The sequence below is a fragment of the Carcharhinus amblyrhynchos genome, unplaced genomic scaffold, assembly GCF_965287045.1.
Source record: "Carcharhinus amblyrhynchos unplaced genomic scaffold, sCarAmb.v2.hapA chromosome_331, whole genome shotgun sequence".
Classification (NCBI taxonomy): domain Eukaryota; kingdom Metazoa; phylum Chordata; class Chondrichthyes; order Carcharhiniformes; family Carcharhinidae; genus Carcharhinus; species Carcharhinus amblyrhynchos.
This window is the reverse complement of record NW_027650071.1, coordinates 11,738-154,565: the sequence shown is the minus strand read 5'-3', so window position 1 is coordinate 154,565 and position 142,828 is coordinate 11,738. Positions and strand designations below refer to the sequence as shown.

At 47.6% G+C, this 142,828-nt stretch overlaps 3 protein-coding genes and 1 non-coding gene across 9 annotated transcripts in view; all 4 read left to right on the top strand.

The window, feature by feature from the left end:
* The window catches only part of eml3 (EMAP like 3), a 51,142-nt gene extending 16,859 nt beyond the window's left edge, over positions 1 to 34,283 (top strand). For all 3 annotated transcript variants that reach the window (XM_080183556.1, XM_080183555.1, XM_080183557.1), the window contains 17 exons: positions 450 to 573; positions 1,152 to 1,301; positions 1,779 to 1,848; positions 2,904 to 3,014; positions 6,366 to 6,461; positions 9,206 to 9,340; positions 10,585 to 10,723; positions 11,525 to 11,676; positions 11,946 to 12,071; positions 12,666 to 12,797; positions 14,362 to 14,429; positions 14,770 to 14,858; positions 15,236 to 15,333; positions 15,797 to 15,884; positions 16,436 to 16,534; positions 18,377 to 18,507; positions 32,835 to 34,283. In XM_080183556.1, coding sequence (XP_080039682.1) covers positions 450 to 573; positions 1,152 to 1,301; positions 1,779 to 1,848; positions 2,904 to 3,014; positions 6,366 to 6,461; positions 9,206 to 9,340; positions 10,585 to 10,723; positions 11,525 to 11,676; positions 11,946 to 12,071; positions 12,666 to 12,797; positions 14,362 to 14,429; positions 14,770 to 14,858; positions 15,236 to 15,333; positions 15,797 to 15,884; positions 16,436 to 16,534; positions 18,377 to 18,507; positions 32,835 to 33,038 — 2,012 coding nt within the window. In that variant the 3' untranslated portion in view covers positions 33,039 to 34,283. The remainder of the gene's footprint in view (positions 1 to 449; positions 574 to 1,151; positions 1,302 to 1,778; positions 1,849 to 2,903; positions 3,015 to 6,365; positions 6,462 to 9,205; positions 9,341 to 10,584; positions 10,724 to 11,524; positions 11,677 to 11,945; positions 12,072 to 12,665; positions 12,798 to 14,361; positions 14,430 to 14,769; positions 14,859 to 15,235; positions 15,334 to 15,796; positions 15,885 to 16,435; positions 16,535 to 18,376; positions 18,508 to 32,834) is intronic.
* A 12,235-nt stretch (positions 34,284 to 46,518) lies between these two features.
* mta2 (metastasis associated 1 family, member 2) lies at positions 46,519 to 118,759 on the top strand. 4 transcript variants are annotated; one of them, XM_080183560.1, is made up of 19 exons: positions 46,520 to 46,679; positions 61,942 to 62,009; positions 69,020 to 69,116; positions 79,704 to 79,821; positions 83,395 to 83,458; positions 85,392 to 85,509; positions 85,800 to 85,902; positions 87,451 to 87,550; positions 88,460 to 88,648; positions 89,530 to 89,604; positions 90,241 to 90,299; positions 93,825 to 93,937; positions 95,161 to 95,288; positions 96,628 to 96,844; positions 99,278 to 99,376; positions 100,508 to 100,636; positions 103,248 to 103,279; positions 108,089 to 108,237; positions 117,728 to 118,759. In XM_080183560.1, exons 1-19 carry the CDS (start codon positions 46,652 to 46,654, stop codon positions 117,858 to 117,860), a joined length of 2,019 nt encoding a protein of 672 aa, XP_080039686.1. In that variant the 5' UTR covers positions 46,520 to 46,651; the 3' UTR covers positions 117,861 to 118,759. The 4 variants fall into 4 exon arrangements, with proteins under 4 accessions (XP_080039687.1, XP_080039686.1, XP_080039684.1 ...); XM_080183558.1 differs by having other exon boundaries at positions 46,523 to 46,679; positions 95,161 to 95,303; XM_080183559.1 differs by having other exon boundaries at positions 46,526 to 46,679; positions 69,023 to 69,116; positions 95,161 to 95,303.
* A 10,580-nt stretch (positions 118,760 to 129,339) lies between these two features.
* Positions 129,340 to 129,434, top strand: trnai-uau (transfer RNA isoleucine (anticodon UAU)). Its single transcript has 2 exons — positions 129,340 to 129,377; positions 129,399 to 129,434. It is a non-coding gene; the product is annotated as a tRNA-Ile (tRNA).
* Positions 129,435 to 134,383: 4,949 nt separating this feature from the next.
* Positions 134,384 to 140,827, top strand: LOC145339113 (uncharacterized). The gene is made up of 2 exons (XM_080183552.1): positions 134,384 to 134,419; positions 139,979 to 140,827. Exons 1-2 carry the CDS (start codon positions 134,384 to 134,386, stop codon positions 140,825 to 140,827), a joined length of 885 nt encoding a protein of 294 aa, XP_080039678.1.
* The last annotated feature ends 2,001 nt before the right edge of the window (positions 140,828 to 142,828 follow it).

Below are 142,828 nucleotides of genomic sequence, written 5' to 3'. Positions count from 1 at the left end.
GAGGGGCTGAAGGGCCTCTCTTATCCTCTCAACAGTGTGAATTGAAAATACATTAAAATAGGTCACGCTCGGGATGTGGTCATTGTTGACAACATGCTGGTATTGCTTAAGCCCCTTAGTGGCTTTAATACAACTGGGAAACCACTGCAAAGCAGGCGAGAATCACTGGGTGTTAGACTGGAGTCCGATATCAATACTGACAGGCTAAGGGCAGCAAGTTTCCTACCCTAAAGAGACACTATTGGGTTCGACACCAGCCTGGCTGCTCGATTGTCTGATCCTAGCTTGAACTGGATCCTCCGAGTGAGTGCCTGCTGTGGATTCTGTATGCAGGGCTGTGTGATAATGTAACCCCCACACTGTTTAACAGACAGCTGCTCAGAGACTCAGCTTCAGTCATTCCTGTGGTCTTGGTCCCTAACCTGAGCGCCTGTCCTTCGCTGTTGCAGAAGGGATATCAATAAAGATGTTCCTCCGAGGACGTCCAATCACCATGTATGTCCCATCTAAAATCCAGAATATCGATGACCTCAAGTGTGAGCTGCCAGCAGAGAAGCTGAAATTGGACTGGGTGTATCCTTTGATCTGCTAGAGAGTTACCTCTCCCTTTGATTGACACCAGGATATTACTTGGAATGGGGGGTATTAGCTATGAGGAGAGGTTGGAGAAACTTGGTTTATACTCACCGGAACAACGGAGGTTGATGGGGAGACCTGATAGAAGTCTACAAGATTATAAGAGGCATGGACAGAGTGGATAGCCAGAAACTTTTTTTCCAGGGTGGAAGAGTCATTTACTAGGGGGCACAGGTTTAAGTTGTGAAGGGCAAGGTTTAAAGGAGATGTGTGAGGCAAGTTCTTTTACACAGAGGATGGTGGTGTCCTGAACTCGCTGCCGGGGAGGTAGCGGAAGCGGATACGTTGGAGAATTCTAAGGGGCATCTGGACAAATACAGGAATGGGATGGGAATAGAGGGATATGGTTCCCGGAAGGGAAGGGGGTTTTAGTTCAGTCAAGTGGTATGCTCGGTGCAGGCTTGGAGAGCTGAAGGGCCTGTTCCTCTGCTGTAATTTTCTTTGTTCTTTGATAAGCTGTACAGGTGATAATTTATTTACAAGCTCCCCCCGTTCACTCCTTAATCCGAGTGTAGCTACGGTTACCGAGGCCGTGATTCCCGCTACAACCTGCACTTGCTATCCTCGGGTGAGATTGTGTATTTCATCGCCTGTGTTGTGGTTCTGTTCAACATCGAGGAACGAACACAGCGCCACTATCTTAAACACACTGACTGCGTACGCTGGTGAGAGAGGCTGGGGAGGAGTGGACTGGATAGGAGTTTAGTAGAGGGGTGAAGGTGGGCGTGAGGTCTGCACAGTGGGCTAGTGTCTGTCCAGGAGGATGGAGAATGACTGGGGGAAAGGTTGGGTAGGGCCCTGGGAGGAGCGGGGGGACAGGGGGGGTGATGTGATCCGGGAGGGGAGTGGAGGAGCAGGGGAGGGGAAGAAATGCTTGAGGACAAGGGGGAGGCTTGACATTCTGAGGGAGGGTATGGAGAAAAGAGTGAAAAGCTGTGAGGGTGATTGGTTTGGGAGGAGCAGCTCCAGTCCAGGGTCAGGGTGGCGTTGGTGGGGGTTTCAGGGGGAGGTTGTGGTCTGAAGGAAAGTTTGCAGGTCCAGAGGGTGTGAGACACAGGACAGAGTCTGGAGGGGCGATGTGTGGAATCTCAGCTGGTTCCTGTTCTGGGGTGTCCATGTTCACAGCTGTTGTTTTCCACTAGTTTGGCAGTTCACCCGGACAGAGTACGGATCGCATCAGGACAGACTTCTGGGGTCGACAAGGATGGCAAGGTATAGAGTCTCCCAGTACTCACTGAACCCTCTGGCACTCTCTGTTTAAAGTTCACTCAGTGGTGGGGGAGCAGCTATTCAATAATTCTGAGTAGGCAGAATGAGAGTTTTAAACCTTGATCATTATCCTCCCTGAACTGGAAATTACTGATGGGAACTTGAAGCTTCCCCTAGCTATGTGCTTGATTCAGAACAGCCTGAGGCTACCTATTGGACAACAATCCTGGTTAAAGCTGCCAGGAACCAGGATTCTATGATCCCAAGTTAGACGTAGTGATGTTGGAATGTTGGTGTGAGAGGAACATGAAGGGAGAGAGGGTGGGAGAGACAGAGGAAAAGGGAGGGCAGAGGTGAAAGAGAAGGGTGCAGGGAGGGCAAGAGTGAGAGAGAGGGGCTCAGGGAAGGCAGGAGTGAGGGAGGGAGGAGCACTGGGAGGGCAGGAAAGAGGGACAAAGAGGCACAAAGAGGGCAGGAGAGTGGGGCACAGGAGTGAGGGAGAAAGAGTGACACAGGGAGGGCAGGAGTCAGGAAGAGGGAGTGATGCAGGGAAGGCAGGAGTTAGGAAGAGGGAGGGGCACTGGGAGGGCAGGGAAGAGGGACAAAGGGGTGCATAGAGGGCGGGAAAGAGGGATAAAGGGGTACATAGAGGGCAGGAGAGTAGGGTGCAGGAGTGAGGGAGGAAGGGGCGCAGGGAGAGCAGGAGTGAGGGAGAGAGGGTGGGAGTGAGGGAGGGAGGAACGTAGTGAGGGAGAGACTCGGAGGGCATGAGTGAGGGAAGGAGTGGCGCAGGGAGGGTGGGAGAGAGGGGCGCGGGGAGGGCAATCCCTCATTTTTAAACAGTAACATCTAGCTGTAGATTCTTCCATGAGGAAATGCTTGGACATCTGGAGATGATGAATGTTGCGATAGAAGTGGAAGAATTTTCCTGCTCCTCCTCACCTTCCCTCCCTCTCTCTCCAGTTCTTCCCCTCTCCTCCATGTAGGGAGGGATGTGGGAGGAGGGGCAGGAGGAGTGGGGGACACTCTATCAGACACTATTGGAATTCTATTTGCAGGTTCTGTTGCCATGTGTCCATATCTGGGACTCGTCCACTTTACAGACCCTGCAGCATATCGGCACAGGCAGCTTCGAGCGAGGGATCGCTTTACTCGCTTTCTCCAAGGCAGTAAGTCACCAATTTCCTAGTTCTCCCCTCCTCACCATTCCCTTCCTACCCCTGCTCCTCCCCCCGGATTTCCATTGCTGCCCCAGCCACTGCCCTGGTTGCTACCCCAGCAATAGGCTAATTACAGGACTCCCAACCCTGTGCATCTATTGTCTGACATATGATCCCTTTAGAGATCAGGTGACTGGGGATATTATGTATTCTTCTTTAGGAAGGACAGACCAAAAGGAAAAGGCGGAGGAGTTGCCTTGCTGGTTAAAGATGAAATTAACATCATACTGAGGAAGGATATTCGTTCCAACAGTGTGGAATCTGTATGGATTGGCTTAGAAACACCAACAGGCAAAAGATATTAGTAGGGGTTGTATCCAGATCTCCAAGCTGCAGTGGTGATATTGGTAGTAATATTAAACAGGAAATTACAGATGCATTTGTAAAGGAACATCTGTAATTAAGGGTGATTTTAACCTGCACGTAGATTGGGCAAATCAAATTAGTCACAATACCGTACAGGAGGAATTTCTGGAGTATATATGGGATGGTTTTCTGGACCAATACATGGAGGAACCAACTAGAGAGCAGGCCATTGTATACTGGGTATTTTATATTTGGAAAGGAATATTTGGCAACCTTGTTGTGCAAGACCCCTTGGGGATGAATGATCATAACAAGGTAGAATTTTTTTATCAAGGTGGAGAGTGATGTGCTTGATTCTGAGATTAGGGTCTTAATCAAGGAAACTGTGGTGATATGAGGTGCGAGTTGGCTATGATGGATTGGGAAATGTTACTTAAAGGGATGACAAAGGATAGGCAATGGCAAACATTCGAGGAGCACATGGGAGAACTGCAGCAGTTGTTATTCCTGTCCGGTAAACGTAAAACTGGAAAGGTGGCCAAATCATGGCTTACAATGGAAATTAAAGATTGCATTAGATCCAAGGAAGTGGGTTACAAATTGGCCAAGAAAAATAACACAGCTGAGGATTGGGAGCAATTTGGAATTCAACAAAATAGGACCAAGGTACTGATTAAGAAGGGGAGAATAGAGTATGAGAGTAAGCTTGCGGAGAACATAAAAACTGGCTGTATAAGTTTCTGTTGATATGTGAGGAAACTAAGATTGGTGAAGACAAATGTAGGTCCCTTCCAGTCAGAAACAAGGGAATTTATAATGGGATCCAACTGAATACATACTTTGATTCTGTCTTCACAAAGGAGGACACAATATACTAGAAACATTGGGAATCACAGGTTTTAGTGTGAGGGAGGAACCAAAGAGGTCAGTATTAGTGGAGAAATGGTGTTAAAGAAACTGATGGGATTGAAGTTGGGTAAATCCCCAGGCCCTGATAGTCTACATCCCAGAGTACTTAAGGAAGTGGCTGTAGAAAAAGTGGATACATTAGCGGTCATCTTCCAGGATTCTGTAGACCCTAGAACAGTTCCTGCAAATTGGAGAGTAGCAAATGTCACTCCAATATTCAAAAAGAGAGGTAGAGAGAAAACAGGGAAATATAGACCAGTAAGCTTAGCATCACTTTTGGGGAAAATTCTCAAATCCATTATCAAAGATTTTATAGCAAAACACTTGAAAAACAGTGGCAGGACTGGACTGTGAGCATGGATTTATGAGAGGGAAATCATGCTTGACAAATCTACTGGAATTTTTTGAGGATGTAGCTAGTAAAGTTGACAAGGGGGACGGTGGGATTTCGTTGGACTCTCAGAAAGCTTTACACAAAGTCCCACGTAAGAGATTAGCGTGTAAAATTAAAACATATGGAGTAGTGTATTCAGATGGATGGAAAACTGGTTAGCAGACAGGAAACAAAGAGTAGGAATAATTTTTTTTACCAAATGGCAGGCATGGAGTTGTGGGGTACCGCAGGGATCAGTGCTGAAACCCCAATTATTCACTGTATCAATAATTTAAATAAGGGAACTAAATGAATTCTCTTCAAATTTGCAGATAACACAAAGTTGGGTGGGAGGATGAGCTGTGAGGAGGATGCAAAGATCATTCAGTATGATTTGGACAGGTTGAGTGTGTGGGCATCTGCACAGCAGATGCAGGACAATGTGGATAAATGTGAGGTTACCCACTTTGGTAGCAAAAAATGGAAAGGCAAATTATTTGAATGGCCAGAAATTAGGAGAGGAGAATGTGTAACGAGACCAGGGTACCCTCGTACATCAGTCACAAGGTAAGTATGCAGGTGCAGCAGGCAGTAAAAAAGGCAAATGATACGTTGGCCTTCATTGCAAGAGGTTTTGAGTACAGGAGTAGGGATGTCTTGATGCAATTGTACAGAGCCTTGATGAGCACATACCTGGAATATTGTGTCACCAAAAGAGAAAATGCTGGATAATCTTTGTCAAAGGGTTATCTGGACTCCTTACAGATGCTGCCAGACCTGTTGAGATTTTCCAGCATTTTCTCTTTTGGTTTCAGATCTCAGCATCCGCAGTGATTTGCTTTTATCCTGGAATATTGTGTGCAGTTTTGGTCTGTTTATCTGAGGAAGGATGCTCTTGTTCTGGAGGGAGCACAGAGAAGACTTAGCAGACTGAGTCCAGGGATGACGGGACTGACATAAGTGGAGAGATTGAGTTGCTTACAATTGGATTTGCTGAAGTTCAGGAGAATGAGGGGGGAAAATTTGTAGAAACTTATAAAATTCCAATAGGACAAAACAGGGTGGGTGCAGGAAGGATGTTTGTGATGTTGGGGGTGTCCACAGCCAGGAGTCACAATCTGAGGATACAGGGTAGATTGTTTAGGACAGAGGTGAAGAAAAATGTCTTCACCCAGACAGTGGTCAGCCTGTGGAATTTGATACCACTGAAAGCAGTTGAGACAAAACATTGTATGTTTTCAACAAGCAGTTAGATATTGCTCTTGAAACGAAGGGAATCAAAGGATATTGGGGGGGGGGGGTTGGCAAGATGGTATCAAGCTATTGAGTTGGATGATCAGCCATAATCATAATGAATAATGGAGCAGGCTCAAAGAGGCTGAATGGCCTCCTCCTGCTCCTAATTTCTATGTTTCTATTTGTGGGATATGGGCGTCCCTGCTAGGCCAGCATTCTTTGCCCATCCCTAATTGTTCTTGAGAAGGGACTGATATGGTGCCTTATATTCATCCATGTGAATTAGGGGCAGGAGTAGGCCATTTGGCCCCTTGGGTCTGCTCTCAATAATTCAATAAGATCATGGCTGATCTGCTTGTAATTCCAACTTCACATTCCTGCCTACTCCCTTGTTAATCAAGAATCTGTCAAACTGGACCTTAAAATTAGTCAAAGACTATGCTTCGGTGAGGTTCATTCCCTGTTTCACATTGCAGGACTCTGGAGCTTTTCTCTGTGTTGTTGACGATTCCAATGAGCACCTAATGACAGTCTGGGACTGTGCGAAGGGTACAAAGCAGGCAGGGATTAAGGTATGTACTTGAAGGTTTCCTGTTTTTGTGTAGTGACAGTGAGGTGTGGTGCACAGGATTAACAGGGAAATCCCCTGGGCCAGTTATTCCAGAGTGGACTAAAGGGGCTGGTGTATCTCTCACGCTAACCACATGTGGTTGGGGAGTAGGAGGAGCTGCATTCTCTGAAATGAACAGGGAGTGGGGCTTACTGAGTAATCAGCCAGAGTTTGCACACCCCACCCCAATGGAACCCTTGCGGAGCATGTGCAGCAGAAAGACTACGGACTGAGGTTGGCTTTGATGTCTCAGATGGTCACAGTGAAAAGTGCTCACTGGGGAATGGGTGGGAAGGACAGGGGAGTGGGTGAGGTGCAAGTTAAAAGCCTGCCTCTGACACTAACTTGATGTCAAAGTTAGTGGCTCCATCCAACAGCTTGCTCCCAGCACAGAGCAATGGGGAAGTTTTCTTTGGTGAGACTGCCCTGGCAAGGAGGAAATATTTCATAGATTTGGGGAGTTGAGGGGGCTGGGAGTTAGGTAATGTTTCTATTCAAGGTGCGAAGGAACTTGATATCCTGTGTGATGGGAGGAGGGACTATCTACACTTCAGGAAACTTTCCACACTGCCCACTACGTTACTCTGTGAACATTGATGTTGGTATGTACATTGGAGCTTCCATGCTGGTGGCTAGCATTGGGTAGTCACAGAGGTGGGTGGGCCATTAGTTTGGTTCAGGGCTCAGTGATTTCCTGGTCCGTATCATTGTTGCCCAACCCTCTTCCTTTTCACCCTCAGTAACTGGGGTGAGGGAGGTGTGTGCAGCAGCAAGTGTAGACAGAGTCAGTGGATTGAAGGCTGTTTGGTGTGATGGACTGGGCTTTGTTCATGAACATTTGGAGTATTCGTACTTGCATGCACATGCGAACTTGTACACCCAATATAAGGTAAGTGACTGGGGACATTTTGATTTGATTTATTATTGTCACATAATATTGGTATACGGTGAAAAGTATGGTTTCTTGTGCAATATACAGACAAAGCATACCATTCATAAAGAAGGAAAGGAGAGACTGCAGAATGTAATGTTACAGTCATAGCTAGGATGTAGAGAAAGATCAACTTAATGCAAGGTAGATCTATTCAAAAGTCTGATGGCAGCAGGGAAGAAACTGTTCTTGAGTCAGTTGGTACAGGGGTCCTTGATTATGCTGGCTGCTTTTCCGAGGCAGCGGGAAGTGTAGGCAGAGTCAATGGATGGGAGGCTAGTTTGTTTGATGGACTGGGCTTCATTCACGACCTTTTTTAGTTTTTTGCAGTCTTGGACAGAGCAGGAGCCATACCAAGCTGTGATCCATCCGGAAAGGATGCTTTCCGTGGTGCATCTGTAAAAATTGGTGAGAGTTGTAGCTGACATGCCAAATTTCCTTAGCCTCCTGAGAAAGTAGAGCATTGGTGGGGCTTTCTTAACTGTAGGTGATCTGGAATCTTGAAGCTCTCAACCATTTCCGCTTCAGCCCCATTGATATAGACAGGGGCATGTCCTCCGCTACGCTTCCTGAAATCAATGACAATCTCCTTCGTTTTGTTGACATTGAGGGAGAGATTATTGCTGCCGCACCAGTTCATCAGATTCTCTATCTCATTCCCGTACACTGTCTCATTGTTGTTTGAGTTCTGACCCACTACAGTAGTGTCATCAGCAAACTTGAAAATCATGTTGGAAGCGAATTTGGCCACACATTCATAGTGTATAAGGAGTATAGTAGGGGGCTGAGGACACAGCCTTGTGGGGCACCAGTGTTGAGGATGATCGTGGAGGAGGTGTTGTTGCCTATCCTTACTGATTGCAGTCTGTAGGTTAGGATCCAGTTGCAGAGGGAAGAGCAGAGCCCCAGGCCACGGAAATTGGGAATGAGTTTCGTGGGAATAATGATGTTGAAGGCTGAGCTGTAGTCAATAAATAGGAGTTTGACATAAGCCTTTGTTATCCAGGTGTTCCAGGGTTGCATGCAGGGCCAGGAAGATGGCATCTGCTGTGGACCTGTTGCAGTGGTAGGCAAACTGTAGTGGATCCAGGCAATCTGGGAGGCTAGAATTGATTTGTGCCATGACTAACAACAATAATAATAATGATTAGTCCAGTGCAATGCTGAGTTCCTTCTTTGCTGCCTCTGACACAAGGTGTGGATGGATGGTTCACACACTGTGTGTCCTGGCAGACACTCCAGATTTGACCCCTCAATCTGCACCATTCCTGGTTGCGTGGTGGATGGGGTGGGTAAGCAGATGGTGGGTTCCTGCTCCTTTCCCTGTACCCCCAGTGAGATCCACAGAGTCAATGGGTGAGAGATGCTGCCTCTCAGTCAAATTTATGAATGGGGGTTGGGGAGAAATTGTTAACGGTAACCAGAGGGCTGAAAAGAATTGGGGAAAGGACCAGAGGGGGAGATAAGGAGAATGAAACAATGAGATGCTGTGATCTGAAAGGGCAGTGAAAGCGGATTCAGTAGGAACTTTCAAAAGAAGGAATTGGAGAATGCTGAGGAGAAATTTGCAGGGCTATGGGGGAAGAGCTGGGGGAAGGGTGGGGTGTGCTAAGAGACTGGTTAGATAGATCTTTCAAAGAGCTGGCACAGACACAGTGGGCCAAATGGCCTCCTGAGCTTGGTGGATGGGAGAGGTAGTGCTTCTACAGTGAGCGTCACATTGTAATGATGTCCAGATGCTGATCACTATCCTCTCAATCTTCTCACTTCAACAGACCACCAATGAATCTGTGTTTGAGGTGGAGTTTCATCCGGCTGACAGCGCGAGTATTGTTACCTGCGGGAAATCGCATGTTTACTTCTGGACCTGGAATGGCTCTTCCCTGACCAAAAAGCAGGGCATTTTCGGGGTGAGCGTGGTAGATTGTACTCTACCCTACCTAACCGTTACTCCCTGTTAACTGTACTCTGTACCTAACCTTACTCCCTGTTAACTGTACTCTGTACCTGTTGCTCCCTGTTAACTATGTACATGTTTCTCCCTGTTAACTGTACACTGTGTACCTAACTGTTGCTCCCTGTTAACTGTACTCTGTACCTGTTGCTCCCTGTTAACTGTACACTGTACCTAACCGTTACTCCCTGTTAACTGTACTCTGTATCTAACTGTTACTCCCTGTTAACTGTACTCTGTACCTAACTGTTACTCCCTGTTAACTGTACTCTGTACCTGTTGCTCCCTGTTAACTGTACTCTGTATTTAACTGTTACACTGAATAATCGAGCACTGTGCTGGAATAACTGTTCACAGTACAGACTATGACTGAGTGCAGGTACTCTGGCTACAGTAGTACAGTTGAGTAAGGTGTGGAGCTTCAGGGTGGTATCTTGGGACACGGGGGGAGTGGGTAGGTAGGTGGCCTAATCTTATCAGTCGAGACTGAATCAGTGTATGGCTGTGATCATCTCCTTTTGTGTGTGGGACTCTTGTGGAATGGACCCCTTCCCACCGGCCTGCCTTGTATTTTGGGATGGGATAGTGGTAGGGGCCAGCTGAATTCCTCCCTGTGGGACGTTTCATCCTCATACCCCTTTGTTTATTGGGTGGCAGAGGACTACATGGTCCATGCTTAGTGCTGTGACCATGCTGGATGTCAGTCTGGGCTGTGACGTCCTCGTGCAGTTGAATAGCTCCTGTTGCCCGCAGGCTGTGGGACTCAGTTGTGAAAAATAGATAAGCTGGTGAGGCCACAGGGAATAGAGTGAAGAGAATCTGCTCTCTACAGCCAATGATGCCTTTTTTAAAGCTTATTTATTAGTGTCACAAATAGGCTTACATTAACACTGCAATGAAGTTACTGTGAGAATCCCCTAGCCACCCACACTCTGGCACCTGTAGGGTTACACTGAGGGAGAATTTAGCACCTAACCAGCACGTCTTTTGGACTGTGGGAGGAAACCGGAGCACCTGGAGGAAACCCACGCAGGCACGGGGAGAACGTGCAGATTCCACACAGACAGTGACCCAAGCTGGGAATCAAACCTTGGTCCTTGGCGCTGACAAGCAGCAGTGCTAACCGCTTTGCCACCATGCTGCCCGCGGTGACAGAAAATGGGAGATTACAGTTGAATTTCTTTCTCCTTCATCTTACAGAAATACAAAAAGCCCAAATTTATTCAGTGCTTTGTGTTCCTGAATAATGGTGATGTGCTGACCGGCGACTCGGAGGGGAATATCCTCCTGTGGGGTAAAGCAGCTGCAGACACTAAGACACTGGGGAAAGGTGCAAAAGGTATTTGGCCACAGGCTCCATTGTGCAGCTCTGTCCTTGTGTGTGAGTAACACAAACTACTTCTGCTTGAATGTTTAGAAACCAGTCTGGCAAATCTTTGCAAGTAGTGGCTTGAGTATGTATTTTACATATAGCAGCGTTTACAACAGACTTTAGATAATAGTTTGCTTACGTCTGTGAGTAGATGTTTTTCTCTCAGTGGGGAGTCAGGTGATGTGCTTAGAACATGAAAGCTTCAGTGTGAATTGGCTCAGTGAGTGGCTGGATATCTCTCTCTGTCCTTCTCACCAGAGTCAGAAGATTTTGGGTTCAAACTTCGCTCCAGAGATTTAATCATAAATCCAAGTTGACATTTGCAGAGTAGCGCTGAGGGAGCGCCGCCCTGTCAGAGGGGTCAGCGCTGAGGGAGCGCCGCCCTGTCGGAGGGGTCAGTGTTGAAGGGTGCTTTATTTCAGATGATTGATAAATCTGCGGCCTTGTGTACATCTATTCAGGAGGATTTAAACATTCTCTCAGCCGCCGTTGGAGTGCTAACATGGGGGAGTTCTCCCATGTCTGCTCCCTGAGCCAAAATCACTAAATAACCAGACTGATTGGCCATCATTACATTGCTATTTCTGGGAGGTTGCTGAACATATGGTGTCCACCCTGTTACCTACATTGCAGCAGTGATTACACCTCAAAAAGTACTTCATTGGCTGTCAGGTGCTTTGGGATGTCTAGAGAGGATGAAAGGTTAAATGTCAGTTGAGTGGCCCTGTCACAGGGACTTGTGTTGATTCTCCATGGTGCTGTTTCCAGAGACCTATCAAATCGTCAAGCAAACGAAGGCCCATGAAGGCAGCATCTTCACCCTGTGCATCATGAGAGATGGCACACTGCTCAGTGGAGGTGGAAAGGACCGAAAAATCATCCAGTGGAACACAAGTCTTACAACTGAACAGGAGACTGAGGTGAGAGACTTAAGCAGCATTAAACTATGACAGGAACAGAACGCCAGCAGCAAGGTAATTCTTGAAGGGGAAACGGTATTGAAGGTAAGGGCAGAGTGAAGAGAAAGGGTGAAGAAGTGAGTGAGGAAGGGAGGAGAATGGGTGACATCAGTGAATGTACTTCACAAGACCTTCATTGTGTCTTGGGATATCACACTGGGATATCACATTGGGATGTCCTGAGGTTGTGAAAGGTGCAATGGAAATGAGAATCCTTCCTTGTGTTACAGATCCCGGAACGATTTGGTGCAGTGCGTAGCATTGTGGAAGGACGGGCTGACGATCTCCTGATTGGAACCACGCGGAATGCCATCCTGAGGGGAAGCTTCACTGAACCCTTTATTCCCATTGTGCAGGTCAGTATTTAGCAGAGAAGCCCAGACTCTAGGAGTGTGAGGAGATGGTGCCATCGGGGTCGGGGAGGGAAGAGAGAGTGAAATCTGGAACTCTTCTGCTAAAAAGCTGTTGAAACTGGGAGTTAAATCGGAAATTTCCAAACTGAGGGTGGCACGATGGCACAGTGGCTAGCACTGCTACCTCACAGCACCAGGGACTCAGGTTCGATTCCCGGCTTGGGTCACTGTCTGGTTGGAGTTTGCACATTCTCCCAGTAACTGCGTAGGTTTCCTCTGGGTGCTCCAGTTTCCTCCCACAGTCTGAAAGACGTGCTGGTTAGGGTACATTGACCCAAACAGACACTGGAGTGTGGCAGCTGGTGGAATTTCACAGTAACTTCATTATTGTGTTAATATAAGCCTTACTTGTGACTAATAAACCTTACTTTTGAGAGTAGTAAGATTCTTGTTGAGTCTAATTATTAAAGGGCTATAGAAGAAAGACAGGTAAAGGGAGTTGAAATACTGAGCAGCCTTGAATTAATTGGATGGCCTCTGCTCTTGAGTGTTTACATGTATGTGTAACTCTGACCTATGATTTGTGTTCACTTTCAGGGTCACACAGATGAACTGTGGGGATTGGCCACACACCCATTCCGTGATCTCTTCCTGACATGTGCACATGACAAGCAGGTGTGTCTGTGGGATCAGGAGCAGCACACATTGGAGTGGAGCAAAACGTTGGAGGTGAGAGGAAAATGGTGCACTCACTCAGTCTGTCACCAACAGGGGCCACAAGGTGTGCCCAACATTTGCAGAGTCTGGATTTACAATGAGTGATCTGTCTTGCACACTGGAGAGTCCGAGGATGACCGCTGGCAACTGGCTGTGACTGTGCGCACCTGCTCTGCATGTCTGTGCATCTGTGTCATAGCTTCACCTGTCAACATTTCTTTTTGATAATCCAACCCTTATCTTCAATAGCTGAGATTATTTAAAATCTTCTCGATTACATGTGGCCCAGTTTTGATGAGACAGGTTTCTGTGTTTCAGCTGTATACGTTCCTCCACCCTTTTTGTCCTCTTTTTACCACATCCTCTGTGTCAGTAAATACTTGGAAACTGTCAAATTTTTATAACATCTTTCAGTTATGATCAAAAATTCCCAACATTAAATATATTTTTCTTCCGTATACAAGTTGCTGAGTATTTCAAAAATGTCCTGTTTTTATTCGATTCTTCCCCCTCTCAGACTCCTCTTGTGTTCTCTTTCCCCTTCTTTCCTTTCTCTGCTTGCACTCTCACATTCTTTACGTTCCTCTTGTCCTGTAACAGGAGCAGAAATCCTGACACAGTTTAAGAGATGCTGAGCCCATTTGGGCAGTAATAATGTTTTAATTTATTGCTCGTTCCTGCACTTCTGGCTCTGGAGCTGCTTTCCTTCTCCAGATTATATAAATGGCCTGACGGATTGCGTGGGATGGTGGTGTGGAAGAACTTGCCAAATCAGCTTGTAGCCAAGTTGCTTGTGGGTAATCACACAACAGAATGTGAGCTCCCTCTTCTGGCTGAAGCAAACAGCTTCCCTCCAGGCTGCTGTTAGGTCAAAATGACACAGCTACTTTCGTGATTTCATTTGTCTAGGGATGGGTGGTGTCTGCTTGTCGACCTCCTCTTTTTTTACTTTTGCTGTGGCTGTTGCACTCACTTCCAAGTCAGAGATTTGAGCACAAAAATCTATGGGGCAAGAGACAATCACTTGAGTATGCTCCACTATCCAGTGGGGTGGAGATGCTGATGTTGGATTGGGGTGGGCACAGTCAGAAGTCTCACAACACCAGGTTAAAGTCCAGCAGGTTTATTTGGAATCATGAGTTTTCACAGTGCTGCTCCTTCACTCACCTGATGCAGGAGCAGCACTCTGAAAGCTCATGACTCCAAATAAACCTGTTGGACTTTAGCTTGGTGTTATGAGATTTCTTACTGTGCCCACTATCCAGTGGGATTATCATGATTGATCTGTGATCTAACTCCTAAATCCAGACAGATAACCAGTGCTACCACTTCAGAGAGTACAGATTGGAGAGTGACATTCTTACAAAGCAGAGCAGAGAAGTTTTTCCCACTGTCCTGATAAATATTTATCCTTCAACCAACATCAGTAAATTAAAACAGATCTGGCTCATTGTCTTGCTGCTTGTGGGATTTTGCAGTGTGCATTTAGGCTGCTGCGTTTCCACGGAGGGTATTGGAAAATCCTGAGCTTCCAGCTGCCTGCTCTGTGTGTTTAATGGATCTGTTTGTTCTACAGGAGACTGGATTGTGCGCTGATTTTCACTGCAGTGGAGCAGTAGTGGCTGTCGGCCTCCAGACAGGCAGGTAACTCCCATATATAAACACCTGCTCAATTCCAAGCTGCATCTCTGCATTGTTCCTGTGCCAGCTGACACCTGAAGACCTTGCATCCGGAATAAGTTTACCTGGCGGCTCATTGCCCAAGGGCTGACTGCAACTGGGTAGCAGTGGCTTTCGGTGGGCCAGGATGAGTTACTCTCAGTGCGATTCTGTCTCCCTGTGGCCAAGCTTCAATGTTAGCTGCGGAGTTGGATCAATTATCCCAGTGGGATAAGACTGATTCTCATTTCACCTAAATAAGAAATTGTCACGCCTTCTCTATCTACTCCCTGCAGGTGATAGTTTATTTTATCTTTCTCTACAGGTGGATGGTGCTGGACTGTGAGACGAAGGACCTGGTTTCCAGTACTGTTGATGGCAATGAGCAGCTGTCAGTTGTGCGCTATTCCCCAGGTAATGGATTGCATCAATTGCTGCAGACTGAGTGACATTTCAGCCTGTCACAATGACCCCTGGGAGCTACTAACAGTCATGGTGGATTGGTTTGTAGTAACAGAGGACCTGCTGGCTTTAGATGTGCTGCCTGAGGGGAATGGAGAGAGTGGGAGGAGAAGAAGATTTAGCATGGTCCTTCAGGGTCATCCTCAGTTACTCATCCAAGCACCTAGCCTTCCCCTGTGAACTGCGAGCACCCTTTGTGTTTTGTGGAGGAAAGGATGAGGATTTGGGACCAAGCTTAAACAAGCCCACAAGCTGGGCACAAGGTTGAGGAGCAGGAACCTAGCTTCCACAGTTATTGCATGCATATTAATTGTTTTATATTCCATCAGATGGTAATTTCCTGGCAATAGGATCACATGACAACTACATTTACCTCTACACGGTCACTGAGAGCGGTCGCAAATATTGCCGGTTTGGCAAGTGCACGGTAAGATCTGTGGCAGCCAACGTTGTTTTATATTAAACTGAGATTTTCTGATGCTTCCTTCTTTTTGATTGTATTTTTAGCTCATGTTCTCCCTCTGCTTGGCCTGACACAGAGAGTGGATGCACTTGGATCTCCTGAGCCATTGCTAACGTCCTCATGCAGCTAGCCTAGGAACAGTGCTTCCCATTAATATATCCTCCTTTATCCTCCCCACTGTCAGTCATCTCTCTTTACCTCTGTTTGAAATGGGGTCTGAGTGAGACCTGTTTCTGTTGTCACTGGTTTTAAGGAGCATCATAAAGCAAGGGTTTTGCCATCCTGATGTGAACTAGCTCCTCTTATTGCATGGCTATAAAGTCTGCATCTAAGTGCTAGATGATAATGTATTGAAGGAATGTGCAATGGTTGCTGCTGTTTATGATAACTCGCCTCTAACCCATCCCTCCTTTGCATATTTATTCAGGGTCATTCCAGCTTCATCACCCATCTGGACTGGTCTCAAGACAGCCACTTCATCATGTCCAATTCTGGAGACTATGAGATCCTCTACTGTAAGTACAGAGCTTCCAGTACAATACAGCACTTGGAGAAATGTCATGTCGCCAAGGCCATGTTATAAAGGAGGTGGTTCTGCCTTGATAGTTCAGCGGGTAAATACACTGCACTGTATTAACTGCCCTAGTCCGAGACAACAACAGTAACATTGGGCTGAACCTCAGTGCCCCTACCTGGAGATTGGAGGGAGGTTGGTGAGAAATCCTGCTCCTTCTGGAAGAAGTATAGATTGGGATATAGTCAGTGCCCTTTCTACCACACACCTGAGATGTCAGTGTCATGAGAGTGGTGGAAATGCTTACTAGAAAAGAAAGAATCTCTTGTGGAGGGAGCTTGTAATTCAGCAAGTCAATAGGCTGTCTGTATGACAGATGTTGAAGATACCTTGACTAGTGTGCATTCTGCTGAGTTTGTAGATTGCGGTTGAAGCTGGATCTTCCGTTGTCCTCCATCTCTCTGATACCAGAGAATTCACACTCAGACCTGACTGCAGGAAAACGTTGTCTGCCACAAGCAGTAACTCCAAGTGATTTGTCCTGTTTTACAGGGGACATTGGGGGAGGATGTAAACTACTCAGGAATCGTTACGAGTGCAAGGACCTAGAGTGGTTTTCATATACCTGCGTCCTGGGATTCCATGTTTTCGGTAAGAATTGTGGCTGTAGGATTGCTGGAGGGGGAGTGGAGAAGAATTCCACGGTTATTGGGTTGGCAGACAGTGGTGGAGGGTGGGTGTTAGTAGGAAGAGATTAGGTTTTTTTGCTGCAGTAGGAATGTATCTCAGTGCTGGGTGAACCTAATGGAAATTTAACCAGCTCTGACTCCAAGACAGCACAGGCAAGGGGGATACTGAAAGCAGCCAGATATCTAGGTGGTGTCTGAAGCCGATGCTCTCCAATGAAAATGGTTTCAGAGTAGAGTGTGACAATCAGACGGAGATGCTATAGCCCCTTGTACTGCTGAATTTAACCTACCTTGGAGAAGGAGATTTACTAGGCAAACAAGGAATGAGGAATCTGGAAAGGGTAAGTAGTCGCTCAACACCAGGTTAAAGTCCAACAGGTTTACTTTCTTCTTCTTCAGGTAAGTATGGTGAGTGCCTCACCCGATGAAGCACAAGCTTTCGAGGCGCCGCTCCCTCATCAAGTGAGGCACTTACCTGACAAAGCAGCAGCACTCCAAAAGCTGGTGCTACCAAATAAACCTGTTGGACTTTAACCTGGTGTTGTGAGACTACTTAAATATAGGACTCTTAAATCGGCCTCGCAGTGTAGAGGATCAGAAGGACCTTGGGGTCCGAGTCCATAGGTCTCTTAAATCGGCCTTGCAGGTAGAGGATGTGGTTAAGAAGGCGTATGGTGTACTGGCCTTCGTCAATCAAGGGATTGAGTTTAGGAGTCAGGAGATAATGTTGCAGCTTTATAAGACCCTAGTCAGACCTCTCTTGGAATACTTGCTCAGTTCTGGTCACCTCATTACAGGAGGGATGTGGAAGCTATTGAAAGGGTGCAGAGGAGCAACCAGGATGTTGCCCGGATTGGGTGGCATGCCTTATGAGGATAGGTTGAGGGAGCTTGGTCTTTTCTCCTTAGAGAAACGAAGGATGAGAGGTGACCTGATAGAAGCGTATAAGATGCTGAGGGGTATAAATCGGGTGGATTCTCCAGAGGCTTTTTCCCAGGGCTGGAATGGTTGCTAGAGGACACAGGTTTAAGGTGCTGAAGAGTAGGTACAGAGGAGATATCAGGGGTAGGTGTTTCACTCAGAGGGTAGTGGGCTAGTGGAATCGACTGCCATCAGTGGTGGTGGAGGCAAATTCGATAGGGTCTTTTAAGAGACTTCTGGATGAGTACATGGGACTTAATAGACTTGAGGGTTATAGGTAAACCTAGTAGGTAGGAATATCATCGGCGCAACTTGTGGACCGAAGGGCCTATTTGTGCTGTAGTTTTTCTATGCTCTATGTTCTACTTACTGTGCCTTCCCCAGTCCAACACCTGCATCACCACATCACAAATCTGGAAGGAATAGAGAGTCCTCTTTAAAGCAGAGATCACTAAGGAGTGACCTTTAAATCATTAAATGTGGTGGGGAGAAAGAGTTTTCTGTTGGCAAAAGGTTGCTAACCTGCCCCTGAAGAGAATCAGGAAAGAACCAGAGGGGGAAATGAGGAGAATATTTTCTTGCGAGTTGTTGTGATCTGGCAGGTGTTGCCTGAAAGGGCAGTGGAAACAGATTCAATAGGAACTTTCAAAAGGGACAACTGTAGAAATACTGGAAAAGGAGAAATTTGTAGGGCTATGGGGGAAAGAGCAAGGGGTGAGGGGGTGCGGGAGAAGCGTAATATTCATGGAGATGGCACAGACACATGTTGAATAGTCTTCTGCTCTGTGTGACTAGCCCCAGCAGGCTTGGTCTATACTGTGAACATTTGAGTGGTTTGAATAACATGAGGAGACATTTCTTCTCACTTTGTGTCTTGTTACAGGAGTCTGGCCAGATGGTTCTGATGGGACAGATATCAATGCTCTGTGTCGCTCCCACAATGAGCGCATAGTGGCTGTAGCTGATGACTTCTGCAAGGTTCATCTCTTCCAGTACCTGTGTGCAAAACCCAAGGTCAGTTGTAGCTGTGGGTATTTGGGAGTGGAGCAGGAAGGTGTGCCTATGTGACTTGTAGGAACATGAAGCCAACCAGCCTGCTCTGTCATTTTATTATATCACAGTTGATTTGTAACTCGTCTTCACTTCATAATCCTACCTTGCCCAAAGTATATCTATCAATCTCCTGAGTCACAAATCAGATTGGTAAAGGAAGCCTGCATCATGGATTCTTTGGGACAGTTTCTTAGAGCATTCTAACACCAACCAGAGAGCAAACTATACTAGATTCGGTAATATGCAATGAGATAGCATTAATTAGTAACCTCGTGGTGAAGGTAGCAGTGATCACAGAAACATAGAAAGAAGCCTTCAAGCCAGCTCCGCCATTCACCATGATCACGGCTGATCTCCAACTCGACTGTTTTGCTCCCCCCCCCCCCACCAATGTATCCTTTGATCTGTTTCACCCTGAAAACATACAATGTTTTGGCCTCAACTGCTTTCTGTGATAGTGAATTCCATAGGCTTATCACTCTCTGGGTGAAGAAATTTCTCCTCATCTCAGTCTTAAAATGTTTACCCCTTATTCTTAGATTGTGAGCTCTGTCCTGGACTCCCTTACTATCAGGAACGTTCTTTCTGCATCTACCCTGTCTAGTCCTATTAGAATTTTATAGAATCCCCCCCATCGTTCTTCTGAACTCCAGTGAAGATAATCCTAATCAACTCAATTTCTCCTCGTATGTCAGTACTGCCATCCCAGGAATCACGTGGTAAACCATCGCTGTACTCCCACAATAGCAAGAACATCTTTCCTCAGATAAGGAGACCAAACCTGCATGCACTATTCCAGATATGGCCTTACCAAAGCCTGAATAATTGCAGCAAAACATCTGTGCTCCTGCACCTGAATCTTAGCGCAGTGAAACACAACTTACCATTTGCCTTCATTATTGCCTGCTGAACTTGCATGCTTACCTTCAATGACTGGTGTAAAAGGACACCCAGGTCTCGTTGCACATCCCCTTCTTTCACTTTATAGTCATTCAGATAATAATCTGCCTTCCTGTTTTTGCTACCAAAGGTGGTTAACCTCGCATTTATCCACATTATATTGCATAAGAACTAGGAGCAGGAGTAGGCCATCTGGCCTCTCGAGCCTGCACTGCCATCCAATAAGATCACAGATGATCTTTTTGTGGACTCAGCTACACTTATCCATTCAGTCACCATAACCCTTAATTCCTTTACTGTTCAATAATCTATCTACCCTTCCCTTAAAAACATTCAATGAGGTGGCCTCAACTGCTTCACTGGGCAGGGAATTCCACAGATTCACAACACTTTGTATAAAGAAGTTCCTCCTCAACTCAGTCCTAAATCTGCTCCCCCTTATTTTGACACCATGCTCCCTAATTATGGTTTCACGTGCCAGTGGAAACAACCTCCCTGCTTCTATCTTATTGATTCCCTTTGTAATCTTATATGTTTCTATAAGATCTCCCCTCATTCTTCTGAATTCCAATGAGTATAGCCCCAGTCTACTCAGTCTGTCCTCATAAGCCAATCCTCCCAACTCTGGAATCAACCTAGTGAATCTCCTCTGCACCACCTCCAGTGCCAGTATATCCTTTCTCAAGTAAGGAGACCAAAATTGTACACAGCACTCCAGGTGTGGCCTCACCTGCAACATAACCTCGCTGTTTTTAAACTCCATCCCTCTAGCAATGAAGGACAAAATTCCATTCGTCTTCTTAATTACCTGTTGCACCTGCAAACCAACTCCTTGAGATTCCTGCACAAGGACACCCAGGTCCCTCTGCACAGCAGCATGCAGCAATTTTTCACTATTTAAATAATAGCCCATTTTGCTGTTATTCTTACCAAAATGGATGACCTCCCATTTACCAACATTGTACTCCATCTGCCGGACCCTCACCCACTCACTTAAGACTATCGATATCGCTTTGCAGACTTTCAGCATCCTCTGCACACTTTGCTCTGCCACTCACCTTAGTGTCATCTGTGAATTTTGACACACTACATTTGGTCCTGAACTCCAAATCATCTATATAAATCATAAACAATTGCGGTCCCAACACTGATCCCTAAGGCACACCACTCGTCACTGATCGCCAACCAGAGAAACACCCATTTAGCCCCACACTTTGCTTTCTGTTAGTTAACCAATCTTCTACCCATGCTGATACATTACCTGTAACGCCGTGCATCTTTATCTTATGCAGCAGTCTTTTGTGCGGCACCTTGTCAAATGCCTTCTGGCAATCCAGATACACCATATCTACCACTCCCTGTTGTCCACCGTGCTCCAAGAATTCCAATAAACTAGTCAAACATGACCTGTCTTTCATGAACCCATGCTGTCCCAATGGGACAATTTCTATCCAGATAACTCACAATTTCATAGAATCTCTACAGTGCAGAAGGAAGCCATTTGACCCATTGAGTCTGCACTGACCACAATCCCACCTAGGCCCTATCCCTCATAACCCCTCACACTATGGGACAATTTAGCATGGCCAGTCAACCTAATCCACATACCTTCGGGCTGTGGGAAGAAATTGGAGCACCCAGAGGAAACCCAAGCAGACACAGGGAGAACATGCAAACTCCACACAGACAGTGACCCAAGTCACGAATCAAACCTGAGTCCCTGGCACTGTGAGGTAGCAGTGCCAATCACTGTGCTATCATGCTTGTATCCATCATCTTCCTTGATGATGGATTCAGAGGTTAAGTTAATTGGCTTATAGTCACCCACATTTTGTCTACCTCCTTTTTTAAATAGTGGCATCACATTTGCTGTTTTCCAATCTGAAGGAACCACGCCAGAGTCCAGCAAGTTTTAGTAAATTACCACTAGTGCATTTGCTATTTCTCCTACCATCTCTTTTAGTACCATTCCATCAGGGCCAAGAGACTTGTCTACCATTAGCCCCATTAACTTGTCTAACACTACCCTCTTTTATGATAGTTTTTAGGTCCTCACCTGCCATAGCCTTCCTGTCATCAATTTTTGGCATGTTATTTGCATCTTGCACTGCGAAGACCAATACAAAATACCTGTTCGATGCCTCGGCCATTTCCCATTATTAAATCCCTCTTCTCATCCTCTAAAGGACCAATGTTTACCTTAGCCACTCTTTTTTGTTTTATATATTTCTTGAAACTTTTACTACGTATTTTTATATTCTGCTACGCAGATGCCCACACACACAGCCTGTCTAAATCAAACTGCAACATCTCTGCATCCTCCTCACAGCTCACCCTCCCAACCAGCTTTGTGTCATCTGATTGAATTTTGCATTCAGTTTGAGAGAGTGTGAATCTAAGATTAATACTCGGAAAGGGCAGGTCATCTTATGAGGAATGGTTGGAGAGGTTAGGTTTGTATCCTCTGGAGTTTAGAAGAGTAAGAGGTGACTTGATCAAAGCCTTTAAGATCCTGAGGGGTACTGACAGGGTGGAAGGGGAACAGATGTTTCCTCTTGTCAGAGAATCTAGAACCATGGGTCACTGTTTAAAAATAAAGGGTCACTCAATTAGAGTAATGATGTCTTTCCTGTAGTGACCAGAGGTGTACACAAAACTCCAGCTGTAGTCTAACCAGTAACCTGCACTCAACCCTGGAACACCTAGATAACAAGGAATCCTATTTATTGACTACAGCTCAGCCTTCAACACAATTATTCCCATGAAACTCATCTCCAAACTCTGTGGCACCTCCATCTGTGACTGGATCCTGAACTTCCTAACTCACAGACCGCAATCAATAAGGATAGGCAACAACACCTCCTCCGTGATCATCCTCAACACCAGTGCCCTATAAGCTTGTGTTCTCAGTCCCCTACTATAATTCTTAGATATTTATGATTGTGTGGCCAAATTCCCCTCCAATTCGATTTTCAAGTTTGCTGATGTCACCACCGTAGTGGGTTGGATCTCAAACAATGATGAGACAGAGTACAGGAATGAGATAGAGAATCTGGTGAACTGGTGCGGAAACAATAATCTCTCCCTCAATGTCAACAAAATGAAGGAGATTGTCATCGACTCCAGGAAGCGTAAAGGAGAATATGCCCCTGTCTACATCAACGGGGAAAGGGTTGAGAGCTTCAAGTTTTTAGATGTCCAGATCACTAACAACTTGTTCTGGTCCCCCATGTCAACACTACAGTTAAGAAAGCCCACCAAACCTCTATTTTCTCAGAAGACTAAGGAAATTTGGCATGTCAGTTACGACTCTTACCAAGTTTTACAGATGCACCTTCGAAAGCATTCTTTCTGGTTATATCAGAGCTTGGTATGGTTCCTGCTCTGCCCAAGACTGCAAGGAACTACAAAAGAACAAAGAAAATTACAGTACAGGTACAGGCCCTTTGGCCCTCCAAGCCATGCTGCCCAACTGAACTAAAACCCCCTACCCTTCCAGGGATCATATCCCTCTATTCCCATCTTTTTCATGCATTTGTCCAGACACCTGTTAAAACTCACTATTGTATCTGCTTCCACTACCTTCCCCAGCAGCGAGTTCTAGGCAACCACCCACCACCCTCTGTGTAAAAGATTTGTCTTGTACATCTCCTTTAAACCTTGCCCCTCACACCTTAAACCTCTGCCCCCTAGTAATTGACTCTTCCACCCTGGGAAAAAGCTTCTGACTATCCACTCTGTCCATGCCTGTCATAATCTCGTAAACTTCTATCAGGTCTCCCCTCAACCTCTGTCGCTCTAGTGAGAACAAACCAAGTTTCTCCAACCTCCTCATAACTAATGTCCTCTGTACCAGGCAACATCCTGGTAAATCTTTTCTGTGCCCTCTCCAAAGCCTTCACATCCTATGATAGTGTGGCCAGAATTGAACACTATATTCCAAGTGCGCCTAACTAAGTTTCTAAAAAGCTGCAACGTGACTTGCCAATTTTTAAACTCAGTGCCCCGACTGACGAAGGCAAGCATGCCGTATGCCTTCTTGACTACCACCTCCACCTGTGTTGCTACTTTCAGTGACCTGTGTACCTGTACACCCAGATCCCTGTCTATCAATACTGTTAAGGATTCTGCCATTTACTGTACATTTCCTATCTTTATTAAATCCAAAATGCATTACCTCACATTTGTCTGGATTAAACTCCATCTGCCATCTCTGCCCAAGCCTCTAACCGATCTATATTCTGCTGTATCCTCTGATGGTCCTCATCGCTATCCGCAAATCCACCAACCTTTGTGTCATCCACAAACTTACTAATCATTTCTTCTGAATCATTTTTATGTGTGTATATGTGTGTGTGTGTGTATATATATATATATATATATATGTATATACATACATATAAGGTCCCAGTACTGATCCTTGAGGAATGCCACTTGTCACAGCCTTCCATTCAGAAACGCACCCAAAGGTCGTGAATGTAGCCCAATCCATCAAGCAGACCAGTCCCCCATCCATTGACTCTGTCTACACTTCCCGCTGCCTTGAGAAAAGCAGCCAGCATAATTAAGGACCCCATGCACCCCGGAATTTGTCTCTTCCACCTTCTTCCATCGGGAAAAAGATAAAAAAGTCTGAGGTCACATACCAATCAACTCAAGAACAGTTTCTTCCCTGCTGCAGTCGAACTTTTGAATGGATTTACCTTGCATTAAGTTGATCTTTCTCTATGCTCTAGCACTCTCATTCTGCACTCTCTTGTTTCCTTCTCTATGAACGGTATGCTTTGTCTTTGTATAGCATGCAAGAAACAATACTTTTCAATATATGTGACAATAATAGATCAAATCAGTATTTCGTACAGTTCCATCATTACATCACTGCCCAACATAGGAAAACATTCCATTTGCTTCCTTGACCTCCTTGTTCACCTGTCCTGCCAGGGATCTGTGGACATGCACTCCAAAGTCTCTCACTATCTCAACCGCTCTCAACATCTTCCCATTTACTGAGTATTCCCTACTTTGTTTGCGCTCCCAGATGCATTACCTCACACTTTTCCAGATCGAATTCTATTTGCCATTTCTCTATCCATCAACTAAACCATTGATTTCACTCTGATGTCGACAGTTTTCCTCTTCATTATCAACTACATGGTCATTTTTTTGTCATCTGCAAACTTCCCACATTTAAGCCTAAATCATTACTTTAAACACAGCTGAGGCTTGTCTACCAGAAACTGTTTCCAGTTGGCAGAATCATCCATTAACCAACAGCCTTTATTACCTGTTACAGAGCCAATTTTGGATCCAACCTGCCACCTTCACCTGCATCTCATGAGATCTCCCTTTTCTGACCAGTTTGCCTTTGGCTATATTGGTTTCAGGCATTTGACAAGGTCAATGTCCACTGTGCTGCCATCAATCCTCCTGCTTACTTCCTCAAAAAATTCCATTAAGTTAGTAAGACATGATCTTCCCTTTACAAGCCATGCTGACTATCCCTGATCTATCTGTGCCTTTCTAAGTGACAATTATCTCTCAGAATTGCTTCCAATAATTTGCCCACCACTGAAGTCAGACTGATTGACCTGTTCCTCACGCTCTTTTTAAATAACGGTACAATGTTCACACACCTCCAATTCTCTGGTATCTAATCTGCTAAAGGGACGATCCTTTAAACAGAGATGAGGACAATGTCTTCAGCCAGAGAGTGGGGAACTCTTTGCTGCAGGAGGCTGTGGAAACTGGCTCATTGAGTGTCTTTAAGACAGAGATAGTTAGGATCTTGATTAATAAGGGGATCAGAGGTTATGGGGATGAGAAAAATATCAGCCATGATTGAATGGCGAAGCAGACTCAAAGGGCCAAGTGGCCTAATTCTGTTCCTATATCTTATGGTATCTAGTGAGGATTGGAAAATGTTTCTCAGAGCATCTGCTATTACCTCCCTGGCTTGCTTTATTTAGCAGCCTGGAATACAATCCATCAGGCCCTGGTGATTTATCCATCCTCAGCGATGCTAGTCCCTCCGATACTTCATCTCTCCCTATGTTTATTGTATCTAATATTTCACAGTCTTGACCTTTAACGGGAATGTCTGAATTATCCCTCTCCTTAATGAATACAGAGACAAAGTACCCTGAGAACCCTGCCCACATCTTCTGAATCAACCCATAAGTTACCATATACATCTCTGATGGCTCTATCTTTTCTTCTCTTGCTGTTAACATATTGGTAAAACATTCTGAGATTTTTGATTTTTGGTATCCTATCTTTGTTTTCCTTTCTCCCATTTTTACTTCATCCCTGTACTTTCTGTAATCGTCTAAGTTTCTCCAGTCTTTTGGGACTGTCTCATAAGCTTTCTTTTTCTGCTTTATCTTTCCCTGTGTGCTTCTGGACACCCCTGGGGGCTCTGGATTTGACAGTACCACACTTTGTCCTTGTGAAGACATGTCTGCCTGTAGAATTCTGCCTTTGAATGCCTCCTGCTAATTTTGTTTTTCTTTCTAATTACTGTATGCAGTCCACTCTTGCCAGTTCATCTCTCAGCTTTGCAAAATTTGCCTTCTCTCAATTTATAACTTTTACTCCTGTTTTATCTTTGTCCTTTTCCATAATGATGCTAATTTTAACTGTTATGATCACTGTCTCCAAAACTGTCCCCCATTGCTGCTTCATCCACTTGCCCAGCTTTATTTTCTGAGACCAAATCTACAAAACCACCTATCTTGTTGGGCTTCTTACGGTTTGGCTAAAAGAAAGTTCTCTTGAACGCAGTTCAAGAATTTTGCACCCTCTGTGCCCTTCACACTGCTAGGATCCCAAATGATATGAGGGTAACTGAAGTCCGCAATGATAACTGTTCCATTATCTTTGCACTTTGAAATCTGTCTACATGCCTTCTAACTGCCTTCCGCTATTTGGGAATTTAAATACATTGCTAGCAATCTGAGCTGAAACTACATGCCTCCTTTTGATGCTTCATTCAGCATAAATCCCTCCTCGCAGCTGTAATTGATTCTTGAACTAATAATGCTACATCCCCACTATTTTTATCCCCTTTCCTATCCTACCTGAAAACTCTCCATCCAGAAGTGTTGAGCTGCCATTTTTGCTCCTTCTCAAGCATTATAGCAATGACATCATGCTGTCATGTCAATCTCTGTCCTTCCCTCACACCTTTATTTACTATGCTTGTTGTATTTACATATATATCTTTTAACACTGCCAATTCCTGTGCTGTACACATTTAAGATATGCTGTTCCCATCTTTCAGCATCACTCACTAATTCCCCTTCTCCTGTTCCCTGCTCTGAATTTTCCCTCCACTGATCTGGTTTATACTTCCCTACCGACAGCACTAACAAATCTCCCTGCGATGATATTTATTCCAATCCCACTCAGGTGTAGACCAGCCTGGCTTGTATAACTCACACCTTGTGTGGAATCGGTCACATTGCCTCAGAAATCTGATGTCTTCCCTTTCACACCAGCTTTCCAGCCATGTGTTAAATCATTTAGTTCACTTGAACGTGGGACTGGGAGTAATCCTGAGATTACTGCTTTAGAGATTCTGTTTTCAATCTGCCCTCTAGCTTCCTAAAGTCTGCTTTCAGACACTCTTTCCCTTTATTACCCAAGTCATTGTTACCACTGTGGATCACAACTCCTAGCTGATCATCCTCCCCCAGAAGAATGTCCTGCGGCCGTTCCTTGACCCTGACACCAGGGAAGCAACATACCATCCAGGAGCCACATCTACACAAACTGTCTGTTCCCTTAACTAACCAATCCCTTATCACAACTGCTCTTCTCTCTCCCATCCTGGCTCTGATTGTACTCCTTTGAAGAACCAACACTCTCACTGGTGATCAAAACAGAAAAGAAAATGGTGAGCAGGATCCCAGGGTGCAATGTCTGTCTAGTGTTCTTGGACTACCTGGTGGTCACCCATCCTTTTCGGCCCACAGGACCCATAAGTTGCGATGTTACCATCTCTCTGAACATACTATTCACGTAGCTCTCAGCGTCAAAGATGTGCCAAAAGTGATTCCAGCTGTTGCTTGAGCTGGCAACACAGAACACCATGAGCATGCATCATTTCCCATGTACCATAAGACATGCATTCCACATGACTGGGCTGTCCTGCCATGGCTTCAATTTGCTTCCCTTATGTTAACTTTATTTATTTTGGTTGGATCATGCTGAAAAATTTAAGAACCTGAGGAGAGTTGAAGGGTGGATGCTGAAAGGATGTCCCCCCTTCTGGAAAGGTCTAGAACTAGAGGATCTGTTTAAGGGTGAAGGCGACGGTGCAGAGGGACCTCGGGGTCCTTGTGCATGAGTCGCAAAAACCCAGCCTGCAGGTGCAGCAGGTGGTCAGGAAGGCGAATGGGATGCTGGCCTTCATAGCGAGGGGGATTGAATATAAAAGTAGGGAGGTCTTGCTGCAGCTGTATAGGGCATTGGTGAGGCCGCAGCTGGAGTACTGTGTGCAGTTTTGGGCGCCGCACCTGCGCAAGGATATTTTGGCCTTGGAGGGAGTGCAGAGGAGGTTTACTAGGCTGATACCGGAGTTGAGGGGGTTGAGCTATGAGGAGAGGCTGAATAAACTAGGCTTGTACTCGTTAGAGTTTAGAAGAATGAGGGGAGATCTCATTGAGACGTATAAGATGATGAATGGGATGGATAGGATAGAGGTGGAAAGACTCTTCCCGCTCAAAAAAGACAGTAGGACTAGGGGGCACAGCCTCAAGATAAAGGGGGAGCGGTTCAGAACGGAGTTGAGGAGGAACTTCTTCACTCAAAGGGTGGTGAATCTCTGGAATTCTCTGCCCGTTGAAGTGGTGGAGGCTGCCTCGCTAAATATTTTTAAGAAGCGGGTTGATGGGTTCTTGATAAGAGAGGGGATTAAGGGTTATGGGGAGAGGGCGGGAAAGTGGAACTGAGCCACGACAGATCAGCCACGACAGATCAGCCATGATCTTATTGAATGGCGGGGCAGGCTCGAAGGGCCAGATGGCCTACTCCTGCTCCTATTTCTTATGTTCTTATGTTCTTATGTCTCTTGTTTTAAGATGGAAATGATTTTTTTTGTCGGAGAGTTGTGAGTGTTTGGAACTCTCTTTCCCAAAGGGTCATTGAATATTTTTAAGGCAGGGATAGATATGCTTGAAAGGACAAGTGGTCTACTCCTGCTTCTAATTCATACAGATTCTTGAGTAACAAGGGAGTCAAAGGTTATTGGGATTGGTGGAATGTTAAGTTGAGGCTACAATCTGATCAGCCAAGATCTTATTGGGAGAGTGAGTAAGTTTAAGGAGGAGTGAGACAGATTTTTAATGGTAATGAGCTGAAAAGTTATGGGGGAAGGCAGGAAAATGGGAATGTGGAGCGTATCAGCCATTATTGAATGGCGGAGCAGACTCGGTGGGCTGAATGGCATAATTCTGTTCCCATATCTTATGAACTTACTTGATGCCGGAGCAAGTTCAAGAACCAAGACGAAGGAAAGACGGAGATTGAGGGGGGACATGATAGAGGTATATAAGATACTGAAGGGAATAGACAGAGTCAAAAGTGAGAGACTGCTCCCTAGATTGGTAACAAATACAAGAGGACATGATTTAAGGGTGAGGGGGGAGAGATATAATTTGGATATGAGAGGAAGGTTCTTTACGCAGAGAGTTGTGGGGGTATGGAACGCGCTACCGAGTAGGGTGGTGGAGGCGGGAACGTTGGACTCGTTTAAGGTTCAGTTAGATAGACACATGAGTGAAACGAGGATGGAGGGTTATAGTAGGGGAATTAAATAAGGGTTAGAACCTCGGGAGAGACCGGAAAGGCAGGCTTGTGATTAACGTTTTTGTCTTTTATTCTGCAGGTGGAGGTCCACCTCGTTGTCAAATGAGGGGCATGCACACGGTGGGTCGTGCGTGGGCTACTCTTGGAGGTTCCAGGAGTGGCCTAGTACTTCATGTCGGTGTGTGTGCTTGATCCTGGACCAGTAGAAGGGCGCCGCAACAGCTCGGTGACTAGCACTGCTAGCTGTGCAGATACATGGATTTGGACCTGTGTCTGTGGGAGTTTGTGCATTCTCCCTGCGGATGCGTGGGTTTCTTCCGGGCGCTCCGGTTTCCTCCCACACCCCAAAGATGTGCTCTTAGGCTGATTAGTTTTACCAAATTGACACTATTCTCCCCTGAATCTGGCTAAGTCAGGGGTTCTATTCGTAGAAACGCAGGGTAGAATAGGTGTAGGGTGATGCGGCGGCGCGGGCTTGTTGGGCCGAAGGGCCTGTTTCCCGTGCTGGGTTGTTCTTTGTTCTTTAACCAAATGGCCTACTGTTGCTCCTAATTTATGTGCCCTCTGAAACTTCCAAAGCCTTTTGGAAATGAGTGTTCAATGTGTTGGAGGCTTTTTCTGCAATGCTGTCTGTGATATTAATGAATGAGGAAAGGCTCCCATCTTAATGCTTTCAGAATGTCTCTCCCTTGCCAGTCATTGCAGGAGAAGAGGGGAGGCAGTGAACGGAAGAGTTTAATGAACTAAAGCGCAACACCACAAAGTTAGGATGCAACCTCAGGCTCTCTGGCCACATTGAACCCATCAAGCCCATTGCTGTGTGGAAAGGCCAGGAAAGGGATATGTTTGGATGACCACAGAAAATGTATTTCCTGTTTTGTATGGTGGAAAGGCTGTGAATAGAAACAGATTTTAATCTCTATGCTGTGAACATTCTTGCACTGTCATTCCATGTTTTAAATAAAAGCAGCTTTGTATTAGGAAAACAGCCCACTCCTCACCTCCCCCCCTCCACCGATTCAGAAGCACTGTCTTGTGTCAGTTCAATGGGCACTGTAAGTAGTCGCACAACACCAGGTTAAAGTCCAGCAGGTTTATTTGGTATCACGAGCTTTAATAAACCTGCTGGACTTTAACCTGGTGTTGTGAGATTACTTACTGTGTCTACCCCAGTCCAACACCGGCAACTCCACATCATCGTATGGGCAGATACAGTGGTTAGTACTATTGTGTAATGAACAGTAGGTTTGCTATTGGAAATGTGGGCAGTTGGTATAAGGTCAAGCTGGACAGTGACACCTTGCCTTGTGAGCAAGCTGACACTGAGGTTCATACATACCCAGTGGTTGCTGGATATTAAATGTGCCAGAGGGTGACCAGTTCCTTTGGAACTGTGACAAGGCCTGACAGGAGCCTTTGAGAAGCAGAATACAAAGCTTGCAGATGTAAAAACCATTTTTACTTCTCTGACTGAATGCATGATAATGATATCTGTGATGTTTAGGGAACAGTTTAACAGGATCATGGGCTATTTAAATGGGGATGCAGAGTAGAAAAGCCAGGCTAGACTTTTATAAATCACTGAGCTGCACTGGTGTCCAATTCTGGGCCTCTCATTTTAGTAAGGATGTCAAGACATTGGAGGATGTGAAGTCCATTTACTGGAATGGCCCCAGGGTAAGGGATTTGAGAGACTGAAGGAGCTGGGATTGTGATTTTAGTGAACATATTTCTCTTTTCACATTAAGTTGATTCGGTTTAATTATACCTGTGCCTGTGGGGAGTACGGCTGAGCTTCCTAACCCTGTTCCAAGCAGGCACTCAATGTTACTGCAGCCCTCTACCCTGTTTACTGAATATCTCACCTTAATGGACTGGGTTATCAGTGCTGCAATAACCCCATACTTTGGACATCACCATGTTATATTGTGATGGGAAGGTGGGGAGTAATATGTGACTCAACCACAAGTACTTGCATTTATATAGCACCAGTTAATGTAGAAAGATATCCCAAGGTGCTGCACGTTGATGTGATGATGAATCAAATGGGGACTGATCCAGAGGGTGACTCTGACATTACCATTAACCAGGGTCTCTACAGAGAGTTATCATTGGATTTATACAAGATATTGTCACACACCTATTAGTATTGTACACCCCCTACTTATGGTGTAAGTTCAAGGACTAGATATGTTGAAACATCTGGTTGATACTCAATTAAATTAAGTTGAGGAGCTGACTCAGTATGAAATGCTTATATCACTGGTGACTAGTGGGGTGCCCCAGGGGTCGGTGCTGGGGCCTCAGCTATTTACCATTTATATAGATGATCTGGAGGAGGGAACCGAGTGTAGGGTGTCGAAATTTGCTGATGACACCAAGATTGGGGGAAAGGCAAATTGTGCGGAGGGTGTGGAGAGTCTGCAGAAGGATCTAGATAGGCTGGGCGAATGGGCCAGGAAATGGCAAATGGAATTTAATGTTGGCAAGTGTGAGGTGGTCCACTTTGGTAGGAAGAATGGTAGGAAGGACTATTACTTGCGTGGCGAAAAACTGCAGCAGGCGACGGTGCAGAGGGACCTCGGGGTCCTTGTGCATGAGTCGCAAAAACCCAGCCTGCAGGTGCAGCAGGTGGTCAGGAAGGCGAATGGGATGCTGGCCTTCATAGCGAGGGGGATTGAATATAAAAGTAGGGAGGTCTTGCTGCAGCTGTATAGGGCATTGGTGAGGCCGCAGCTGGAGTACTGTGTGCAGTTTTGGGCGCCGCACCTGCGCAAGGATATTTTGGCCTTGGAGGGAGTGCAGAGGAGGTTTACTAGGCTGATACCGGAGTTGAGGGGGTTGAGCTATGAGGAGAGGCTGAATAAACTAGGCTTGTACTCGTTAGAGTTTAGAAGAATGAGGGGAGATCTCATTGAGGCGTATAAGATGATGAATGGGATGGATAGGATAGAGGTGGAAAGACTCTTCCCGCTCAAAAAAGACAGTAGGACTAGGGGGCACAGCCTCAAGATAGAGGGGGGGCGGTTCAGAACGGAGTTGAGGAGGAACTTCTTCACTCAAAGGGTGGTGAATCTCTGGAATTCTCTGCCCGTTGAAGTGGTGGAGGCTGCCTCGCTAAATATTTTTAAGAAGCGGGTTGATGGGTTTTTGATAAGAGAGGGGATTAAGGGTTATGGGGAGAGGGCGGGAAAGTGGAACTGAGCCACGACAGATCAGCCATGATCTTATTGAATGGCGGGGCAGGCTCGAAGGGCCAGATGGCCTACTCCTGCTCCTATTTCTTATGTTCTTATGTTCTTATATCACTAAATATACTCGCATACAACTAACTCCTGCAAGATTGTAAGTGTTGCCACTGTGACTATTACACTAACTTCAATAAGGCAGGATTAAAGCCCCAGTGTACTGTCTCTCCCAATCTCTGTCTAATTAATCTCTCCCTTCAACAATATCTAATTCTTGTTCATTGTAATCGTGAATGAGAATCGGTAGGTATCAGTTATGAACTTATAGCTCTTATCTGGAAAGTTCTCAAATATGTGCTGACTCTGACCCTTTTAATTCTGCTTTGCTTATAGGCTCCCAGCCATGTGTACAGCGGGCATGGCAGCCATGTGACAAATGTCCGTTTCTCACACAATGACTCTCACCTCATTTCAACCGGGGGCAAGGATACGACTGTGATGCAGTGGCGAGTGGTGAACAGCAATCTTGAACGCAGCACTTCCATCTCATCCGCCTCTGTGTCCTCGCTGGACCTCCCTTCAAACAGCAACGTTTGAGGGGTTTAATGGGCAGATTCTCTCCCTCTCTCTTTGTTGCCCCCACTCCTACCCTCTCTGAAAGTCAAAGGTGCTTGGGCTGAGAGATTCACTGGCTGTACAGAGATGAGGTGTTTCTTGAGGAGGACCATTCTGAGATTCTGTAAATACACTGCAGGTTTCTCAGCTTCTTTATATTTCCAACTTGCCTGATTCAGTGAAAGGAGTGGGGATAACCTTAATACTGGATTTAATTATAACTTTTCAAATTGACTTGCTTTGAATAGGAAAGGCAGGATTGTGAATGTTTGAATGTAGAATTGCCAGGCACGTGTATAAGGGACACCCCGTGGTGAAAGGGGAAACCTTGGATTTCTCCTTGGTGTAAATAGGAGATTTTAGTATGCAACAGTGCAATGTGAACAGGATTTGAATGGAGGTTTGGAACGAGTCAGTGGAATTATAGAGTGATAGGAAACAGGGTTTGAGTGTATGCAAGATGGGTCTGACACATAAAAAAATGCAATGGCACCTCTTTACACAGTTAGGGAGGCGATCCTGTGCGTTTGCATCTCTCATTGAAAAGAGCTAAGCAGCAGAGGGGGATGCTTAGATTGAAGTGTTGTAAGGATGGGCCATGAAGGTTCATTTCTCTCCCCGAGATGTTCAGTGTGGTTCCCACCTGGGCAAGGCTCAGCTGTCAGTTGCAGGGAGGAACTTTGGAATCATTGACCCTTATTTGTTAATTCAAACATAATGCGGGGGTGGGGGGGGGGAATAAACAATCTTTTGCAGATTTTGTCTTGTGTAGTAGTTTTCATTTTAAAATCTGTGAAGTGACTATGGGCAAGTGGATACGTTAGCAAGAAGTGTGCTGCTAGTCCTCTGCCACTCGACGGGTGCTACAGCTGGGGTGAGAACAGCCTGACCCCCTCTGACTCACTGACTTTGCCATGCAGGTCACTGGCAGCTCTATGGCAGTCAGGGTTTGAGAGGAGGACATTAATTCACATTCCAGCAGTCAATGCCACTGCAACTCTATCTGATAACTTTCTGGATTTCACTTTTGATAGCCTATGTCAGTCCTTTTAAAATGTGGTGTTCTTGGCAAGAAATAAACTTGATGGAAATTAAATAATTGGAGCCAAGTATTGTTGTAAGGACCAAAGCACCTTACTTCCAGGCTAGATGATTGTAAACAGTTCTGAACTGTATAGAAAATGTAATTTCTTTAAAATAAAGTCTGAATTTAAAATCTTGTTTAAACTTACCTGCACCAATGGATTGATTGATCATCTACTTTGTTATTCAGTTTGACTTATCCGTACCCAGGAAAAGGCCACTCAGCCCCTTGACTCTGTTCTGTTCTTTAATGAGTTTGTGGCTAATTTATTCCTTTACCTGTCCCATTTCCACCTCTTTTTGCCTTCAACTATCAATGCTTTTGACATTTAAGCTGGGATTCTCCCAAAGAAAATCTTAAGTACCCAACATGTGGAAAAAAGGGAGTATTTCCTGTCTGATTTTTGGGTGTACTTACCAGAGTGAATCTCCAACATTCTGCATCGCACAGAGTGCATCGGTGTGATTCACTGTGGTACGTAGGGAACAGAGGCCAGCAGCATAGCGCTAAGGGAGCCACTGCGCATGTGCCAATCTGTCTGTGCAAGATCAGCATATGCACAGTGCCCCCCCCCATTGCTGGATTCCCAATTGTTGGCCTGCCCCTCAATACACCTGATCAAGTTGTGCCAAAAGGCCTGTTTTCATGCTGTAAGCTTTTATGACTCTATGACCAGCCTTGCTGACCCCATCTCTCCACTCCCCATCCCCACTCCCATCTCGCCCCACACACACACACACACAAGCCTCCTAGACCTCTCCTTGCCAGTCCCTATATTGCTGCCAACCCCGATCATCCCCTCCCTCCCTCTCTTTCCCACAAATCCCACTCACAGAGTGGCAGCCAATTCCACGCCCCCCCCCCCCTCCCCCCCAACCTCCAAACAACCCCTGGCCCTGCTTCCTTGGCACTGCCTGATGGACAGTACCAGTTTGTCCCTTGCGCCGTATCAGGGTGTCAGGCTGACAATGCCCAAGGGGCACCTTCCCTTATCCCCATCCTCCCTGGGAGGCTTCAATGGCCTCTGTTCCGTCCAGTGGGGTCAGGACACCTGTACCCCGTTTGTGGGGAGTAGGCGTAAACACCACTGGAGGGAACCACTCCTATCAGGGAGATGCTGGCAGGCCTGGAGAATACTGCCTCGGGAACACTAATCATGATGAAATGCTCATTTCAATATGATAATCAGCTTTGTGCCGATTTCCAGCATGGAGCTGATTATGCTCAGTAAAAGCACCTGGAAGCCTTGGCCCTCCAGCGGGCTGGGAGAATCCTGGCCTTAATCTCAACCAACTTCCATCCCATCACAGATCTCTTCTGTTCTTCATTCCATCCCACCCTCTCTTAAGCCTCTGAACGTGCTTCAATCCTGTTACATCTCTAACTTTATTCCACTTCCAGTGAATGATCATTGATGTGAAACATGACCTCAAGTTTATTTATTAGTCACAACTGAGGCTTACATTAACACTGCAATGAAGTTACTGTGAAACTCACCTAGTCGCCCACACTCTGGCACCTGTTTGGGTCAATGCACCCTAACCGGCACATCTGAATTTCAGACCGTGGGAGGAAACCAGGGCACCGGGAGGAAACCAGGGCACCAGGAGGAAACTCACACAGACACGGTGGGGGGGAATGTGCAGACTCCACACAGATAGTGACCCAAGCCAGGAATTGAACCCGAGTCCCTGGTGGTGTGAGGCAGCAGTGCTAACCACTTGTCACCATTATTGTTCCCTCTCTACAGATGCTGCCATATTTGCTGAATGCTTCCAGCATTTTCTGTGTTTATTTCATATATTCAGCATCTGTAGTATTTTTGCTTTTGTACTTTAATTCCATCCCCCCTCCTTGGCTATGTAACCCTTGATCTCCTTACCCAACAGAAATCTATCAAAATATAAAAACAAAATTACTGCAGAATCTGGAGACAAACAGAAAATGCTGGAAAATCTCAGCTGGTCTGACAGCGTCTGTGGATAGGGGACTTTGCAAACAAATCTCAGCTGGTCTGACAGCGTCTGTGGATAGGGGACTTTGCAAACGTTTCAAGTCTGGATGACTCTTTGCCAGAGCTATCTGTCTCCGTTTTGATATGGAGATACTGGCATTGGACTGGGGTGGGCACAGTAAGAAGTCTCAGAACACGAGGTTAAAATCCAGCAGGTTTATTTGGTAGCACGAGCTTTTGGAGCGCTGCCCCTTCATCAGGTGAGTGTCTCCGCTTTGACATTTCCAATTGACCTCTTCAGCCTTGTGTGGGAGGCAGTTCCGATTTCCTCTCTCTCCCCCTCAACACCGCACCAGAATAATAGTTTCTTCCATTCACTCCATATACACTTCCCATTGCCTTGGCAAAGCAGCCAGCATAATTAAGGACCCCACGCACCCTGCACATTCTCTCTTCTACTACCTTCCTTCAGGATAAAGATCCAAAAGCCTGAGAACACGTACCAACCAACTCGAGAACAGCGTCTCTGCTGCTTTCAGACTTTTGAATGGACCTACCTCGTACTAAGTTGACCTTTGTCTACATCCTAGTTATGGCTGAAACACTACATTTTGCACTCTCTCCTCTGTGAATGGTATGCTTTGTATAGTGTGAAGGAAATAATACTTTTCACTGTAAATACATGTGGCAATAATCAAATCAAGTTTCTTTCAGTGCTGAAAAGTAATGTAACTGGTTGCTGATACTGAATTTCTCCGTCTCTCTGTCTACAGCTTTGTTTATTGGTCTGAAATGTACCAGAGCACATTAGGACGTTTAGACCACAATCTCGTCACATCCTGTTGCTCTGTGACCTCCACTGCCAGTTGTTCTCAGTAATTGAGTGGGATGTGGTTCAGTGGTATAACATGCTGTTGCCCACGCCTGATTTTTACAGAAGTTACATTTTACAGCACACACAAGCCATTCAGCTGATCCACTCCTGATTGAATCCCCTTTCCAGCACATCTACACATCAGAACAACTCAAAGAGTACGCAAGACTTCTCATCGTCTCTCTGTTCTTCATTTCAGACTTTCTCAGAATCCATGGAGTTTTCTGATAATCGATTTGAGCCTACCATCAAAAAGCACTAAACCAAAAAAGTAAATGTTTTCCCAGTAAAAAACGAGATGCACAATAGCAATTTGTACAGCAATATTTGTGTGTGCATGTATATCTACATACAGATGGTACAGTAACAAAGAAAATTACAACACAGGAGCAGGCCCTTCGAGCCTGCACTGACTGAACTAAAGCTCCCTATCCTGCCGGGGACCATATCCCTCTATTCCCATCCTATTCATGTATTTGTTCAGATGCCCCTTAAAAGTCACTACCATATCTGCTTCCACTACCTCCCCCGGCAATGAGTCCCAGGCACTCACTACTCTCTATGTAAAAAAAACTTGCCTCGTACATTTCCTTTAAACCTTGCCTGTTGCACCTTAAAACCTATGCCCCCTAGTAATTGACTCTTCCATCCTGGGAAAAAGCTTCTGACTAGCCACTCTGTCCATGTCCCTCATAATCTTGTAGACTTCCATCAGGTCACCATTCAACGTCTGTTGTTCCAGTGAGACAAAACAAGTTTCTCCAACCTTTCCTCATAGCCAATGCCCTCCATACCAGGCAACAACCTGGTAAATCTTTTCTGTACCCTTTCCAAAGCCTCCACATCCTTCCAGTAGTGTGGCAGCCAGAATTGAACACTATATTCCAAGTGTGGCCTTACCAAGGTTCTATAAAGCTGCAACATGACTTTCCAATTTTTAAACTCAATACCCTGGCCGATGAAGGCAAGCATGCCACAAGTTTTCTTGACTACCTTCTTCACCTACGTTGCCACTTTCAGTGACCTTTGTAACTGTACACCCAGATCCCTCTGCCTATCAATACTCTTAAGGATTCTTAAGTGTCTTAAGATACTATACATCTTACAGTATATAAGATATATATTTACTATCTGTATTAGACCTTCCAAAATGCATTACCTCATATTTGTCCAGGTTAATCTCCATCTGACATCTCTCGCCCAAGTCTCCAACTGATCTATATCCTTTGATGGTCTTCATCGCTATCCACAAATCCACCAACTTTTGTGTCGTTCTCAAACTTACTAATCAAACCAGTTATGTTTTCCTCCAAATCATTTATAGATGTTACAAACAGCAAAGGTCCCAGCACTGATCCCTGAGGAATGCCACTCATCACAGCCCTCCAATCAGAAATGCACCCTTCCACTGCTACCCTCTGTCTTCTATGACCAAGTCTGTTCTGTATTATCCTTGCCAGCTCACCTCTGATCCCAGATGACTTCACCTTCTACATCAGTCTGCCATGAGGGACCTTGTCAAAGGCCTCGCTGAAGTCCATGTAGACAACATTCACTACTATACCCTCATCAATCATCTTCATCTCTTCCTTGAAAAACTTGATCAAGTCATTGAGACATGACTTCCCCCTCACAAAAACCATGTTGCCTCTTGCTAACACGTCCACTTACTTCTAAGTGGGAGTAAATCCTGAATTGGAGAATCCTCTCCAATAATTTCCCTACCACTGACGTAAGGCTCATTGGCCTGTAATTACCTGGATTATCCTTGCTACCCTTCTTAAACAAAGAAACAACATTGGCTATTCTCCAATCCTTTGGGACCTCCCCTTTAACTCCAGGTTAAAGTCCAACAGGTTTATTTGGCAGCACAAGCTTTCAGAGCACTGCTCCTTCATCAGGTGAGTAAGGACTTGTGTTCACAAACAGGGCATACATAGACACAAACTCAATTTACAATATAATGGTTGGAATGCAAATCTTTACAAGTAGTCAAATCTTAAATGTACAAACAGTGTGAGTGGAGAGAGGGCCAAGCACAAGTTAAAGAGGTGTGTACTGTCTCCAGCCAGGACAGTTAGTCAGATTTTGCAAGTCCAAGCAAGTTGAGTGGGTTACAGATAATGTGACATGAACCCAAGATCCCAGTTGAGGCCATCCTCATGTGTATGGAACTTGCCTAGGGGAACATACCATTCAAAAGTATGTATTTGAATACTCACTACTATGATCTTTCCAGGGAGATTAGAGAATAGGCTATTCATGTCGCATCCTGAAAAAGACAGCAGTTTTAAAAAGCACCATTTGATCCAAAACCAGGTGGTCCCTGTATTCTGAGGGCTGTTTACTGATACTTTCATCGCTTTGCAACACACAACATTAAATTGACTTCTCAAATATAAAAATGTTGTGTTTAAAAAAATGCTCATTTCATAACTTTGGGAAAGTTTAATTTTGATTTATGGGTGGGGGCGGTGAGCGATGGAGTGAAACAATCTCTTGAGAATCCTGTCTACCGTGTTCATATCTGTTACGTAGACCATAACAGATAGGCAAAGGCAACTTTCCAATGAGTCATTTCAGGCTTGTCTGGGAAAGGGACAAAAGTCTTGCCACAAATGCTGATATGGGCATCTCATGAGTAGTTAATTGTGCTATTGGGCTAGTTTTATTAAAAGGTATTGAAATTCCATTTTAAATGCTCTGTTCCAGTTTTCTAAAGAGAAATGTGTTCTTTGTGTTTAGAATGAGGTAGTTTCCAATTGCTATCCAGTCTTTGCCCGCTTGTATCAGAAATCTTGTTCCTCAGCCCATCTCAGTGGAAGATATGCAGAACACAGAATCAGAATTTACAGGATGTTTCCTCCTTTCTTCAGCAGCTGATTCCTGGTGACACTACCCCTCTGGATTCGTGTCCAAGTGATCATCATTCCTGGAGTAGGTGATTTGCCCACAGAGGAACCTACAGCCAACCATGAGCGGACATTCTACATAGCTGCAATTCCAGGAGCAATCAATGGGTGGTGATGTAGGGCAGGAAGTCTGGCCACCTCTCATTGCCTCTGAGGTCAGACGCAGACCAGTCCAGATCAATTCTGGCTACCTTCCTGAACTAGCTTTGTCTAAAACCATTTTTGTATTTGGCATCAGATTTTTAAAATTATTAATGTATTTTTTATTTCCACCCTATTGATTGGTGGGAGGGGGAGTGTGTGGAGGTAAGTTGGGGGCAGGGGTGAATTACTAGAACAAAGAAAATTACAACACAGGAACAGCCCCTTTGGCCCTCCAAGCCTGCAGCAACCATGCTGCCCGACTTAACTAAAACCTTGTACCCTTCTGGGAACCATATCGCTCTATTCCCATCCCAGTCATGTACTTGTCCAGGCACCTCTTAAAAGTCACTACAGTATCTGCTTCCACTACGTCCCCCAGCAGTGAGTTCCAGGCACCCACTTCCCTCTGTGTAAAAATCTGCCTCGTATATCTCCTTTAAACCTTGTCCTTCACACCTTAAACCTATGCCCCCTAGTAATTGACTCTTCAGCCCTGGGAAAAAGCTTCTGACTATCCACTCTGTCCATGCCTCTCATAACCTTGTAGACTTCTATCAGGTCTCCCCTCAACCTTTGTCATTTCAGTGAGAACAAACCAAGTTTCTCCAATCTCTCCTCATAGCTAATGCCCTCCATACCAGGCAACAACCTGGTAAATCTTTGCTGGGCCCTCGCCAAAACCTCCACATTCTTCTGGTAGTATGGCGACCAGAATTGAACTCTATGTTCCAAGTGCGGCATAACTAAGGTTCTATAAAGCTGCAACATGATTTGCCAATTTTTAAACCCAGCTGATGAAGGCAAGCATGCCATATGCCTTCTTGACTACCTTCTCCAAATGCACTGCCACTTTCAGTGACCTGTGTACCTGTACACCCCAATCCTTTGCTATCAATACTCTTAAGGGTTCTGCCATTTTGTTTTCTTCTGGGAAAAGACCCTTTTCTCATCTCCATGACATTTTCTAAACTAGAACTTGGTCTAATCGACAGGTAAGAAACATTGTGTAAATGTGTGCATGACGTAATCACGGCACACACAAAACCATAGTTCCAGTGCAGAAAGAGGCCATTCAGCCCATCGTGTCTGCAGCAGCCGAGAGAGAAAATGAAAGCTAGTTGCTCATTTTAATCTAACTTTCCAGCATCTGCTGTGTAGCTTTGCAGGTTCAGATGCCTATCCAGTTACCTTTTTAACGGGTTGAGCGTTTCGGCCACAACCACCAACTTAGACAGTGAATTCCAGACAGCCAGCACCCTTTGGGTGAAAAGATCTTTCCTCATGTCCCCCCAATCCTTCTACCAATCACCTTAAATATATACCCACTGCTGATTGACCCCTCAGCCAAGGGGAAACTATACCTCCCTGTCTACCATGTCTAGCCCTGTCTCATAATTTTGTACACCAGAATCAGTCACTCCTTCATCAGCTCTGTTCCAAGTAAAACAACCCTAGCCTCTGCAATCTCTCTCACAGCTGTAATGTTAAGACCTGCACACTTGGCCTATTCCAAACTCAAGAACAGTGTCATGGGCGGTAAACACCACAACTCACAATACTTACTGAACTATCACTTTTGAAATCCATCGGCACAGTGGTTAGCACTGCTGCCTCACAGCACGAGGGTCCCGGATTCAATTCCCGGCTTGGGTCACTGTCTGCGTGGAGTCTGCACATTCTCCTCATGTCTGCGTGGGTTTCGTCCGTGTGCTCTGGTTTCCTCCTACAGTCTGAAAGACGAACAGGTTAGGTGGATTGGCTGTGCTAAATTCTCCTTCAGTGTACCCGAACAGGTGCTGGAGTATGGCGACAAGGGGAATTTTATTGCAGTGTTAATGTGAGCCTACCTTGTGACTAATAAATACACTTCAAACTTTAATAAAGATGTGTTTCCAAGGGAGCACTGTGCTGTTAGGGGGGTCAGTGCTGAGGGAGCGTCGCACTGTCAGCATGTCAGTGCTGAGGGAGCGCTGCACTGTTGGGAGGGGTCAGTGCTGAGGGAGTGCCACACTAGCGGAGGGTCAGTACTGATGGAGTGCAGCACTGGCAGAAGCTCAGTGCTGAGGGAGTGCCGCACTGGCAGAGGGTCAGTGCTGAGGGAGTGCCGCACTGGCAGGGGGTCAGTGCTGAGGGAGTGCCGCACTGGCAGAGGGTCGGTGCTGAGGGAGTGCTGCACCATGGGGGGGTCAGTACTGAGGGAGCACCACACAGTCAGAAGGTCAGTACTGAGGAAGTGCCGTACTGAGGGATAGTCAGTACTGAGGGAGTGCTGCACTGTCAGAGGGTTAGTACTGAGGCAGTGCAGCAGTCAGAGGATCAGTACTGAGGGAATGTTGCACTGTCAGATGGTCAGTACTGAGGGAGTGCCACACTGTCAGAGGGTCTGTACTGAAGGAGCGCCACACTGTCAGAGGGTCAATACTGATGGAGCACTGCGCTGTCAGAGGATCAGTACTGAGGGAGCGCCACATTATCAGAGGGTCAGTACTGAGGGAATGCCACACTGTTAGAGGGTCAGTGCTGAGGGAGTGCCACGCTGTCAAAGGATCAGTACAGAGGGAGTACTGCACTGTCAGACGGTCAGCACTAAGGGTGCACCTTACTGTCAGACGGTCAGTGTGAGGCAGCACCACACTGTCAGAGGATCAGTATTAAGGGAGCACCGCACTGTCAGAGAATCTGTACTAAGGGAGCACTCCACTGTCAGAGGGTCAGTGCTGAGGGAGTCCGCACAGTACTAAGGGAATGCCATACTGTCAGACAGTCAGTGCTGATGGAGTGCCAGTGTCAGAGGGTCTGTACTGAAGGAGCAGTGCACTGTCAGAGGGTCAGTACTATGGAGCGCCACACTGTCATAAGGTCAGTACTGACGGAGCACCACACTGAGGGTCAGTGTTGAGGGAGTGCCACACTGCCAGAGGATCAGTGCTGAAGAAGTGCCACACTGTCACAGGGTCAGTGCTGAGGGAGCGCCCCACACTGTAAGAGGGTCAGTGCTGAGGGTGTGCTGCCTGTCAGGGGGTCAGTGCTAAGGGAGTGCCGCACTGTCAGAGGGTCAGTACTGACGGAGTGGCGCACTGTGGGAGGGTCAGTATTGAGTGAGCACCGCACTGTCAGAGGGTCAATACTGAGGGAACACCACACTGTTAGAGGGTCAGGGCTGAGGGTGCACTGTACTGTCAGAGGGACAATACTGAGGGAGTGCCACACTGTTGAGGGTCAGTGCTGAGGGAGCGCCGCACTGTCAGAGGGTCAGTGCTGAGGGAGAGCCGCTTGTGTATATGGCGCAGTGTGTGTGTGTATATGGGGCACTCGGTGTATGTGTGTGTCTGTGTGGGGCAGTCAATGTGTATGTATGTGCGTGTATGGGGCAGTCAGATTGTGTGTGTGTGTGTATGAGGCAGTCAGTGTGTGTATACGTGAGCGTGTGGGTGTGTGTGTGTATATGGGGCTGTCAGTGTGTGTGTGTACATGGGGCTGTGTGTGTGTGCGTGCATGTATGGGGCAGTGTGTGTGTGTGAGTATGGGGCAGTCAGTGTGTGTGTTTGTGTGTTGTGAGTGTGTACGGGGAGGGTCAGGCTCTCCATTGCCGGGGTGACCCAGTAGGTAGGGGAAGGGTCAGGCTCTCCGTTGTCGGGGTGACCCGGGGCGGGGGGCATCAGGATCTCCATTGCCGGGGTGACCCAGGAGGGGAGTGGTCAGGCTCTCTGTTGCCAGGGTGACCCGGGGAGGGGAGGAGGCAAGCTTTCCGTTGCAAGGGTGACCCTGGGGTTAGGAGGGAGTTGTCAGGCTCTCCATTGCCAGGTGACCCTGGATAGGGGTGGGGTCAGGCTGTCCATTACCGGGGTGACCCTGAATGGGGGTTCAGGCTCTCCGTTGCTTGGGTGACCCTTGGGGGGAGGGGGGGTCAGGCTCTCTGTTGTCGGGGTGACCCGGGGAGGGGAGGAGGCAAGCTTTCCGTTGCAAGGGTGACCCTGGGGTTAGGAGGGAGTTGTCAGGCTCTCCATTGCCAGGTGACCCTGGATGGGGGTGGGGTCAGGCTGTCCATTACCGGGGTGACCCTGGATGGGGGGGGTCAGGCTCTCCATTGCCAGGGTGACCCTTGGGGGGGGGGGGGGGGGGGTCAGGCTCTCTGTTGTCGGGGTGACCCTTGGGGGGGGGGGTCAGGCTCTCTGTTGTCGGGGTGACCCTTGGGGGGGGGGGTCAGGCTCTCTGTTGTCGGGGTGACCCGGGAAGGGGGTCAGGCTCTCCGTTGCCAGGGTGACCGGGGTGGGGGGTCAGGCTCTCCAATGCCGGGGTGTCCCGGGGGGAGTGAGGTTCAGACTCTGTGGCCAGATGACCCTGGATGGGGGGGCGGGGTCAGGCTTTCCGTTGCCGGGGTGACCCGGGGGGGGGGCGCTCAGGATCTCTGTTGCCGGGGTGACCCGGGGGGGGGGTGGTCAGGATCTCTGTTGCCGGGGTGACCCGGGGGGTGCTCAGGATCTCTGTTGCCGGGGTGACCTGGGGGGGGGGGGGGGGGGTCAGGATCTCCGTTGCCGGGGTGACCCGGGACGGGAAGTGGGGGCAGGCTCTCGTTGCCGGGGTGACGGGTTTTTTTTAACCCTGGCGGTGCCGGACTCCCGGAACTGGCCCGGCGGCGGCTGACGTCACTGGGGGATCGCGCGAGGAAGAGGAAGGAGAGAAAGAGAGAAAAGAGAGAGAGAGAGAGAGAAGGGGAGAAGAGAGAGAGAGAGAGAGAGGGTAAAGAGAGAAAAGAGAGATAGAAACAGAAACAGGAGAGGGAGTGAGAGGGAAATAGACAGGAGAGAGAGAGAGAGGAGATAAAGAGAGACGGGGGGGTAGAGAGGGAGAGAAAGGACCCGGCGGGAGAGAGAGAGAGACACAGAGGGGGTGCGAGAGAGTGAGTGTGACAGGGCCCGGAGAGAGAGAGAGAGACCGCCCGTCCGGCCCCGACACTCCCGCTTCCGAGCCGGACACAGGAGTGGGGGGGTGGAATGGGGGTAAACTTCACCCCGGAGCGCTGCGCCTGAGACACCCCGGACACCCGGCGTGGGGGGGAGAGCAGGGACAGGACACCCGCGGGGAGCGGACACCCGGGGAGCGGAGACCCGGGAGCGGGGGAGGAGTGGAAGCCAGTGGCTACAGCCGGGCTGAGGGAGGGGAGGGGAAGTGAGGAAACCGGGCGCTCGCTCCGCTCCCGGGTCAGCGCTCCGATCCCGGCCGGCAAACGGCAGCCTGCCTCCCGGCGGGGGGGGGAGAAGATCAGCGGTATAGCTGCCCCAGCACTCATCCTCTCGTCCCTCGTTCACTCACTCCGTCACTCCCTCCCTCACTATCTCCTCACTCTCTCTCACCTCGCACTCACCTCGACAGGAGGAACGCGTGCGGAGCAGCCCCAGCACTACGGCCCGGCGGGGGGTGAACTCCCTCACACTCTCCCCTCACCCTCTCCCCTCACCCCTGCGCTGTCCCCTCACCCTCACACTGCACACCCCCCGCACCCCCGGGACTCTTAACGGCCTGCCTCGCGCTCCCGGCTTCCACTGGGACTAACCGCCGCCCCGCGCGCCGCCCGCTCCCGGGTCAACGTTCCATCGCCAACCGCCAGCCCGCGCTCGCGCTGCCGACCCCTCACCCACAGAGACAGACCCAGTGATCGAGAGCCCCCCCCCCCCCGCACCCTTACAGAGAGAGAGAGACCCCCCCCTGCACCCACAGAGACAGACCCAGTGACAGAGACCCCTCTGCACCCACAGAGACAGACCCAGTGACAGAGACCCCCCTGCACCCACAGAGACAGACCCAGTGACAGAGACCCCCCTGCACCCACAGAGACAGACCCAGTGACAGAGACCCCCCCTGCACCCACAGAGACAGACCCAGTGACAGAGACCCCCCCCTACACCCACAGAGACCCAGACACAGATCCAGAGAGAAACAACCCTGCACCCACAGAGAAAGATCCAGAGAGACAGAGCCAGTGACAGAGACCCCCCCCACACACCCAGAGAGACAGAGCCAGTGCCAGAGAACCCCCCCCATACCCAGAGAGAGAGAGAGACTCCCCCGCACCCAGAGACAGACCCAGTGACAGAGACATCCCTGCACCAGAGAGACAGACCCAGTGACAGAGACCCAGAGAGGGAGATACACCCCTGCACCTAGACAGTGACACAGTGAGACAGACCCCCCCCCGGCACCCCCACAGACCCAGTGAGAGAGATCCCCCTGCACCCACACAGAGATCCAGAGACAGACACCTGTGCACCCAGAGAGACCACCCCCTGCACCACACAGAGACCCAGACCCAGACACCTCTGCAGCCACCCAGAGAGAGAGAGTCAGAACCAGAGACAGAAAGACCCCTTGCACCCAGACAGAGAGAGGGACCCCCTACATCCCCATCTCTCCCCCATTGCATCCAGAGAGACCGACTCCCTCCCCCCCCAACCCAGGCGGAGAGACCCCCATTGCACCCGGCCTCCTGCTGCTGAGAGAGGGAAAGCTCCCCACCCCCTCTGTCTCTCTCTGTTACCCCTCCCCATCACTGCCTAAAGCCCCATCTTCAGGAGGTTAGCCGAGGGGAGGAAGAGCGGTGAGGGAGTGAGGTGTCGGAGGCGCAGGGAGATGGCAGCCAACATGTACAGAGTCGGAGGTGAGTGAGAACCCCATCTGGGGCATTAACTTTCTGTGTTTCTGTCTGTGTGGGTACTGAACCGGTGGTTGGTGGGGGGGAAATGAGGGGAAACAGGAAAGCACACCTCACAACACGAGGCAGAGTTGCAGGGGCAAGCGGAGGGAGGCAATGGACACCAATACGCAGGGGGTAAAGGAGCAACAGATGAATGGAAATTGGCAGCAAAAGATGGTGCCTGGAGGAAATTGGGGTTTGGGACAGGGATCAGGAAGAATTTGAGGTTCTGGGATGGGGGTCGGAAAGAAATTTTGGTCGGGGGTCAGGAGAAACTGGGGTCTGGGATCCTGAGAAGGGAGGGAAGAGAATTGGGGCCTGGGATCCTGAGAGGGGGCGGAGAGAATTGGGGCCTGGGATCCTGGGGGGGATGGGGTGGAGAGAATTGGGGCCTGGGATCCTGGGGGGGGGTGGGGGGGGGCAGGGTGGAGAGAATTGGGGTCTGGGATCCTGGGGGGAAGGTGGGGGTTTGGGGAGAATTGGGGTCTGGGATCCTGACCGGGGCGGGGGGGAGGGGAGAATTGGGGTCTGGGATTCTGAAGGGGGTGGGGGGGGGGGGGGGGCGAGGGGAGAATTGGGGTCTGGGATCTTGGGGGGGGGTGGGGGGGTGAGGGGAGAATTGGGGTCTGGGATCCTGAGGGGGGTGGGGGGGTGAGGGGAGAATTGGGGTCTGGGATCCTGAGGGGGGTGGGGGGGTGAGGGGAGAATTGGGGTCTGGGATCCTGAGGGGGGTTGGGGGGGGAGGGGAGAATTGGGGTCTGGGATCCTGAGGGGGCTTGGGGGGGGTGAGGGGAGAATTGGGGTCTGGGATCTTGGGGGGGGGGTGAGGGGAGAATTGGGGTCTGGGATCCTGAGGGGGGTTGGGGGGGGAGGGGAGAATTGGGGTCTGGGATCCTGAGGGGGGTTGGGGGGGAGGGGAGAATTGGGGTCTGGGATCCTGAGGGGGGTTGGGGGGGAGGGGAGAATTGGGGTCTGGGATTCTGAAGGGGGTGGGGGGGGGGGCGAGGGGAGAATTGGGGTCTGGGATCCTGAGGGGGGTTGGGGGGGGAGGGGAGAATTGGGGTCTGGGATCCTGAGGGGGCTTGGGGGGGGTGAGGGGAGAATTGGGGTCTGGGATCTTGGGGGGGGGTGAGGGGAGAATTGGGGTCTGGGATCCTGAGGGGGGTTGGGGGGGGAGGGGAGAATTGGGGTCTGGGATCCTGAGGGGGCTTGGGGGGGGTGAGGGGAGAATTGGGGTCTGGGATCCTGAGGGGGGTTGGGGGGGGGGAGGGGAGAATTGGGGTCTGGGATCCTGAGGGGGCTTGGGGGGGGAGGGGAGAATTGGGGTCTGGGATCCTGAGGGGGGTTGGGGGGGGGGAGGGGAGAATTGGGGTCTGGGATCCTGAGGGGGGTTGGGGGGGGGAGGGGAGAATTGGGGTCTGGGATCCTGAGGGGTGTTGGGGGGGGAGGGGAGAATTGGGGTCTGGGATCCTGAGGGGCGTTGGGGGGGGAGGGGAGAATTGGGGTCTGGGATCCTGAGGGGGGTTGGGGGGGAGGGGAGAATTGGGGTCTGGGATCCTGAGGGGGGTTGGGGGGAGGGGAGAATTGGGGTCTGGGATCCTGAGTGGGGGGAGGGGAGAATTGCGGTCTGGGATCCTGAGTGGGGGGGGGGGGTGGGTGGAGAATTGGGTTCTGGGATCCTGAGGTGGGGACGGGGGGGGAGATAATTGGGTTCTGGGATCCTGAGGTGGCGGGGGGGCGGGGGAGATAATTGGGGTCTGGGATCCTGGGAGGGCGTGGGGGGGAGAGAATTGGGGTCTGGGATCCTGGGGGGTACGGGGGAGAGAATTGGGGTCTGGGACCCTGGGGGGGGGGAATTGGGGTCGGGGTCAGGTGGGGGGGGGGGGGAATTGGGATTTGAGATCTGGGTAGGAATTGGACTTGAGTGCAGCCGAATCTAAGGAACGTCAAACATAATTCCAGGATGAGAGGCTGAAAGAGATGGAAAGATGTGAGTGTGAAGCTTTTACACCATGAAGGCAAGTGGAGCGGAGGAACTGCTAAGCGATTTAGTTAGGGATAAATGAGCCAGGATCGAAAAGGCAGCCACCCTGGGGGCGGGAGGGGGGAAATGTGTACAGTCAGGGCGAGGGGGTGGTGAGAGGAGGCAGAGAGGGAGGATGAGTTATTTGCCTTGCAGTACAGAGAGCAAGTTACACGTTCAAAAATCAGTGGATTAGCAAGGCAGAGCAGTTGAAATGTAGCAAGAGCTGGAAAGCTGTCAAGAATCAAGGGTAAAACCAGTGTCATTAGAACTCCCTGAACCCTGGGGAAAGGATCGCAAGAGTTTGTGTGTATGTGTGTGTGTTTGTGGAACATTACAGAGTGAAGTTGCATTTGAAAGAATCCTGTCACAGATCCTAGCCAATTATCATCGTAAACCACGATAAGGGTTCCCCTACATTCACACAGGCTGTGGCTGCTGTCTGGAAATGTTAATGGCCCTGATCTCTCTCAACCAACTTAAATCCAAACAAAATACAAACGACTATCTAGTGTAGAGAGCGAGAAGGTTTTGGGCAAAGCAGCTTTGGGGAATTAAAACACTCGCCTAGCGCAGGCAACTTGATGAGAAAGCTTGAGTGGGCTTCACAGCTGTGGGGGTATTTGCACTCTGCCTGAGTTCAGGTTATATAATCGGCAGCCTTCAGGCCTGATCTATAAGGCCTCTGACCCCACAAGAGAGAATCAGGAAATTGAGGGATTGCTGGCTTTTATCTGTGACGGGATTTCAGCAATGAGGCGTGAGTGAAGACTAAAACAGTCGGGTGTCCAAGCACTCTGCCATTCTTGGCCTGAATGGATAAAATGATGGACATGCTTAATGTGAGGACATTAAGAGAACTGGGCTCCCAGTCTGTTACTTCCTTTTCTAAATGCTGGATTAATGGAGTATTAGTAATCATGTTGTGAATCTCTCTCCTTTCCCCTCCACAAACCATTGTTCTGTGTCACTTTACGTCACTCATGCAGTAGTTGGGGAGAAACTCTTTTTCACATCTGGTTACATGTGATTCCCACGTACTGTCCTGGGAGTGAAAAAATTCAGGACCAATAAGATGAAAAGATAGGCTGGAAATCTCCATTATCCCATAACTCCACCCGCACTCCCCACCGCCACCGTTCCCTAAAACCCTCCCTGCTACAGGGAGTGAGCACCCATCTGGGAAGTCCACTGGATGATTCAGTAATATCTAGGAAGATGTTTGCTTTCTACCTAATACAATCCCAGACTAGAACAGATCCAACTCCATCCTGAAGACAGGGGCACATTTAAAATCAGTTTCTTTATTCAATTCTGGCGGTGTGGTGTGTGCCCCTTTGGCGTGGGCCTTGATGGCGGTGCAAGGCGCCCCTTTGGCATGGGCCCTGATGGCGGTGCTGGAATGAGAACCTTTTTCTATCAGTGGGTTTTGAGTCTTTGGCTGTCTCTTTCTCCAGGCAGTGAGGAGATGTATTATTGAATATTTTAAAAGCAGTACTCGATGGACTTTGCAGAGGCAGGGTAGAGTCATAGAAGTTTGCAGCATGGAAACAGACCCTTTGGCTCAACTTGTCCATACTGCTCCTTTATTTAACCCCTAAGCTAATCCCAATTGCCTGTATTTGGCCATATCCCTCTATACCCATTTTACCCCTGTAACTGTCATCATTCTTTTTAAAAGACAAAATTGTATCCGCCTCTAGTACTACCTCTGCAAGTTGTTCCAGAGACTAACCACCCTCTGTGTGGAAAAAATTGCCCCTCTGGACACTTTTGTATCTCTTCCCCTTTCACCTTAAACCTATGCCCTCTAGTTTTAGACTCCCCTATCTTTGGGAAAAGATATTGACTGTCTAGCTGATCTATATCCCTCATTATTTTATAGACCTTTATAAGATCACCCCTCAGCCCCTTAACACTCCAGCGAATGAAGTCCCAATCTATTCAGCCTCTCTTTATAAAACAAACCATCATAGTCATAGAGATTTCCAGCATGGAAACAGGCCCTTCGGCCCAACTTATCCATGCCGCCCTTTTTTTTTTAAATGCCTAAGCTAATCCCAATTGCCCGCATTTGACCTATACCCCTATATACCGATCGTACTATGTAACTATCCAAATGCTTTTTAAAAGATAAAATTGCACCCACGTCGTCTACTACCTCTGGCAGCTTGTTCCAGAACTCATCACCATCTATGTGAAAGAATTGCCCATTGGACACTTTTTTGTATCTCTCCCCTCTCACCACAAACTTATGCCCTCTAGTTTTAGACTTTCCCTGCCTTTGGGAAAAGATATTGACTATCTACCTTGTCTATGCTCATTATTTTGTAGACCTCTTAAGGTCACCCCTCAGCTTCCTACGCTCCAGAGAAAAATTTCCCAGTCTGTTTAGCCTCTCCTTATAACTTAATCCATCAAGTCCTGGTAAAATCCTAGTAAATCCTTTCTGCACTCTTTCTAGTTTAATAATATCCTTTCTATAATAGGGTGACCAGAATTGCACACAGTATTCCAAGTGTGGCCTTACCAATGTCTTGTACAACTTCAACAAGACGTCCCGACTCCTGTATTCAATATTCTGACCGATGAAACCAAGCATGCCAAATGTCGTCTTCACCACTCTGTCCACCTGTGACTCCACTTTTAAGGAATTATAAACATGTACCCTTAGATCTCTTTGTTTTATAAGTCTCCCCAATGCCCTACCATTAACTGAGTAAGTTCTGCCCTGATTTGATCTACCAAAATGCATCACCTCACATTTACCTAAACTAAACACCATCTGCCATTCATTGGCCCAATTGATCAAGATGCCATTACAATCCTGGACAACATTCTTCACTGTCCACTATACCACCAATCTTGGTGTCATCTGCAAACTTGCTAACCATGCCTATTAAATTCTCATCTAAACCATTAATGTAAATGACAAATAACATTGGACCCAACAATCCCTGAGGCACACTGCTGGTCATGGGCCTCCTGAAAAACAACCTTTTACAATCACCCTCTGACTTCTGTCATCAAGCCAGTTTTGTATCATTTAGCTACTTCACCCTGGATCCTGTGAGATGTAATCTTTTGCAACAACCTACCATGTGTTACCTTGTCAAACACCTTGCTAAAGTCCATTTGGACAACATCAACTGCACTGCCTTCATCTACCTTCTTGTTATCCCTTCAAAAATCAAATTTGTGAGACATGATTTTCCACTCTCAAAACCGTGCTGACTGTTCCTAATCGGTCCTTGCCTCTCTAAATGCCTGTAAATCCTGTCTCCCAAAATACCTTCTAACAACTTGCCCATTACAGATGAGGCTCACCGGCCTGTAGTTCCCAGGCTTTTCCCTGCAGCCCTTAAACAAAGGCACGACATTTGCCATCCTCCAATTTTCGGGCACCTCACCTGTGACTATCAATGATTCAAGTATCTCTGCTAGGGGACCCGCAATTTCCTCCCTAGCCTCCCACAATGTCCTGGGATACACTTCATTAGGTCCTGAGGATTTATCTACTTTGTGCTTTAAGACTTCTAGCACCTCCTTTCTGTAATATGTACATTCCTCAAGACATCACTGTTTATTTTCCCAAGTTCCCTAACGTCCATGCTTTCCTCAACAGTAAACACTGATAAGAAATATTCATTTAGGATCTCGCCCATCTCTTGTAGATACGCACATAGATGACTTTGTTGATCCTTAAGAGGTCCTACTCTCTTCCTTGTTACTCTTTTTGCTCTTTATGTATTTGTAGAATCTCTTTGGATTCTCCTTTGCCTTTTCTGCCAAAACAATCTCATGTCCCTTTTTGCCCTCCTGACTTCTCTCTCAACTCTATTCCTTCAACTCCTGTACTCTTGAAGGGATCCACTTGATCCCAGCTGCATATGCATGTCATGTGCCTCCTCCTTCTTGACCAGGACCTCAATATCACAAGTCATCCAGGGTTCCTGACTTCTGCCAGCCTTGCCCTTCACGCTAATGTGCTTGCCCTGAATCCTGGTAACACACTTTTGAAAGCATGCCACTTACCAGACATCCCTTTGCCTTCCCACAGACTCCCCCAATTAACTTTTGGAAATTCCTGCCTAATACCATCAAAATTGGCCTTGCCCCAATTTAGAATTTTAACTTTGGGCCAGATGTATCATTCTCCATAACTACCTTAAAACTAATAGAATTATGGTCACTGGTCCCAAAGTGATTCCGCACTAACACTTCTGTCACCTGCCCATCCTTATTTCCCAAGAGGAGGACAAGTTTTGCCCCCCTCTCTAGTCAGGCCATCCACATAGTGAATGAGAAATTCCCCCTGAATACACTCAACAGATTTATGTCTCTCTCCAAGCCCCTAATACTATGGCTGTCCCAGTCAATGTTGGGAAAGTTAAAATCCCCTACTATTACGACCCCATTTTTCTTGGAGCTATCCGTCATCTCCTTACATATTTGCTCCTCAATTTACCACCGACTATTTGGGGGGCCTATAGTACAACACTATCAAAGTGATTTTCCCCCTTCTTATTTATAGTTCTACCCGTATAGACTCAGTGGGTGAACCCTTGGATATATCCCCTCTCAGTACTGCCATGACGTTTTCCTTAATCAAAAGTGCAACTCCCCCTCCTCTCTTGCCTTCTGTTCTATCTTTCCTAAAGCAAAGATAGCTGGGAATGTGGAATTGAGGGTGCAGTCAAATCCACCATAATTTTATTGGAAGGGGGGAGCAGGGTCGAGGGGCAACATTTCGTACTGCTGCAGTTAATTTGGATGTTGGCACATACTGTTCATTGCATGGCACTGCTTCTGAGAGCTTCATTGGACTGGTAGTATTTACAGTGAGGGGGGGTGTCTCTGGGAGTGTTGGTATTTACAGTGAGGGAGGTTTCGGAGTGTTAATATTTACAGTGATGGAGTCTCTGGGAGTCTGTGTCGGAGAATCTCTGGGAATGTGTCTATATTTATCGGGGAATCTCTGGGAATGTATTTGCAGGGAGAAACCAGGAATTTTTATGTATTTATAGGAGGATCGATTGGAGAGTGTTGGTATTTTCTGGGGGTTCCCTGGGATTTTAGCAGTATGTGGCAATGGTTTATGTGACTTTTAACATACTGAATAATTAGCAACCACAGCTGTCCCTGTTGTTGGAATTCCAGGTAATCTTAGACAAGAGCTTTATTTCCCCCTCTTAATCCTATCTATCGTTTCCCAGCACGGCAACTGGCTTTCTTTTTTAAAAAAATCTTTTCCTCCAGATTGCTTCACGTCTTTCTGGAGATAGTTTTGTCAAATCTTTTCCGTTCTCAACAGGTGAATGTGGATCTGTGGCATCAGCAGCAGGAAGAGATTGGGTCAGGGTTAATGCATCTGTGACCCCCTCAGCTGGGGCAGCAGTGCGGCTTCTGTAACTGTTAGAGTTTCCCCCAACACCTCGAGAAATGCTCCAACTGAAGGGGCCCAAGCGGCTAACTGTGCCTATGCAGCTCTGTTAGTTCCAGTCACCCCATTCTTTCTCCATTGCTCTTTTTCAAGATGAGTAGTGATTCTGATAAGAGCAGATATTGAGAAATTATTCCTTCTGGTGAGGGCCCCTCAAATCAAATCTTGGCAAAAATGTAGATGGGTGAGATGAGAAATCTGATCAGAGTTATCCAAATTTGGAATGCTCTGTCTGAAAACTTTGTTAATCCCAATTCCAGCTACAACTGAAAAGGAAGTTGAACAACTTGCTGAGGGTGGAGAGCTTAGAGTTAGAAAGTGTGGGATATAGGCTAATCATGACTGCTCTTTCAAAGAACCAGCATAGTGGTCTGACTGGCCTATACTAAACTTTCTATAATTCTACCTTTATATCCAATTCCCTTTGAAAGTTCTATTGAATCTGCTTCCCTTTGAGGCAGCGCCTTCCAGATCACGACTCGCTGTGTACATATGTTAAAAAAAATTCTCCTCATCTCTCCTTCCGGTCCTTTTCCTGATTCTCTTCAATCTGTGTACCCCTCTGGTTACCCACCCTCCTAACACTGGAAACACTTTCTCATTCACTCTGTCCAAACCCTTTCTGATTCTGAATGCCTCGATTCAATCTTCCCCTTAACCTTCCCTGCTCTAAGGAGTACAATCCCAGCTTCTCCCAGTCCCTCCACATTAACTGAAGTCCCTCATCCCTGATCCCGTGCTTGTATATCTCCTTCCGCACCTTCTCCAAGGTCTTGGCATCCTTCCTAAAGTGTGGGGCCTGGAATTGGACTGGATATTCCAACTGGATTCTAACTAGTGTTGAGAAAGATTCGGGTCAAGGTCCGTTCCCAAGATGATTTGAACTGAAGAGTCAGTGTCAGGAATAGGGCAGGCTCTGACTGATAATACCCTGGGCGTTGACACTCTCAGGCACAACTACTGGAATGGTCACTCGGCCAAGAGTGGGTGTTGTCTATGGAGCCATGAGTCACTACCTATGGACGGAGAGGAAATACTTGTAGGGGCAAGAGGAGGGAATGCATGTATGACCTGCAGAAAATAGTGCGTGGGATATGGAAGCATTTCAGCTCCACTTGTTGCCCTGCCCCTATGAGGGCTGATGGTGAGGATGGTGTTGTGACAGAGCTGTTGTGGAGTGGGAAGGAGTGTGTTGGGGTTGGGGGGGTGGTGGCAGGAACAAGCGGTGCTGTGTTGGTTTCGTACTGCGACGTGGTGTAAATTGAAAGAGGGCTTCCTGTAATTGTGTATGAAATGGTTGCCTTGTTTGTTTTCTCATGCGGCACAGGCCCCCCTTTTTTCTATTTGAAGGGTTAATGGTATCCCAAGGCAAATGCGGGGTATGTGTGTGTTTTGTGCAATGGCACTGTGTCTGGGTGTAAACACCTGTTTCCCAAGTGGGGGAGTGTAAGATTGGGGGGGAGGGGGGGTGATAGTCCCTGCAGAACCATTCTTATTGAGCCCAGCCAGCTGTTGGCTTTCAATTCTGTTTCTAAAATAAAGAAGCACGTACACTTTGCTGCTTTCTGTACCTTCAGTTGTTGCTGTGCAGGCATCCGGTCAAGTAAAATTTTCTTAGTAATTTTTTTCTTCTGCTTCCTTCCTGTCCCTAATTTTTTTCACCTCTCCTGAAAAATGCTGTGTTATCTCTTTGGCACCCTGCCCTTTATTCAGTGAGTGTCAGCAGGCTAATCAACTGTTAAGGGCATCACAGCTGAGCCCAAGCTTGCATTTGCCCCCAAGTCCACTCACTGGCTGCTGAATAGTGTCCCCCCTCCTGCCCACTGCCCTCACAACCCATGTAATTTAGAACACAACCTAATTGCAGCACCCACAACTACCCCAACCGTGTGAGAGAGCTCCATGTAGAGCCAGTGGGTGAGCGTATTTTTAATGCCTCATTAGTTGTTACATGTATTTTTGTTAAGCTGTTTGCGTCTCTTTCCAAGCTCCTCCGTGCCAACCTTGGGTGACTTGCCAGATGTGAAGTGCACCTTGTCTGGCTCACCTCACATCAACAATTATATTTCTTTGTCAGTATCCAGTGACCAGGGTGTGAAAGTGAACAGCGTAGAGGAGCATAGTGTGAGATTCCATATCCCCCTTCATTCAGCGCATGCTTGTGAGTTTGTGGTCAGCTGTAGCTCAGTAAGTCTGTGATCTTGAATCAGAATTGTGGGATTTGAACTGTACAAACCAGGGAATAGTTTGGAGGGCCACTACTGAGAGAGTGCTGCAGCACTGGGACAGACCAAGGGAGCATTACATGTTGGAGGGTCAGGACCTAGAGTGCACCACCTTATCAGAGGATTAGTATTGATGGAGTGTCGGAGGGCCGCTCTGTCGGAGGGTCAGTGATGAGGGAGCGCTGCATTGTCAGAGGGATAATATTTTGGGGTGTGGTACCAAGCCAAGGCTTGGTTGACGTCAGTAGATTCCTGATCACTGTGCTCTCTTGCTATCTTGCCCAACATTCAGCCCCCTGGCAATGCCTCAAGGAAAAGAAACAAGCTTTGGTCACCTGCCCTAATGTTTCTTCCTTCGGTATGTCAGCCAGGTTGTGTGTGTAATTTACACTTGCGTGTTGAGACATGTGACTGTTAGAGGTGCTAAATAACATTGTTGTTAGACTGTGTGCTTCGCCTTTCCCATTTCGAGGTTGCTCCTGGATTTTAAGAGTGGATTCTCGAGTTTCTGACAGTGCTGGTCTGTAACTCTTCGTTGGGTCAGGGTGTGTAAGAGTGTTTCCCCAGTGACTCATCTTTCTAGCTTGTTTATCCTTCACATTCATTGCCCCTGGATAAATGCCTCAGTCTGCTTGATCCTGGTTTAGAGAAGAAACTCCCTGGTGGAGAATCTAGAGACTGGACACTCTCCCTGTGAACTGAGCAGGAGAGCAAAGCACTGTGGATACTGGCAATCTGAAATAAAACTCAGTGTAGAAACACCTTGTATCATAGAATCCCTGCAGTACAGAAGCAGACCATTTGGCCCATTGAGCCTGCACCAACAACAAATCCAGCCTATCACCGTAACCCCACAACCTAACCCGCGTATTTTTGAGTGAGAATTCTGCTGAGGTTTCTGAATCCCTGATTTCCCGTGCTGATAAAAGGTATATTCTCTGCTGGGTTACAGTTTTTGGAAATCCCTCCCTTACAGCTCATCGTGTCTGTGCCAGCTGTTTAAAAGATCAGTTTAATCAGAGGCACTACCCCTTCCCCACCCTGTTCTTTCCCCCATAGCCCTTCAAATGTTTTCTCCATGTATTCTCCAATTCCCCCTTTTAAAAGTTCCTATTGAATCTGCTTCCACTGTCAGGTCACAACAACTCACAAAAAACATTGTCCTCGTCTCCCTGGCAGGCCCTTTGATTTTTAATCTGTTTCCCTTGGAATACCCACCATCCTACCACTGTATGTCCTCTCATTTATCCTCATAATTTACAGCACCAATCGCTTCTCTACTTTTAAACCACTCCAGTTTCTCCTCATAACCCAGCCCTGGTATCACACTGCATTGCAACATTCATTCTTTCACATTTGTTTGAGCTGGTCTGCCATGGTGCTGTGGGAGGGAGTGATTACTTATCTGCTCTGTCACCTTTAAGTTTTAAAGTTTATTTATTAGTCACAAGTAGGCTTACATTAACACTGCAATGAAGTTGCTGTGAAATTCCCCTAGTCACTACACTCCGGCACCTGTTGGGGTCAATGCGCCCTAACCTGCACATCTTTCAGACTGTGGGAGGAAACCAGAGCACCTGGAGGGAACCCACGCAGACACTGTGAGACATCAATGCTAACCCACTTTGCCACCATGCCACCCCAGGTGCCTGGCACTGTGAAGCAGCAGTGCCAGTCACTGCCATCATGCTGCCCAGGTCCCTGGCAGTGAGGCAGTAGTGCTAACCAGAGTGCTGCCCCGAATCCCTGGCGCTGAGAGGCAGCAGTGCTAACCACTGTTCTGACCCAGTCCCTGGCACTGTGAGGCAGCAGTGCTAACCACTGTGTCACCATGCCACCCAGCTCAGATAACATGTGGAGAAAGTGGTCCAAATTATAGTTGGACATGCACGTTCTCCCTGTGACTGCGTGGGTTTCCTCTGGGCGCTCCGGTTTCCTCCCACACTCCAAAGATGTGCGGATTAAGTGGACCGACCATGCTAAATTGCCCCTTAATGGCAAGGGGCATTAGCAGGGTAAATATGAGGGGTTACAGGGTTAGGGCCTGGGTGCGATGTTGTCAGTGCAGTCTCCTGGGGCTGAATGGCCTCCTCCTCCTCCTGCACTGTAGGGATTCTATGATTACTCTAGGTTGACATCCACTTGGTTGATCCTCACACCCTATTAACATTCTTCCAGGGTCAGTAAAAACAGGAAATAACTGGGGGGGTTTTGCTCGTTTTGTATCTGTTTAAAGGATCATTCAGTTTTGATTTGATGTTTCATACAAGGTCGACTAATTAGATAGGCAGAGAGAGAGAAGAGCAGCAAGCAAGAGAGCTAGTAGTGAAGGATGGGTGAATGGAAAACATCTTTGGTGAGCAGATAGTGGTTCATGGTGCACAGTCAGGGCATCAAGGCCCCAAAGTCCTCTATACACTTCCGTTTCTTGCTGAACTGTGTAGACCCAGAGATAGCAACAAAATTTTTTCAGCCTCTCTAATCCAATTCAGGTGGGAGCTGTAAAATAAATGGCAGAACCATCAGGAGCATAGAGACACAAAGATCTGGGAGTACATGTCTACACATCCTTAAAAGTGGCAGCACAGGTGGAAAAGGTGATGAAGAAAGCATATGGCATGCCTGTCTTTATCGGTTGGGGCATTGAGTATAAAAGTTGACAAATTATGTTACAGTTGTATAAAACGTTGGTTAGGCCACACTTGGGATAGTGTGTCCAATTCTGGTCACCACACTCCCAGAAGAATGTGGAGGCTTTGGAGAGAGTGCAGAAAAGGTTTACCAGGATGTTGCCTGGTAGGGAGAGTATTAGTTATGAGGAGAGATTGAATAAACTGGGATTGTTCTATCTGGAAAGACAGAGGCTGAGGGGCGACTATAGAAGTTTATAAAATTATGAGAGGTATAGATAGGGTGAACAGTTGGAAGCTTTTCCCAGGGTGGAAATGACAATTACAAGGGGGCACAAGTTCAAGATAACGGGGGAAAGGTTCAGTGGAGATGTGCAGGGGAAGGTTTTCACACAGAGGGTGGTGGGAGCCTGGAATGCACTGCCAAGTGAGGTGGTTGAGGCAATTACGTTAGTCGCATTTAAGACTTGTCTTGATAGACATATGAACAGACAGGGAATAGAGGGATATAAGCAGTTGGCCTAGATAGGTAAACGTGATCGGCACAGGCTTGGAGGGCCAAAGGGCCTGTTCCTGGGCTGTACTGTTCTTTGTTCTTTGTAAACACTAAACCGGATCACCGGCGTGGATGGCAACAAATGGATCTTAAACTTTCAAAATATGGTCTGTGAGCCTCCATGTCGTGCGTTTAAGTTATCAAAAAGATTGATTGGTCTTGATGTCCAGCTTGCGTTCTGTAGTGTGTTTCTCTCCATCTGTCCTGACTCCATTTAAACAGTCACAATCTCTGGAACCATCATTCAGCTAACCCTTGCAGGATCATGCTCTGTCACTCTCGCTCATTCCCCCCGTCGCCACGCTGGAGATTAGTGCATAAAATTAAGACAGAAATCTCCAGTGTGTTACTAAGGGAGCAGATAGGGCTGCCCTGTTGGAAAGCCCACACTGAGGGAGTGCTGCGATGTTGGGAGAGTTAACACTGTAGCGCTGCAATATTGAGAAGGCTAGTGCAAAGGGACGCTGCAAAGAGAGAAGGATCGATACTGGAGGAATGCTACAAGAGGGTCAATAATTGGCAAGTGCTGTGCTGTTAGAAGGGTTCGCTGTCAGAGGGACATACATGGTGACACAGTTGGATCGGAGGGGCAAGTGTGGTGGGAGCACTGCATTGTCGGAGGTGCTGTCTTTCAGGATGAGATGTTAAACCAAGGCTCCATGTAACCTTTTGAGTGGGTTGGAAAAATCCCATGCCGACTATTGGGGGAAAAGCAGGAGGTAGTTTTCCCCAGTGTCGTGGGGCCAATATTTATCCATCAACTAACATCATTAAAGTGGAGGTGCTGGCATTGGACGGAGTGGCATGGTATGAAGTCTCACCACACCAGGTTAAAGACAAACAGGTTTATTTGGAATCACGAGCTTTTAGAGCACTGCTCCTTCATCAGGTCAGTGACTCACCTGATGCAGGAGCAGCACTCCGAAAGCTCGTGATTCCATATGAACCTGTTGGACTTTAACCTGGTGTTGTGAGACTTCTTACAACATCATTAAGAACAGATGATCTGGCTCACTATCACATTGCTGTGTGTGGGATCTTGTGTTCGAGCTGTTTTTCTCACGTTTCTAAAGTGGCTACACTTCCAAATTACCTCATTGCCTGTGAAGTTCTGTAGGATTGTTGCTTAAATTCTTCTTTCTGCCTCTGTAATGAGGTGTGATGTGTTTTATCTGCATTGAAATTACTGTGCATGATATAACCAGGTATAGGGTCTGTGTGAGGAGTGGTGTGGCAGCTCTATGGCCTGACCCCCTTGGTTTCAGTGAGTTGTTGCTGCAGTTTGGGTGCACTACTGTGCTTACTCATAACCTAAAACCTTTCACTCCTGCCAGAATAGCGCTCTGACTTAGTAAACGGGGGCAGGATGGGGTGTGTCCCTCTTGCTCAGTTGCTGAAAAATGACATACTGGCAATAGGCCTGGAAAGGGGAGGTCAGGGGCAAGGGGGATGGTGGAGTCCATGTTTCCTACTCCATTAGGAGGTGCTTTTTGTCTGTTCAGGGACCATTTTCCTCTCTGTTTTTCCCCCCCCCCCCCAACTCCTCCTCTTCTGCTTCTCTAAGGCACACAGAGCAGCAGCCTCATGGGCTGCGGGAGCACCATGGGCTGTCACTAAGTGTGCTGTTTCTGACGAGACAACTCAATGGTGAATTTATCCTGCAAATATGTTGACTGACTCAGCAGGTGGTACTCTCACCCCTGAGTCAGGGGTCACAAGTTTGAGCCCCACTCCAGAGCTTTGACTGAGGGAATGCTGCAGTGTCAGAGGTGTTGCCTTTCCAATCAAGCCCAGGCCCCATGTGCCCTCTTGGGTGGTTTTAAAAGATCCCAGAACAGCTGGGGAATTCTTTTCCTTATCCTGCCAATCTTTATCTCTCAATCGACTGGTAATTGGTAAAACTGGTTATCTGGTCTGTTCATGACCTCCTGATGTCCCAGGATGTTTTACAGTGGGATTTTTTTATGCCTGTCAGAGAGGATAGACAAGGGTCTTAGTTTAACAAGCCTCCGAAAGACAGAAAGCTGACTTGGCTCGATAAGTGAATGTTTTCTCTGGGCTATTAGTGAGCAGAGTAGGCAAGGAAAGTCATACATTTGATCTCTAATCTGAGGAGTGTTAACTGACCTTGGGTAGCTGTAAGTGACAGCCACTGGCAATGTACGGGTGGCTGCCTATACAACCTCAGCAAGGTGCCTCTCTGTGAGGAGAGGAGCAAATCCCTTTCTATTCTGTGTTGTTGGTGGAGTGAGATCACTGACCATTCTGTAAGCCGGCGAAGAGAGGGAAAATGGGTTCATGCCTTTATACTGTGTGCTTTCTAATCCTGAGCTTGTGTGTCTCTTCCAGATTATGTTTACTTTGAAAACTCCTCCAGCAATCCATACCTAATCCGAAGGATAGAGGAACTGAACAAGGTACAGGCTTGACATTCTTTGATATATACTGTGTGAACCCTGATAGAGATGTGTATCAGCACAGTAAGAAATGTTGACTTGTGGCTGTACGAGTGATGTATTTTTCCATCTTCTGCCTGCATTATTGCCCAGATCGCAAGGCTGACAGGCACCCTGTTCCCCAATGCCACCCTGAAACCACGTAGCCAATCCCTCAGCAGCCAATAGTGACTATGTATCCTTTGAGGAAGCGACATAACATCAAACACATCATGATTCCACCAAATGTTGAAATTTAGCCCCACCTGACACCCTCACACGCACGCACTCTCTCCAGCAAAGGCCACTAGATATCAGTCAGGATAAAGAATCTGTACTAGTTTTTCCCGTCTTCTACACCAAGATGAAAGAGAGAATTTCCATTTCTCCAGCTCAGAATGTCTCCAGGGCCTTAACAGCCATTGAAGTGGGGCTACAGTTGTGACAAAGGATGAAGTTTCTCAAATGCAAAGTCAAACCAAGGTCTCATCCGCCCTGAAGAGTAGAAGGGGGATAGGGACAGTTCTCCCCGACTTCCTGGGACCAATGTTTATCCCTCAACCAACATTATTTTAACACGTGATCTGGTTATGAGCACACTGCTGTTTGTAGGGGCTTGCTTTGCAATAAATAATTGGGTGTCTTGCCTCTGGCGACAGTGACTGCACTACATGAGTGCTTCAGTTAGTGTATTGTGGCTTAAGTACATTCAGGCCTTACTGGCATTAAATTTGTTTGTCTTCCAATTAAACTTTGTAAAGTGCCTAATGATCGCAAGCCCACTGTTATAGCATTGTGTTCTTACTGCATCCAGTGCTGTACCTCTGGCGTTCCCTCTCTGCGGATGTCTGTGTCCTTTTGCTCTCCCTTCCTCGATCTGCTTCTCTGTCTTTCTGTCTCTGTCTCTCTCCCTGCCATCTTCCTCCAATCTACAAATCATATAAAATAGAAACAGGAGTCATCACTCGAGTCTGCTCCACCAATTGATAAGATCACTGCTGATCTGTTTGTCTTTCAAGTGCTACATTGCAAACTATTCCCAATAAACTTTGATTTCCTTCCCTTACAAGAATCTATCTACCTCGCCTTAAAAATATTCAATGACCCTCTCCCCTCTCCCCTCTCCTCCACTGAGGCAGAGAGTTACAAAGTCACACAACCCTCAGTGAAAAAAAGTTATGATCGTCTCTATTCTAAAAGGGTGACACTGATTCTGGACTTGCTCACAAGAGGAAACATCCTTTCCACATCCACCTTCTCAAGATCATTCAGGGTCTTTTATACTTCAGTCAAGTCACATCTCACTCTTCTAAACTCCAGTGGAAACAAGCCCAGCCTGTCTCATAAGACAACGTGCTCGCTCATTCCAGGTATCAATCGAGTAAATCTCCTCTGAACTGCCTCCAATGCAGTTACATCCTTCCTTAAATAAGGAGACCAAATCTGCACGATTTGAGATGTGGCCTCACCAATGCCCTGTATAACTGAACCTAACACCCTTACTTTTATATTCAATTCCTCTCGTAATAAAGAATAGCATTCCATTAGCCACCTTAATTACTTCCTGTAATTGCGTCCTAACCCTTTTGTGACCCAAAACACCTAAATCTCTCTGTACCTCAGAACTCTGCAGTTATTCCCAGTTGAAGTAATATTCTGCATTTTTATTCTTCCTGCCAAAGTGATCATTTTTACATCTTCCCGTTATATGCCATCTGCCAGAATTTTTTCCCACTCACTCAAGTATCTATATCTGTCTGCAACTTCCTCTTGTGTCTTCATAACATGCCTATCTTTGTGTCATCTGCAAATTTAGCTACCATGTCTTTGCTCCCCTCATCTAAGTTATTGATATAAATTGAGGCCCTAGCAATGCCTCCTGCAGGAGTCCACTAGTCAGATCCTGCCAATCTAGCCATGCTGATGTGTTATCCACTACACCTTGAGTTTTTATTTTTGGCAATACCTTTGATGTGGCACCTTACTAAAAGATTTTGGAAATCAAGTACTACTGGTTCTCTTTTATCCACAGTGCATGTTCCTCCTTCAGCAAACTCCAATAAATTAATTTCCCTTTCGCAAAACCATGCTGACTCTTCCCAATTGCCTTGACTTTTTCTTAAGTGTCCAGCTATAACCTCTTTAATGATCGATTCTAACACCTTCCCTATGACAGACAACAAGCTAACTTTTTTATTCATTTGTGGGACATAGGCATCGCTGGCTGGCCAGCATTTATTGCCCATCACTAGTTGCCCTTGAGAAGGTGGTGTTGAGCTGCCTTCTTGAATCGCTGTAGTCCATGTGGTGTAGGTTGACCCACAATGCCATTACGGAGGGAATTCCAGGATAACTTGCCTATAGTTTCCTGTTTTTTGCCTCCCTCCCTTCTCGAACAGGAGGTTATATTTGCTAATTTTCAGTCTGATAAACCTTTCCAGAATCTATCAAATTTTGGGAACTTAACTCCAATGCATCTGCAGCTTATTAGCCACCTCTTTTAAGACCTATGATGAAGCCGATCAGGACACGGGAGTTGTCAGCCTACAGCTTCCATCAGTTTGCTCAGTGCAGCTTCCCTAATGATTGTAATTTCATCAAGTTCCCCTCTCCCATCTCTTGACTTATGGCTGCTACTGGAATATTTCTGGTTTCCTCCCTTCCTCTCTGCAGTAATTTCTTGGTCTGATAACTGCTGCTTTAAGGTCCGTTTGTAGGAGAGTGCCAAGTCAAACTGAAGGTTGAACCTGGGGACTCTGTAACGTTTCTCTTCAGTGCCTATCCAAGCTGGCCTATCGGGACACCGGAAACGAACCTTTAATGATGAGAAACGAGAGTGGAATAGGAAATTCTGAATTAGTTAGAGCTTGTGGTGTTCTTCGTGAAGCTGATTGTTGTTGGCCTCAGTGCCCCTGGGGTAGGAAAGGAGACCTTTACTAAACCGGGCAACGTCCATGAACCTGGCACAGATGAAGCCAAGATTGGTGATGTCTGGATGGTGAGGCGTGACCCATTTCAGCAAGATATCAGAGGGTGCCAATACCTTTGAGAGGTGAAAATTAGCAAACCCAATTAACCTCTCAGAGGTGGCACAGTGGTTAGCACTGCTGCCTCACAGCGCCAGGGATCCGGGTTCGATTCCCAGCTTGGGTCACTGTTTGTGTGGAGTCTGTGTGTTCTCCCCATGTCTGCATGGGTTTCCTCCGGGTGCTCCGGTTTCCTCCCATACTCTGAAAGACGTGCTGGTTAGGTGGATTGGCTATGCTAAATTTTCTCTTGGTGTAGCCAAACAGGCACTGTCATGTGGCAACTAGGGGATTCTCGCAGTATTAATGTAAACCTGCTTGTGACACTAATAAACTTTAAACTAGAGAACAATAGGATACAGGCTGAAGGTAAAAAAGAGCCTGTATTTAAATAGTGCTTTTCATGATTTTGTTATTCAATTGAGGGATGTGGGGTTGCTGTCCAGGCCAGCATTTATAGCCAGGCCCTAATTGCCCCTCGAGAAGGTGGTCTTGAACCCTGTAGTGTGGGTGCACCCACAGTGCTGTTAGGATGATGTCCTGACATCCCAAACCATTTCACAGCCAATGAATGACTTTCTGAAGTATAGTCACTTTTATAATGTAGGAACTATAGCAGACAATTTGTGCATCATCCACAAACTTTTTTTTAACTCACTCGTGGGACATGGGCATCACTGGCTGGGCCAGCATTTTTATTGCCCATTCCTAGTTACCCTTAATCAGAGGGCAATTGAGAATCAACCATATTTTTGTGGCTGTGGAGTCACATGGAGGCTAGACTGGGTAAGGATGGCAGATTTCCTTCCCTAAAGGACATTAGTGAACCAGATAGGTTTTTCTGACAACGGTTTCATGGTCATCAGTAGATTCTTAATTCCAGATTTTTTTACTGAATTCAAATTCCACCATCTGCCGTGGCAGGATTCGAACCCAGGACATTCACTGAGTTTCTGGACTAAGAGTCGAGGTGATAATACCACTCGGCCATCACCTCCCCAGGAGATAACAACTTGCTACACTGGTTTTTAGCGATACAAAGCAGAAAATACTGAAAAACTCAGATCTGGCAGTCTCTGTGGGGAGAGAGAAATAGAGTTAATCTCTCAAGCCCAATACAACTCTTTTTCAGAACTGATTTTCAGTGATGTTAGATAATGGATAAATATTAGTCCCAGGAAATTGGAGAGACTCCCTCTGTTCTACTTCCAGTAGCGGCCATGGAAAGTGGACAAGGATCTGGTCAAGTTGTGATGCTGCCCTTGATCCTGCAGCTTGTTGACTTGTCTAGGCTTGAGCAAGGTTTCCACACCAAAGGAATAATGTGTTAGTGTATCACAAGGGATTATATATTTTTTTAAAAATGTGCAAATACATATCCTGTACACCAAAGTGGTTTCTTCGCTTTTCACCTGGGGGAATCTTTGTATCCAAATGAATTGCAATCCAATTCTGTGCCAACTGTGTATGCTGGTGTCTATGCTAAAAGCAACTTCTTCCCACCCACTTCATCTCATCCTATTAGCATTTCCTGCTCCTCCTCCTTTCCTGCCTCTTGCTTCTCTTTATATGCAACAATACTATTCATCATTGTAGCAATTTCACATTCTCACCACTGTGTAAATTCCTTAATTTTTTTATTGGATTTATTAGTGACTATCTGTGTATTTATGTCTCTGAATTCTGGCCTCCCTGTGACATAAAACATCTTAATTACATCTCCCCTTATGAACCCCTTTTATAATTTTAAAGATTTCTTGGCTCATCCCTCAGCCTTCTCTTGTAGACAAAAGAGCTCCTGGCTGTTTGATCTTTCCTGATGGGTTACAGGGAAAAGGCAGGGGAGTGGCACTAAGTCATGGTGCTCGTTTGGAGAGCTGGTGCACACACGATCAGCCAAGTAGTCTCTTACTGCACTGTAACAACACTGTGATCATTTGAACTTTTCGGATCCAGCGTGTGCTTCATGGCTGAGATTTTTACCCATTGTCTCTAGCTCTCCACTTTGCTGCAACAGTCTCTCCAGTTACAGTCTCCCTGTTGCTATAATGCCAGCTGATAACATTCCCAAGTGACTAGCTGCCTGACTCTGTTATTCTTGCAATGGAGTAGGAGGAGGAGGAAGAATGTCGATTGGGAATTTATTACCTGAGGAGTTGCTTCATTCTTGTTCCGACAGTTCTGCGACGCTGTGCGTCATCAAACCATTTTTATTCTGAGTAAAAGAACCCGTACTTGAATGCAAACCTCAGAAGATTGTCATCTGTGACACTGAGGTGATGCTTTCCATTTTACCAACAAACCAGTTGTTGCCCTTTCTGGGTAAAGTTGGTCCATTGAGTCCTGAACTGGGAGTGAATCTGAGTGAGAGATGTTACCTGTTGGAGTTTTATAGCCAGCAAGGCTAGAACATTGCATCTCCACAGTTCTGGGCTCAACCTAACTTTCCCCAGGTGAAAGCTCAATCATTGACTTCCTGTAACAGTTCGTATTCCTTTCAACTTAACCACATGGCGTGATCCCAAGTACATCTGCTTTCTCCAACCCTCCCTCCCTGCTCATTCACTCCACCATTGGGAGCTGATCTAAGGGTGGCCCAATGATTAGCACTGCTGCCTCACAGCGCCAGGGAACTGGCTTTGATTCCTGGCTTGGATCACTGTCTGTGTGGAGACTGCATGTTCTCCCCATGTCTGTGTGGATTTCCTCAGGGTGCTCCGGTTTCCTCCCACACTCCAAAGAGGTGCTGGTTAAGTGGATTGGCCATGCTAAATTGCTCCTTCGTGTGTAGCTTAGGGTGATTAGTGGATAAATACATAGGGTTATGGGAATAGGGCTGGGTGGAATGCTCAGCTGGAGAGTCAGTGTAGACTCAATGGGCCAAATGGCCTGCGCTGTAGGGATTCTATGATCTTATCCTTTGCAATTTTTTTTTACAAAAATCGCTTAGCTTTCTAAACCTCCTGAATAGCTTTCAAAAAGCTCTGAAATCTTTGGTCTTCTGTTCTCTCCCCCAAAGTCACAGACCCTTTTGGCTATTGCTCACTACTGCCTCTCTTCCCCGTGAAGAGTTCTCGGGCTTGATGAACATGGTTGTTGGTCAGATATCCTTGGGCTAAAAGAAAGGTGAGCAAGAGGAGGGAAAAGCACCGTCCCACGACACCATTCAGTGTCCTCACCAAGTATATGTGACAGGGCACTGAGTAACAAGAAACTTGGGCTCAGTATAACGCTTGTAAAAAAAAAAATTATTCAGATGCAGAAGTAGTGACCTTAAAACATAAATTGGCACAGGACTATGTTATTTGGCCCTTCAAATCTGTCACTAAGATCGTGGCTGATCTGATTGCAACCTCAATTCCATGTTCCTTCCTGTACCCTGTGGAACCATAACCCAGGAAAACCAGTAGTGAAAGGATTGGTGTGCGGAATCCAGTTAACGCTGTGGCGCTCTTGAGTTCTACTTGTGGCAGAGTGGTCAATCAGTCTGTGGCCTGTGAAAGAAAGACCTGGACGTTTCTATAGTGCCTTTCTATGACGTCTCAGGACGTTCTAAAGCACTTTACGGTGAATTGAGCATTTTTGAAGTGTGGTCATTTGTAAGGTAGGCAAAGCATTCATCATTTTGCACACAGTAAGATCCCATAAACAGTTACGTGATGATGATCCAGATCATCTTGGTTAAGGGATAAATATTGGTCCCGTTCTGCCAGTAGTGGCCATGGGAACTTTTCATCTGCTTAAGAGGGCAGACGTGGCTCCTTCAGTGGTTCAGCACTCCCTCGTAGAACACTGGGAGTTTCCATCTGGATTATGTGTTCACGTCTCTGGGCTGGGATTTAAACATGTCCTTTTAACAAGGGTGCTACCCAGTGAACTGTGTTTATTGAGTGGACAAGTTCCGCACTGTAACTTTCCCAATACAGCCTCGTGCAGTGTGCAAACTGGATTTAATTTTGTGTTAAGCAGACCGGCAGCGGTAACGTAGAAGCCAAGGTTGTGTGTCTGTATCGGAGAAGAGATATTTCCAGCAACCTCAATGGACTCGCAGACAACCATGCGCGTGAGTATCTTGCAATTCATCTGGGATGTGTGTGGGGGGGCGAGAGCAAAATAATCCTGAAGAAAGGTCAAACATTATCTGAATGAGAGGTGAAATTGTTTTTTTTAAACAGAGCTACACCCAGCACCAGTGATACCTGACAATGTAATGTCCCAAAGTTAAGGCAGGCCCGTTAGACACGGCTATACTTAAAGCCAGGACAATTTCATGACTGACATTTGGCTCTGCCCTGCAATCTGTTGAGACAAGAAATGCACACGGCTAGTGTTTGTTTTGTGTAAACAGGAGTCTTGTTCCATTTGGAGTTCTGAGCCCCAACTTCAGAAAGAATACAATGGCCTTGGGAGGGGGAGCAGTGCAGATTTACTCAAGTGGAGGTATGAGCACAAGCTACAAAGACAAGGCTTGTGTTCCTTTGCTTGTCAAAGATTAAGAGGCAATTGAGGGGTTTAAAACAATTGAAGAATTTGACAGTTTACTTACTGGAGTTGAGTTGAAGCCAAAATAAGATCAGCCATGATCATATTAAATGGTGGAGCAGGTTTGAGGGGCTAAATTGCCTACTCCTGCTCCTTGCTCTTCTGGGGGAGGGAGTTTTGTGGTTGGGAGGGGGGTGGTCCAGAACAATGGAACATAGCTTTAAAAGGAGATCAGGGAGCATTTCTGCCACAAAGGGTAGCGGGCTCTACACCATATCTTATATCTTCTGTTCAGGTACACCTGTGTTCTTTAAAGATCGCACTATGTTAAATAAACAAAGTCAATAATAGCTCAACTGTAATTGGATCGGGAACTTTGCAAATTATGTTGAACTTTTGTGCATTTCTATCTGTAGGAAGTTGTAATGTCTGCATGGGCATTTTAAAAAATAATGAACTTTTACATAAACATGTATCTGTGAAATTATTTCTACTGCAGTGATGTTTACTAACAATATAAATGTGTAGCTGTGGAACTGTTTACAGTAGTGACAAAAATCACTCCATCCTGTATCCATTCAATTTTTACACTTCCACACAAATCTGGTGAAGATAATCTTGTGAAAGAAAAATTATTACCTCAGTGTTGCTCGGAAAAAAACTTCCATTCCATTGCCCAATTTTCTAGATTCTCACGCACTTCCTTAAGTAAAAGGAGACCTATCCCAGAAGAGTGATTAACGTTAGGATGGCAGTGTGAGTGAAATGCTGTCCATAGGTCAGTAGTTGCTGAAACATTCATGGAGTGTGGCTTTGTAGGGGGAAGAAACCTTGCAATCTTTGGCTTGTTTTAAAAGGCTTTCAATTCTGCTCTTAAAGGTGGATGGTCAAGAATTCTGGGGAGTTCCAGTGGATGATAGCAAGCTTAATGGTTAGACTGCGGGTTGCTGCATGTTATCTCAAAGCCCCGTCACTCCTCCCACTCTGTGTCGCATCTCCCTGTGCTTCATCTGCCCCTGTATTCCCTTATCTATCCTGCTTGTGTCAAACCTCCCCTTTAATGCATTAATATACTATGCATCAACTACGCCATGCAGCAGTGATTGCCATATTATTATCATAAGTGATGTTAGGCCAGCTTCCTATCAGTCAGTAACCCCTCTCCCTGACACCATGCATTACTGACTTTCACTGCTTCAGTTCCCTTACTGTCACTCAGTGCTGGGGAAGAGGGAATACTGAGTGACAGCGTTGGGGAGCTGGATTAACATCGGTAGAGATGCAATCAGTAACGCAAGCTGCTAGGGAGAGAAGGAATACTGAGTGACAGTGAACCAGATTAACATCAAAGAACAATACAGCACAGGAACAGGCCCTTTGGCCCTCCAAGCCTGCACCAATCATGTGTTCCTAACTAGACCATCCGTTTGTATCCCTCTATTCCCAGTCTGCTCATGTGGCTATCTAGATAAGTCTTAAATGATCCGAGCATGTATGCCTCGACTGCCTTGCTTGGTAGTACATTCCAGGGTCCCACCACCCTCTATGGAAAAAAATGTCCCCCGCATATCTGTCTTGAACCTTGCCTCCCCCACCCGCCCTGAACTTGTGACAACTTGTGTTTCTCATTTCTGTCCTGGGAAAAAACTTCCAACTGTTCACCCTATCTATGTCCTTCATAATTTTATAAACTTCTATTAGGTCACCCCTCGACCTCCATCTTTCCAGGGAAAGCAATCCTAGTTTACTCAATCTCACTCATAGCTAAGACCCTCCATACCGGGCAACATCCTGGTAAACCTTTTCTGCACTCTCTCCAAAGCCTCCACGTCCTTCTGATAGTGTGGCAACCAGAACTGAACAAAGTATTCCAAATGTGGCCTAGCCAACGTTCTGTATAACTGCAACATCATATGCCAACTTTTATACTCTATGCCCCAGCCAATAAAGGCAAGCATGCCATATGCTGCCTTCACCACCTTTTCCACCTGTGTTGCAATCTTTAAGGATCTGTGGACTTTCACACCTAGATCCCTCTGTGTCTCTATACTCCTGATGGTTCTGCCATTTATTGTATCACTCCCCCCTGCATTAGATCTACCGAAATACATCAGTTTGCATTTATCTGGATTAAATTCCATCTGCCATTTCTCCGCCCAATTTTCCAGCCTATCTATATCCTGCTGTATTCTCTGACAACGTTCATCATTATCCGCAACTCCAGCAATCTTTGTGTCATTCACAAACTAATCAGACCAGCTACATCATCTTCCAAATCATTTATATATATCACAAACAGCAGAGGTCCCACCTGCAGAACAACACTAGTCACAGACCTCCAATCACAAAAAGACCTCTCCACTGCTACCCTCTGTCTTCTATGGCAAAGCTAGTTCTGTACCCATCTAGCTAGTTCACCTTTCATCCTGTGAGATTTAACCTTTTGCACCAGCCTGCCATGAGACCTTATTGAATGCTTTACTAAAATCCATGTTGACAACATCCATGGCCCTTCCCTTGTCAATCATTTTTGTCACCTCCTCAAAAAACTCAACCAAATTTGTGAGGCATGACCTCCATGATCAGTAGAGATACAGTCAGTAACGCAGGATGCTGGGGGAGACGGGTTACTGAATGATGGTGTGAGGGAGCTGGATTAACATCAGTCAAGGTACAATCAGTAACGTGGTGCTGGGGGGCAGGGGTTACTGAGTGACAGTGTGAAGGAGCTAGATAACATCAATACAGATACAGTCAGTAATACAGGGTGCTGGGGAGAGGGGTTACTTGAGTGATGGCATGAGGGAGCTGGATTAACATCAGTAGAGATAGTCAGTCACACAGTGCTGGGGAAGAGGAGATGGAGGAGAGGGCTTACTGTGTTAGTGACTATATTACTGTTGGTTATGGAGACAAGCTCCCTGTATCGTCGGTGTTCTTAACCTGTGGTTCTACCATTCATCAAATACTAGCCACTTTGTTGGGGCTGGCATCTTGGTGGCAGAGCAGAGAGGAAGGGTTTCTAAACAAATTCTCCTCACTTCTCATCGAATTCTGAGGTTGGGGCTTTCTGTGTGAAGGAGAGAATCTTCCTGTTCCTAACTGAAGGGCTGGACCTGATGAGTTGCTGATCTCACTGGATCGCAATAGCCAGTTTTCTCAGGATGCAGTCGATTTCTCAAGGGTTGTCCATTGTTGTGAACAGGCTCTTGCAGCTATTAAAGCTGATCTGATGACAAGGTATGAAAATGAATTGTCTATGAGTGGTTAGTAAAGTCTCCTCTACATTTCCCTCATTCCTTTTCTTTCTTTCACAATCTCAAATCCCCATCTAATAGGCCACGTGCAGCCATGACTTTTAGGGACAATTCCTTCTCTAACTCTATCCAGCATGTACCATCCCGTTGTCTGCACCACCTGTGTGAAGGGTTAGCTATGATGGGGAGGGGGTTTTGTGCACTGCCCATGTGAAGGGATAGTTGTGATAGGGAGGGGTTTGTGCACTGCCCTTGTGAAGGGATTGCTGTGATGAGGAGGGGGGTTTGTCTACTGCCTGTGTGAAGGGATTGCTGTGATGGGGAGGGAGTTTGCTGACTTGCTGACACATTTGTCGTTGTGTCAGCAGTGAGAGAATGGATCTTTGAAATGATCAGATCAAGTGTTGATTAAACAGCAGGCCGAGAGTGGGCGGTGTAGTGGTTTCAGCCATGGCTCAGTGTGTAGCACTTTCCTCTGAGTCAGAAAGTTCTGGGTTCAAACTCCACCCAGCAGACTTCAACACCGAGTTCAGGCTGACACTATCAGTCAGCACGATAGGGACACTGAGCTGTTGGAGCTGCTGCCTTTCAGATGCATGTTAAACTGAAGCCCCATCTGCTCTCTTAGCTGCGTGTAAAAGATCCCATGGCAACTAAACTGATCATCATCGTGGTGCTGTTTGTGTGGAATCTTGCTGTGCGCAAATTCGACTGCTCCATATTCTGTAGTCCAACACTTTGAAAATAAATTGCTGTGTTGGGTGTTGAGTGTTTTGGGTGTCCCAGGTTTGCAAAAGGCGCTGCCTAAAGAGGAGTTAACTGTGGGGAGGGGACAGCGTGTCAGCACAAACACTGCCACGCATGCAGGTGGGGGAAAGAGTTCCCTGTGTAGTGTTAGCGGGATGTGAGGGGTGGTCGATTAGGAGCTGATCAAAGGCTGTCTGAGCCAAAAGGCGTAGCAGCTGTGAATGTGGCGAGTAGCTTACTTTTGGGAGGTGCAGGGGGGGTTGCTCGAAGAGCTGCATGGGGCGCATCGCCCAATCTCTGTGGAGAATTGGTTGCTGCCCCAGGCGGCGTGTTGGAATGTTTAATTGCAGGGGAGCCTGATATTAAAAGGCAGTCTGTTTTGTGGAGTCTCTCTCCGTGGCCTTCCACTCAATGCAGCTCTTTCTTGTGGTTTCTTTCTAGTCATTCCTGAGGGAAAAGCAAAAATACTGGATCCACCCTTTTGATGGCTGTGGAAGTGGGCAGGTGGCAGGCAGTCCAAACAATGTGCTTACAGTCTAGGCTGGCTCTTGTGGCAAACAGATGGCAAGGCAAGTCTCGGTTTGCCTCTGGAAGGTGTGAGGGGGATCCTCTGACAAGTCTGGTGGGTGAGGTTGACACCAGTGTAACGGCAGACACCCCCCCCCGCCCATTGTGCCCCACCCAAAGCACTAGGTAGCAATAAATCCGCTGGTATACTGCTTCTGGCAGCTCTGTCACGATGCTCTCTCCCACACCCAGCTTTCGTTAAGTGTAGGTATCAGGTGACAATGACTCTATACGTAGGCAGTCAGGCTCTCACATCAACCCTCAGTCTAGAGCCAGGTATACTTGTGAAGATCGGCTCACCTGGCCGAGGTGCATCCATGGGAAAGTGTTGCCATTGAAAGTAATATTTCCAGCTGAGATAAGAATTGGATAATTGGTTTTTGTGATATTGGTCAAGGGATAAATATCATCACCAGGATACAGGGAAGAACTCTGCTGTTCCTCAGAGCATCAGCCGAGTCTTCCCTCAGGTCCCCCTGCTATGTCAGTTGGGGCTTCGCAGCGCCAGGGACCCGGAAGGCACAATGGGGTAGCACTGCTGCCTCATGGCACCAGGACCCAAGGTGGCACATGGCACAGTGGTTGGCACCACTGCCTCACAGCACCAGGGACCTGGGTCTGATTCCTGGCTTTGGCCACTATCTGTGTGGAGTTTGCACGTTCTCCCTGTGTCTGCTTGGGTTTCCTCCCACAGTCCGAAAGACATGCTGGTTAGGTGCATTGGCCATGCTAAATTCTCCCCCGGCGTACCCGAACAGGCACCGGAGTGTGGTGACTAGTGGATTTTCACAGCAACTGCATTGCAGTGTTAATGTAAGCCTTACTTGTGACACTAAAAAGTAAACTTTTTTAAAAAGCGCAGCGTAAGGTACAAGCATCAATTAGACCTGCAGGATTGTGATGGATAGATCTTTGTTATGGCAGGGCTGCTACAGAATAAGAAACCAAGATGAGGCAAATGGAGTTGAAGTTAAGATCAGCCAACTAATTGAATGAGAGAGCAGGCTGAAAGGGCAGAGTGGCCTCCTTCTACTTCAGAGTTTGTCCACAGCCGCTCTGACTGAGATCAGTCCATGACCGATGGAATCCCTTTCTAATTTAGGGATTTTCCTTTGGCCACACAGCTATGTGGGAGCTGTACACCAACGCTGAAATGTTATCAGGTTTTTTTTTAAAACATATGTTTGTGTGTAGAGATGTGGACCCATTTGAGACAAAAACCCTGAATGCGAAGCTGGGCGTCTGTCTGAAACTTTGCAGAAAGCCTCAGCTTCTGCTGCGCTGGTGCTTTCTCTCAACTTTATAAAATTAAAATAAAACCCAGTGGATCAAAAAGTTAACACGCTGTCACAGACTTGTGTAGCAGTGCCATTTTTCATGTGTGCGTCTCGCAGTACAGGAAGCTGGAGGTTGTGATGTATGGGGCCTTGTGCTGGTCTGCAGAGAGCGTGCACAGTTTGTGTGTGGGCTGTCTGTGGCCTGAGGCCCAGACTGGGAATCGCAGTGTTTAGCACTAATCTCTGGCTTGTTAGGGGTTAATAGAATGAAGGACTTTTTTTATATATACGTGTATTTGTGGAGACAGAATGGGTGGGGTGAGGGCACAAATCATACAAGGGGTTTCAGGACCACATCAGCAGGGGCTGTTCCTGACTTTGTCTGCCCAATCTGTCAGCTACCGGAGTGTGAAGGGTTAAGGACACATTTGTTGAGAGGTTCCGCCCAGATTAAAACAGGGTTTCCTGATCAAGGTCAGCAGGGGCCTTTTGTTGCTCTGGTGTCCGGGTTTTTTTTATTCCCCTTATAAACGTGTCTGGCACGTTTTCACTAGTGAGCTTTCAGATGTAAGGGTGGGGAGCAAGCGTACATTAACCTTCGTGCATAAAATTTCAAACTCTGTCCCTTAAGCAGCAGCCAATTGCTGCTGATGATCAGATTTGATTGCTGACCCAGTTGATATCCCTCCCTCCCCCCCACCCTCCCTTTGCCAGGTGTACGGTTCGCTGCAGCACGGCATAAGTTGGCACATTGTGGGGGGCAGAGGGAGGGCTTTTGATACCAACCTCACCCAGATTGCACAACCTTTCCTCTGACTCTCCCTCCCCTTCAGGCTCTCAAAGGCAATCATTCCACCACTCACCCATGTGCTATTCTTCCTGCATTTAAAAATAAAATACCATTTTTAAAAAAGCTCGTTCACAGGATATAACATAACATAAGAACATGCTGGCAAGCTCCACATTTAGTCCCCGTCCCTAATTGCCCCTGAAGTTGATGGTTAGCTGCCGTTTTGCGGTCCTGTATGGTGAGCTACTGCTGAGTGTCTGGCCTGTAAAGAGGGCAGCTAAGATTCAGCCAGAGTGCTGTGGGTCTGGACTCTCACGTGGGGCTGAAGGACATGAGTGTACCAGATGTCAATCCAGTCGTTTTATCACCGCCATTACTGATGCTAGCTTTTAAATTCCAGATATATGTAATTAGCTGGAATTACATTCCCCGGCCGCCATGGTGGAATTTGGAGTCATGTCTGCACATTACTAGCACTGTTAACCTACCTGCACCATCAGTGCCTTCTGTTTTGTACCAGTTAGAAATTCCGTTTGGGAAGGGAGAAGAAATACCAGCCTGTCCTAGTGTAAGTAGGGTAGGTCTTGCTGCAGCTGTATAGGGCATTGGTGAGGCCGCAGCTGGAGTACTGTGTGCAGTTTTGGGCGCCGCACCTGCGCAAAGATATTTTGGCCTTGGAGGGAGTGCAGAGGAGGTTTACTAGGCTGATACCGGAGTTGAGGGGATTGAGCTATGAGGAGAGGCTGAATAAACTAGGCTTGTACTCGTTAGAGTTTAGAAGAATGAGGGGAGATCTCATTGAGACGTATAAGATGATGAATGGGATGGATAGGATAGAGGTGGAGAGACTCTTCCCGCTCAAAAAAGACAGTAGGACTAGGGGGCACAGCCTCAAGATAAAGAGGGGGCGGTTTAGAACGGAGTTGAGGAGGAACTTCTTCACTCAAAGGGTGGTGAATCTCTGGAATTCTCTGCCCGTTGAAGTGGTGGAGGCTGCCTCGCTAAATATTTTTAAGACGCAGGTTGATGGGTTTTTGATAAGAGAGGGGATTAAGGGTTATGGGGAGAGGGCGGGAAAGTGGAACTGAGCCACGACAGATCAGCCATGATCTTATTGAATGGCGGGGCAGGCTCGAAGGGCTAGATGGCCTACTCCTGCTCCTATTTCTTATGTTCTTAAGTAGTCACACAACACCAGGTTAAAGTCCAACAGGTTTATTTGCTAGTACAAGCTTTCAGAGCACTGCCCCTTCATCAGGCAGTGCAGGAGAGGGTGAAGGAGCAGTGCTGCAAAAGCTTGTGATTTCAAAGAAACCTGTTGGACTTTAACCTGGTGTTGTGAGACTACTTACTGTGCCTACCACAGTCCAACACTGGCAGGTCCTATTGTGAGCATTTGCAGCGCTATGTTGAGGGGGAACCCCACCTCCTGCCCACAGTTTGGGCAGTGGATCAGGGCTGTGTCAATGGGCTCTGTTTATACAGATTAAGTTTTTTTTTATTAGTGTCACATGTAGGCTTACATTAACACTGGAATTAAGTTACTGTGAAAACTCTTAAGTCGCCACACTGCGGTGCTTGTTCATGTTCACTGAGGGAGAATTTAGCACTGCCAGTGCACCCAACCAGCCCATCTTTCAGACTGTGGGAGGAAGCCCACTCATTCTATGATATTCTATGAAACCTGAGTACCCAGAGGAAACCCACAGAGACACGGGGAGAACATGCAAATTCCACACAAACAGTGACCCAAGCTGGGAATCAAACTTGGGCCCCTGGCGCTGTGAGGCAGCAGTGCTAACTGTGCCACTGTGTTCAGTCTCTGGAATGGGGTTTGAACCGACAACCTCTAACTCAGTGGAGAGAGACAAAGTCCTATCCATTAAGCCATGACACGCTCAAGCAGCAGCTGGGGAAGGAAATCTAAGTTTGTTTATTTATTTATTCGTCGCAAGTAAGGCTAACATTAACTCTGCAATGAAATTACTGTGAAAATCCCCGAGTTGCCACGTTTTGACACCTGTTTGGGTCAGAGTACCTAAGTGGCACGCCTTTCAGAATGCAGGAGGAAACCCACATAGACACGGGGAAAACATGCAGACTCCACACAGACAGTGATCCAAGCCGGGAATTGAACCCAGGTTTCTGGTGCTGTGAAGCAGCAGTGCTAACCACTGTGCCACCATGTCGCCCAAATCTGGGATCTTTCTGCTGGTGGACCTGTATCATGCCACACTAGTCTGTTCCACAATATCACTTAATCAGACAGTGTTGAGAACTTGTGTCCAAAGCTTTCTTAATCCTACATTTGTCATCTATCCACGTATTACACTCAAATTAAGATATTCCTGACAGTGTCCCATCTACTTCTGAGCGGAATTATGTTTTAAATTCAATCACTGTATCCAAAACGGCAGTGCTAACATGTTGATCTTGCAAGTGTAGATTCATGTATTCATGTTGGACATGCAGGTACTATATTCATGATAAATATATTCAGGACATGTGTATTTATATATATTCATGTTGAACCCGAAAACATAGATTCATGTATTTACAGACTGGAAAGGATGGCAAAATGCTTGTCAGGTGTTCTTAAAAGAATGGCATTAGAACGGAAAGTGTATAGATAGATAGATAGCTATCAGGTAAAACTGAACAAGCCGTAGCTCTATCCTATAGCAAAGAGCTAGCCTGATACAGAAATTTAAGGTAATAAGTAGTATTGATAGAGAAGGTATTTCCATTTGTGAGGGAGACCAAAATTAGGAGGCCTCGAAATAAGATCATAAAATCTCTACAGTGCAGAAGGACGCCATTCAGCCCACTGAGCCTGCACTGACAACAATTCCACCCAGGCCCCATGCCTGAAACCCCACATATTTACCCCGCTAATCCTTCTAACCTACGCATCCTAGGGCACTAAGGGACAATTTAGCATGGCCAACCAATCTAACCCACACATCTTCAGTTGGCCAGTAGAAGATAGTCAATAATAAACTCAAAGGAATTCAGGAGAAAATTTGTTACCCTGAAGAGTGGGGAAAATCTTGAACTCAGTCCCACAGGGAGAGGTTCAAAGTTTTAAAGTTGATTTATTAGTGTCATAAGTAGGCTTACCTTAACACTGCATTGAAGTTACTGTGAAAAGCCCTGAGTTGCCGCACTCCAGTGCCTGTTCGGATACATTGAGGGAGAATTTAGCATGGTCAAAGCACCTAACCAGCACTCACTATGGGAGGAAACCGGTGCACCTGGAAGAAACCCACACAGACACAGAGAGAACGTGCAGTCTCCACACAGACAGCGACTCAAGCCAGGAATCAAACCAGAGTTCCTGGTGCTCTGAGCTGAATGGTATTGATACATTTATGGGGAAAACTGGACAAACACATGAAGGAAGAAGAATAAAAGAAGATGTTCATAAGGGAGATGAAGAGGGGGTGGGAGAAAGTGCTTGTGGAGCAGAAACACTAGCACAAATGGCCTATGTCTGTGCTGTGTATGCCCTAATTCTTGTATCTTTTTAGGAGAGTTTGAAGAAGACTCAAAGCAGCCGGCTTTGGTGGATCAGGAACGGCACCAACTTAAACACAGAGAGCTGTTCCTGTCACGTCAGTTTGAGTCGTTGCCTGCCACACACATCAGGTAATTGAGGAGATGGCCGTCGATTGTACCAACCAGGATTGGGCCAAAGTCTCAATCTGTGGCTAATGACGAGTGCATTTTTGTAGCTTTCCTGGTCAGTTATTTGATTTGATTTATTGTCACATGTATTAGTGAAAAGTATTGTTTCTTACGCGCTACACAAAGCGTAAGGAAACGAGAGAGTGCAGAATGTAGTGTTACAGTCATAGCTAGGGTGGAGAGAAAGATCAACTTAATGCGAGGTAGGTCCATTCAAAAGTCTGATGGCAGCAGGGAAGAAGCTGTTTTTGAGGCAGTTGGTATGTGATTCAGACCTTTGTATCTTTTTCCCGACGGAAGAAGGTTGAAGAGAGAATGTCTGGGGTGCGTGGGGTCCTTAATTATGCTGGCGGCTTTGCTGAGTCAGTGGATGGGAGGTTGGTTTGCGTAATGGATTGGGCTACATTCACGACCTTTTGTAGTTCCTTGTGGCCTTGGGCAGAGCAGGAGCCATACCAAGCTGTGATACAACCAGAAAGAATGTTTTCTATGGTGCATCTGCAAAGGTTGATGAGAGTCGTAGCTGACGTGCCAAATTTCCTTAGTCTTCTAAGAAAGTAGAGGCATTGATGGGGCTTTCTTAACTATACTGTCGGCATCGAGTGACCAGGGCAGGTTATTGGTGATCTGGACACCTAAAAACTTGAAACTCTTTACTTTCTACTTTGTCCCCATTGATGTAGACAAGGGCATGTTCTCCTGAAGTCGTTTACAATCTCCTTCGTTTTGTTGACATTGAAGGAGAGATTATTGTTGTCGCACCAGTTCACCAGACCACCTGAAGCAGTTTATTTAACGTTAGTGCTTGAGAGTCATTTCACACATCCACAGTTTGAAACCATTTATTTGTGGCTATGATTACCACTCCATGAACATTTCCAGTCTGATTCGTAAAGAGCCAGAGCTTGCTGGAAGGAATGTCTCTTCCTTCTCAGTAGTCCAGGGTTCCTGTTCCCTATCACTATTCAATAACCCTTTTGGAGAGACCACAAGAAGGACAGACCAGAAATGAACCAATCTGGACACAACTGTGAGATACCCCAATAAAGACGCTTTCTACCTTACTCTGAACCGTATGTTCTCTGAAAACCTAGTCTAACGGAGTAAGTAATTCAGCTCTCAGGCAATGAAACTGCCCTAGCCCTGATTTATATTATGACAAGATCTCCACAACAGCCGGAATCAGGCCCAGTTCTAATCCACGAGTCATTGGGAGAGAAAAAAACCACCTTCTGAGATCTCACCTCGTTCTGCACTTGCATAATGTCCTCTCCAGCTATTCCATTTAAATAATTCTGTTGATATAAACACAATCTAAACTCTTAACTTTATAAATATTAATGATTATACTTTTACTTATATTTTTAGTTGTATAAATTGATCAAATCATGAGTTGAGACTTCTCTAAAGTTGTGTCTAAGTGTTTATAAATTGACAATGAATGTTGCACCTTTTCCAAAGTCCAGCTCTTGTACATGGATAAATGGTATTGTTTGTTAGAGTGGCTCTGTGAATACAAGTCAAGCATCGTTTATTTTAGCTTCATAGCATTTGTCTTAGACTTCAGAAAGTGAAACGCTTAAAAGTCGCTGATAATTTTCTTTCACTTTTGTACTTGTGGGGTATATATGGGCCATGTGCAGAACGCTATCGCTCATCAAACTTGGACAAATCCCTCAACACGTCTCAATCTCCCCACAGTAATTGAGCACCTTAATGTTATCTGCAAACATACAGGTAATTCCCCCCACCCCCAATGCCTGTACTTAAATCATGAACCAAATAGTAAATAGCAGGTCCTAAATGCAAACCTTGTGAGATATCATTTGTAATCCAGTCTCCAAGCAAATCCCCACTCCATCATCAACAACCAATTTCAGCCTGTGACCATTCAGCCAATCTCCATCTACCTCACAGGTTCACCTTGAATTTTGGGTTTTATCTTTTGTGAGTCCAGGTGGGCAATGTCTGATCACACTACTCTCTTCTACTGCTCCACTGGAGACATCTTCAAATCAGCCTAGTAAGATGTGACCTCTCTACCGGATGCTGTGTTGGGTGCGTCTTGTATGTTCTCCTGTATTTAAGTGGTTATATAGTGCAGCTTTAATCAGTCCCTCAAGCACCTTACTGTTAAGCTAATGGGCCTGTGCTTACCAGCCTCTCCCTGATCCCCCTTTTATTCTTTTTGAGCTATGTTAGCCTCCTCATACTCTATAGGAGAGGGCCCTGACTGTAGCGACTTATTAAAGAAATGAACAGGAGGTTTGAACATTACCTGCTGCTTCTCTGAGCTCCCTTGGACGGGTGTCATCTGAGCTAGCAGATTGATCTTATTTACAATTCCACACTCTTTCTAAAATGATATCCTCATCCATTTCAATGACACTTTTACTCTTAGCAGCATTGCTTAGTGTTGTCAGTCAAGTATCATCTTCAAGAATAAAGATTGAAACATGGAAAGATTTCCGGCACAGTGGTTAGCACTGCTGCCTCACGGCACCAAGGACCCGGGTTCGATTCCCATCTTGGGTGACTCTATGCAGAGTCTGTATGTTCTCCCCATGTCTGAATGGGTTTCCTCAGATGCTCCAGTTTCATCCCATATGCCAAAGATGTGTAGGTTAGATGGATTGGCCATGCTAAATTGCCCCTTAGTGCCCATAGTTGGGTGGATTGGCCATGGTAGATTTGCAGGGATAGGGCCTGAGTGGGCCGCTTTTTTGGAGAGTCGGCGCAGACTGGATTGGCCGAATTGCCTCCTTTTGCACTGAAGGGATCCTGTGGCATAGAAAGCAGGCATTTGGCCATTGTATCCCTGCTGGCTGAAATAGACCTAATGTGGAGATGCTGGGGTGGGCACAGTAAGAAGTCGCTCAACATCAGGTTAAAGTCCAACAGGTTTATTTGATAGCAAACGCCAAAAGGTTTGTGGCGTTTTGTAGCTTTTGAAAGCTAGTGGCGTTTGCTACCAAATAAACCTGTTGGACTTTAATCTGGTGTTGTGAGACTTCTTACTGAGATAGACCTATCCAACCTTATCCTGCTTTCCAGCTCTTCATCTGTAGGCTACGGGATCTCAGATGTATATTCAATTTATTTTTAAAACTTTGAAAGCTTCTATCCTTACCACCCTTTCAGGAGGGGTTTCCAGGTACCCAGAAATTCTGAGTGAAAGGATTAGCTCTCCTTAATCTTTCTACCAATTACTTTAAACCAATGTCCCTGGTTATTGACCTCTCTGCAAATGGCAGATGCAAATTATTCATTTAGTATTTCTGGTTTAGCCTGACAGTTCTCTTCTAATCTGTCCTTGCATACCTTTGAATGGATTAACACACTTTATTGAGATTTAAGACTCTGTTGGACTCGAGTGTGATGCCTAATGTGGTTAAATAACCTGCAATGCTGCCGAACAATGTCCAGGCTGATACATGGCAGTGGAATCAGCGAGAGGCAGCACACTCCAGAGAGGGGAGATTGGAGATTTTTGTTGCCAGGCATCTAATTGTGCCATTGTTGTTGTTGTTTCAGGGGGAAGTGCAATGTGGCGTTGCTGAATGAGACCGAGAAGCTTAGCGAGTATCTGGACAGAGAGGTGATTCTCCGCTTCTGGCACGCTCTCGGGGGCTTTAACAGTCATTCTCTGTTACAGACCTAAATAATTAGGGGCAGCACAGTGGTTAGCACTGCAGTCTCTCAGCATCAGGGACCCGGGTTTGATTTCCAGCTTGGGTCACTGTCTGTGCAGAGTTTCCATGTTTCCCTCATGTCTGCATGGGTTTCCTCCAGTTTCCTCCGATAGTCTGAAGGACATGCTAGTTTGGTGTGTTACCCATGCTAAATTCTCCCTCTGTATATCTGAACTGGTGCTCAAGTATTGTGACTTGTGAATTTTCACAGTAACTTCATTGCAGTGTTAATGTAAGCCCATTTGTGACTCTAATAAAGATAATCACTCAAGCACCCACCTCCTGCTGTCATTCCAAGATCTGTGTTTCCCTAAGTTAGGTCACCTGTAATCCCTCACTTCCTCCATTCCACCACGGGGAGCTCTGGCTTTAGCTGTCTGGATTCTGGATTCTCTGCCTCTCTTCGACCTTTAAAAGGCTGCTGCAAAGCTATCCACCTGACCAGGCTTTGGTAGCACGTCCTAATGTCTTAAGTGCCTCGATGTTGAATCTTTGTCATTTACAGCGTGAGATGTTTTCCTCTGTTAAAGTTGCTATACAAATGCAAGGTGATGTTGTAATTGGGTCTGATCTAATGCTGCACTCTCCCTTTTGACTGAGTAGTGTTGTGTAACACTCCTTTGCCTGTTGCCTAATGTAATTCTCCATCATCCTTCTCCAGGTCAGAGTGATCATTATTGCCACTGCATGCATCGGTATGAGGCTTGAAAGGAGCAGTTGCCATGCCATGTTTTATCGTGTCACTTTCTTTCATGACCTCTTAATTCATCACCTCAGGGCTTCACCTTCATATTAATCAACTCTTTAAAACCTCTCCATAGAAAAGTTAGAGCACAAAAGGAGGCCATGCAGCCCATCTTATTCCATGCCAGCCCGAGGACAGCCTTTCTAATCCCACCTTCCTGCACCTGGCCCGTAGCCATGTAGCTTACAGCACTTAAGGTGCAGATCCAGGCACTTTTTAAAAGAGGTTAGGGTCTCTTCCCCCACCACCTAACTCAGGCAGTGAATTTCAGAAACCCACCACCCTCTGTGTAAAAGAGTTCTTCCTCATGTCCCCTCTAGACTTACTGCCACCTATCCTGAATCTATGTCCCCCAGTTCTAGAATTCTCCACCAAGGGAAACAAGTTTATTCTGTCCACTCAACTCCTGCACCCCCCACCCCCATAACTTTCTGCACCTCAATTAAGTCACTCCTCAGCCTTCATTGTTACAAGGAAAATGACCCCAATCTCTCCCCTCATCTACACTTTTCAAGCCCCGGTAACATTCTTGTAAACCACCTCTGCACTCTCTCACCAGAGCAGTTACATCCTTCCTCTAATGTAGTGACCAGAACTGCAAACAATCCTCCAGTTGTGGCCTCACCACTGCTGGTGGGGATGGGAATGCCACTGATGACTGTTGGGAAGGGTAGGGGGAGAACCCTCGATACCTCTAAGTGGAGTGGTGTAAAGGGTTTACTGTTTGTTCTGATCAGGGCGCCCTTTAAAGATGGTGCCCAATCTCTGTGGAACCAGTCTTCTGGGTCTGTAACCCCCCACCCCGCCACAGTTACAGCGTACACCCCACTCACTTTTTAGTCTGAGAGGATCAAGATCTGAGAGAAAACTGGTCTCCACGTACGTCGCAAGTTTGTAATGTTTAGAATCTGTCAAGTTTCTTTGTACTGTTGTGTTGCTTTCACAGTTCAAGTGTAGTTCCAGATTGACACACGCCCACCAGTCGCACTTAATCACAGTGACATGACACGGCATTGTGTGCATGTGGATCTGCCATTCTGTGAGTGCCTTCTGAAGAGCTTGTTTAGCCATCAGTTCATTTTGTGCTTCTGTAGGACTGTTTCTACTACTCGCTGGTGTTCGACCCCTTACAAAAGACGCTGATTGCTGACCAGGGGGAGATTAGAGTTGGGCCTAAGTACCAGGCTGATATCCCGGATAAACTGGCGGAAGGTAACATTACAGCGGGTAGCATGTGGCTGTGCAGCTGTTCCCTTCTGCATTGACTTATTCACAAAAAAAATTGCCCTTTGCTTAATAGCCATTGTGTGGTGTTGGGTATTAGGATCAGTTTGGAGGGGGTGGGGGTTATGCATGCATGCATGTGTGTGAGTGGATGGGGTCTCTTCCTGGCCATGTATGTGAATAGGGTAGGGGTGGTGGGGCTGGGTACTAGAGGAAGAGAATATAAGGGTGGGGTCCTGTCAGAATCTGCCTCATTGTGTAATTCCTTGCTATTGCAGGTGAGTCAGATAACAGGAACCAGCTGAAAATGGAAACAAAGGTGTGGGACCCTGACAATCCGCTGACTGATCGGCAAATCGACCAGTTTCTCGTTGTTGCTCGGTAAGTCCTCAAATTCAAAGAGAGAATTTGCATTTATGCTGTGTCTTTCACCATGCTGAGTATCCAGAGTGCTTTATGGACGACAGTTTCCTGAGTATGGTGCAGGGAATGTCAACCTTGACTGTCTGCACCAATCTCTGGAGCTGGCAAGAAGCATTACCCACTGGGACACAGCTGCTAGACTTCCTGCCTAGAAGTCACATCTGAGACCTGGTGCCTCCATACCGAATTACATGTTGGCAAGGTGGTTAGCCTTGCTGCCTCACAATGCCAGGGACCTGAGTTCGATTCCTGGCTTGGGTCACTGTCTGTGTGGAGTCTGCACATTCTCCCCGTGTCTGTGTGGTTTCTTCCAGGTGCTCTGGTTTCCAAAGGCGTGCTGGTTAGGGTGCATTGGCCATGCTAAATTCTCCCTCAGTGTACCTGAATAGGTGCCAGAGTGTGGCAACTAGGAGTTTTTCACAGTAACTTCATTGCAGTGTTAATGTCAGCCTACTTGCGACGCTAATAAATAAACTTTAAAAACTTTAATCCAGTGAGGAGAGCATAATGAAGAAGGATAGGGAAATAATCAGCATTGCTCCTCTGGGCCACTTTGTTTCATACAGAGGAAGACAGGCTTGAGTTAGGAAAATACAGAAAATGCCGGAAAATGTCAGCAGATCTGACACATCTGTGGAGAGAGAATAGAGGCCATGTTTAGGCTGGAGTTATGTCCTGGAGCTCCCTTCCTAACAGCACCTTGAGTGTGCCTACACCACATGGACTGCAACTGTTCACCACCTTCTCCAGGGCAATTAGAGATGGGCTGGCCAAACCTGCATGGCCCATATCCCTTGAGCTAATTAAAAACCACCTTTCACCACCCGAGGACAACCCAAACCCCTTTATAGTCAAATTTGCAAAACCTTACAATGTAAAAGTATAGCAGCTGGTTTGTGCACAGCAAGATCCCACAAGCACCAGTATGATAATCAGACCCTCTGTGGAGGGATAAATATTCTCCCTAGGACTCTGAAGAGAGCTCCTCTTCAAGATAAAAGTGTTTAAATTTTTTTTGCAGTGTCTCCTGCCAACACAAGATGGCTTCTGATACCCATCCTCGTATGCACACTTGGCCACAAGGCGGCGGGGGGGGGGGGAGGTGCTAGTGAGAAGGGAGGCTTCCAACGCGCCTGGTGAAATAAGGGCCATCATTCCATTAGCCTTCCTGATTACCTGCTGTACCTGTGTGCCAACTTCCTGTGTTTCGTACACAAGTAACCCTGAGTCCCTTTGTGTTGCTATTCGCCCACAGCAAGAGTGACTCCCAGCTCACTGTATCAGGTATCCTAGGTTATCTAAAGAGGGGGAGACAGTTTTTAAACACTATTGGCTGTGGGGCAACATTAACCTGTTCCCCTGACTGCGAATGGTCCATAGTAATTCTCTTGCTGTGGACTGCTGGTTGTATTTGACCGGTTCCAACTATTTGACTAACTTTCCCTTTCTCTTTTTCTCTCTCTCTCTCTCTCTCTCTCTCTCTCTCTCTCTCTCTCTCTCTGACAGAGCGGTGGGAACCTTCGCCCGTGCTTTGGACTGCAGCAGCTCAATCAGGCAGCCGAGTTTACATATGAGTGCAGCTGCAGCATCCAGGGACATCACGCTGGTAATAACCTTGACGCGTCTGCAGGAATCTCAGGATAATGACTATCGGGATGCTTGATGTGCATTTTTTGGGATGGCCTTGGGCTGTCCAATTGTCCACCACCACCTGGCTGCTAAGTCCTGGGCTACCCAAGTTCTGTAAATGGCCAACACCAAATGTCCAGCAGGCTGGAGTCCAGGCACATGCAGTATTGCCAGTTACTCAATCCAGTAGCACCCTCCAGTGTATGATCAATTCAAGCCACAGTGCAGTAATTAAACAGCAGTGCCTTGTTCTCTCACTTGCTACAGTTCTTGGATCACGCTTTGTTCCTATAAGAATTTCACAATGAAGCAATCCAAAAACCGATGACCAGTAAACAGTAAGCATCTGGGCAGCACAGTAGTTAGCATTGCTAACAGCGCCTGGGTTCGACCCCTGGCTCAGGTCATTGTCTGTGTGGAGTCTGTATTCTCCATGAGTCTATGTGGGTTTCCTCCAGGTGCTGCGGTTTCCTCCCACACTCTGAAAGACATGCTGGTTAGGGTGGATTGGCCATGCTAAATTCTCCATCAATGTAATCAAACAGGTGCCAGAGTATGGGCGACTAGGGGAATTTCACAGTAACTTCATTGCGGTGTTAATGTAAGACTTGTTTGTGACTAATAAAAAAAACTTGATCTGCTTGTATTCGGAACCTGAGACCAGTGGTGGAATTTTCCCATCCTGCCTGCCATGGGAATGGTAGTGGGCAGGTGGGGGGACTGACCATGCAAAGGTCCGTTGACCCCAGGCAGCCTTGGGGCAAGCACAACTGGAAAGCCCTCAGTGTCCGATAGCACCTCGTTCAGTTTGATGGGAACGACCTGCTGTGGACTTGTGCGTGCCACTCCTCCACCGTGTGATGTTTTGACTCTGCTTGTATTTCAGTTCCACGCCATGGACACGCTACAGCGTAACTGTTACGACCTCGCCAAAGCCATGTCGACTCTGGTTCCACAGGGGGGGCCTGTCCTGTGTCGGGATGAGATGGAGGAGTGGTCATCGTCGGAAGCCATCCTTTTTGAAGAGGCACTAGAAAAATACGGCAAGGATTTCACAGACATCAGGCAGGACTTTGTGAGTGCCCTCTCCGACCTCGTGGGATTGTGTAGAGTGGGAATGGGGTTGGGGGGGGGAGGGTGGAAGCGGGGAGGTGGTGAACGCACATGGAAACATAGCAGCTGTGGAGCCAACACCTGGGAGGGAGGAAATTAAAAATCTAAAGAAAAAAATGCTGGAAAATCTCAGATGGCAGCATCTGTAAGGAGAGAAAAGAGCTGATGTTTTGTGTTCAGATGACCCTTTAGAGTGGGAATGGGGGGGAGATGCACGCAAACTCAGAATTGGAGTGGAGCAGAGATTTCAGGGTGTTGGGGAGGGTTGTAGACGGAGAGATTTGAGAGAGAGATGAGGGGTTTAAAATTGAGCAATGAGTGAACTAGACTAGGAGTTTGGGTGGTCTCAGGTTTGGGGAGGGTGGCAGGTGGGAAAACCTGGTTGAAGTAAAACTGACTGCTCCACACAGAGTAATTCAGCTGAATGTTGGGAATTCCTGTCTGATTAGCTGAGAAAGGGGGAAAGTCATCCACTTGTCATCCCTTCTCTCAGTGATAACATTGTTTGCTGCTATTTAGTCACTGCGTTTCAGACTAAGTGTATCTGAGATGTTCTGAGAGGTGAAGTAAGGGGCTGCTTGGCACCTCTTTCCCTCTCAAACGCCATCATGCTCGCTGCCTCCATGCTTGCTCGCTCTCTCGTTCTTTCTCTCCCTTGTCTCCACCCCCCCCCCCCCCCCACCCCCACCGGTCACTCGCGTTCTCCCCCCCCTCTTTCTTGCACTTGCGTTCTCCCTGTTCTCTCACATGTCCTATCTTGCTCTCGTACTCGCATTCATGCTCTCCTGACACGACTCCCAATCTTATTTTGTCTTGCTCTCATTGCCTGTCTCCTTGTTTCAGCTACCCTGGAAGTCACTGGCCAGTATAGTCCAGTTTTATTACATGTGGAAGACCACAGATCGATACATCCAGCAGGTGAGATGGAGTTTTCTATCCAGTAACAGTGTACTGCTAACATAGGCCCAGTGAATGGGTTACTACGCTTGCACTGAACGTAACAAACTGCTCTCGTCTGATTCTGCCTTCTATCGTTTAGAACGTAAAACAAGGAGCTGGTGGCTGCTCTGCAATTCAACAAGATCATCTTCTACCTCAGCACCAACTCCTCCCTATGAACTTTAATACCCTTACAACCCAAAGGTCTACTATCTTTTACCTTGAATATACTCAGCAACTGAGTAACTGCTGCTCTCTGGATTATAAAGTTCCCAAAGGTTCAAGCGTGTTTGAGGAAAGACATTTATTCTCATCTCAGCCCTGAATCATAGAATCCCTACAGTGCAGAAGGAGGCCATTCAGCCCATTGAATCTGCACTGACACTCTCACAGAGGCCGCCTATGCTGCCCTATCCCTGTAATCCTGCACATTTCACCATGGCCAGTCCACTCAACCCACACATTTTTGGACACTAAGGGGCAATTTAGCATGGCCAATCCACCTAATCGCCACATCTTTGGATTGTGGGAGGAAACTGGAGCACTCAGAGGAAACCCACACAGACACGGGGAGAACGTACAAACTCTCATTGACTTCCTTTCCTTTTGTTTCAGAAAAGGTTGAAAGTAGCTGAAGCTGACAGCAAGTTGAAGCAGGTCTACATTCCTACTTAGTAAGTGGCATTCTGCTGTCTTCATCTCTACACTGAGACTGTTTGAGCTGGCAATGAATTTAAATAAAGACCATCCCATAGCATCCTTTACAGTCTCTGGAGAAATTCTGAAGGAGGGTCACTGTTGTAACACAGGAACATTTATTAATGTCACAAGTAGGCTTACATTAACACTGCAATGGAGTTACTATTGTCTTTAAGACAGAGATAGGTTCTTGATTAATAAGGGGATCAGGGGTTATGGGGATGAAAGAAATATCAGCCATGATTGAATGGCAGAGCAGACTTGATGGGCTGAGTGGCCTAATTCTGCGCCTATGTCTTACGGTCTTAAAATCACACTCTGGCGCCTGTTCGGGTACACTGAGGGAAAATTTAGCACGGCCAATGCACCCAACCAGCGCACCTTTCGGACTGTGGGAGGAAACCTGCGCACCTGGAGAAAACAGACACGGGGAGAATGTGCAAATTCCACACACACAGTAACCTGAGCAGGGAATCGAACCCGAGTCCATGGCGCTGTGAGGCAGTAGTGTTAACCATTGTGCCATCCTCCAGGCTGTTTGTGCTCAGTAAGCTCCCACACCCTGCAGTGTGATCACAATCCAATCATCAGTCTTAATAACATTGACTGAGGGCTGAATGTTGTCTGTAGAGCAGTAGAGAGAACTCCATCCTACTTTTTTATTCCCAATATAGTGGTTGGTGCACTTTTTACACCAACTTGAGAGGACAGAGCAGGTCGTGATTTAACATCTGATGGGAGAGAAAACCCATCAGGCAGAGCGGCACTCCCTCAGCGTCGACCCGTCAGGCAGAGCGGCACTCCCTCGGCGTCGCCCCATCAGGCTGAGCAGCACTCCCTTGGTGTTGCCCCGTCAGGTAGAGCGGCACTTCCTTGTCTTCCAGCCCTGAGCGTGTTCTCATACCACTGTCCCACAGCTAATATATTAATAAAGTAGTCCAGGAACAGTTGGTGCTTTCAGGAAGAGAGAAAAGTATGGACTGCTGAGCAGGGATGTCCAGTTGTAAAAGTTCTGATCCAGTTGTTCTTGCATTGAAATGTGTGATTAGTGACTGTGATCTCAAATCATAATTGATACAAGCACAATGGGAGTGCATTGAACCATCCACGCAATGTCCATGTTCCTGTCGTCAGCCGGTGTTGTTTTCGCCGAGTTACTATTTGTCCTAACAATAGCCATTGTACAGCACAGCTTGGCTGGATTGGTCTGTACTGCTACTTGTGCTGTACATGGGCCTCCTCCTACCCCATGAGCATATTCTATTCCTTTCTCACTGACCGTGAGACCACCTCAGATAGAGAACGCACAACCTGGACATGTACTAACTGCTCCCTAACGAATGATTTGCACAGATGGACCTCAACATCTCGTCCTCCCACTGTAAAGGTTTGTCCAGCTAAATCACTACACATCTCTCTCCCCCTCTGCTCTGCCCCTTTCCATTTAGTACCTATTTGTGCATATCCTTATTCTTCCTCCCAAAATGTATCACCCCCGCTTATTCAGTGTTAAATTTGTCCAGCTATCTACTCATCACTGTCTGTCCTCTTAAACTCCTATTTATGTGCTATCTGCAGGTTTTACACGTCCCCATCCTTTGGAGCAGATGATTTCTATAACTATCAGGGACAGCAATGAGTCCCTCACTGTCTGTTTCTCCAATCTGGAAAACAACCATTCAGGCAGCTTGCTGTACTGGCTAGCCACCCTTTCTCCTTTCGTAAATTTCAACTTGGGATCCTAACTGGCACCCATTCATCTCATCACCCACCGTCCCCATGCTCCAAGTCACATCAGATTCAAATCCCTTCCTGTGTTTGTGCCCTCCATGGCCTCACTTTTCCTCATCTCTGTGACCTCCTGCTCTACAACTCTTGAGATCATAGAACCCCTACGGTGCAGAAGGAGGCCATTTGGCCCATCAAGTCTGCACCAACCATAGTCCCACCCAGGCCCTATCCCCCCAACCTACATATTTACCCCTCTAATCCTTCCGACCTACACATCCCAGGACTCTAAGGGGAAATTTAGCATGACCAATCAACCTAACCGACATATCTTTTGACTGTGGGAGGAAACCCACACAGACAGGGGGAGAATGTGCAGACTCCACACAGTGCCCCAAGCTGGGAATTGAAACCGGGTCCCTGGAGCTGTGAGGCAGCAGTGCCAACCATCGCTCCACCCTTCTCTCTGCTCTCTACATTCATCAACCTCTAGTCTCTCGCATGCCCCTGATTCCTATCATTGATCCACCATTGGCATCTGTGTCTTACGCTGCCAGGACCCTAAACTTTTCAGTCATCCCCAGAAACTTCTCCATATCCCTCTCCTCTGAGGCAGTCCTCATAATCTATCTCTTGACAAAACGTTTGGTTGCTTGTCCTGGTATCTTATGTGCTCTGTCTGATTTGATTTATTGTTGTATATATTGGGATACAGTGAAAAATATGTGTGCTATACAGACAAAGCATACCGTTCAGAGTACATAGGAGAGGGTGCGGAATATAGTGTTACAGCTACAGGTAGGACGGTTTTTATTCATTTGGAGGGACATGGGTGTCGCCGGTTGGCCAGCTTTTATTGTCCATCCCTAGTCGCTCTTGTTCAAAAGCAGTTGAGAGTCAACCACGTTGCTGTGGCTCTGGAATTGCATGTAAGCCAGATTAGATAAGCACAGCAGATTTCCTTCCCTAAAGGACATTAGTGAACCAGATGGGTTTTTCTGACAATCGACAATGGGTCATCAGTAGATTCTTAATCCTAGATTTTTTTTTATTGAATTCAGATTCCACCATCTGCTGTGGCCGGATTCGAACCTGGATCCCCCAGAACATTCTGGATTAATAGTCTCGCAATAATACCACTAGGTCATCACCTCCCAGAATTACCCAGCCATGGTGGGAAGGTCTTATGAGGAAAGGCTGAGGGACTTGAGGTTATTTTCATTGGAGAGAAGAATGTTACAAGGTGACCTGATTGAGGCATACAAGATGATCAAAGGATTGGATAGGGTGGACAGTGAGATCCTTTTACCTCGGATGGTGATGGCTAACACAAGGGGACATAGCTTTAAATTAAAGGTGATAATTATAGGACGGATGTCAGAGGTAGGTTCTTTACTCAGAGGGTAGTGAGGTCGTGGAATGCCCTGCCTGCAGCAATTGTGGACTCGCCAACTTTAAGGGCATTCAAATGGTCAGTGGATTGGCATATGGATAACATTGGAATAGTTTAGGTTAGAGGGTCATTAGATTGGTTCCACTGATCAGCACAACATCGAGGGCCGAAGGGCCTGTACTGTGCTGTTATGTTCTATGAAGCACCTTGGAATGTTGTGCTGCTTTTGACTCAAGTTGTTGACCTATCTGTTTTTAACTTACCATGCCTTTCTAAGTGAATATAAATTTAATTTCTTGGGTCTCTTTCACCCCTGACCCTCTCCTCCTCATGGATGCTGCCTTTCCTCCAGTAACCTGTGTATTTTCTTGTCTTGCAGCACAAAACCCAACCCCAATCAGATAGTATGCGTTGGGTCAAAAGGGGGAATGATGAATGGAGCTACAGGATACCAGAAATCTGCAGCTGGCCTAACCTGCGAAAGCTGTCACAGTAAGTGGAGGCAAACCCCAGTCTCTTTCATCCTGTCTGTATTTTGCGTATAATCGGGTGTTTAGACAGGATCGTAACCATCAGTAAGGTCAGGATTCCAGAGCAGAATTTCAGTGTTCTTCATTCAGGCGTTGCAGGGACAGCAAGCTGGAGGTACGCATTCACGTACACGAGTCTTTGATGGTAACAGGACGTGTCGAAGAAGCTGTTTCATGTTCCCAGTTCCCCAAATGAGGAAGGATGCTAAGGCCTTGAAAGGGGCGCAGAGGAAGTTTACTGGAGTGCTACGGGGGATGGGGGGGCAGTTTCCTTTGATGTGGAGAAACTGGGATTGTTCTCCTTGGAACAGAGATGGTTAATTGGCTAAGGAATTACGGGGAAGATGAGAATTGTTTTTAGACAGCGAGTTGTTGTGACCTGGAAGGCTGTGCCTATGGAAGCAGGTTCAACAGGAGCTTTCAGAAGGGATATTGAATAATGACTTAACGGGGAAAGATGTGCAGGCCCATGGGGGACAGAGCAGGGAGACAAGGGACTAATTGGATAAATTTTTCATAGAGTCAACACAGGCTTAACACAATTAATCTGAGCTGCGTGACTGGCTTGCTTGCTCAATTTAATTTATTGTATCTACCTATATATAGGCCAGCCCTGCACTGAACTTGTATATAGACCACACCCTACATAAGGTTCTCTTGGCCATTATCAACATGTAACCTATATTCAAGCAAATATAGTGAACACAATTCCGCAGTATCTGGAACAGCTATTTATTTATTTATCAGACTGCGAGCAGCTTGTTCCATAAGGGTAGTGAGGATTCTTTGGAATTATGCCTTATCATTTCACTTAGTGTTGAGTGCAGCAGCCAAAGGATGTTGGGCCCTTGCTTTCTACCCATCCCAGCCTCCGTTCCCTGGGTTAGGTGAGGGGGCAGGAAATGAGCCAGACGTCCCCTCTCCCGGTTTGCTGTTTAATCATTGTGAAGTCTGGATGCTGGGTGAATGTGAAGTGGCAGGGAGGAGGATTCGGGTGCAGCTGTGATGCTCCCTGTGGTCAAATAGCTTCCAGACACTAACTAGCTAGAATTCCCTAGCAAGATGGCTGCGATCTGAAACTGTGGTGAGTTCAGGGGAGGTGAAAATATGTCTCATTAATGCACAAAGCCATTTGTTTCTTGATGCCAAGTTACTAACCCCTAACGAATTGCCCTGTTCCTCCAGCGACGCAGTCTCCACAGTGGTATGCCTGGGGACCGCCCAACATGCAATGTCGGCTCTGTGCATCTTGTTGGATTTACTGGAAGAAATATGGTGGCCTAAAGACACCAACTGCACTTGATGGGGAAAAGGCACGACCTCCTTCAGTAAGATTGCAGCAAAACCCTATCGCTTTGCTTCCGAATAAAATTCAGCCATTTCTTTTGCATTGTACCAAATAAGCGGTCATGCAGCTGAATAATATAACTACCAGCTGATTTTTTTCCATGGCATTGTTTGTCAGTAAAACTTGCTCCCTCCCAGTAAATGTTTCCGCTTCTCTTTCATTTTTGTCCCCCTTTCTCTCGTTTTCTCTCTCTCTCTCTCTCTCTCATTCTCTCTCAGAAGGAGTTGGTTTGCAGATGCAGCAGGTAATTAAGAAGGCAAATGGAATTTTGTCCTTCATTGCTAGAGGGATGGAGTTTAAAAACAGTGAGGTTGTGTTGCAGCTGTATAAGGTGCTGGTGAGGCCACACCTGGAGTTACTATGTACAGTTTTTGGTCTCCTTACTTGAGAAAGGATACAGTGGCACTGGAGGGGGTTCAGAGGAGATTCGCTAGGTTGATTCCGGAGTTGAGAGGGTTGGCTTATGAGGAGAGACTGAGTAGACTGGGGCTATACTCATTGGAATTCAAAAGAATGGGGGAGATCTTATAGAAACAGACGATAAAGAGAATAGATAAGATAGAAGCAGGGAAGTTGTTTCCACTGGCAGGTGAAACTAGAACTAGGGGACATAGCCTCAAAGTAAGGGGAAGCAGATTTAGGACTGAGTTGAGAACGAACTTCTTCACACAACGGGTTGTGAATCTGTGGAATTCCCTGCCCAGTGAAGCAGTTGAGGCTACCTCATTGAGTGTTTTTAAGGCAAGGATAGAGATATTTTTGAACAGTAAAGGAATTAAGGGCTGTGGTGAGCGGCTGGGTAAGTGGAGCTGAGTCCACAAAAAGATCAGTCATGATCTTATTGAATGGCGGAGCAAGCTTGAGGGGCCAGTTGGCCTGCTCCTGCTCCCAGTTCTTATGTTCTCTCTCGTTCTCTCTCTCTTGCAGTGTCTGCCCTTCACTCTGACTGACTGTTTCTCCTCTATCTTCCTTGTGCTCCGTTTCTGTGTCCCTTTCACACCCCTAGCTCTGTCTGTGAATCTGTCTCTCTTGTTTTATGCTGTGCCATCTCCCTTCTGGAAAGCAAGAGTGAAAAGTAAAGGAAAGGCTGGAAAAGCAGATCAGTTTGCACCTAAGAAAAAGGATTGAAGCTTCCCTCCTCCCTAAACCATTGAACACCTTTACAGCATCCTGTCACACGCTTCTGATGTTTCATTTCGAATTTCCTGTGCTTGCAACTTCTCTTTCCATCTTCCATTGTCTTAAAGCTTATTACCCAAATCACAGCTTTTCAAATTCCTCGTGCTTTTTGTCTCACTTTTTAGGAGCCCAGGGCAAAGGGGCCATTTGGTCGCCAGGATCCTCAGGGTTTACTGTCTTACAACAGCTCCAAACTCCTGGCCAAGAACCGGCAGACGTTCCTCCTCCAGACGACCAAGCTTACGCGGATTGCCCGGCGGCTCTGTGACGACATCCTGCGGCCAAGGAGGGCGGCGCGGCGCCCCTACATCCCTGTAAACATCGGCGCCATCAAGACCGAGTGTGAGTAGGCCTCGCTGCTCGAGGGGTGAGCACACCTCACCCACTTTAAACAAGTTGTGCGCCTATGTTCACAGAACCTTGCATGCCAGTGGTGACTGAAAGAGGCTGGAGCTATTTTCTGTGGGAAGGTATGAAGGGGAATCGACCACCATCTTGACAAGAGATCTGGATAGGGTAGAAGCAGAGTGGGTGTTTCCACTTGTGGGGAAGACCAGAGCAAGATGAGGGATAAGCACTCATAATTCCAATGTAGAATCATAGAATCCTACAATGCAGGAGGAGGCCATTCAACCCATCGAGGCTGCACCAACCACAAGTCCACCCCGGCCCTATCCCGTAACTCCACCCCCAAATTTTTACCCCAGCTAGTCCCCCGACACAAAGGGGTAGATTAGCACGGCCAATCCACCTAACCCACACATCTTTGGACTGTGGGAGGAAATCCTAGCTAGTCCCCCTGTCACCAAGGGGGAATTTAGCATGGCCAATCCACCTAACCCACACCTCTGTCATACTGTGGGAGGAAACCAGAGCACCCAGAGGAAACCCACGGAGACATGGGGAAAACATGCAAACTCCACACAGACAGTGACCCAAGCTGGGAATTGAACCCAGGTCCCTGGCACTATGAGGCAGTGGTGTTAATCACTGTGCCACCCAGACCTCAGGAAAAAACTTATTTTATCTAGAGGTAAAGGTGGGTGGCATGGTGGTGAGCACTGTTGCCTCACAGTTCCAGGGACCTGGGTTCGATTCCTGGCTTGGGTCATTGTCTGTGAGGAGTCTGCATGTTCTCCCTGTGTCTGTGTGGGTTTTCTTTGGGTGCTCCAGTTTCCTCCCACAGTCCAAAGGTGTGCAGGTTAGGTTGATTGGCCACACTAAATTGTCCCTTAGTGTCAGAGGGATATGTGGGTTGAGGTATTAGTGGGTTAAATATGTGGAGGTTATGGGGATAGGGCCTGTGGTGGTATTGTGGTTGGTACAGACCCAATGGGCCAAGTGGCCACCTCCTGCACTGCAGGGTTTCTGTATAGAGAGTGAGCATCTTTCCGCAAGAGCATTCTGCTGTCATGTCAATGCCTGCATGTCAGTGCCCTCCTGAATGTAATTTGTAATGTAAGCTGCACAAAGTGAGATGAAGTCCTGTATAAATGGAAATTATTTTCTATTCAAGCAGCAGTTGTTTCAGGTCGGGTATTTGTGAGAGGTGGTTTTGGGAGGTTAATCCCAGAGGAATAAGAGGATCATTTTGACCATTTTCACCCTTTGCTTAGATGTTGGGATTTGTGCGTGCGACTTAACCATTCGTCTCTTAATCTTGTTAACAAGAGCGCATGCTTAACAGCGATGTTTAAAGGAAATGATATCCCTGTACATTACATGATTTAACTGTTTCCTATACAAGAATGAAAAGTGATAGAACATAGAACATTACAGCGCAGAACAGGCCCTTCGGCCCACGATGTTGCGCCGACCAGTTAAAAAACAATGACCCTCTAACCTAAACCAAACCCTTTCCATCCATAAACCTATCCACAGATCTCTTAAACCCCCCCAAACTAGGCGCATTTACAACTGCAGCAGGCAGGGCATTCCAATCCCTCACCACCCTCTGGGTAAAGAACCTACCCCTGACATCCGTCCTATAACTACCACCCCTTAATAGATAGATTTGAATGAACAAGCTCACACATGAGATGGAGGCATGGCCTCGTGGTATTATCGCTAGACTATTAATCCAGAAACTCAGCTAATATTCTGGTGACCCAGGTTTGAATCCCATCACGGCCCATGGTGGAATTTGAATTCAATAAAAAAAATCTGGGATTAAGAATCTACTGATGACCATGAAACCATTGTCGATTGTCAGAAAAATCCATCTGGTTCACTCATGTCCTTTAGGGAAGGAAATCTGCCATCCTTACCCGGTCTGGCCTACATGTGACTCCAGAGCCACTGCAATGTGGTTGACTCTCAACTATCCTCCAAGGGCAACTAGGGATGGGCAATAAATGCTTGCCCAGCCAGCGATGCCCATGTCCCACAAATGAATAAATAAAACAAGGATGTTCTGTTGTAAAGCGAGTCTCCCTGATGCAGGAACTTTGGCGTGAGAGTTGTGTACTTGAATCACGAGCTTTTATGGGAGAATTAGGATATCGGAGGGCCAAGCTTTGGTTGGGAGTTAGAGATTGGGAACAGGAGGTGGCGAATCTATCCTTAGAGCCTGTTTCGCCATTCAATTCATTCATGTCTGACCTGCAGCGATCTCTAACCGCTTTTGTTCCATGCCCTCTTGATACCTAATGTATTTATTGGCTGTCAAAACTATGCTTTCTTTCCAGTGCCCTCCCCTCCGCCATTGCTGAGATTTGGTCCTCATTCCATTTCCCCATTGCTGAGATTTGACCCTCATTCTGTTTACCCCCTCAGGTGCGGTCAGACTTCCAAAAGCTGCAACAAAACCACTCAGGATCCGGCCTGTGGCACGGCCGACATTAGCGAATATCATGAAGGAGTTGGGGGAATTAGGTAAGTCGCAAGGAAGATGTTGAAGCAAATTCCCTTGGCTCTTAATTGTCACATCCTTTCTCCATTCTGGGACAGACACTTTGTGACCACCTTGTCTCAAAGAACAGTACAGCACTGGAATGGGCTGAAGGGCCTTTCTGCACTGTATGATTCTGTCTCCGAGTTAAAGGGATAAATTTTCTTGTCCTGCCCACCACAGGAATCATAGCGGGCAAGTGGCGGACCATGGAAAGGTCCTATGACCTCAAGCAGGGTTTTCCGGTTTCGGGGAGAGTGCAGTGGGAAAATCCTGCTGGGAAATAGTGGTTGTGGACTCGAGTGCACTCCCTGCTATTAGACAATATTAACCTAGGTTCCAACAGCTGTGCTGCTGCAGCATTGTTTGGAATTGTTACCTGTTTTTTTTTGGTTGCGGGGTTGGGGGAGGAAATGCGGATTTTTGATGATTTTTCAATCTGGAAGTGTCACTTGGCTGAGAAAACTTACCCAAGGAGCGCGTTGTTGTGATCTGGAAAGCCCTGCTAAAAAGAGAATGGAAGCAGATTCACTAACTTTAAAATAACAAATAGGAGAAATACTTGGAAGGGAAACTATTCCAAAGGGATATGGGGAAAGATGGGATTAGATATCAGATAAATCTTGCACGGTCACAATGAACCAAATAAGATCCTGTGCAGTAAGATTCGACCAAGTTGCTTCCTGTATTGTAATGAATGCTTTAGATCCACACGGATCCTCTGTGTCCTGCCCCACATTCCTCCTGAACCAAGTGACCATTAATTTGTGCGCAAGAGCCCTCAGTAATGAATTGAATAGGTGGTTAAACGCTGCATTTTCCCGGACATTCTCTCTTCCTCCACCTTCCGTCGGGAAAAAGATATAAAAGTCTGAGGTCAACTCAAGAACAGCTTCTTCCCTGCCGCTGTCAGACTTTTGAATGGACCTACCTTGCATGAAGTTGATCTTTCTCTACAACCTAGTTATGACTATAACAGTACGTTCTGCACTCTCTCCTTTCTTTCTCTATGAAAGGTATGTTTTGTATAGCGTGGAAGAAACAATACTTTTCAGTGTGTCCCAATACACGTGATAATAATGAAGCAAATGATATAGAATGTGTTCAATTTGCAGCCGCACGTGGCCCGGTGAAACCTCGGATTCTGAAAGGGACTGAAACGAATCGAAGCATTCTAAACTTCAACCGGGGAGTGCTGTCCCTCCTGGGGAAGCGCACCTTCAACAAACAAAACGGGCTGGAGGGTAGGTTGCAGATTTGTGCCGATTTATTTGCAACACGCTTCAAAAGGTCAGGGCCCTTGTCAGAGTCACCGTGAGGTCGACTCCTGCACGGCCTGGTGAAATTGTTGACGCTGTGTGATATTGCTGGAGAGCAACAGTGTGCTAATTTCTCCAATCAAAATGAATTTATACACATTGAGAGGGAGAGAGACTATTTCTGCCTGTTGGATAATCTGGGACCATGGGACAAAGTGTTAGAGCCTAACCTTTCAGGGGTGAAGTTAGGGAACACTTTCACTTGCAAAGGTTGGTGGAAGTTTCACCAACCCAGCCTCAACAGTGAATTTTAAATTGGAATTAGATACGTGTGTGTGTGTTATTTAAAGATGGGGCGGCACGGTGGTTAGCACTGCTGCCTCACAGCGCCAGAGACCCAGGTTTGATGCCCGGTTTGGGTCAATGTCTGTGTGGAGTCTGCACGCTGTCCCTGTGCCTGTGTGGGTTTCCTCCGGGTGCTCCGGTTCCCTCCCACAGTATGAAAGATGTGCGGGTTAGCTGGATTGACCATGCTAAATTCCCCCTTCGGTGTCAGAGGGACTAGCTAGGGTAAATGCATGGGGTTATGGGGATAGGACCTGGGTTGGATCATGGTTGGTGCAGACTCAACGGGCCACATGTCCTCCTGCACTCTAGGGATTCTATTCTAAATTAATTTGTACTTCGTTACTTAACAAACAAAGGATAAAAGTTGTTGTTATAATGCAGAGCTTGTTTTGGTCGCTGCAGTTGCAGAAGGATGTGTTGGCCTTGGAGGGAGTGCAGAGGAGGTTCACTAGGTTGATATTAGAGATGAGGGGGTTGGACTCTGAAAAGAGACTAAATAGACTAGGTCTGTACTCATTGGAGTTTAGAAGGAAGAGGGGGGATCTGATAGAGACGTATAAGATAATGAAGGGGATGGATAGGGTAGAGGTAGAGAGATTCTTCCTGCTTAGAAAGGATAGCAGGCTTAGAGGGCACAGCCTCAAGATAAGGGGGAGGAGGGGGTGCACTTTAGATCAGAGTTGAGGAGGAACTTCTTCACTCAAAGGGTGGTGAATCTCTGGAATTCTCTGCCCATTGAAGTGGTGGAGGCTACCTCGCTAAATATATTTAAGTCACGGGTAGATAGATTTCTGATAGACAGGGGAATTGAGGGTCATGGGGAGAAAGCGGGAAAGTGGAACTGATCCACTTCAGATCAGCTATGATCTTATTGAATGGCGGGGCAGGCTCGAAGGGCTAGATGGCCTACTCCTGCTCCTTTTCTTATGTTCTTAGAGCTTGATCCATAGCGGTATAACATTAGTATACCTCAGGAATGTCTGATTAATCCTTTGTTATAATATTTAACAGCAGTAAGGTAGAATGTTCTGCAGTGCTGGGAGTGGAACACAAGTTATTAGAACCACAGAAGTTAGGGGAGATTGGGTTGAGACCGCCACTCCACTTCTGCAAGGCTGCACCAGGGCTGCAATGTCTGGCATTGCCTTGCGAGGAGAAGGAACTCAGATGAGGCAGTTTGAGTTGAGAGCAGCGGACATAGGCAGAGGGTTGGAAAGCGGCTGCCCTGAACAACAGAAACCTCAACCTGAGCTGCCTGAAGAGATGGGAGAGTGGGGATTGATTACCGATGAAGGGTGAGGCAGCCCTCTGGTTCATGCCCCTTGGATTATGTGGTAGTTCATCATCCCCTCTCCATGTCCTGAGGTGGCATGGTGGCACAGTGGTTAGCACTGCTGCCTCACAGCACCAGGGACCCAGGGCAGCATGGTGGCACAGTGGTTAGCACTGCTGCTTCACAGTGCCAGGGACCTAGGTTCAATTCCCAGCTTGGGTCACTGTCTCTGTGTGGAAGTCTGCATGTTCTCCCCGTGTCTGTGTGGGTTTCCTCCGGGTGCTCTGGTTTCCTCCCACAGTCTGAAAGATGTGTAGGTTAGATACATTGGCTGTGCTAAATTCTCCCTCAGTGTACCCGAACAGGCGCTAGAGTGTGGCAACTAGGGGATTTTCACAGTAACTTCATTACAGTGTTAATGTAAGCCTACTTGTGGCTAATAAACTTTGGGTGAGGCAATGGCAGAGAACATGAGCAGGACGCTCGTGCTAGTCCAATTTCCCCCTAAAATCTTGCAGAGGCCCCATGGTGCCTTGGTTCAGAGCTGCCAGGCGCTGTGGCAAATTCTGATGGAAGTGACAGACTTGTGTAATCTAAACTCCAGTAGCAACACCGAGATGAGCAACTGGGCTACTCCTGGGTGTCTGAGCTCCACACAAACTCCTGTTGACCTGACAAACTTTGGGATCCAATGGAGGCCATGATTGCCGAGATTAGAGTTGATGGTTTATTTATCCTTGGTTTAGATTAGGTTTTGGAAGAAATGGCAGCCACTCAGAATTCTGCTAATGAAGGGGCTTGGTGGCACTGTCTGGTAGCAAGAGATCTTAACATCCCTTTCTCACACTTGTTTAGCGGGCGAGTTTGGGTTTGAGGCAATGAACCGAAGGTCATTTAATCTGATTACCTTTGCAAGTCATTTACTTTTCTGCATTTGTACTAATGTTTCTTTTCCCATTTTTCCCTGTTTTTCAGGAGCCCCGAGTCCCATTCATATAAGACAGATGGTAAGTAGTGTTGGACAGCTGTCAACATGACTGCACAGTGTGTTGTGACATCTCAATAGCCTGAGCTGGAAATCCAGCAGTTATAGTGCTCAATAATCAGAATAGGTGATAAACAATCAATCCAGCTCCTTCACACTGTCACTCTGTAACCTCTCTCCCCACAACGCCACTACTAGCTGTATCTCTACTGTTAATGCAGCTCCCTCACACTGTCATTCAGTAACCCCTATTCCCAGCACCCTCTGTTATTGACTGTATCTCTACTGATGTTAATCCAGCCCCCTCTCAGTCACTTAGTAACCCCTCTCTCCTCAGCACCGTGTTACTGACTGTATCTGTATTGATGTTAATCCGGCTCCCTCACACTGACACTCAGTAACCCCTCTCCCCGTAGCACTGTCACTGACTATCTCTACCAATAATCCAGCTCCCTCACAGTCACTCAGTAGCCCCTCTCCCCCAGCTCCCTGTTATTGACTGTATCTCTACTGATGTAAGTCCAGCTCCCTCACACTGTCACTCAATAACCCCTCTTCCCCAGCTCCCTGTGTTACTGACTGTATCTGTACTGATGTTAATCCAGCTCCCTCACACTGACACTCAGTAACCGCTCTCCCCATAGCACTGTCACTGACTGTATCTCTACTAATAGTCCAGCTACCTCACACTGTCACTCAGTAATCCCTCTCCCCCAGCACCCTGTGTTACTGACTGTATCTCTACTGATGTTAATCCAGCTCCCTCACGTTGTCACTCAGTAACCCTTCCTTCCCCCCCTCAGCGCCCTGTGTTACTGACTGTATCTGTACTAATGTTAATCCAGCTCATTCACACTTTGCAGCTCAGTATTTCCTCTTGGTCGATATATAATGTCGGGGCAGTAGTAGACCATTTGGCCCATCAAGTCTGCTCCGCCATTCAATAAGATCATGACTGAAATGAGAATGCTCAATTCCACTTTCCCGCCTTATCCCCGTAACCCTCACTGATTGAAAAACCTGTCTATCTCAGCCTTGAACATAATCGAGGAACCAGCCTCGATAGCTCTTTGTCGTAAACGTTCCACAGATTCGCTACCCTCCGAGAGAACAAATTCCTTCCTGTCTCTGTCTTAATTGAGACAATCCTTCCTGCTCCTGGACTCTCCACAAGGGGAAGCAATCTCTCAGCATCAGAGAGACAGTGAAATTCAGTGTGAGAAAAATGTGCAGCATCCCAGCAGTTTGTTTTATTTAGAGCAAGATTAACATTAGTGGCAGAATGCTCTGTAATCCCTTTATGTTAAGCTGGTTAAAGGTGGACTATGTGTAAATTGTGTTTCTCATGCATTACACCCTGAGGGAGATTTTTTTCCGGTGTGAGGAGGTGGTTTCACAACTTCAGTCGCTATTTGAACTCACCTTCGTTGTGGCCGCACGGTCAGACTGACCTCACCTCTGGAAGAAAGAAAATCTTTTTCCATGCGGCCTGTATTGAGTTTCAGAATTGATGAGTGGATAGATGTGTGCCCTTGTACGCGTCTATGGAACAGAGCACAGGGCTGGGGGAAGGGTAGGAAAATGAACCTGTTACAGACCGCCCCCTCCAGAACCAAGCTGATGCATTATTGTGCACCTCTCATTACATCGTACTGTCATACTGCTCAACATTGCATAAGAATAGCAAAGAAGCTTTTTAACATTTAATTTCTGCCACAACAGAAGGTTCCCAGCATGAGTTCCTGGTCTCGGGGAAGAATGTAGGAAGCTAAAATTAGTTTCTGAGCCCCTTCCTTGGGGGAATGATGGGATTCCTGTCTTTTTTTTTTCCAATGACGCTCATACATGTTGATTCAGGAAGGTTCAGTGATTCAATCGTGATAGCTCCCAAAACCAAACAACCTGCCTCACTTGTGCTGTACCTGTCCTGGGAGTGTTTGATGGGGACAGTAAAGAGGGAGCTTTATTCTGTATCTAACCTTGTGCTGTCCCTGTCCTGGGAGTGTTTGATCGGGGACAGTGTGGGAATTTTACTCCATATCTAATCCCGTGCTGTACCTGCCCAGGGAATCCAAAAGACGTACTGATTACGTGCGTTGGCCGTGCTAATTTCTCCCTCTGTGTACCTGAACAAGTGCCAGAGTGTGGTGACTAGGGGATTTTCACAGTAATTTCAGTAACTGGGCAGCATGATGGCACAGTGGTTAGCACTGCTGCCTCACACTGCCAACGATGTGGGTACGACTCCTGGCTTGGGTCACTGTCTGTGTGGAGTCTGCACGTTCTCCCCTCATCTGCGTGGGTTTCCTCTGGGTACTCTGGTTTCCTCCCACGCCCAAAGATGTGCAGGTTAGGTGGATTGGCTATGCTAAATCGCCCTTTAGTGTCAGGGGGATTAGTTAGGGTAAATGCATGGAGTTATTGGGATAGGGTCTGAGTGGGATTGTGGTCGGTGCAGACTCGATGGGCCGAATGGCCTCCTGCACTGTAGGATTCTACGATTCATTTCAGTGTTAATGTAAGTCTACTTGTGAGACAATAAATAACTTTAAACTTTGATGGGGACAGTGTAAATGGAGCTCAAGTCTTTTTATCTTGGAACAGAGGTTAAAGGGAGATTTAATAGAGATGTCTGAATTTTGATAGAGTAGACAAGAGGAAGCCAGGATCGGTAAGCAGAGGGCATGGTTAATTGGCAAAAGAACCAGACGGAAAGAAAGGTTTTTGAATGCAGAGAGTTTGTTATCTGGAATGTGTTGCCTGAAAGGATGATTGGAGCAGATTCAGGGGGATCTTTCAAAATGGAATGGGATTAATACTGGGAAAGGACAAAGTGTGCAGGGCTGGAGGGAAAGAGCCAAGGGGATTAATTGTTTTGAGTTCAGTTCTGGGATCCACACCTTGGGAAGGATAATGAGGCAGTTCAGCAGAAATTTACCAAATTGAAAAGCAGACTCAGCAAATATTGGAACTGTATCCCCTGCTATTGAAAAGGTTTGATTGGAGGTTGCGGGATGTTAAGGGGAACTGATTGGGGCAAGAAAAACTGATTGTCAGGGCCCATGACTCAGGAACGTAGACCTGGCTTGGAGATTTCTTTGTTATCCAAGGATATTGGAGAATATGGGATTAAGTGGGTGTATGGCCAGAGAGCCGTGATCTCAGTGAACTGTGGGACAAGGACTCTTCATCACCTGTCCCTAAATTGGATTTCTTAATCGAATATCTCTTTCAAAGACCCAGCATAATGGCTCACATCTATGCTGCATGTACTTACACTTTTAAACATGCTGAATTCCTGCACTCCTACGGGGCGGCACAGTGGTTAGCTGCCTCACAGCTGCAGAGACTCAGGTTCAATTCCTGGTTTGGGTCACTGTCTGTGTGGCGTCTGCATGTTTTTCCCATCTCTGCGCGGGTTTCCTCCGTGCTCCGGTTTCCTCCCACGCTCCAAAGATGTGCAGATTAGGTGCATTGGCCATGCTAAATCGACCCTTAGTGTCCTAGGATGTGTAGATAGGAGAGATTAGCAGGGTAAGTATGTGGGGTTATAGGTAGAGGGCTTGGGTGAGATTGTTGTCAGTGCAGACTCGATGGGCTGAATGGCGGCCTGCTGCACTGTAAAGTTTCTATACTGTGTCCGAGATTTAATATTTAAGGTGGAAAGAGTTTCTTTTCAGTAGCATAATCCTGCTTTCTCCATACAACCTTTGATCCTATTTGCCCCAGGTGCTATATGCAGCCGCCTTTTGAATACATTCTATGTTTTGGCATCAACTACTTCCTGTAATAATGGATTCCACCGGCTCACCACTCTTTGGGTGAAGAAATGTCTCCTCACCTCCATTCTAAACGGTCTACCCTGAATCCACAGATTGTATATGACCTCCAGGCCCCAGGTTAGGGGCTGAATAGGGGGGATATCAAAGTGCCAGCTCCTGATCACTGTTCATTGAGCGGCACTGTAAAATGTGCAGGTATCAATGATGCAGGTATTAAGCTTCAAAGTCCTGCACCATCAGGTGGTGCTCCCCTGCCCCATATATTTGCTCCTCCTCTCCTTTTGACCTCCCTCTCGTCGTGGCATGATTGCACAGTGGTGGCGTGGTGGCACAGTGGTTAGCACTGCTGCCTCTCAGCGCCAGGGACCTGGGATCAATTCAATGCATGTTCACCCCGTATCTGCGTGGATTTCCTCCCACACCCCAAAGATGTACTGGTTAAGTGGATTGGCCATGCTAAATTGCCCCTTAGTGTCAGGGTAAATGCATGGGATTATGGGAATGGGGCCTGGGTGGAATTGAGGTCGGTGCAGACTCGATGGGCTGAATGGCCCCCTCCTGCATTGTAGGAATTCTGATTCTTTGTTCCCACTTTTCCCTCTCCTATGTTGTTCCCTCTTCTCTCTCTCGTGCACTTATTCTCTTTTCCTGTTCCTTCTCCTCCCCTTTCTCCCAAGTCTGTACCTCAATTTTCAGAATTGTCACAAGACAAACAAGGATTCTAGAATTCCTGTAAATATTGTCTCATTTTTACTTCTCCTGAAGGGGCATTGACAACACAACAACCAAAGGAAAGGTGGACTAGAATTCATGGTCAGCAGTGCTATGGTGTTATGGCTTTGATTGGTATCTTATACTGCGTTTCCAGAGGGAGTTTAACAAAAAACAATCAGTATATAATGCAGGCTGCCTTGCCAGTTAGCTGACTCTGCTTATGGGTACCGATTTGGGCTAATACTTTATTTAATGTAGTCTTTATAACTCACCCGCTTAGAATTAGCAAGAAAAGAAAGCTTTAATTTTGGTGAAATGCATTATCACTGTTGCAGACGGCTAGCCCTCATTCAGCCAGTGGCAGACCCTTCTCTGCTGGGGTGAAGACAGAGCGAGGTGGCACTGAGCCAGCGGTTAAACGGCAGAAATTGAACCCTGGAGATGCCCCTGACCCGATTGTCTTCGTGGCAACAGACCATACCAGGTGTGTACCATGAGATTGAGGGGAGGGAGAGGGTGTAGGAGATGAAGGGGACAGTCAGATCTGATGGAACGGAAAGATCTTCGACTTCCTTCCTTGGAGTGTGGCATTGGGTTAATGGAATATTCGGAGGGAGGGGTGGATGGACAGACCTGAGCAGTATTCATTGACCCAGCTCCACACAAGCCATTTTAGAATGGACCCTGAGGTTACAGCCAGTTCGTTTTACCTTGCCTTGATGTGAAGGCTGTTCATTTTGAGTGTAGTTTTAATGTCCTTTTTATTATACAGGCGGCAGTTTAACAATAGAGGCCTAGGCCAAAGCATGCACTCCCCGTGGAACCACACTGAATGGGGAGGAGGCCATACAGCCCCTCAATATCTGCACTGCTATTTTCGGTTAGCTCACAACTAATATCAAACTCCACTTCATTTACCCACCATTCTTCAATAGCTGACAAGACAAGAAGACACACAGATTTCAGTGAATTGGCAATCGAGGGGAGATGTGATCTGACTGTGTTGCCTGAAAGGGCGGTGGAAGCAGATTCCAATAACTTTCCAAAGGAATTTGGAACAATGCTTCAGATGGAAAATAAAATGCAGGGACAGATTTGGGGAGCGGAGCAGGGGTGGGGGGGAATTGAATGGGTGTTTTAGAGAGCAGGGACATACATAATGGACTGAATGGCCTTATTCTGTGCTGTACTCTGTTTGTTGGCCAAGCCCAGAAATACCTCGTTTCCAGCCTGCAATTCACAAGTGCAAAATCTGGCCGTTGTTCTACCAGTATGTATGTTCTACAATAGTGTGGATATTTGGGGATGTTTCTAAAAGTCCCTAGTTTCTACTAGTTGTTTGGTGCACAGATGATTCCTCAGTAAGTGTGTAGCCTGTGGCCCTAAGACTGGGATTGTAACCCAGTTGTGCTGCCGCTGTGATGGATTCTGAGCATCATTCTGTAGTCACAAGTTCTCGCCTAGCCCACGCTGTCTCATCAGTCGTCTGTTCTTCCATGTGTGAGGCTAAAGTGTGAGTGCCATCAACAATTGAATTGTGGAAGGAGCAAGCAAAGAGCTCCTTGCATATCAGATATACCGACTTGCTTCACTGCAACATAAGTAGTCTCATGACACCAGGTTAAAGTCCAACAGGTTTATTTGGTAGCACAAGCTTCTGGAGCACTGCCCCTTCATCGCTCACCTGATGAAAGGACAATGCTCCGAAAGCTTGTGCTTTCGGAGAGGGGGCATCAAGAGGTCAGGATTGGAGGAGCACAGAAATCTGAGGGTTGTGGGGTGGTTGTTGTTGGAGCAGGAGCCAATATACATCAGCGAACACTGGGTGAGCGGGATAGTCAGAGTTAGGTTACAGACAGCAGAGTTGATTTGATTTATTATTGTCACGTGTGAAAAGTATTGTTTCTTGCGCGCTATACAAAGCATATCTTTCATTGTGAAGGAAAGGAGAGAGTGCAGAATGTAGTGTTACAGTCGTAGCTAGGATGTAGAGAAAGATCAACTTAATCAAGATAGATCTAGTCAAAAGCCTGACAGCAGCAGGGAAGAAGCTGTTCTTAAGTCGGTTGGTACATGACTTTTGTATCTTTCTCCTGATGGAAGAAGGTGGAAGAGAGAAGGTCCGGAGTACGCAGTGTCCTCAATTAGGCTGGTTGCTTTGCCGAGGCAGCGGGAAGTCAAGACCGTCAATTGATGGGAGGCTGATTTGCATGATGGATTGGGCTACATTGACGACCTTTTGTAGCTCCTTGCCGTCTTGGGCAGAGCAGGAGCCCATACCAAGCTGTGATACAACCAGAAAGAACGCTTTCTATGGTGCATCTGTAAAAGTTGGTGAGAGTCGTAGCAGACATGCCGAATTTCCTTAATCTCCTCAAGTTTGACATGAGCTGAGGTTTATGGAGAGGGAGGGTGGGAGTGCAGCTAGGAGAGGGAGCCTGGCAATCAGCGCAGACAGGGCTGAGGATTTCAGCAGTAGGGGCGTATGCAAGGAAATTGTGGAGATGGAAACAGGAGGATGGAGAGAGTATGGGGTGTGAAGCTCAGCGCAGGGTCACGTAGGGCACTGTGGTTGTGAATGGGTTCAACTAAGACTGTGACTAGGGAGAGGGCTGGATCTGTGACTGAGGAAGAGAGTCTGGCAGGGTCCAGAGACAATGGCTATAGCATTGCCATTGTTTTAACTGGAAGAAAATTTCCTCCTCCAGCACCAAATACCCTTCTCAGTTCAGCTAAGTTCACTCAGCATCTGTTCAGTCAAGACTCTATCTGTCTTGCCTGGGAACGCTGTCATCGATGTAGCACCTAACCACAAGGCTGAGGTCAGCCAACACAACACAGACCAGTTATCAAAACCCGCCTGGTCACTGTGGAAGAATTGCGCACTGCAGAGCATTTACCAACTCACCCAATGGGTACATGTTATGTCCAATTAAAGGGGAGGCTGGATTACAGGCTCCCTGTTATCGAGGATATTGAAAGGAGAAGAAATGAAACAGAAGGATGCCATTCAGTCCATCACAGACCTAACAGTGCAGGAAGGTGGTCGTTTGGCCCATCGTGCTTTTGACAGCTCTGAGTATTTTTGTTTAGTGCCATTTTCCCACTTTTTCCCCTGAATATTCTTCCTTTTCAAATAACAATCTAATTTCCTTTTTAAAACTTTGATGAAATCAGCATCCACTGCACTCTTAGGCGGTGCGTTCCAGCCCCTCACGTCCACCGCACTCTCAGGCGGTGCGTTCCAGCCCCTCACGTCCACCGCACTCTCAGGCGGTGCGTTCCAGCCCCTCACGTCCACCGCACTCTCAGGCGGTGCGTTCCAGCCCCTCACGTCCACCGCACTCTCAGGCGGTGCGTTCCAGCCCCTCACGTCCACCGCACTCTCAGGCGGTGCGTTCCAGCCCCTCGCGGCCACCGCACTCTCAGGCGGTGCGTTCCAGCCCCTCACGTCCACCGCACTCTCAGGCGGTGCGTTCCAGCCCCTCGCGGCCACCGCACTCTCAGGCGGTGCGTTCCAGCCCCTCACGGCCACCGCACTCTCAGGCGGTGCGTTCCAGCCCCTCACAGCCACCGCACTCTCAGGCGGTGCGTTCCAGCCCCTCACCACTTACTGCTTGAAACAAGTCACCTTAAATCTGTGCCATCTGGTTCTTGATTAGTTCACGAGTGGGAACTGTTTTTCCCATCTATTCTGACTAGACTCATGATTTTATGTTTTTTTATATACAAGTAACAAATCCCTCCAAGGAAAATAGTCCCAACTTTTCCAATCTATCTTCATGAGTGAAGTTTAAAATCTCTCCTGGATCTTTGCAGGAGTGATCCGAAGCAAATCCCACTCTTCCCAACAGATCTTTATTCAGCTTTCATATGTCAGATTGAAATAGGCTCTGACGCTGTAACTACTTCATGTAGTATACGTGAGATCCCCTCTTACAACAGCACTCATTGTCAGGAACTCTCTCCTAACCCCTTCCCCATCAGCCCACCCAACCCCATTTTAATCGGACATATAAGCTTCCCATATTCACGCCATTAAAACCCTTCACTGTTTTAACGCTTCTGACATTTCACTTCATTCATTGGATGTGGGTGTCGCTGGCCAGCGCTTATTGCCCAGTCATAATTGCTCTTCAGGAGGTGGTGGTGAACTGCCTTCTTGAAGGTACACCCAGTGTTTCAGGATTCTGACCCACCGATGATGAGGGAACAGCGAAATATTTCTAGGTAGTTTGGAGGAGAACTTGCAAGTGGTGGTGTTCCCCTGTGCCTGCTGTCCTTGACTTCCTAGGTACAGCGCAGAAAAGTCTGCACCCCCAATAACTACTACTAAAGTCATGCTAATCCCATTTTTCAGCACTTGTCCCATATCCCTGAATGTTGAGATATTTCAAGTGCTTATCCAAATATTTTTTAAATTGTTGTTAAGATTTCCAGCCTCCACTACCTTCCCAGGCAGCATGTTCCAGATTCCCATCACCCTCAAAGTTTTTTTTCTCAAATCCTCTCTGAATCTCCTGCCACGCACCCCAAAACTCTGCCTGCTTGTGACAGACCCCTCAGCCAAGGGGAACTGCTGCTCCCTACTCACTCTGTCCATACCCTCATAATCTTGTACACCTCAATCATGTCCCCCCTCAGCCTTCTCTGCTCTAGAGAAAACAATCCAAGCCTATTCAGTCTCTCCTTACAGCTTAAACACTTCATCCCAGACTGCATCCTGGTGAACCTTTTCTGCACCCCCCTAGTGCAATCACATCCTTCCTATAGTGAGGTGACCAGAACTGCACACAGTGCTTCAGCTGTGGCCTAACCAACACTCTGTACAGCTCCAACATTACCTCCTTGCTCTTGTACTCTACCACAACTGATAAAAGCCAGTGTCCCATATGCTGCCTTAACTATCTAAGTAGAGGTCTCTGGTTAGGAAGGTGCTGCTGAAGGAAACTTGGGAGAGTTGTTGCAGATTCCTTGGGTCCAGTAAAAGCAGTCCCAGCATCTCAAGTTTCTCCTCATAGCTATAGTTTGCCCTCGCTGGCATTATCTTGGTGATATCAGAATTGACTTTCTTGCTAATATGATGTCCAGAACTGTACAACCTCCTTTAGCTGGCACTTCATCTACACTTTTAACAAATTTATTATTTCTTGGCTCCTGCCACCCCAAATTCTGTTAGCCTCACCCACCTGCATTTTAAGAGAGTCACGCATGTGGCTTCCTAGCTCTCTCTTCATCCATAGCTCAGTGTTTCTCCGGAAAGTATTTCCTCACACCTATCCACATTAAATCACAATTGCCCCAAATCACCCATCCTGCCCATTCTGTCTGTGTCTCCTTGAGGGAAAAAAAAACCACACGCGCACTTGCTGTGCTAAATATTCTGAATTGAAGTGTCATTTTATATTCATTCATGGCATTTGGGCATCACTGGCTGGGCCAGCATTACTGCCCATCTCCAATTGCCCTTGAATTGAGTGGCTTAAAAGACCATTTTGGAGGATATATAAGAGGATATTGCTGTGGATCAGTGACATGTAGGCCAGACCAAATAAGGATGGCAGATTTCCTTCCCTGAAGATATTGGAGTGAACCAATATTGGGTTTTTATGACAGTGGTTTCATGGTCATTATTAGACTTTCATTTCCAGATTTGTACATAATTGAAATTTCAGCATCTGCCATGCTGGGATTCTACCCCAGAGCATTAAGCTGGGCCCCTCAGTTACTCATGACAATACCACCACTACATTGCTTCCCTGTGGGGTGAAAAGCCTGACTAGATTGGAGGGAGCAGCATTGATTGGCTAAATGGCCTCTTCCTATTCAATGCATTAAAAGGCTATTCTGCCTGTTCATGGAGATGCTGCTAAATATCTTCATGCCACAGCACGGTGGCACAGTGGTTAGCACCGCTGCCTCTCAATGCCAGGCACCCAGGTTCAATTCCTGGCTTGGGTCATTGTCTGTGCAGACTTTGCACATTCGCCATGTGTCTGTGTGGGTTTCCTCCCACAATCTGAAAGATGTGCTGGTTAGGTGGATTGGCCATGCTAAATTGACCCTTGGCGTCAGGGGGACTACCTGTGTAAGTAAAGTAAGTTTATTTATTAGTCAGAAGTAGTCTTACATCAAAACTGCAATGAAGTTAGTGAAAATCCCCGAGTAGCTGCACTCCGGCACCTGTTCGGGTACACTGAGGGAGAATTTGGCGCGGCCCAATGCACTTAACCAGCGCATCTTTTGGGGTAAATCTAAGGTAAATGGGTGGGGTTTATGGGATTGTGGTCGGTGCAGACTCAATGGGCCAAATGGCCTTCTGCACTGTTGGGATTTTATGATCGTATCCCATGTTTGGCTGTAGCAATAACCATTACTTGCTGGTTTAGGTATTACGTTAGTGATTTCTTCATGGTTCCTGGCCTCAGTTTATCCCACAAGTGCATAATTCACCTCCCAGCCACTGAAGTCCTTCTCTGATCCCAGGGTTGAATAGTAGAAACTTCTGTCATTGTAATGATTATATCCAACTGTTCCCAGATATATCTGCCACTATTTAAACAAGAAATCGACCCAATCAAAAAAAAAGAAATCCCCAAATTCAGTTTGATTCCTGTATTAAATACAACTTGCTTGATTATGGGTGACCTGGATAACCTGCCTTTCTGAAGAAAGAATGCTTTGGATATATGGGAGTGTTTTTTTTTTAAAAAAGAGCAAGATCTGGTGGGCAGCAGGAATTAAAACACTTTTCAAACTGCATTGTCCAAACTCTGTGTCTTCTGAGATCAGGGTACACAGTACAGCTTCAGCAGACACTGCCTGTCTTTCTGCTCACTCCTGCCTCCAGCTGGCTAACTGTGTGCATTACACTCTGTCATTAGCTTATTTCTCTGCAGCAGGTGACATTTCCTTTTCAGGGTGAAAATTAACAGCAACCATTTTGTCTGGGCCTCACCCTGTTGGCAGTTTGCCATTTCTTTTGGCGGTTTGCTCAATCCTGTCTTAATGTGTGTGGAAACAGAGCTTTTCTTCCCCCACTTTTTTCCCAGATGTTTTAGCTGTTGTGTCTCAGTCTGGTTTGAGACATTGGAGAGTATTCTGAGGTGGGTCGGCTGATGTGATTCATTCATTTCCCTGTTAATATCCTGCATCTGCTAGCCCCTTCATAGAAACATAGGTCATTTGGCCCTTCAAGCCTGCTCCTCCATTCATCACGATCATGGCTGATCATCCAACTCAATAACCCAATCCTGCTTTTTCCCCATAACCTTCAACCCTGTTCGCCCCAAGTGCTATATCTAGCCACCTCTTCAATACATTCAATGTTTTGGCATCAACTACTTCTTGTGGTAATGAATTCCACAGGCTCACCACTCTTTGGGTGAAGAAATGTCTCCTTATCTCCATCCTAAATGGTCCACCCTGAATCCTCAGACTGTGACCCCTGGTTTAGGACTCCCCCAGCATTGGGAATATCCTCCCTGCATTGGAATCCTGCATCCTCCTCAAGGTGTCCTGAACTGTTCAAGAACAGTGATGGCCACCCCAGGCCAGTGAGTGGATGCATGTGCGGCACTCTCTCGGTGAACCGCAAGGTTGCATTGGGCTTGTTCACTAAGCATGAGCCCATAAATAAGGTTAAGTACATTTAATATTTCATAATGAGTTATAGAAAATGCTTAATCGTTCAGCTATTAATGGAGCTGTCATCAACTTCAAATGGTAAAAACAAAATCAATATTTGTATATTCTCCCTGTGTATGCGTGGCATTCTACTGGATGCTCTGATTTTCCCCCTTCACTCCACAGGTTGAGTGGTATAGTTGTGCTAAATTGTTCCTTAAAGCCCCAAGATGTGCAGGTTGGGTAGTTTGGCCATGCTAAACTGCTCCTTAGTGTCCAAAGATGCACAGGTTAGGTGGATTGGCCATGATAAATTGGCCTTTAGTGCCCCAAGATGTGCAGATTAGGTGGATTGGTCATGCTAAATTGCCCCTTAGTATCAAAAGATGTGCCATGGCAAATGTGTGGGGTTACAGAGATAGGACCAGGGGAGGGGTCTGGGTAAGATACTCTCAGGAAGTCAGTGCAGACTCAATGGGCCAAATGGCCTCTTCTGCACTGCAGGGATTCTATGATTTGCACTTTGGATGCAAAGGGAGTGCATAACTTTTGTCAATGTGAGCAATCAGCACACACCTCACCTCACTTCACTTGCCCTTGCTTTATGTGCGAATCACTTCATTTCGCTGTAGGCAAAAGAAACTTCACGAACAGATATCTGTAGAATGTGGCAATGCTGCACGTGGGCAATGCTCAACACACACTCTCGTGGGCCACTCTCAGAACCCAGATGGGCCATATGTGACCCCTGAGCCACAGGATGGCCACCACTGGTTTAGAGTGAAGTCATCGACTGGATATGGGAGTAATATAGATGCCTTTTCCATACATGCTTGCCGTAGAGTAGTGGCTGTGTCATGAGACCGATAACTGGATTATATCCAGAGAAAATTAATTCAAATCTCACCGCAGCGCTTCAAGAATTTGAATTCTGGTTTTTAGAATAAAAGGCTGGCGCCAGTAAAAGTGTACGCAAATTTGTTAGACTAAAATTAAATCTGACTGGTTTACCAAAGGAAACCTGTTGTCTTTACCTGGTATTTGTGACTCTGACCCCACAGCCAATGTGATTAGTCTGTAACCAAGCTGAGGCAGGGCATAGTGATGGAGACAGTACAATCTGAACTACCAGTGGAGTTTTGTGTTCTTTTTAGATACCTCTTCCATTTCTCCTACCCGTAACAGCCACTCTGTCCTCTACTGTGCACATGTTGCAGTGTCGTCTTATCATGCTTAATATCATCCTCTGCGGCAAAGCTGCTTATCTTATATGGTTCTAGAGTAACCAGTTACTGTGTGTGTAGGTGACTGTGCCCTGACATTGCAGATAGTTGCTGGTAGACTTGATTTACGATTGCCCTGTTAACTGGAACTTGCACATTCTGCTTGTGTCTGTGTTTCCTCCAGGTACTCCGGTTTCCTCCCACCATCCGAAAGATGTGCGGGTTAGGTGGATTGGCCATGCTCAATTGCCCCTTAGTGTCAGGGGGACTAGCTAGGGTAAATGCATGGGGTTATGGGGATGGGGCCTGGCTGGGATTGTGGTTGGTGCAGGCCCGATGGGCTGAATGGCCACCTCCTGCACTGTAAGGATTCCTGCCCAAGGTTCCACCAACTAAACCTGTCCGGAGGCAAACTGATTACAGTAACCTTCCCAGAAAGAATCTTTATCTATAGAAACGAATGGATCAAATTGCTGTATGCTCAGAGTGCAGCTATGGGGAGGCAATTGCCTAGCGGTATAACCAGACTATTAATCCAGAAACTCAGCTAATGTTCTGGGGACTTGGGTTCGAATCCCGCCACGGCAGATGGTGAATTTTAATTCAATAAAAAATATCTGGAATTAAGAATCTTCTGATGACCGTGAAACCATTGTCGATTGTCGGATAAACCCATCTGGGTCACTAATGTCCTTTAAGGAAGGAAATCTGCCATCCTTCCCCAGTCTGGCCTACATGGGACTCCAGAGCTACAGCAATGTGGTTGACTCTCAACTGCCCTCTTAAGGGTGACTAGGGTTGGGCAATAAATGCTGGCCCAGCCAACGACACACATGTCCCAGAAATGAATTTAAAAAAATTCAAAGATTGGAGACCAGCCTACCAGACACAGAATCTGCCTCTCCAGCTCCTGCTCTGGGGTAACTTTTAAATGGAAAATACATTCTGCCTTGCTTTTTCCACCAGGCAACTTCCTCGGGATAGACAACTTGCTGATTTCCAGAATCTCTGTCTGCAGCCCGTGCCTGATGGAGCGCCACTGGTACGTAAACCCACTGTGCCGAAGTGGGTCTCTTGAAGCTGAAACTGACCCCCTAACTTGTTGCAATCTTCTCTCTTTCTCAGGATGATTCGGAAAGCTTTGAGCCAATCGGAAATGAGGAGAGCTGCACGGCGGCCTTCTGTGCAAGTTAAAGTGAAACTCGTTGGTTCAAGTCGCTCGGCTGCCCTGGGGGAGCCCATCGTCCTGGAGGACTGAGACCCGACTGATCTTCCTGCTACGCAAATACATGCAGTGCGCGCGCACGTGTGTACACGCAGACACATGCTCTCACTCTCAGGCATGCAGACACACTCACTCTCAGGCATGCACATACTCAGATACACAGGCACATCCATGCACTCATACAGGTGTGCATGTGCACTCAGATACTGATGCACGCACACTCATACAGACACATGCACTCAGGTACAGGCGTGCACACAGATATAGACACACACTCAGATACACGTGCGCGCACACTCAGATACGGACACACACACACACAGATACAGGCACACATACACACCCTTCTCAAATCTTCAGGGAATTCATAAGTAAACAGAAAAGATTCTCACCGATATCCCTCTTCCCCTTCCCTTTCTGTTCTGTGACTGGACTGTACCAGTCACGAGCATAGCTGATTAACACACAATGTGTAAAGCAATGTATATAAATCATACTGCCTGATTCCCAGCTGTTTTTTTTAAAAATGTTATTGCCTTTCCCCCCACCCCCTCCAGCAAGGGTATAATTGTAAACCCTGGAGAATTAATTCCTGGATTGATTGTGTTTTGGAAAGGACTTGTAATGACTCCTTTTTTTAACAGAAAATACTGAGTTAACAGGTAGAATTGTCCAGTTTGATATCAGGTTTATTGATACACGGTGATAACATTTTGTGTGTTTTTTTTTAATTTTCTTCCTGCTTTTTAAACTCGTGCTTGCCCAGACTACCCAAGGAAGTCTTTCTTCCGCCTGTTTGGTGACAGGTTGGAAAGTTCCGGGGTGTTTTTTTTTTTCCCGGCTGCGCTGTCTGGAAATTTTGAGATAAAACCAGACACCCAAGATTTTTTTGTAAAAAAAAAAAGAATTAAAGTTGTTTTTTTTCCACTCTACCTGTCGTTTCGTGGTACAGAGGTTTTTGTTGCTGAGGTTTGGGATGAGAACGTGGAATCTTGCAGTGCAGAAGACGACCAGTCGACCTGCTGCCACTGAAGTCAGTTTCTGGGTGAATTTTGGGATGTTAATAAGATAACCCTCAGAGTTCAAGTCCCTGATTCAGCTCCCCCTTCCCTAGGCGGACCAGTGGTTAGTACTGCTACCTCACAGCACCAGGGACCTGGGTTCGATTCCTGGCTTGGGTCACTATGTGGAGTCTGCACATTTTCCCCATGTCTGCATGGCTTTCCTCCAGGTGCTCCAGTTTCCTCCCACAGTCTGAAAGATGCCCAGGTTAGGTGAATTGGCCATGCTAAATTGCTCCTTATTGTCAAAAGATGTGCGAGTTAGATGGATTGGCCATGCTAAATTACTGCTTAGTGTCAGGAGTCTAGAGGAGTAAATCATGGGGTAACACAGATAAGGTCTGGATGGGATTGTGGTTGGGCTTGATGGGCTGAATGGCCTCCTTCTGCACTGTAGGGATTCTATGTGGTTTAAGCAGACCCATACCTTCATTCTATCCATTGGCAAGTGTTGGGAGGAATGAAAGCCTAGGAGAAGATGAGTTGTGCAAATCCAACCACCATTTTGTCCTTTATTTCTCCCATAGGGGGTAGGAGGAGACCATTCACTCAGCTCCTTGAGCCTCTCCAGCCATCCAGTTCGATCATGGCTGGACTATCTTCACTCCATTTAATTGCCTTGGTTTGATAGCTCTTAATATGTTGACCCAACACAATCCATCAGTCTTGGTTTTGGAAGTTTCAATTGACCCTCAGCTTTTTGACGGGGGGGAGGTGTGGAAAGAGAAGATTTCCAGATTTCCACTCCTCTATGCGAAGAAGTGCTTCTTGGTGAAGAAGTGTTTCTTGACAAAAAAACAAAGAACAAAGAAAATTACAGCAGAGAAAAAGCATCTGACTATCCACTCTGTCCATGCCTCCCATAATCTTGTAGACTTCTATCAGGTCGCCCCTCAACCTCCATTGTTCCAGTGTGAACAAACCAAGTTTCTCCAGCCTCTCCTTAGTGCCCTCCGTGCCTGGCAGCATCCTGAGGTACATCTTTTCTGTACCCTCTCCAAAGCCTCCACATCCTTCTGGTAGCGTGGCGACCAGAATTGAACACTATATTCCAAGTGTAGCCTAGCTAAGGTTCTATAAAGCTGCAACTCAATACCATGGCAGATAAAGGCAAGCATACTTTATGCCTTCTTGACTATCTTCTCTACCTGTGTTGCCACTTTCTGTGACCTGTGCACCTGTACACCAAGATCCCCTTGCCTATCAATACTCTTAAGGATTCTGCCATTTACTGTATATTTCCTGTCTGTATTAGACCTTCCAAAATGCATTACGTCACATTTGTCTGGATTAAACTCCATCTGCCATCTCTCTGCCCAAGTCTCCAACTGATCTATATCTTGCTGTGTCCTCTGATGGTCCTCCTCGCTATCTGCAAATCCACCAATCTTTGTGTCGTCTGCAAGCTTACTAATCAATCCAGTTACGTTTTTCTTCAAATCATTTTTATAATTTTTATATTCTCTCCGAGGTTTCTATCAGCACCCCAAAGGATTTCCCCTTAACCTTCACTGCTCTCAGGAGAACAAGCCCATCTGCTCAAGTCTCACCACATTGTCTAGAGTTCCTTATCCTGATACAATTTGAATAAATTTCTTCTGCATCCTCTGCAAGGCCTTGACATCCTTCCTAAAGGCCAGAATTGGAACCTGTTACATGCTGAAGTAGTCAGCAAAGATAAAAGAATGACAAAGTTGCCACCCAGTGGGTTACTTAACCAGTTAGTGGAGCTTTAGTTGATTGGCGTTGCTTGTTTACAGTCAAGGATGGAAGAGGGAAGTTCTCCTAGGAGCCTTGGATAATGTCACCAGGTAATGTAACGCACAATAGATGCGTTGGTTCACAATACATAATGGAACCCCACACTCTAGCTGAGCCCAGATCGTGATCAGTGAAGGTTTAGCATAACTTCCTTTTATCCTCTGCACCTATATATTTTAATTAAACAATCCCCAACCTGTTTGGGGGACGGCGGGGGAGGTTGGTGGTCTTTCCATGCAAGAGATTGTGTGTGTTTTTGCTTGACAGGGCACAGTTCAAGTGGAGGCAGCTGGGAGGGGGTAGTTTTATTGCCAAGTATAGGTGGTGTCATCGAAGAGTATCCTTTCAAGCTCGGCTGTGAAAGTGGGGCAGAAAGGGAGCAGTTTTGCACTGCAGGAACTTGCATTTATATTGTTCCTTCGGTTGGTAGAATGTCCCAAGATGGTTCACAAGAGTGGGGAGTAAATCAGGCCCAATACTGGCACTCTGTTCAAGAAGGGACTGGGACAGGTGGCCTAAAAGCTTGGTCAGGGTGGTAGGTTTTAAGGAGCCAGCAAAATCTGGAAGTCACAGGGATGTTTGAGGTTTTATTCCAATCTGATCGTCTGCATCACCAAACAACTCACAGCCAAATATGAGAATTTATTTTTACCGCTTTACTATTTGCCCAAAGCTGCTGCTTTTGGCTAGGGATCCAGTTAGTTCCGCAGGTTTCTGGACGCATCCAGCAGCTCACTGATTTGTCCTACTTGCAAGCGAAAATGTTAGCTAGAGAGTGGATAGCAATGGTCATCAAAGTTCGCTTTGCCCAAAGTACATCTGACTAGGCCAGTTTCAGGACACTGGCTTGTGGGGCTCCTCCCTGACATCTCTCCCCCTCCCCACCCCCCAACCACCACCATCTCATTCCATGGGCCAGCTGTAACACCCACACACACCATTGCCCTGACTGGTGCAACTTAGATAGAGGCAGCAGAGGTTTGGATGCAATGGGTGGGAGATTAAGAGATATGGGGAGTGAAGGATACCCAGTATTAGGTGGAATATTAACCACTGATCTTTCTGAAACTGCCTGGCGCCCTTTCGTGTGAGAGTACTTGGTCTTGTTTGGACTACCTTTGTTCTTTACCAGAATATTGGTTTCAATGGTCAGACCAGCATTTATTGCCCATTCCTAATTGCCCCTTGAGAAGGTGATCTATCATCTTGAACTTGCTATAGTCTGTGTGATGTAGGTACACCCACATTGCTGTTAGGGAGAGAGTTCTACTCCAGTAATAGCAAAGGAATGGCCAATATATTTCTATGTCAGGATGATGAGTGGCTCATAGAAATCATAGAAACCCTACAGTGCAGAAAGAGGCCATTTAGCCTATCGAGTTGGCACTGACCACAATCCCACCCAGGCTCTATTCCCTTATCCCTACATATTTACCCACTAATTCCTCTAAACTACGCAACTCAGGACACTAAGGAACAATTTTAGCATAGCCAAGCAACCTGACCCACGCATCTTTGGATTGTGGGAGGAAACCCACACAGACACAGGGAGAATGTGCTGACTCCACACAGACAGTGACCCAAGCCAGGAATCGAACCCAGTTCCCTAGAGCTGTGAAGCAGCAGTGCTAACCACTGTGCTAGCATGCCACCGGGCTCGGAGGGGAAACTTGCAGGTGGTGGTGTTCCCCATGTGTCTGCTGCCCCTTGTCCTTCTGGTTGATAGTGGCGGTGGGTTTGGAAGGTGCTGTCTTTCACGCAAGTGGCAAATCTCATTGCGGAACAGTGTTCCTCACAGGTAGTGTTATTTGGTCAGTCTTTCCAAACAATCTTCATTAATTAGTTTCATGTGATAGAGAGAAAGCAACACGGCTGTTAGAGACTGATACACTCCAATAAATTCTCACCCAGGCATACCCTCCCACGGTGCGTCGCTCCCTCAGCACCGACCCTCCCACGGTGCGTCGCTCCCTCAGCACCGACCCTCCCACGGTGCGTCGCTCCCTCAGCACCGACCCTCCCACGGTGCGTCGCTCCCTCAGCACCGACCCTCCCACGGTGCGTCGCTCCCTCAGCACCGACCCTCCCACGGTGCGTCGCTCCCTCAGCACCGACCCTCCCACGGTGCGTCGCTCCCTCAGCACCGACCCTCCCACGGTGCGTCGCTCCCTCAGCACCGACCCTCCCACGGTGCGTCGCTCCCTCAGCACCGACCCTCCCACGGTGCGTCGCTCCCTCAGCACCGACCCTCCCACGGTGCGTCGCTCCCTCAGCACCGACCCTCCCACGGTGCGTCGCTCCCTCAGCACCGACCCTCCCACGGTGCGTCGCTCCCTCAGCACCGACCCTCCCACGGTGCGTCGCTCCCTCAGCACCGACCCTCCCACGGTGCGTCGCTCCCTCAGCACCGACCCTCCCACGGTGCGTCGCTCCCTCAGCACCGACCCTCCCACGGTGCGTCGCTCCCTCAGCACCGACCCTCCCACGGTGCGTCGCTCCCTCAGCACCGACCCTCCCACGGTGCGTCGCTCCCTCAGCACCGACCCTCCCACGGTGCGTCGCTCCCTCAGCACCGACCCTCCCACGGTGCGTCGCTCCCTCAGCACCGACCCTCCCACGGTGCGTCGCTCCCTCAGCACCGACCCTCCCACGGTGCGTCGCTCCCTCAGCACCGACCCTCCCACGGTGCGTCGCTCCCTCAGCACCGACCCTCCCACGGTGCGTCGCTCCCTCAGCACCGACCCTCCCACGGTGCGTCGCTCCCTCCGCACCGACCCTCTGACATTGCAGCGCTCCCATTAGTAGCAGTTAGTGTCAGCATCGATTATGTGCTCCTGACCCTGAAGGGTGACTTGAACCCATGGGCAGAATTTGCCTGTCCTGTCTGCCACAAGGTTCCTAGTGAGTGGGGGGCAGACCGTGCAAAGGCCCATTGACCTCGGGCATTTTCCAGCCTTGGGGCAAGCGTGGCTGGAGAATCCCAGCCAGAGTCTTTTCCAAGTGACATTCACAAAGTCACGGCACCCGGGGAGAAGGGAGGATCGGAGGACGGATTGTGGAGGTAATGTCAACCTGGGGAGCCATTACTGGTGATGCATGGACTGCGCTGGGATAGCGGATAACTGGAGACTTATTGGACAGCGGCACACTATCCTGGGCGCTACCCTGAGACAGGGCTAATACCCCAGGCTCAGAGCTACAGGCTGATGAGTTATAAATGCTGTATGTGCTTCTCTTCACTAAATACAAGATTGTCTGTATTCATGCACAATTCCGTAGTGCCCCGGGCCAATCCTGTGTGACGGTTAAATATTTAATGTTTCTATAATTTACTCTGTTTGTCCCATGTTTGAATATTTCATCATTAATTTGCCTGAGGTCACAGCCCGGAAATCCCCTGGTAACAAAGAGGTTTCAGATCCGACATTTTGTCTTGTCAACCATCTTGTGAAACATCTTTAAGAATAACCTATCTGTGGCTCCTTATTTCTTCAACTCTCCTTTTTTATTTGGGTGGCACCGTGGCACAGTGGTTGGTGCCAGTGTCTCACAGTGCCAGGGACCCAGGGCAGCATGGTGGCACAGTGGTTAGCACTGCTGTCTCACAGCACCAGGACCCCGGGGCAGCATGGTGGTACAATGGGTAGCACCGCTGTCTCATAGTGCCAGGGGCCTGGGACAGCATGGTGGCACAGTGGTTAGCACTGCAGCCTCACAGTGCCAGGGACCTAGGGCGGCATGGTGGCACAGTGGTTAGCACTGCTGCCTCACAGCACCAGGGACCCGGGGCAGCACAGCGACACAGCGATTAACACTGCTGCCTCTCAGCGCCAGGGAGCCGGGTTCAATTCCAACCTCAGGTCACTGCCTGTGCAGAGTCTGCACATTATCCCCGTGTCTGCATGTGTTCCCTCCAAGTGCTCCGGTTTCCTACCACACAGATGTGCAGGTTAGGTGGATTGGCCGTGCTAAGTTGCCCCTTAGTATCAGGGGATTAGCGGGGTAAATATATGGAGTTACAGGAATAGGGCCTGGGTGGGATTGTGATCGGCGCAGGCTTGATGGGCCGAATGGCCTCCTTCTGCACTGTAGGGATGCTATGATTTAAGAAAACTTCTCTCTAGTGATTTACTTGACCTGTTTCTCTCGGATATAGTTGTATAGAACTTTGGTGAGGCCACAGCTGGAGCACTGTGTGCAGTTCTGGTCTCCACATTACAGGAAGGGTGTGACCTACTGGAGGGGGTGCAGAGGAGATTCACCAGGACGCTGCCTGGGATGGAGCGTTTAAGTTATGAAGAGAGGTTGGATAGGCTTGGGTTGTTTTCTCTGGAGCAGGGAAGACTGAGCTAAGCCTGGCCATCCCTGAGCGTGCCCCTCTGCCCCCAAACATGGCCCCCCTCCCCTGAGCATGCTTCCCTGAACATGGCCCTGCCGAACATGTCCCCTCCCGCCGAACATGGGCCCCACTCAGTTACTGAGGAGTATAACACAGTGACTAATAAATAAAGCAATGGCCTCCTTTTGCACTGTCGGGATTCTGTGATTCTAAACGTAATTACTTAACTGTTATATCTGTCCAATTCAACCAGCTTCTTAATCAGTTTTACCCAGGTGCCTTTATCTATGAGAAGAACAGAGTACGGACACGGATGTAACAGCAAACTTTGTTAAGTACAGTTAACCCATAAGTTACCCACTGTGTATACAAGAAACATGATGTGGATGTGCCGGCGTTGGACTGGGGTAAACACAGTAAAAAGTCTGACAACACCAGGTTTTAGTCCAACCGATTTATTTGATAGTAAACTCACAAGCTTTCGAGGTTTCCCTCTTCGTCAGGTGATTCATATACAAGAAACACCCAGGGTTCAACTATACTACCCGGAAGGATGGCTGGGCAGGCTGGAGATCTGGTCCCTGCATCTCCCTGGTTCCTCTTCGTGAAGGTGATTCTCGCTGCCCGTCTTTGTTCCCAAGGAGTCCGCAATGCCTATTTTTATCCCCTGTGGCCTCACGGTTTGTCTTCCACCTGCCCTTGGCCTTCTGCCAATGGGCTCTCAGAAGTGGCCGGTGGGGGGCGCGACTAGTGGAGGGAGGTTCTCAGCACCTGTTGACAGGACACTTGGACCCATCCCGAGGGGCCTTGGAGTCTGGCCCCTATCTCAGCTACAGACAATAGGCCGATGCCTGCCAAATAGGAGCGATGATCGTAAATCATAGAATCACTACAGTACAGAAGGAGGCCATTGAGCCCGTCTAGTCAGTACCGACCACAATCCCACCCAGCCCCTACATGCATTTACCCTGTTAATCCCCCTGACAGCAGGGTCAATTTAGAATGGCCAATCCAGAACGCCTTTCGGACTGTGGGAGGAAACCAGAGCACCGGGAGAAAACCCACGCAGACACGGGGAAGAAGGTGCAGACTCCGTACAGATAGTGACCCGGGCCGGGAATCGAACCTGGTCCCTGGCGCTTGTGAGGCAGCAGCGCTAACCCACTGTGCCTATCACCTGCTGGGTTGTCAGGACTGATCCATGCTTGCTCCTGTCTGAGTTCGGTACGTTTGAACTTTGGCCAGCTCCGATTTTCTACTTGCTGGAACTGACAGTAGTTTAATTTAGAGTGCCCAATTCTTTAGTTACAAATGTCCAGTTTGATTTTGGGCTCAGCACCCACCTGGCAGCTTCCTCCTGCAGTCTCTGCACCCATCTCGTCATCACCCACATTCTCTGACAAAGGGCCATCCAGATTTGAAACGCTGACTCTATTCTCTCTCCACGGACACTGTCAGACCTGCTGAGATTTTCCAGCATTCTCTGTTTCTGTCCCACATTCTTTCCTGTTAATCCTGAGCATCCCCACAAAATCGAAGATCTGGTTTTTTTTTGTCCCTGTCACTTGAATTCTTTCTGTCACTGGAGTTCTCTATAAACGTGGGCAATCGGGATTAGCTTAGGCGTTTAAGAAAAACGGGCAGCATGGACAAGTTGGGCTGAAGGGCCTGTTTCCATGATGTAAACCTCTACAACTGTTGGCTTTAGGTTAGTCACGATGTGGAGATGCCAGCGTTGGACTGGGGTAAAGACAGTAAGAAGTCTCACAACACCAGGTTAAAGTCCAACAGGTTTATTTGGGATCAAAATCAACTAGCTTTCGAAAGCTCGTGGCTTTTGCTACCAGATAAACCCATTGGACTTTAACCTGGTGTTGTGAGCCTTCTTACTGGCGTTAGGTTAATGAGATGTCTCTAGTTTTTTTTTAATTGTAGTTAGATATTAACCACTGGGTCAGAATCCTGGAACTCCACCCCACCCCCCTAACAGCACAGTGGGTGTACCTACCCACAGGTTCAAGATAACAGTTCACCCACCACCATCTTCTCAAGGGGCAATTAGGGATGGGTAATAAATGCTGGATCTGATCAGCGACGCCCACATCCCATAAACGAAAAAACTTCAATACAACAAGTGAGGTTCAAACTCATAACAGCAGCATTAACCTCTTTCCTTGTTTTCATTCATTCCTGGGCCATGGGCGTCACTTGCTGGCCAGCATTTACCTCCTTAGTTAGGCCGCGCTTGGAATATAGTGTTCAATCCTGGTCGCCACACTACCAGAAGAATGTGGAGGCTTTGGAGAGGGTTACAGAAAAGATTTACCAGGATGTTGCCCTGGTATGGAGGGCATTAGCTATGAGGAGAGGTTGGAGAAACTTGGTTTGTTCTCACTGGAACGACGGAGGTTGAGGGGAGACCTGATAGAAGTCTACAAGATTATGAGAGGCATGGGCTGAGTGGATAGTCAGAAGCTTTTTCCCAGGGTGGAAGAGTCAATTACTAGGAGCGGAACAGGTTTAAGGTGCGAGGGGCAAGGTTTAAAGGAGATGCATGAGGCTAGTTTTTTGCACAGAGGGTGGTGGGTGCCTGGAGCTCGTTGCTGGGGGGAGGTAGTGGAAGCGGATACGGTAGTGAGTTTTAAGGGGCGTCCGGACAAATACATGAATAAGATGGGAATAGAAGGATATGGTCCCTGGAAGGGTAGGGGGTTTTAATTAAGTCGGGCAGCATGGTCGGTGCAGGTTTGGAGGGCCGAAGGGCCTGTTCCTGTGCTGTAATTTTCTTTGTTCTTTATTTATTACCCATCCCTAGTTGAGAGTCAACCACATTGCTGTGGCTCTGGAGTCACATGTAGGCCAGACTGGGTAGGGACAGCAGATTTCCTTCCCCAAAGGACATCAGTGAACCAGATGGGTTTTTCCAACAATTGACAATGGTTTCATAGTCATCAGTAGATTCTTAAGTCCAGGGTTTTTTAAAATCAAATTCAATAACAACGGTTAGCACTGCTGCCTCGCAGCACCAGGGACTTCTGTTCAATTCCCGGCTTGGATCACTATCTGTGCGGAGTCCGCATGTTCTCCCCATGTCTGTGTGGATTTCCTCCAAGTGTGTACCATCTCTGAACTCTATCTAACCACTCCCGCCCCCCCGCCCCCCCCCAGGATCTGAAACCTTTCAATAAGATTACCTCTCATTCTCCTGTTGCCAGTGGGTACAGGCCCAACCTGTTCAACCTCTCCCTGTACAATAAAATGCCTCAAACCCCAGGAATGTTGCTCAGCATTACCAGTCCAGGCCTAATCGTTATCCCGGCTTTGCCCTGGGCACAAGGCCGGGGGGGGGGTGGCAGTGGTGAATGACCTGGGAGGAGTTTTCAATCTGAGGGGGTCACATTCCAGCCGGGAGTGGGTCAGAAACGAGAACATTCCTGAACAGCGGGGAATAAATCCACGTGGAATATCGTCAGAGAGGTTCCATAGAATTACAATGCAAATTCTCTCCTTTACCGGCTGGGGAAAGGTCCCAGACTGATAGGATGTGCGTATGGCTGGGATGATGAACTGCTGGATCCAGTCTTTTACTGAGACGCTGGGCATTTAAAATGAAACAGACATGAGGATAGGACTGAATGGCCTCCAGTGTATCAGGCTCCATGAGGGGCTGAATGGTCTCCCGTGTACCAAGTTCAAGGAGGGGCTGAATGGCCTCCTGTGTATCAGGCCCAAAGAGGGGCTGAATGGCCTCCTCTGTACCAGGTTCAAGGAAGGGCTGAATGGCCTCCTGTGTACCCGGTTCAAGAAGGGGCTGAATGGCCTCCTGTGTATCAGGTTTAAGAAGGGGCTGAATGGCCTCCTCCTATTCCTGTGACTCTAGCTGTCTGTGTCTGTATATGTGTATGTATGTTTTTGTGTGTGTAAATGTCTGTGTGTATACCTGTGTGTATGTATATCTGTGTGTACATGTGTGATATGGATATGCCAGTAAACACCAGGTTGGACTTAAACCTGGTGTTGTCAGACTTTTTACTGTACATGTGTGTCCATGTATATGTGTGTGTGTGTGGAGTGGGGGAGGGTGATAAACTTTGCAAACTGCGGGATTTCAGTGTTAAAGTGTTCACGGATTGTGATCCATCCAGTGTACCCGCTGCTCCCACCCTGTCTCTCTCTGTCTGTCTGTCTGTCCCTCTCTCTGTCTCGGCGTGTGTGTGTGTGTGTCTCTCCCTCTGCCTCTTCTCTCCCTTACTCTCTCTCTCTTTGTCTCTGTGTGTCTCTCAGTCCCTTGCTCTCTCTTTCTCTCTGTCCCTGTCTCTCTGTAATCTCTCTGTAATTTCCCTCTGCTGTGGCTCTAGTGGCGCAATCGGTTAGCGCGCGGTACTTATACAGCAGTGCGGCCAGCGAGCGATGCCGAGGTTGTGAGTTCAAGCCTCACCTAGAGCACAGATTTTACCCCCAGACTGAGCCCCCACCCTCCCCATCACACACACAAATCTGCCAGTAAGCCTTTTGCTGCGAAGTTAATACATTATTCGGCCAATTAAATACGTTTGGGAAGAGCAAATTTGGTTCAATGAGGGTTGGGGTTCAGTGGGGTCTGGGGGTTCATTGGGGTTTGGGATCAATTAGGTTTGAAGTTCAATGGGGTTTGGGGGTTCATTGTGGATTGGATTCAATGGCATTTGGGGTTCAATAGGGTTTGGGGGTTCAATGGGGTTTGGGTTCAATTCTAGTTTGGGTGTTGAATGGGGTTTGGGGGTTCAATGGGGTTTGGGGTTCATTGTGGTTTGGGGGTTCAATGGGGTTTGGGTTCAATTCTGGTTTGGGTGTTGGGGTTTGAGGGTTCAATGGGTTTGGGGTTCATTGTGGTTTGGGGTTCAATAGTTTTTGGGTTCATGGGGTTGGGGTTCAATAGGGTTTGGCGTTCAATGGTGTTTGGGTTTCAAAGGGGTTTGGGTTTCAATGGGGTTTGGGGTTCAATGGGGTTTGGGGTTCAATGGGGTTTGGGTTCAATGGGATTTGTGGTTCAATGGGGTTTGGGATTCAATGGGGTTTGGGATCAATGGGGTTTGGGTTCAATGGAATTTGGGGTGCACTGGAGTTTGGGGTTCAATGGGGTTTGGGGTTCAAAGGAATTTGGGGTTCAGTGGAGCTTGGAGTTCAATGGGGTTTGGGGTTCAATGGGGTTTGGGTTCAATGGAATTTGGGGTTCAATGGGGTTTGGGGATCAGTGGAGTTTGGGGTTCAATGGGGTTTGAGTTCAATGGGGTTTGGGGTACAATGGGGTTTGGGTTCAATGGATTTTGGGTTCATTGAAGTTTGGGGTTCAGTGTGGATTAGATTCAATGGCATTTGGGGTTCAATGGGGTTTGGGGTTCAATGGTGTTTTAATGGTGTAGGGGAGGTTTCAGTGATATTTGGGATTCGAAGAGAGTCACAGAAATTCATAGCACAGAATGAGGCCCTTTGGCCCATCCTGTCTGGGCCAGCCATCAAATGCAAATATAAATTGGCTTAGAATAGACAGGTGCTTAATGTCCAGCACAGAGACGATAGGCTGAAGGGCCTCTTTCTGTGCTACTCTAATCTATTCTAATTCCATTTGCTAGCCCATGATGCATAGCTAAATGCAGTAAAAAAGGCAATGAATAAAATCAGTTGTGTAGAAGGATCTGGATACGTTAACTCTGTTTCTCTCACCACAGATGTTGTCAGGCCTGCTGGGTTTCTGTTTTCATTTCAGATTCCCAGCAGCTGCAGCATTTTATTATAAAGTCTATTAGTACTTCGCCGTTCATCTCCCACAGGAAGCATAGTTACCCAGACACATATTGCACAGCAGGATCCCAGAAACAGTCATGCAGCAAATGACCAGAGGGTCTGTTTTTCAGTGCAGTGAGAGCGGGCGAGATCAGGAGAGTGATGCAGAATTCCAAGATCAGTGACTCCAGCAGGAGGAAACAGGGCAGTGAGTGGTCAAAATTACTAAACTGTCATGGAGAAGTTTGCAGGAAGACTTCATAATCTTCAGGTCAGAACTCAGAAACAAGAGCTTTGATTAGATTTGATTTATCATCATGGGTATTGGGACACCGTAGCATGCTACAGTGCAGAGGGACCTGGGGGTCCTTGTGCACGAGTCGCAGAAACCCAGTCTGCAGGTGCAGCAGGTGGTCAGGAAGGCTAATGGGATGCTGGCCTTTATAGCGAGGGGGATAGAATATAAAAGTAGGGAGGTCTTGCTGCAACTGTACAGGGTACTGGTGAGGCCGCAGCTGGAGTACTGTGTGCAGTTTTGGTCGCCGTACTTGCGCAAGGATATTTTGGCCTTGGAGGGAGTTCAGAGGAGGTTCACTAGGCTGATACCGGAGATGAGGGGATTGGGCTATGAAGAGAGACTAAATAGACTGGGTCTGTACTCATTGGAGTTTAGACGGCTGAGGGGGGATCTTATAGAGATGTATAAGATAGTGAAAGGGATGGATAGGGTAGAGATAGAGAGATTCTTCCCGCTTAGAAGGGACAGCAGGACTAGAGGGCACAGCCTCAAGATAAGGGGGGGGGGGGCAGTTGAGGAGGAACTTCTTCACTCAAAGGGTGGTGAATCTCTGGAATTCTCTGCCCGTTGAAGTGGTGGAGGCTACCTCGCTAAATATATTTAAGTCACGGGTAGATAGGTTTTTGACGGACAAGGGAATTAAGGGTTATGGGGAGAAAGCGGGAAAGTGGAACTGATCCACTTCAGATCAGCCATGATCTTATTGAACGGGCAAGGCTGGCTCGAAGGGCTAGATGGCCTACTCCTGTTCCTAATTCTTATGTTCTTGTGTTCTTATTCAGTGAAAAGTCTTGTTTCCTGCGCACTATACAGACAAAGCAAAATGTTCATAGAGAAGGAAATGAGAGAGTGCAGAATGTGGTGTTATAGTCATAGCTAGGGTGTAGAGAAAGATCAACTTAATGCGAGGTAGGTCCATTCAAAAGTCTGACAGCAGCAGGGAAGAAGCTGTTCTTGAGTCGGTCAGTACGTGACCTCAGACTTTTGTATCTTCTTCCTGACGGAAGAAGGTGGAAGAGAGAATGTCCGGGGTGTGTGGGGTCCTTGATTATGCCGGCTGCTTTTCCCCGAGGCAGCGGGAAGTGTAGACAGAGTCAATGGATGGGAGGCTGGTTTGCGTGATGGATTGGGCTACATTCACGATCTTTTGTAGTTCCTTGCGTTCTTGGTCAGACCAGGAGCCCAGACCAAGCTGTGATACAACCAGAAAGAATGCTTTCTATGGGGCATCTGTAAAAGTTGGTGAGAGTCATAGTGGACATGCTGAACTTCCTTAGCCTCCTGAGAAAGTAGAGGCATTGGTGGGGCTTTCTTAACTATAGCATCGACGTGGAGGGGACCAGCACAGGTTGTCAGTGATCTGGACACCTAAAAACCTGAAGCTCTCGACCCTTTCTACTTCGTCCCTGGTGATGCAGACAGGGGCATATTCTCCTTTACGCTTCCTCAAGTAGATGACAATCTCCTTCATTTTCTTGACATCAAGGGAGAGATTATTGTCGCTGCACCAGTTCACCGGATTCTCTATCTCATTCCTGTTCTCTGTCTCGTCATTGTTTGAGATCCGACCCACTATAGTGGTGTTGTCAACAAACTTGAAAACCGAATTGGTGGGGAATTTGGCCATTTGTATTAATGTACAGTGAAAAGTATTGTTTCTTGAGCACTATAAGGACAAAGCATACCGTTCATAGAGAAGGAAAGGAGACAGTGCAGAATGTAGTGTTACAGTTACAGCTCGAGAAAAATCTTAAACTTAATGCAAGGTAGGTCCATTCAAAAGTCTGACAGCAGCAGGGAAGAATATTATTAGAGAGGTTGAAAGAGTTAGATTGATTTTAAAAGTTTAGAACAAAAGTAAAAGATAGAAGTAGAGGGTCTGCTAGGGAGAGCTCATAAGAAGTTGCCTCACCCTGGTACTATTTTGAAAGTTTGTACAGCACCTGTAAGGTAACACGACCCCCACCCCCCTTGCCCACCGTCCCTGCCTCCAGCCCAGGGCACTTCTCATGGTGTTATCAGACACACAGCAAGATAGTACCACAGGTGACTAAATGTTGGGTGAAGGAGATAAGATTTGAAAGGATGTCTTTAAGGATGAGAGAGGCACGGAGGGGTTTAAGAAGGCAATTCCAGAAATTAGGCCTCCCCCCCAAACTCCAGGCAACTGAAGGCACGGCTGCCAATGGAAGGGGCGACAGGAATTGGGGAATGGTCAAGAGGCCAGAATTGGAGGAGTGCAGAGGGGTCCTGGCGTAATTTAGGAATCAGGCAGTCGAGATTCAGAATGGGTTCAGGATTGTGCTATAATCAGCTAGGTGGGCCACACCTATCCACCATCATCAGAAGTACCGAGGCGAGGGCAGGGTTTGGATATGAGTTGGCGATGCCCAAGTGGTCGAAGAGCCAATGGAAATCCCTCGCCTGCCATGGTGGCAAACTGTGCGCCCTTGTACCCCACCACTGGGGATGGGCTGCAGCGGAGAACTGAGGCATGGCCTTGCACAGGGAGAGTCCATTGGCAGACCCAGACAAGCCCCATCTGACTTGGTCCCATTATAACCCCCCCAAACATAATTAACACCATCACATAACTTGCTTTACAGTTTGCTGCATTGTTGTCCAATAACAGAGCCCTACCCCTCCACTCCTATCCCCAAGGGAGAGGGCTATTGGAGGGGTGAGGAGAGGGGGGCAGGAAAAGTGAGAGGGGCCGGTTGCTAGGGCAATGATGCAATAATAGTGACTGCCCCCCCCTCCCCGTCGCTATAAATAGTTGTGAGTCCGAGGCGGACAGTCAAAGGCAGGCCGCATTATGGAGGGAGGAGGTGGTAGCATGGTGACGCTGCCCCTTTAAGAGAGAGGTAGCGAGCGAGGCAGGGAGTGCCCCTTTAAGAGAGAGAGAGAGCTCCAGCCGCCGCGCGGACAGAACGCGCTGTTGCCAATTGTTGCCTTTCCGGCTCCCTTGGCTCCGCCCCTTTCCTCCCCCTGCCCCGCCCCCGCCCGCCCCCTAACTCAAGTGGACCTGCCGCAGCCAGTGCGCCTGCACCTCCCGCCCCCCTGTCCCTCAGCGGCGCCAGCGCGGCGGCGCTGCCGCTGATTGGCTGGATTTGAATCCGGCCCCGCCCCTGTCCCTCCTCCCCGGCCCCGCCCCCTGGAGTTTTCTGGCGCGCACCCTGGCCCCGCCCTCTGGGGGAATCCTCCCCCGCGCTGGATACATTTCCCAGTGTAACAACTGGCTGCAGAGCCTGAGCCCCAGGGACAGATAGGGAGACATACAGGGAGACACAGAGCCTGCACCCTCGACACGCTGCAACTTCAGGAAGGAGCCGATATGAACGGTGCCAGTCTGCAAGAACTTCTGCTCCAGGTAAAACTCAGGCAGGGAATCCTCAACTTTAAGAATGTCCCAGCTCAGAGGGATTCCCAATATTGGGAATGTCCCAGCTCAGGGATTCCCAACTTTGGGAATGTCGTAGCTCAGAGGGATTCCCAACATTGGGAATGTCCCAGCTCAGAGGGATTCCCAACATTGGGAATGACCCAGCTCAGAGGGATTCCCAACATTGGGAACGTCCCAGCTCAGAGGGATTCCCAACATTGGGAACGTCCCAGCTCAGAGGGATTCCCAACATTGGGAATGTTCCCACATGTTGTTCCCCTATACTTGCAAGCAACTGCCAAACACACACTAAGCACCCCTCCCCTGCAATTTACCTATCCTTGCCTTAAAAACATTCAATGAGGTAGCCTCAACTGCTTCACTGGGCAGGGAATTCCACAGATTCACAACCCGTTGTGTGAAGAGGTTCCTCCTCAACTCAGTCCTAAATCTGCTCCCCCTTATTTTGAGGCCATGCCCCCTAGTTCTAGTTTCACCCGCCAGTGGAAACAACTTCCCTGCTTCTATCTTACCTATTCCCTTCATAATCTTATATGTTTCTATAATATCTCCCCTCATTCTTCTGAATTCCAATGAGTATAGCCCCAGTCTACTCAGTCTCTCCTCATGAGCCAACCCTCTCAGCTCCGGAATCAACCTAGTGAATCTCCTCTGCACCCCTTCCAGTGCCAGTATATCCTTTCTCAAGTAAGGAGACCAAAACTGTACCCAGTACTCCAGGTGTGGCCTCACGAGCATCTTATTCAGCTGCAACATAACCTCGCTGTTTTTAAACTCCATCCCTCTCGCAATGAAGGACAAAATTCCATTTGCCTTCATAATTACCTGCTGCACCTACAAACCAACTCCTTGAGATTCCTGCACAAGGACACCCAGATCCCTCTGCACAGCAGTATGCTGCAATTTTTTACCATTTACCCTAATTACGCAGCAATCTCCCCTTCCCAGTTTTTCCCTCGTAATTACACTGGGCGACACGGTGGTATAGTGGTTAGCACTGCTGCCTCACAATGCCAGGTTCAATTCCAGCCTCGGCTCACCCAGCGAGTGGTTTGGATCTGGAATGCACTGTCTGAGAGTGTGGTGGAGACAGATTCACACAGTGAATGGCTAGGATCTGGAATGCACTGTCTGAGAGTGTGGTGGAGACAGATTCACACAGCGAGTGGTTTGGATCTGGAATATGCTGTCTGAGAGTGTGGTGGAGACAGATTCACACAGTGAGTGGTTTGGATCTGGAATATGCTGTCTGAGAGTGTGGTGGAGACAGATTCACACAGCGAGTGGTTTGGATCTGGAATATGCTGTCTGAGAGTGTGGTGCAGGCAGATTCACACAGGGAGTGGTTAGGATCTGGAATATGCTGTCTGAGAGTGTGGTGCAGGCAGATTCACACAGGGAGTGGTTAGGATCTGGAATGCACTGTCTGAGAGTGTGGTGGAGACAGATTCACACAGCGAGTGGTTAGGATCCAAGATTGGCAGGGTGGTTAATAGCGAGCTGGTTACAGGCTAAAGGAAGGTATAGATGGTTGGTCAGATGGGCAGAGCAGTGGCAGATGTTGTTTAACCCTGATAAGTGTGAGGTGATGGGTGTGTGAACCTTCTAGAGAATGTCAATATATCGATGGAGGAAGTATTGGGTGTCCTAAATTGCATTAAGGTAGACAAGTCCCCGGAGCCGGATGGGATCAATTTCAGGTTACTGTGGGAGCCGAGGGGAGACGTAGCTGGGGTCTTAACCGATATCTTCACATCCTCAGTGACCACAGGCGAGGTTCCGGAGGACTGGGGAATAGCCAATGTTGTTCCCTTGTTTAAGAAAGGAAGCAGGGATAATCCAGGAAATTATAGGCCAGTGAGCCTGATGTCAGTGATGGGGAAGCTTTTGGAGAAGATACTGAAGGACAGGATAGATGCACATTCGGAGGAAAATGGATTAGTTAGTGACGGGCAATATGGTTTTGTACAGGGGAAGGTGACGCCTCGCCAATCTGATTGAGTTTTTTTGTGGAAGTGATGAAGATGATTGACGAGGGAAGGGCAGTGGATGTGGTTTATATGGACTTTGACAAGGTCCCTCATGGCAGGCTGGTACAGAAGATGAGGTCACGTGGGACCCACAGTGAACTAGCAAGGGTGGATCTGGCTCGGTCATAGAACACAGACTAACAGTGCGGGATGTGAAGGTTATGTGGATTGGCCATGATAAATTGCCCCTTAATGTCAGGGGGATTAGCAGGGTACGTGTGATTACAGGATCTGTACTGCAGGCTCAATGGGCTGAATGGCCTCCTTCTGCACATGAGAGATTCTATGTTTTCTGAATGGAGATCTGTGACCAGTGGTGTTCCACAGGGATCAGTGCTGGGACCCGTGTGGTTAGTAATATGTATCGAGGATTTCAGAACTCAGTATTTGGGGGGCAGTGGGATAATCGGACAAAGTCAGCATGGATTTACAAAAGGGAAATCGCGCTTGATGAACCTATTTGAAATTATTTGAGGATGTAACCAGTAGAGTTGACCGAGGGGAACCAGTGGATGTGGTTTATTTAGACTTTCAGAAGGGTTTTGACAAGTTCTCACATGACAGACTAGTGTGTAAAGTTAAGGCATGTGGGATTGCGGGGAATGTCTCGAGATGGATAGAAAGCTGGTTAGCAGATAGGAAACAAAGAGTTGGCATAAATGGGTCTCTTTCTGATGGTCAGTCAGTGACTAGTGAGGTTCAGGGCTCTGTGCTGGGACCCCAAACTGTTCAAGGTATATATAAATGATTTGGAAGAGGGAACCGCATGTATTATCTCCAAATTTTCAGATGATACACAGTTGGGTGGGAGGGGGAGCTGTGAGGAGGATGCAGAGATGCTCCAGTGTGATGTGCACAGGCTGAGTATGTGGGTACCTGCATGGCAGATGCAGTATAATGTGGATAAATGTGAGGTTATCCACTTTGGGAGCAATTACAGGAAGATAGATTATTACTGGAATGGGTGTAAATTGAGAGAGGGGGATACTCAGCGAGACCTTGGAGTCCTGGTGTATCAGTCACTGAGAGTAAGCGCGCAGGTACAGCAGGCAGTAAAGAAGGGAAATGGTATGTTGGCCTCAGAGCGAGAGGATTTGAGTACGGGCATAGGGATGTTTTGCTGCAATTATATAGGGCGTTGGTGAGGCCACACCTGGAATATTGTATGCAGTTTTGGTGTCCTTATCTGAGAAAGGATGTTCTTGCTCTAGAGGGAGTACAGCAAAGATTTATCAGGCTGATTCCTGGGATGGCTGGTCAGCCACAGGAGGAGAGACTAAGTCAGTTACGATTATATTCACTGGAGTTTAGAAAAGTGAGAGGGGATCTCACAGAAACTTACAAAATTCTAACAGGGTTAGACAGAATAGATTTAGAAAGAATGTTCCCCATGGTGGGGGGAGTCCAGAACTAGGGGGTCATAGTTTGAGGATAAGGGGTAAACCTTTTAGAACTGAGGTGAGGAGAAATTTCTTCACCCAGACAGCGGTGGGATTCACTCCCACAGAAAGTAGTTGAGGTCAAAACATTGTGTGATTTCAGGAAGAAATTAGATATCGCTCTTGGGGCTAAAGGGATCGAGGGATATGGGGGGGAATCAGGATATTGAATTTGAAGATCAGCCGTGATCAGATGGCTTCAGGCCATCAAGGGATGGAGTTTAAAAACAGCGAGGTTATGTTGCAGCTGAATAAGGTGCTGGTGAGGCCACACCTGGAGTACTGTGTACAGTTTTGGTCTCCTTACTTGAGAAAGGATATACTGGCACTGGAGGGGGTGCAGAGGAGATTCACTCGGGTGATTCCGGAGCTGAGAGGGTTGGATTATGAGGAGAGACTGAGAAGACTGGGGCTATACTGATTGGAATTCAGAAGAATGAGGGGAAATCTTGTAGAAACATATAAGTTTATGAAGGGAATCGATAAGATAGAAGCAGGGAGGTTGTTTCCACTGGTGGGTGAAACTAGAACTAGGGGGCATGGCCTCAAAATAAGGGGGAGCAGATTTAGGACTGAGTTGAGGAGGAACTTCTTCACCCAAAGGGTTGTGAACCTGTGGAATTCCCTGCCCAGTTGAGGCTCCCTCATTGAATGTTTTTAAGGCAAGGATAGATAGATTTTTGAACAGTAAAGGAATTAAGGGTTATGGTGAGCGGGCGGGTAAGTGGAGCTGAGTCCACAGAAAGATCAGCCATGATCTTATTGAATGGCGGAGCAGGATCGAGGGGACAGATGGCCGACTCCTGTTCCTATGTCCTTACGGATAGTTGGAGTCTTTTTCCCAGGATAGAAATGTCAATTATTTGGGGATAGAGGTTTAAGGTTAAAAAGGGTGAAAGTTTAAAGGAGATGTGAGAGGCAGGTTTTATTTTACACAGAGGGTGGTAAGTGCCTGGAACTCGCTGCCAGCAGAGGTGGGAGAAGCAGATACAATAACACCATTTAAAATATACCTCGATAGGCAGCAAACAGGGGCATACGGACCGTGTAGAGGCAAAAGGCCTTTAGAAAGGTGTCATGTGTCAGCCTAGGCTTGGTGGGCCGAAGGGCCTGTTCCTGGTTGAGGGGTCAATCACCAGGGGGCAGGGTTTTAGGGTGCGGGGCAGGAGATTCAGAGGGGATTTGAGGAAACGTTTATTCGCTCAGAGGGTGGTGGGAATCTGGAATGCGCTGCCTGGGAAGGTAGTGGAGGCTGGAAACCTTACAACCTTTAAAAAGTATTTGGATAAGGACGTGAAATATCAAAACATTCAGGGGTATGGGACAAGTGCAGGAAAGTGGGATGAGTGGGACTTCAGTGGTAGTTATTGTAGGTGCAGACTCGATGGGCCGAAGGGCCTTTTCTGCACTTTACAGATCTGACCCTCAGCACTGTCAGAGTGTGTGGTGGAGACAGATTCACACAGCGAGTGGTTCGGATCTGGAATGTACTGTCTGAGAATGTGGTGGGTCAGGTGCGGCGCTCCCTCGGCGCGGCGCGGCGCTCCCTCGGCACTGCGTGGAGCTGGATCCAGTGATTTTGATGTTCGACTTAACCCCGGGATGTTTGGACTCGTCAAAAGAGGGATTGAGTTAATCAGGGAGGGGCCCCAGGCTGTGCGGGTTAGGTGGATTGGAGATGCCTAATTGCTCCTTATGGTCGGGGGTGGGGGTGGGTGCTCGATGGGCTGAGTGGCCTTCTCCTGCACTGTAGGGATTCTGAAAGAGGCTGGAGATAGCTAGAGACAAGATGGGCTGAATGGCCTCTTTTGTGTTTGTGTGAAGTGTCGGGGGGGGTGGGTGCTCGATGGGCTGAGTGGCCTTCTCCTGCACTGTAGGGATTCTGAGAGAGGCTGGAGATAGCTAGAGACAAGATGGGCTGAATGGCCTCTTTTTGTGTTTGTGTGAAGTGCTCACTAACCTCTCTTTTTCTCTCTCCTCCCCCCTCCTCCATCCCTCCCCCTCCTCCGTCCCTCCCCTCCCCTCCCCCGTCCCTCCCCTCCCCTCCCCTCCCTCAGAGCTACCCTCCGGACAGTCTGCTGCTCTGCTTTCCGCCCTGGGATTCTGCTCTCCAGCGAGGTCCGTGTCTGCCGCAGGAATTCTCCCTGTCCGCCGCGCTCTGCCCCCAGTTCCGGGTGCTGGGGGGGGCCGCCGCCGCCGCCGCCGCCTCGGGCTTCCGGACCTACCCGCACCTCTACAAGACGGAGCTGTGCCGCCGCTTTGCCGAGTCGGGGGGCTGCAAGTACGGGGAGCGCTGCCAGTTTGCCCACGGCCTCCACGAGCTGCGCCTGCTGCCCCGGCACCCCAAGTACAAGACGGAATACTGCCGCACCTTCCACACGCTGGGCTTCTGCCCCTACCAGAGCCGCTGCCACTTCATCCACGCCGAGGGGGAGCGCCGGGTCCCCCCGCCGCCGCCCCCCCCTCAGACGGACCGCCAACAACAACAACAACAACAACAACAACCCGCCGCCCAGCCCCGGGCTCACTCGCCCGCCTCGGACGGCGTCTCCTCTTCCTCCGCCTCCGAGACCCCGGAGCGTTGCCCCGCCAGCCCCTCCCCCCGGGGGGGCACCGCCGGCACCGGCACCGGCACCGCCTTCGTCGCCGGCCCCGGCATCGCGGAGATGCTGGTGCCCCTCGCCATGAAGCTGCGGGCGCTGGAGGACTCCGAGCCGGCTGGACTGCCCCTCCCCTCCGAGTGCCGGTCCCCCGCCGCCCTGGACTGCGCCCCCGAGCTCCAGGGCCCCGGCCAGGGGGCTGGCGTCCCCCGCCCGGATCCCCCCTCCAGCCCGGATCCCCCCTCCAGCCCGGAAGCAGGAAAACGCCTCCCGGTCTTCAGCCGGATCTCGACCAGAAGCGCCTGAGTCGCCGGTGCGGGGGCGGAGTGGACGCAGCGAGGTTACGGTGACTGCGGCACCACTCGGGACTCTGTCTGGACTGTCTGGCTGTAGGGTAGATGTTAATTATTTTAGTCGGGTCGTTAGTTTCTTAACTTAAAAATGTTGTTAAATATTTGTATTGAGGCTCCTCCCTCCACCCCCCTCCCCCCCTCCCACCTCCCCCCGTCTGATTAAAAGTGAGGAGAGTTGTGTTCATTCCCTCCCCGCTGCTGCCTCTTCTTTACTTTTCTTCCAACTCGAGGTACTGCCCGAGGGAGATGGAGGGAGGAGCGCCTCGGCGAGTGACGGAGGGAGGGAGGGAGGTGGCTGCTGGGAGCAAGAAGTGGAGGGAGGGAGGGTTGGCGGGCCAGAGGGAGAGGAGAGAGGAATCATAGAAACCCTACAGTGCAGAAAGAGGCCCTTCAGCCCATCGAGTCTGCACCGAACACAATCCCACCCAGGCCCTACCCCCCCCCCCCCCCCCATATCCCTACATATTATTATACCCACTAATCCCTCTAACCTACTCGTCCCTGGACACTAAGGGGGCAATTTCTTAGCACGGCCAGTCAACCTAACCCGGGAGGAAACCGGAGCACCCGGAGGAAACCCACGCAGACACGGGGAGAATGTGCAAACTCCACACAGACGGTGACCCGAGCCGGGAGTTGGACCCGGGTCCCCGGCGCTGTGAAGCAGCCGTGCTGACCCGCTGTGCCACCGTGCTGCCCCCGAGGGAGGGAGGGAGGGAGTGAGGGGTGAGCGATGGAGAGAGAAGGAGTGGTGAGGGATGGAGGTGGGGGAGTGAGGGGGAACATTCACAAGTGACGAACCTCATGGCGGATGGGCCCTTTCTCTGTTGGATTCCAGCGATAATGTCTCCCTCCATCCCTCCCCTTCCTTCACTCCACCTTCCTCGCCTCTCCCTCTCCCTTCAATCTTGGAAGGGGGCTGAACGCTGGGACGTGGGGAAGGTATTGACCGATAGGAGGCACAGTGGGTTAGCCCAGCTGCCTCACAGCGCCAGGGGTTCGATTCCCGGCTCAGGTCACTGCCTGTGTGGAGCCTGCACATTCTCCCCGTGTCTGCGTGGGTTTCCTCCGGGTGCTCCGGTTTCCTCCCACACTCCAAAGACGTGCGGGTTAGGTTCTAAATTGCCCCTTTGTGTCAAGGGGACTAGCTAGGGGTAAATGGGGATAGGGCCTGGGTGGGATTGTGGTCGGTGCAGACTCAATGGGCCGGATAGCCTCCTCCTGAACTGTGGGGATTCCCGAACCCATTGGGCTCTGTTGGGGGTTTCAGGGATTGAGTATCTCATATTGCCGTGGTCAGTTTGTGTTTAAAACTGCCCAGAGCGGGGACTGTGTGTGGGGGAGAAGGAAGATTGTGTGTGTGTGTGTGTGTGTGAGAATGGGGGAGGTGTCTGCGTGTGTGGGGGTTCTGTGTGTGAGTGGTTGGTGTGTGTATGGGGGGGGGGGTCACTGTGTGTGTATGTGTGTGTGTGTGTATGGGGAGGGTCAGTCTGTGGGGGCGGGGGGTGTTGGTCTGTGTTGTGTGTGTGTGTGAGGATGGTTTGTGTGATGGATTTACTCCCCCCTCTTTCTCCCCCCCCCCCAGACCCCCTCTGTGCATAAACCCTACCCCAGTGCCATGTTATTCCCCCCCCACCCCCACTTTCCCAGTAAAGCCCTGGGGATGGGGTGGGAGGTAGTGAGGGGAGCCTCTGGCTGTCCGTCCAGTGGTGAGTGGGTCAGTGGGTGCTGTGTTTGTGGTCCTGGTAACTCTGAGCCACCGGCGACCACCTCCAGCCAGCCAGAGTTAGCGCTAAGTTTCAAATGTTGCACGTCGTGACTGATATTTAACATGGTAAAGAAAATCCCACTCGGTCCTGCTGCATCTGTTACTGAGAGACGGAGTAAAGGTGGGTGGGGGAGTGAAGTTGATGAAGATTGCTGGTCTGGTGTTTTGAGTATTCGTTTAAAAATA

What these genes read in the sequence shown, in the direction of transcription:
- mta2 (XM_080183558.1), top strand. Translation starts at nt 46,652, where the DNA reads ATGGCAGCCAACATGTACAGAGTCGGAG. An exon ending in GGATAGAGGAACTGAACAAG is followed by an intron (nt 62,010 to 69,019) that starts GTACAGGCTTGA and finishes TTTTGTGTTAAG; the next exon opens with CAGACCGGCAGCGGTAACGT. An exon ending in TTGCCTGCCACACACATCAG is followed by an intron (nt 79,822 to 83,394) that starts GTAATTGAGGAG and finishes TTGTTGTTTCAG; the next exon opens with GGGGAAGTGCAATGTGGCGT.
- LOC145339113 (XM_080183552.1), top strand. Translation starts at nt 134,384, where the DNA reads ATGAACGGTGCCAGTCTGCAAGAACTTCTGCTCCAG. An exon ending in TGCAAGAACTTCTGCTCCAG is followed by an intron (nt 134,420 to 139,978) that starts GTAAAACTCAGG and finishes CCCCTCCCTCAG; the next exon opens with AGCTACCCTCCGGACAGTCT.